The 143,538-nt window shown below is 40.3% G+C and overlaps 8 protein-coding genes across 15 annotated transcripts; 4 read left to right on the top strand and 4 right to left on the bottom strand.

Annotated features, from left to right (window-relative positions):
* Window positions 1-35,312: 35,312 nt before the first annotated feature.
* LOC133987212 (IQ motif and SEC7 domain-containing protein 1-like) lies at window positions 35,313-58,288 on the top strand. 3 transcript variants are annotated; one of them, XM_062426506.1, is made up of 14 exons: window positions 35,313-35,408; window positions 42,521-42,800; window positions 43,129-44,408; window positions 45,124-45,285; window positions 45,778-45,900; window positions 46,112-46,278; window positions 46,981-47,120; window positions 48,259-48,288; window positions 49,922-50,047; window positions 50,136-50,235; window positions 50,475-50,636; window positions 51,309-51,485; window positions 53,171-53,220; window positions 54,532-58,288. In XM_062426506.1, the coding sequence occupies exons 1-14, from the start codon at window positions 35,344-35,346 to the stop codon at window positions 55,066-55,068; spliced, it is 3,399 nt and encodes a 1,132-aa protein (XP_062282490.1). In that variant the 5' UTR covers window positions 35,313-35,343; the 3' UTR covers window positions 55,069-58,288. The 3 variants fall into 3 exon arrangements, with proteins under 3 accessions (XP_062282490.1, XP_062282491.1, XP_062282489.1); XM_062426505.1 differs by lacking the exon at window positions 35,313-35,408 and adding an exon at window positions 41,567-41,972; XM_062426507.1 differs by lacking the exons at window positions 35,313-35,408; window positions 53,171-53,220 and adding an exon at window positions 41,566-41,972 and having other exon boundaries at window positions 54,532-54,677.
* An 841-nt stretch (window positions 58,289-59,129) lies between these two features.
* On the top strand, window positions 59,130-60,544 carry gp9 (glycoprotein IX platelet). Its single transcript, XM_062426521.1, has 2 exons — window positions 59,130-59,258; window positions 59,608-60,544. The coding sequence occupies exon 2, from the start codon at window positions 59,609-59,611 to the stop codon at window positions 60,317-60,319; it is 711 nt and encodes a 236-aa protein (XP_062282505.1). The 5' UTR covers window positions 59,130-59,258; window position 59,608; the 3' UTR covers window positions 60,320-60,544.
* A 60-nt stretch (window positions 60,545-60,604) lies between these two features.
* LOC133987496 (haloacid dehalogenase-like hydrolase domain-containing 5) lies at window positions 60,605-64,690 on the bottom strand. The gene is made up of 8 exons (XM_062426886.1): window positions 64,449-64,690; window positions 63,383-63,586; window positions 63,174-63,286; window positions 62,976-63,069; window positions 62,833-62,866; window positions 62,565-62,739; window positions 62,273-62,461; window positions 60,605-61,786 (listed from the first exon to the last, which is right to left on the bottom strand). The coding sequence occupies exons 1-8, from the start codon at window positions 64,566-64,568 to the stop codon at window positions 61,390-61,392; spliced, it is 1,326 nt and encodes a 441-aa protein (XP_062282870.1). The 5' UTR covers window positions 64,569-64,690; the 3' UTR covers window positions 60,605-61,389.
* Window positions 64,691-65,586: 896 nt separating this feature from the next.
* cnbpa (CCHC-type zinc finger, nucleic acid binding protein a) lies at window positions 65,587-69,785 on the bottom strand. Of its 2 annotated transcripts, none has more exons than XM_062426888.1 (5): window positions 69,708-69,785; window positions 67,492-67,606; window positions 67,128-67,193; window positions 66,736-66,934; window positions 65,587-66,611 (listed from the first exon to the last, which is right to left on the bottom strand). In XM_062426888.1, exons 2-5 carry the CDS (start codon window positions 67,601-67,603, stop codon window positions 66,494-66,496), a joined length of 495 nt encoding a protein of 164 aa, XP_062282872.1. In that variant the 5' UTR covers window positions 67,604-67,606; window positions 69,708-69,785; the 3' UTR covers window positions 65,587-66,493. The 2 variants fall into 2 exon arrangements, with proteins under 2 accessions (XP_062282872.1, XP_062282871.1); XM_062426887.1 differs by having other exon boundaries at window positions 67,486-67,606.
* Window positions 69,786-72,799: 3,014 nt separating this feature from the next.
* raf1a (Raf-1 proto-oncogene, serine/threonine kinase a) lies at window positions 72,800-84,011 on the top strand. 2 transcript variants are annotated; one of them, XM_062428041.1, is made up of 17 exons: window positions 72,800-73,276; window positions 75,018-75,244; window positions 75,421-75,533; window positions 75,656-75,758; window positions 75,848-76,005; window positions 76,462-76,551; window positions 78,351-78,504; window positions 79,245-79,269; window positions 79,886-79,995; window positions 80,161-80,278; window positions 80,440-80,524; window positions 80,710-80,886; window positions 80,971-81,017; window positions 81,133-81,251; window positions 81,346-81,477; window positions 82,556-82,690; window positions 82,785-84,011. In XM_062428041.1, exons 2-17 carry the CDS (start codon window positions 75,044-75,046, stop codon window positions 82,923-82,925), a joined length of 1,908 nt encoding a protein of 635 aa, XP_062284025.1. In that variant the 5' UTR covers window positions 72,800-73,276; window positions 75,018-75,043; the 3' UTR covers window positions 82,926-84,011. The 2 variants fall into 2 exon arrangements, with proteins under 2 accessions (XP_062284025.1, XP_062284027.1); XM_062428043.1 differs by lacking the exon at window positions 72,800-73,276 and adding an exon at window positions 78,962-79,081 and having other exon boundaries at window positions 75,029-75,244.
* A 7,240-nt stretch (window positions 84,012-91,251) lies between these two features.
* On the bottom strand, window positions 91,252-100,334 carry syn2a (synapsin IIa). Of its 3 annotated transcripts, none has more exons than XM_062428046.1 (11): window positions 99,994-100,334; window positions 94,272-94,329; window positions 94,068-94,159; window positions 93,728-93,884; window positions 93,541-93,630; window positions 93,032-93,094; window positions 92,663-92,805; window positions 92,496-92,570; window positions 92,140-92,242; window positions 91,725-91,871; window positions 91,252-91,486 (listed from the first exon to the last, which is right to left on the bottom strand). In XM_062428046.1, exons 1-11 carry the CDS (start codon window positions 100,332-100,334, stop codon window positions 91,373-91,375), a joined length of 1,383 nt encoding a protein of 460 aa, XP_062284030.1. In that variant the 3' UTR covers window positions 91,252-91,372. The 3 variants fall into 3 exon arrangements, with proteins under 3 accessions (XP_062284030.1, XP_062284029.1, XP_062284028.1); XM_062428045.1 differs by having other exon boundaries at window positions 91,252-91,495; XM_062428044.1 differs by having other exon boundaries at window positions 91,252-91,507.
* Window positions 100,335-105,713: 5,379 nt separating this feature from the next.
* vgll4a (vestigial-like family member 4a) lies at window positions 105,714-114,288 on the top strand. Its single transcript, XM_062427697.1, has 6 exons — window positions 105,714-105,859; window positions 106,343-106,512; window positions 109,877-110,039; window positions 110,898-111,123; window positions 111,439-111,553; window positions 111,838-114,288. Exons 2-6 carry the CDS (start codon window positions 106,431-106,433, stop codon window positions 112,035-112,037), a joined length of 786 nt encoding a protein of 261 aa, XP_062283681.1. The 5' UTR covers window positions 105,714-105,859; window positions 106,343-106,430; the 3' UTR covers window positions 112,038-114,288.
* A 14,704-nt stretch (window positions 114,289-128,992) lies between these two features.
* Window positions 128,993-135,157, bottom strand: slc6a1a (solute carrier family 6 member 1a). 2 transcript variants are annotated; one of them, XM_062428025.1, is made up of 15 exons: window positions 134,920-135,157; window positions 134,543-134,674; window positions 134,242-134,342; window positions 133,967-134,076; window positions 133,668-133,800; window positions 132,822-132,956; window positions 132,619-132,722; window positions 131,870-131,994; window positions 131,561-131,673; window positions 130,761-130,892; window positions 130,401-130,503; window positions 129,976-130,076; window positions 129,647-129,814; window positions 129,409-129,505; window positions 128,993-129,339 (listed from the first exon to the last, which is right to left on the bottom strand). In XM_062428025.1, the coding sequence occupies exons 1-15, from the start codon at window positions 135,155-135,157 to the stop codon at window positions 128,993-128,995; spliced, it is 2,139 nt and encodes a 712-aa protein (XP_062284009.1). The 2 variants fall into 2 exon arrangements, with proteins under 2 accessions (XP_062284009.1, XP_062284008.1); XM_062428024.1 differs by having other exon boundaries at window positions 128,993-129,505.
* Window positions 135,158-143,538: the final 8,381 nt, after the last annotated feature.

Below are 143,538 nucleotides of genomic sequence, written 5' to 3' on the forward strand. Positions count from 1 at the left end.
AATTGGATTGGTTAGAATGTTTTTGTGGAACAAAAAGTTTATAGTTGTGTTATTAATCAGAGTTACTGAAAACTGAAGATAACAAAGCTGAAATAACTAACTGGAGATAACATGGTCTGTGATTTATTTTCACAAACTATAAAATTGCTGTGATAAAACATATAATACAAATGTGGTTTAGTTCCTGGAATTTGGTGCACTTTCATGTTTAAAAAACAGTTTTTGCAATGTGATCAGTGTTACTAAATTAAATGTAAAACATGTCCTTTTTTCTCATTAGCTCTGTCACTGTGCCTAACTGTAACACCAGTCATGTTATTGATCATATCAGGGTAGTGATGCTGCTGCAGAAGAGGTGATGCACTGCCACCTTGTGGTCAGCATCTCTTAGTTCTGTGATTTTGTCTGTTTTCTCCCACTTGTCTCTGTTACTCTCTCTCTCATTCTGATGTGTTTGAAATGGGCTGAAGCCTCATGAGAGGGAGACGGGACCCCTGCAGAGCAGCTCAGCTGAGGACAAAACAATGTTTCCCTCCTTCTGTTTGGCACAGACAGCAACATCAGTGCTGTCGTTCCTACGTATTGTGCAGACGCATACAAAACATGCACTTTGTTTTGTTAAAGCTTGATAAGATCCATGGAAGCTAGCTGACCGAAGTAGAGGAAAAACAGAATGCACTTTGATGGGAATAAAGTGCTGCATCAGTTTTGAGATGTTCCAAGTGTACAGAACTTGCCGTTTTGTGACCTCTAGCAGTGGTATATCTCCGGTATCTGACTTTATATCAGCTAAGACAACTCAGCAGAGACTGACAGCTAATTCAGCTAGAAACGAGCAATGTCAGGAAATTCTGAAGTCTGTTATTTTCATTTCCAGCTGAGCAGTCCTTGAATGTCTTTCAATTTGTTCGAGATGTTTTTGCCTTTTCTGTTTGTTACAAAGCAAATTCATACAGCAACATCTATTTTTCAACTAGAAAAAAATAATGTGTAGTGTAAAATAGGCCTGCGACTACTAAGTCTATACCATGTCAAAAATACTAAAAAATTGTCCGTCACAATTTTCCAAGTCTATGGTACCAATTGATTTGTTTTGTTTTGTCCAACTGATAATCCAAAAGTCTATGGTACCAATTGATATCTTTTGTTTTGTCCAACTGATAATCCAAAACCCCCAATTTACTCTCATAGAGGACTAAGAAAATCAATGAATAATTCCCATTTAGGAAACTGGAACTGGTGTATTTTTGGCCCTTTTGCTTAAAAAATTACTTATCTAGACTGTTTTAGTCAGCTTTTAGAGTAAAAATATAAATAAATCTCAACCAGCAACAGCTCTTCCCTTTAAAAAAAATAAAATAAATGTTTTTCTCAGCTGTGTAAGACCCAAATAAAGATGATGCCCACTCCTCCTCCTCCTACTCCTCCTCCTCCACCAGTGAGTGTTGGCACTTTGCTCCTTCTCTGCTTTGCCATCAAACTAGTTTCCTTGCATTTAGAGAATGTACGCTCACTATATGAGCTTTATAGTTAGCTGCATCTTTGAGAGGACAGACGTGAGGCAATTAGGTTGGAAATCATCAGTATGCGTTTCCTGTGACAGTTTAAAGCCTGCAGTCCTTCTGTGCTCATGTGTGTTCTCGGTGTGTGCACACAGTATGCTGTATGTGTATTCACGCTTTGTGTGTGTTTCTGTGTGCTGCACACACTCCTGAACAGAATCCTACTGCTACAGTCCAACAGCCCGCCACTCTAACCACACATGGCCAGCTGGATTAAAAGGGGCCATATGGTGACAGAGGAGAGCAGGGAGGCTGGCACAAGAATGCCAATGTATGCAATATTTGCACATATAAAAGGCCACATAGCAACATAGCACACTAGAGCAGAAAATAATGGCATCTTAAATATTAAGTTAAGCCGTTGTAGTTTTATTTTGTATGTGTGTGCATGAGAGTGTGGAAGCATCATCATGGTCGCAGCTCTTCTCTTCCGTCTGTTTTTGTGCCATTTCGGCATATGATTGTTGGATTATCAAAATAGTTGCAGATTCATTTTCTGTTGATCAATTAATCAAGTAATTGTTGCTAGAAGGGGTTAAAAACCTCAAGTTTGTAGAATAAATTGGGGTCTCATTAGTGTGTCTTCTTGTGAATCTGCCAGCAATCTGTCAGAGATATTTTGTGTTTAAAATGGATATCATGGCCTGATGGTGGCACAAAAGGAAAGCTCATGGAGTGTCCAAAATGGAAGGGATTTGTCCTCTGGGTGCACCACAAACATTAGTATTGATCTGTTTTTTTGATGGGCAACACTTACATTTCATGACAGTCAGCCTGACTAGTTATCTGGCTCAGGATTGTGGAAATGCTAGACAGTGTTCGAATCAATTATACCCAGTATATATTCACAGGTGTACAAAAACACACAACCAACACAGCCAGACGTGCAGACTCACACACACACACACACACACACACACACACACACACACACACACACACACACACACACACACACACACACACACACACACACACACACACACACACACACACACACACACACAGCTCCATACAGATGACACAATGAAGATGTGCACATGTCAGAGCTGGGGGATCAGCACTTGTGCCTGATAATGAGAGGGTACATAAGCAGTGTAATTGCAATGAGATGACGCACAAATGCAATTAGCCACTACACAAGTTCATTAACAAAAAGACAAAGGTCTGACAGTACTAGTCACCTTGGCATTAACACTCAATACATCGACGGTGCTGTGTGCCATCGAGTCTGTGCAGGGTGAAATGCATCCTCCCCTTGGGACCGTGAGCCAGAGTGTTTCTGTCCTAGCCAACTCTGTGTGTGTATGTGTGTGTGGCTTTGTAAAGTCCTGATGAGAGTCTGTCTCTATAGACACTTCTCTGCCTGCCTACCTTCCTGCTTTGGATGCTGTTACCTGGTGAAGGTCTCAACAGCAGCACCATTTCCTAATGGAGGCACCTGTATGGGCTGGAAGGAGCCACAATATGCAACAATGCACCTATTTCGCTTTAAATTAAGATGGAATCTTCAATAATGTTGCGTTATTTCTGCTTAGTATTTCACGCTTATTCCCTGGATTTGGCTTCACTTGTACATGATGCAATATCTGTGCAAGCCACATACAGTAGTTTCACTAACTTTGGCATTATAAAAATCAGAATTGTAGAAGCACAGTTTGTAACTCTTTATCAATTACCTGTTTACCAGCTGATTGTTTGTGGAATTTTGTATGCTTCCATTATCTGATTGCTGTTTAATTCTGTATTTTTGTTTTTCTAGAGACATAATTAACCAGAGCTGTGCAGAATCTCTTTACCTGTTTGCACCATTCCTCATTAGGCTGGAAAGCCTCATCTGTTTTGGAAGACACTACAGAGAAGTGCATTGATTCCAGAAGAGAGAAAGATGGAGAAGGGTGGGGGGAGCTGGGGTGATAGGGGGGTGAATATGTAAGAAAAAGAGAGATGGGAAAGGAGAAGGATAGGCGGAATGGATAGGAGAGAAGGAGTGAAAACAAAATGGGAGGGAGGGGAGAGAAAAGGCATGATAATGAGCCCTACCTCTGACACATCCTCCTGTTTCTATGGAAACCAAGGAGCCAATCGTGTGGCCTTGCTGAGGACTGTACTACTGAGAGCTGATAAGAGGGTGGAGAGAGGCGCACTTAGATGCATCTCTGTGTTTATAAGAGGCAGTAAAATAACCAAGCAGATCTCCTGCAGGTTATCCTCTTACCTTCACTTTGGAGTGGCATCCTCACTTGGCACTGGTACCAGTAAAAATAAATACTCACCATTCACCATGTTGTAAAACAAAGGCTTCTCATCAGTGATTAACAGACAGCTCCTTAAGCTTCTGGGCTCTACAACACACCCCTCCTCCTCCTCCTCCTCCACCACCACCATCACCATCACCAGCCCCCCCCCACACACCGCCAGCCTCTTGGATGCTCCTTGTTACATCACACACACTGCTCTCTGGCAGCCCGTGTTTGTGACTGGGAGGGAGAGGGAGAGTGAATGTGAGTGAGCCTGTGTGCGCACGCCGTCCCACCGTCGAGTCCCATTGACCAGCAAACAGGATGGACAAACCAAGCGTGTGGCGCGCTGTGGTGAGCAGCACGGACCCCAGGCGAACGCGAGACCCCGGGTCCCACTCAAGCAGACCAGGCTCTGCCATGGGTTATCGACTCTACGACATGTGAGTAGCATGTTTAGTGTGAATGCTGTTGAATGGGCGGACGGGCTCGCCTGCCTGGGCGGCACTGGTGTAGGACTCATTCATAGAGACAGCAGTCTCTGGGTGGCGGTGGAAAGCTCGGTGTCTACCTTTCCAGTGTCTATGCTGAGTCACTTACGGCATCCAGACCTTGCTCTGTCCTCTCATGTTCCCTTCCTGTGTGCTCTTAGTAAACAACATCTCCCTCCTGGGGAGGGGCGGTGAGGTGGAACATGTTTGTGTGAATGAGATGTAAAGATTTCATCAAGATTAATCAAAACCTCTTTATTTAAAGAGATGAAATTGCAGTGTTGTTTTGCATTTTTGTAAGCCTACCATTATGACTGAAATCACAACAGAGTCATGTGAGAGACGGTTTTAGAGCCTCGGGAGGACTGGGAAAAATTAGTCATTTATGGAAGATGCTGTGACAGCTCTTAGTGGGCACATGAGTTCCTCGCATCTCTATGCTGTATATTTGTGGGTGTGAATGTGTTCTTGTGTGTGATTGGTATTGTGTGTGTGTGTGTGTGTGTGTGTGTGTGTGTGTGTGTGTGTGTGTGTGTGTGTGTGTGTGTGTGTGTGTGTGTGTGTGTGTGTGTGTGTGTGTGTGTGTGTGTGTGTGTGTGTGTGTGTGTGTGTGTGTGTGTGTGTTATGCGGCTTGGTCCGTGCTGTTATTTTTGGGATGGTGCTGTGTCCTACTGGCTGATTGTGGAAAGCTTGTGTTCAGTGAATCATGTGTCAGTTCTGCTAGGATGAAAGGTGGACAATATTAAATTGTGTTGTTTTTTGCAGTTATGTTAGGGTTTGTATTTTTTGTATGATCTGTACACACAATCTAGTCTTGCACAGTGCAAAACACCACCAGAATTGAGCTGAATAAGCATTCTGCTACCTTATTTCTCCACAGAGGCACATTTAAGTTTGTTTCCCTTCTTGTGGTATGTAGTCTGCATCAGTATGGACCATCTGATTCCTTTGAAACCCTATAAGGGTAACTATGTACGTGAACACATGCATTTTTCACACATGTACTTACCTGCTGGTGCATAGTGTGGAACTGAATTACCCTGTCATATCATGATCTAATACCATACATGGGGATCAGTCATCTTAATGAATATGAGACCTTCACGGGTCTCCACTGGGTCATTCACAGGCAATTTACCCCTGCCATTCACTAGATTAAATTTCTGCCTCGCCTCCATGTACACAGCACACATTCATACATGAGTACGTTCCTCACATTCTCAAGTTCCTTTAGTGTCCCAGTAATTATAGTCTTTTTACATGCTTGATCAAATATACCATTCCTAGTTTTGCTGTTGCATAATAAGCAATTGCACATAGTGTGTGTCTGTCTGTGGTTTTGAAAGTCTGGCTGATCTGATCTCCTTACAGCTTAAGTCCAAGGAAAGCTTTAACCACAGACAGTCACATGACCAGGCCGAAGGGCAAAACTCAGAAAGGTGAAATTGTGGTGCAAATCAATGACTTTGTGAAAAATCCCCTGTTGTAGTTGTTGTTAGGGGAGATGTGTCGCAGACTGACATTTATGTGTTGGCTTGACTCTCTGTCAAACAAACTGAGGCTCACAGTGTCTGGCCAATACTCCTTTAATGAGGAGTTGCAACAGGATGAGTTTGTTCTGTTGTAAATGTCATTTCATCATCGCTGGCAGGGTCTGGTTCCTCTGGAATTCTAATATTGTGCCTGCAACACTGGAAGGCTAAAAGCAGGATATCCTGGGCTTAGTTGAAGGTTTTCTTGGCCTTTAAACACACTACACTTCACTCCTCAGGGATGCAGAAGTTGCCGTAGGTTGAATATTGTAAAATACGACAAGATGCAAGGTGTGTTTTGTTTAGTTTACTAGCACTCTGCATGTGAGGCACGTTGAAGAAAGAGCAGCTGAGGCATTCACAAAATGCAATCACACCAGGTTTGTCAAAGTGCCTTCATGTGTTAAGGACAAAGACAAGGGATTTAGTTAATCGATTGTTATACAGTTAACTGGTGCAGAGGAATGTACAACTGGAGCACAAAACAAAATAATGACGCCAAATCAAGATTTTATTGTGTTCTGTGAAATTGTACAAAAAGTCACTGTAATTATGAGAGAGCTGGTTTTGTCTGAGAGGTTATGACTGTGTGTTTAGTTTGTGTCACAGGTCTGTAAATACTTTGCATCTTTATTGCTGCTCAGCTCCATTGTTCAGTAGCTGTTTTACCTGATTTATGCATGAAAAAGATGTCATTTCTAATAATTCCAAATCATGAAAGATATGTACAGAGTTGAGAGGTGTATGTCTTTTTCAAAACCAAACGCTTATCAACCCTTTTGTCTGTGACATCACTGGTCAGGTAGGTTTGATCTTTGTGCATGGATTATTTTGTGGGTGTAATATTTGCTTTCCTGTACCAAACACATCGAATATATAACATTGAATGGACATTGTGACCAATAAACATCAATGGGCATTACCCTTCAATGAGATAATGTCACGCATTCTCAGAGGGCATATTGATGGCGTAAAACCGTTAAAGCAGGAATGCCCACTTCCCATTATTGGCTGAGGGAATCTTAATGCGATGCCCCTGCTCAAGTGACGCCAGCGCTGATGAAAAAGAGAGTGCGTCACCAGAGCTGACAGTACATTCCTCTACTTTAAGCCCGAGCCTTTGACATCACAGTGTGCCAGGTCTGCAGACTGAGAGTGTGCACAAAGACAACTGCCACCATAGCTCTGAATATGCCTCCAACCATAGGATATGTTTTTAGAGAACAACTGCATACAATGCATTGCTTTTCCAGCACATGGGCTGACACAGAACACGCTGTCAGTTTACATAGCGTCAGTGGATGAGGGCATAATGCTACAGAGCTAAATATGAGTCATTTGTTAAAGCATGCTGTATGTATGCGCAGGCCTGTCATCATAATAACTATTTGATTTTTCTCTTGTCTGATGTCTGCCATAATTAACTACAGACTCCCTGTGAAGTGGTCATGATTGTAGCCATTAAAGTTCCATGATTATGACTTTAGTTATTATATCAATGACTGTATAGCTTATTTATTGATCAACTCTTTGATCCCTTCTTTAAGACTTTGACAGAGAGCAGGATATTAACACCTCAGTATTTCCTCCCATGCACCAATAAATATGTGCTGACAGAAGAAGCTAGAATAGAGTAGATTAAATAGTAATTGATCATGAACTGAGTAGGTTGGATCAGAGAAGAGGAATCACTCTACTGAGATGTTTTGACAGCACTGGTTTAAGAGAGCTCCAACCATATATCATTCCAGCAGTCTACTGTAGCTTTTTTCCCCCCACCAGTGTTACAGTAGGATTTTGGCTTTTGTCAAAATAGCACAAACTTGGCCTACGTTGAGCTCAGTCAGCCCAAAGCCTGTCATTTGCACACTAAAACATCAGCAGCTGGACATTTGCAGGCTGGCACTGAGTTTGCAGTGGCTGAGTTTGCAGCTGGAGCCGTGGCAGCCCATGTGTAATGATTATCAAACCAATGGGAGCTGTTGGGCTCTCAGGGGCACATCTCAGCGAGTTAAAGTTTCCTCGGGGGAGTAACTAGTGCTGATGCATCCGCGGTTTGAAACAGCCCATAATAAGCCCCTGCCTTTGCCAATAGCAGCGTCAGAAGCGACAGCACAGAGGAGAGATGGGTGCATCAGGAAAAGATGCATTTCCAGAACATTTTGTTCCTCTGGCAAAATTAAAAACAGATATGAGGGGATATGTTTATCAGCACTGATGTTATATAATAACAAGCATACCAAGATATCACTGAGTATGTTATCTGGTTTGTTGCTTTGTATTTCCAGGGTTTTCTGTTTCATAATTGGGAAAACGGTGCAACTTTCTCGCTTTAAGCCATTTCTCCGCAGTGCATACTGACAGGCTTATATATTCTGTCTGTACATGCGTTTTGCTTTCATGACTCTGGAATTTCTGTGTGCGCTGTACTGTGTTGCTTACTTCATACAGGACCTGCTAATCCTATCAGGGATTTTAAACGGTGAATCATTGTGATGGCTCAGTTATAAGCTTGCTTGCATCATCTAACAAACAAAATAATTTACATGATTATTAAAGGGCAAAAAATCATCTCTTCTCTTTTATAACAGTTTCTAGTGGTGATGTTTTAGCAAATACAGCCTGCTGTGTTGGACATGTACGCTGTGCTGGTGTGTGCTGGTGGTCCTGCATCTGAGTGTACCCTCTTTGACAGGGAAGACAGCACTCTCCATCCGTTCTGTTGCTGGGCCTCAGGATATAAAAGGCCTTCAAGATAGCTGGCAGAGACTGAAGACTATGGGATCTACCTTCAGCCAGCCACAGAAGATTTTCTCCCCCTCTTTTGTTCTCTTTTTCTTCGCCTTGGTGTTTGTCTGTGCCTGTGCTTTCTGCTTTAATGCAAAGCTGGAGCTGGAGGAGTGAGGCTGTTGTGATTATGGATCTCTCCTTTCCTCATTCTTCATGTCTCTTTCTTTCTCTCTTTCTGGTTTTGACCCCCTCCACTAACCACCCTCCTTTCCCTTATGTGCTTTTCTGTCCTTTTTTCCCACCATCTACATATCTTCTGCATGGCTGCTTTCAGGCTGGAGGCTAAACAGCTGTACTGTACAATCTGTGTGATGCTTGTGCTTATGCAAAACTGCACTGTAACTTTCATGTAAGATTATCTCCATGGTGCTCCTCTGTAAAATGATATTAAATGATATTATCTGCCCTGTAGTTTAAACTAGCATGCTGCTGAGATATTCGTGAGCTTCTGCACCTCCCTCTTTGCCTGTAATGGTATCATCCTGCTGACTGCAGGACTTTAGTTTTTATCCCAAACAGCATTAAAAAAAGAAGAGGAAGTGGAACTATGTGAGACACCAGTGAGACACATATGCAAAGAGTTGAGGTTTGACAGTATAAATCAACATCATAAATCATCCTGATGATTAGTTTTAAACAGCATTTTCCATTTATCAGTCATAAACTGTGTCTTAAAATACATGTTTTTTTCTGGAGAGGCTGAAATTGTTCACTGGAGATCCAAGGTCTCTAGCTTATTGGGTTTTTCTCTGATGCAGTAGAATTTAGAAATAAATATGATGCATTGTGTTGATTTGCTCTGAATGAATCAGCATGCCTGTCAGGCTCCTCATTCCCCCGATCGCTTCAGCTCATTGGCTCCCAAGCTTTGAAAGCATTGAAAATACTCCAATCTGCCACCAGGGGGTGAACTTTTCTAAGACATCTCCTCAGACTGGCTGTCCTTCACCCAGATGTCAGCTTGTGTTCACCTGTATACAGTACTTGATGTAATCCTAGTTATAATAATAGCTTTATTTAGAATTTTCTACACTATATCCACATTTCCTCTTTGGCACCCTTTTAAAAGAATGTGTTTGGGCTAAGGTTATTGGCCAATCAGGTTTCTTGTAGATATGTCAATATTGAGATCGCTGTATCGTTTCTGTGTTGTATGAATCCGAACAGGACTGCCTGTCCACTCCATATCGCCCCCTTTTTTCACACACCAGATGGCTAGGTGATTTTCTGCAGCTGTCTGTTTTTCTTAAAGCAGGTATTGACTGCGCATCACCAGCTCAGAGCAGGTCATGGTGAAATCCTTTAGGAAAGTTTATCTGTAATTGACAGAGTGAGTCCCAGGGAGAAGTGGGCTTCCTGCACTGTAATGCTCAATATCAGCCCATGTCAGTGTGCTGAAGTATTATGCAACAGCAGCAACATTGAGACAAAAAAATCTTTTTCATAAGGCCTTTCACATGAGGTCATTTACTCAGATAGATAGCTGAGGAGATACACTTTTTGAATCTCTGAAACATTGTAGATTCATATTGATTCCATTGCAGTGCAGTTGGAATTTTAGACAGTGGAAGGATTTGTTATCTCATTTTTATGTACTTTTCACACACATATTGACTTTCAAACACATGTTTTGTTGGCTTCCTGTGACCCATTTGACCTAGTTTCTGACCTCTGAAGAAATGCACTGATCTTGCTTTTTGTGGTTTATACTCTATGCTGGGGAAGAGTCCCAGCCGTCTGAGGCACCTACGGTAAACCATCTAACCACAACATTCCATGTTTGAATCTATCAAGGAACTTGACAAAGTTATCCCCTCTTTCCCATACTTTCTTTTAATTCCCATGCATGGATTAAATAAAGGTAAAAATGTCTTTGAAATAAAATAATTGGTGGTGAATAATTTGTCACATCTCTTTGCCACACCTATTTCAGAAACACTTAAAAATGCTGATGCCTCGACATGTTAAGTCACAGCAAAATTGAAGTCGTAGGTGGAAGTGTGCAGGCATTGTGATAAGTGGAAATAATGAAAAAATTTAGTAGGCAGCTTTAAGCACTCACATACCAGCTCACCATTCAAACGGACATGCCAGTGCATGCCATGCTGAACTCTCCACCAACTCACTAAATCATATCCTGTTGTGCATGTGTATAGACACACTAGATAGCTCTTTATCCTACAAAAAAACAAATAATAGCCTGTCATGTGTGCTTGAATCAAAGCCTTTCATGCCAGTTAATGCTGCAATAATTGCTCTTCCTTGCCTTTGACAGACTCCAGCATGTTCTGCTCACAGAAACGGTGGGGTTTCCACCCACACTTGCCACTGAAAGCAACTTAACACGAATTACAAAGAGGAAACTAAAAGGGTTCTCCATCTGGCATGACCCACGTGAGTAAATCATTGCGATGAGCAACAGGCATAATGGGCATTTGGAAACAGTGGAAACAATATTTTTAAGTGCAGTCGCTTATACCTTTTAACTGTGGCATTAATTGTGCTTTGTGGATTTTATCTCCTGTGTTAGCCTCTATCTCTAAATATTATCTGCTAATCTGCTCTAAATGTGTCTTTACTTTCCAACAAATGATGTGAAACTTCACTGAAATTCGAAAAGCTAAAAGATAATCACACTAGGTATGTGGGGAGAATGTGAAATGTTAACTCACTCAATGCCATTTTACATCAAGGCAAATTGAGATGAGCACAGATAAAAGACGCTGCCAGTGTGTGGTCATTTTCTGTGAGATTGGAGGCCTAAATTGTGACAAAAGGCTGATGAATGGTGTGTAGATTAATTAATTCCTTAGTTTCCCTGCTGTTCACACATGATCTCAGTATAGCCTTTGTGTTGTTCTGGCCTTTCTATATCTTGGCTGGAAAAACAGATTAAGCCCATATTGTGCCAGGAGGTGTGTGAAAAAGAGTCATGTGGAGATCACTTGTCAACAGATCTAACCATCCCAATTAGTGTGTTAATGCGTAAATATACACACATATTTGTGCGTGTATGCATATTTGTGTGTTGTGTTGTTATATAAGCAAGACTACTTGTTTGTGTAAATATGCAGTACTTTCAGTGTTTGTGTGTTTGGACACTGTCAGTGGCTGAATATTTATGAGAGGCCCTTCCACACCCCTTTCCCATGACTGCTGGGACCGGGTGGCACTGCAGCGTGGCACTGCATCTCAGGCAGAGAAAGAACAGCACTGTGCTTGTGTTCAAATGCAACCCCCCCCCCCCCCCCCCCCCCCCATAGTAAGAAAAGAGAGCAATGTTTTATGTGTTTAAGTCTTATGGCTCTACTAAGCAACACACATGCTTCCTGACCCAAATTTAACATATTGGCCTTCATATACACAGACATTTCTGCATACCTCTGCCTGTGCACCATTCATAGTTTATCTCACCTTTGCTGTTTAATTCACTTCATGAATCAATAACTGAGCATTTGCTCAATAAATCTAGTTGCTGTTTTGTTTCCTGTAATGCTTTCATGCCCTTAATGAGTCAAATAATATAGCATTCCCTTTAATAGACACTGACAAAACATGAGAGTGCTTGAAGCTCATATTTATTTAAACAAAGCATGTGTATAAACTCATGTGGTCATACAACATTGCAGCAGCCCCTCCCAGCTTGAAAAACCAACCAATCGCAGGCTTCTCTGCTGGGCTTCCATTTGAAGCTTCAGTAGTACGGTAGTGTTGCCCAGCAACCAGAATCGGCACATTTCTGGGAGGTCCTGTGTGGATGGCAGCGGCTGTAAGAGGGAGAGGGAGACAGAGAGAGTAAGAGGGAGAAAGGGGCAGAGATAGGAGGAGAGAAGATTCAGAATTCCACTGGAGGTAGGAGGAAAGACAGGAAAAAGGATGATGTTAGGCTGAAGAAGAAGCCACACTCATTAGAAAGTTTGTTCTTGCAGCAGAAGCGAAGACAGAAGCAGAGGGAGGCCATTGATGATCCCTGTTGAGTCTGTGTTTGCTCAAACAAGGGATGAGTGAGTTTTAAAGGATTCCTCCTCGTATTTGTTCTCCTACACATTCCAGTACCTGTGCCTGCTGGAGCGGTGCAGAGCTTCGGCTGTAGATGTCTCAGAGGATTCTGGGCTGACGCACTGTGTGGTGGGACCGGCACAGAGGACAGACTGACTGACCTGGATAAGAGCTAAACAGAACTGAAGCAGCCAGTCTCGAGCTTCTTTTGGAACGTGGATCCCAAGCTTTAATACTTGGACCAAATCAGTCCTAGAGGGTTCCTGAAATGTCCGGCTTTCTGGTTTGGTGATGACCGAGACAGGTCCAGTAATGATGTGGTTGTTCTGGGCGGGTTAAAAACCACTCAGGCTGTCATTCAGTGGCAGTGACGAGGCTGGAGCTACAGAGAAGGATAGACGTAGCCCGGCGTCCATGTCAGGGATTCACTGGCTGAAGAAATGAGCAGGGTCCTGAGCGTCTGGTGCCATGACGCCTTTTGATGTTCTTCCTCCTGTTCTGCCCTGTTGATTGTTCAAGCTGAGGATGTGGAAGTTCAAAGCTTTTTGCCTGGACTACTGGCATGTGCTGTGTTTGCACCCACACAACAACTTCTATAAGAGGTATGTTTAAAGATGGCTGCAGTCATGTTTAGCGTAGAACATTTTTGTACTCCTACTGTGCTACCGTATGTGTTTTGAGCAACTCATAATTATCACAGAGCGCTTTCAGCTTGTTGATGTTGCAGCCCCTGTTGAAGTGCTCCCAACATTAAGCAAATCAGTATGTCTTAAAACAGACTCTAGAATTACTTCAAGTGATTGATAGAGAAACTGTTGTGGTGCTCGGCTGTACGAGCTGACACACCGGCTGAATTGAGAGAGACATTTCTCAGGGGCATGCTTGCTGGCTGAACCATTATCAGTTTCCCAGCGCATACCGGGTTACGTCTGTTATTCTAAAGAAGCACTTGGTTAAGCAACTTGGCACTTAGAATGATCTTGTTTGTGTCGGTTGTCTGTTTAGCGTTGGCACTGCTGAAAAGCTGGAGATGAGCGGGCTCTGACTAAATTCATTCATCTCTGTACCACTGGGACCTCTCCCTGTTCACCTTTCACCTACTGCATAATCTATGCCTGATTACTGGTTCAAGCTTTGCAGCTCACATTAAGGTTGGCAAAGAAGTCTATATTTTATTGCATGAATCTGTAATGCATTTTGGGACTTGTTCTGCTTTCGCCACAACATGCCAATCATGCCATCATATTAGAACAAACAGTAAATCACAGCAGTGAATCAGAGGATGCAATATTTAAAACATCTTGAAGGTTGTGGTTTCCTTTTTTTTTTTAAATGCAGCACATTAGAGGAAGGCATATAGACGTGTGTGCTTTACAGTTTCCAGGTATTTTAAAAAGGTGCACACTCCTCTCTCACACTGCGTAAATTACATGCCCCATCCCCCTGCTGCTGTGCTGAGTCCATAAAAAACCTCTCATGTCTTGTACTGCCTATCACGACAGATATCTGATGCTCCACATTCCATGCAGGCACTCCAGCTGCTCAAACTGAGACACGTTGAGTCAGTTTATGCAAAACAAACATTGTCTGCTTCAAATGTAAAGAAAAGCGGGAATGGTTTTTCCATAATGATGAAGGGCTCAAATGTTTGTGTGGTCTTCACTTTTTGCTCACTCTACCAAATGTCTGATACTCTGTAATCTCTCATGTATTTCAGCCTGCAATCTCAGTTTTAAAGGACTAGAATTGTTACCTTCTTCTTATACAACAACATTTCAGACCCCGGGTTTTGCAGTTGTCAGTCAAAAAATCTGAAGTAATGTTCAACTACAATATTTTGGTCCAGTTCCTTTCTGCTACACCAGATAGATGTTTGCAGAGGTTTCCTTCTTGCACCTCCTACTGTGCAGATGTTCGATGTCTGAATCACGAGCCGCTGTGTGAAGACGCTGATCCGTGATCTGTGAAATTCAGGGGAACCTGCCTTCTGTCACATCTCTATACACAAATGCATTCACACACATCACATATATAGATACACATTTTGTCATAAGCATTAGTATTAGTATTCTGACCAGTACGTCCATGATTCATTAATAATGCATCACTCAGTTAACTGGCAACGTCTCTGAACGTAGGCTTCAGGGAATCCCCCCAGCTGTAGGTGCAGCATCAGTAGCACGTGACTTTAGTATCATAATCGCCTTTTTAGTCCGTTGTTATCATTTTTTAGTGTTTCAAATCACAGACTTCAAGGGGTGTGTCCTGCTCAGCTCTAAATAATTCAATCCTCTGCTAACTCAGATCTCAGTCTATGTGGTCTTTGGTATTATTTAGGATGATTGTTGATTTTTTTTCCCCCCACACGCTCTGAACAACTTCTTATGTGTCTAATTCCACAGAGTTACTGGAATATCATGGTCATTGGGCGTAACTCATTACATTGCTCAAGCTTTGGGGTAACATAGTCAGATTGTATCCCAGCACTGAGAGCGTGTTGTTAAAGCAAGGTTAGTGTAGTAACTCAAAACAGCCTCTCCCAGCTGCTGAACTGGGCTTCACCCTCCCTCCTGCATGGCCTTCCCATTGAGAGCAGTGTGATTGTTGGACACTGGCCCAAGTATTACCATACACACAAGGACCGAAAGCTCTTTCGTGCTCCCTCTGTCTCTCCCATCTATCTCTATCACTCTATTTCCCTCTCTCTCTCCTTTAAAGTCACATCCACATAAACACAAGCACACATCAAGCACACAACACAGGCCCTGCCCATCACCATTGGGGAGGATGCTTCATGGGAACAGCAGATGAGTGAAAGATTGCACTGGACAGAACAAAAAGGAACAAAAAGGGAAGGGGTGTCTGTAGGAGAAAGAGGGCTGGAGTGTGTTTCATTGTGGGTGGAGAGCTTTTGTTAAGAAGAGGGATGATTTTCTTCTGCTATATGTACTGGGCCTTTACCTTACTTGGTCATCAGGCAGTTTGCTTGGGCAGCAACTCTGAGCCCAACATAAACTAGGGCAGGGAGAGCTTCTGAAAGGCACAGACAAAGTAACTTTAGCAGAGAAAGAATGAATTTCTCTGTGGGTTTTCTATGGAAAGTGAAGGATGTGGGGTGTAATTTGTGGTCGAGAAGGGAGTGAGCACAGACTGTACTTCTTCTGGCTGCTTTAGGGGGAGTTGCTGCAGTTTTGTGTTTTTGAAACTTTTTTTTATTTTTTTAAAACTTCCTCTCTGTGCCATGCACATTTTTTTCGGGCATGTCCGATGCCTCTGGTGATGTCACTGCCGTGTGGAATGCGATGTGGAAGTACTGCATTTCTAGCCGAACCATAAGGTAGGAGACCATCTGGCATAAACCAGTGCGGATGAGAGTGGCCTGCAGAATAAGTGGTGGTTGTTTTTTCGACTGACCGCAGCAGTCTGAGCAGATATTTCTGACGTCTGACTGATCAAATAACATTCCTGTCTATATGCTCGAGCTTGGTGGTTTCCTTTCCAGAACCATGGAAATATATTATCACTGGTTAAAAAGGCAGACAGGGAATAGCAAAGACATTTTCAAGGTCTTTCAGGGCAGCCTGCTTTATAAAGGACAAGTCTGTGATAATAAAGACTTAAGAATAATCTGGTCATTCTTCTCTTCATCTCTCTTAAACCTTTTTTATCACTTATCTTTGTTTTACCGTGTACAGTACAGCATGGATGTCCTCTGACATACTGGTATTCAAATCTTTCTCTGAATGAACACAGAAACCAGCACAAAGATATATAATTCTAGATTATGTAGAAAAAGATGTTCTTTCCTCCTTACATTATTCAAAATCCACAGTAATGAGATTATGTGATGAATTGACTCGTTCCTTTTGCCTCCCATTGTGCCTTTCTGTGACATTCAACCTGTCACCTTATAAATATGGAGTCTGCAGGATTTCTGTAGACTCCATATTTGTACACCAAACATGTAGTCCTTTTTATATGATCTTTTTCTCGCAACTGCTTTTTGATATAAACGTAACATGAACTTGATTATTTAAGAATTGTGATTAGATGTGTTCTTAGTGGGAAATTTGAAAAAGTTGAAAAATAGACTTTTTTCTGTTCAGCAGTTTCTTGCTACTTTTTGGCCAACATTTGAGGGAGGAGTGGGGGGGGGATTGTCAAAAGAAACTGTCTTTATAAAGCCTTCAGTAGTACCTTTCTAGTCCTCTTCAAAGTACTCTCCTTGAGATGCGATATACTTGTCCCACTGTCACACTTCCATTCCCAGATACATTTCCTGTCGTCATCTTCTGTCACCATGTCCAGAGGCTTCTGTGTTTCTTCCTGGATTTCTTCCACAATGACAAATCTTTTTTCCTTTTCAGCCCCAATTTAGTTTCAGCAAGCTGTAGGCATACGCTTCCTAGCTGCAAATCTGACAACTACACCCTACTCCTGTGGTACTGATGGCTTTTGGGAATTTTTGGGTATTTCTTTGTATATTACTGAAATATTGGGCAGACGATTTATTAGTTTGGCATTTTTGTTCCATTATGTGGTCATTTACATTACTTTAGTCAGTAAACTCCCAAATGGAGCTGCTCTTTGCTCCTCCAGTCCTTAAATTCCTGCCTCCCTTTGCTGTCTGTCCTTTTGTATTCCTCTCCCTCCCCATTTTCCTGCATGGTACATGGTGCAAGAAACAAACAAAACTATAATGAATGGGTTCATGCTGACTTACTAAATGAGAGAGAGAGATTAAAGTAACCAGGCTATACAGTGTGTTTCTAAGACAGAACCTGTAGCAGTGACACAGTAGAAACCAGGGTACATCTGATCTCTCTCTTGTTCTGTGTCAGAGACCGCAACGACTGCATTACTTATTTAATGCGTGTAGATCTGGAGCTTTTCACTGGTGTGTCCTTGTCCCATAGTGGATTTCCAAGGGCCAGAGTACAGGAAGAAGCTCTGTGGAGTCTCATCTGAATGAACTGGGATGTTAAACACCTCATGACAGAACTGCTCTTCTTCATGGTAGGTAAACGGCTCCAACAGGACATTAGCACAAACTGGTGTTGGCCTGAACTGGACCTCCTCCTGGAGAGTGGGTGATTCAACATAATGCACTTAGATCAAATGAGAGCATGCACTGACCCCTTTGTTGGTCCCCTGCTTTGGTACGCTGGCAAGTGAGGTCTTTTTTGGGGGGGGGTTGAGAGGAACTGCTTGTAATGGAAAAGTAGGAACCTGCCAAAGCGAGCTTGCAGTTCCACTGTGCTGTGGTGAGTGAAAAAATACTCTCCAGGGTGGAAAAGCTTAGACGTGTCTAGGATGGAAGCCGTATTCTGGTCAGAAATGTCAGGATGATGGAGATGCAAAGAGGCTGTTATGGTGGTTCTCGAGTTGCAGTTAGCTCTGCAGAACAGAAAAATTAACTTTTTTTCTTGCTCGTGAAATTGGTTCTGAATAGTTCCAAATTCATAATATTGTTCCCTTTTGAAATTATAGTATTTATCTGTTGAGTTGGACAACAATCACACAAACTCATGACCTAATGTGTATCATTGTATCCGTGTATTAGCATATTTCCGCTCACCTGTTTGTACATTTTATTTTTCATGCTTGTCCAAATGCTTATCCAGTGGAAAATAGATTTACACTGCATCCTCCTCACTGTATCCTCTGGCTATTTCCATGGGCAGGCTTCCACAGTGGGGATGAACCATTAAGCATGTTTTATTTGTTTATTTAGTACCCATGACCAGAAAAATAGCTTGATGTGTCTTTGTGCTTTGGCTATCTGAGGTTTGCCTGACATTTAGCACTTTATATGCACACCAGTTTTTTCTGATCTATCTTAAGTTGCAGCCAGTGTCCAAACCTCTGAATAATTTACACTTGTGTCTCTCCCAGAGGGACATCAGCATTGTGTGGGAAGATAGTTTTTTCTCTTCTTTATGTTACCTTTTTATAACCTTTAAGAATAATAGTCCTCTCTGTAATTGTTTGCCTCCCCTGTTCTGCTGAAAGGACATGTGATCATGACAGTAATAAATAGGCTAATTTCAATGAGGAAAATACTTGAGAATGAACTACAGTCTCACTGTGTGATCACGTCCTATTGCCGCAGGGTTGCAACATTATGGGAGAATATATTTGGGAACATTGCCTGTGCTGCAGCATCTACACTGTTCATGTTAAGCTGTACAGCGTTTGAAATGCTAATCATCTGAAGAAGCCGGTTTGTTTACCCTAATGCACAAGAATACCACCCTCTAGAGCGAGCACTTTTCATGATCAGGGTCTTTACTGAGGTGTCTGATGAGGAAAATGTGCAGCATAAATAAAAATGCATACGGAGAAATTGTCCTGTTTCCGTTATGTCTCCCAATCTTCATTTTTGTACGTGTTATATGTATGATTAAAGCAGGGACAAAATATGTGTTGCCTCTGCTCTGTTCTCCTCTGCTCTTTGTAATCAGTGGGGGGCTGTGAATGCTCAGAGGGAAACACAGGCACTGTCTCTTGCTGTGGCTTTTTTTTTTTTGCTTTTATTCTACTTTTGATGACATATTCCTTTGCATCTTTTCACAGTGCCTGCCTGGAGAATAATGAGGGTGTGTGCTGCATTAACTTATGTAATGGCGAGCGAGAGGAGGGGTGGGATGGGGGGTTACTGGAGGAGGAGGGGAAGAAGAGAAGAGTGATGAGCTCATGCTGCTGCACTGCAGGTCTTATATACACACTCTGCACCTTGTGCTCTTTATTCCATGTGCACCCTAATGCACATGCACTTTCAGTTTGCAATTTATTGATTGAGTCACATGCAAATATGTATGCACATGCAGACACTGACTAAAAGAGAACTATTGCATAATTAGCACCCAATTCAGCGTTCTGCTGCAGAATCCGGAGGCAAGCGTGTATGGTCTCCAGATCTGTATCACTAATCTCTCTCAGTGCTTCTCTATGAATGGGAATTAGTTTGCGTACCCTGTCTTTTATACCTGCATCACCGGTGATAACAGAGAGCTGATGCTCAGCTGTGCAAGCTGAGCCCACAGAGCTCATGTTGGTAATTGCTGTAAATCCATCAACTCCTGTTCTGTGACAAAGCAGGCCCTCATTATCCATAGTGTGTTTTGATTTATATCCGAAATGAGCTACGTGGAGTAGGGTCAGGTGATAGGGGGAGTTGATAATGGCATGACAGCGCATTTATTCTATAAAACAGAGTAGTCCCTTTGGGGCTTTCAGCTCTATTTCAGCCAGCAATGAATAGGAGAATGAATGGATAAAATACTGCTCTTGGCAGAAGACTAGAACATTAGACCATCATTGTTGACCAGATCCTCAATGCTAGTATCATCAGCATGTGGATCATTTGTAACGGAACTGGGAGAAGGGGTAAACTATATCTGTATACTCTTTGGCTTTATTTTTTTATGGCTGATTATAAGAAGAATTAAAAAAACAATCAATAAATATTACATTTTGAACTAGATTTTAATTCCAGGCATTGTTTGGGCCCATGGCATTGTAAAATCAGCACATGTCCTTGCATGAGAGTAAAATAACCATGCTGTCAGGGAGTCTGAGACTGTGGCTGGTAAACAGTCATTAAAGCTAAATGTTTATCCTGATTGGACTAATTGCTTCGCGCTGTGTGTAAGTGCAGGCCTGTGTTTTTCCATGTACACAAACATCTATATCTTCTAACGGTATGGGCAATATTATTTTTTTCTGTTCAGTCTTAGCTGTTGCCTTGACAACTGGCCTCAGGGATCTGTGCACGTGCATGCAATTGTGATAAGTCCTGCTTTCAATCTATGGTGCACCGTACACTGAGAGGCATCTCTTGCCTGTATCACTCAGGTTACCTTAGTCACATGACTCCCCCCAGTGATATCATTGACTGAGATTCATTCATGCCACATAGATATTGTTCACATGTATTGATCTTTTTATTGTTTAGACTGCAATTACTCTGACATCAGAAAAAGAACCAGTATTCAGGAGTTGAATGACTTATATTAATACATAGATGGTTGCATTTGCAGCTTGTAGGTGTCAGGGCTTTTTATCTAGACTGGAGGCAGTTGCTATCAAAGTAAGTCCAGTCAAAACTGGATTTGAGGATTAATTACTGACAAATGAGACTAAGAGATCAAACCTGTCTCCTCATACACACCCAAATATGTCCGCCTGCAGCCTAAATGAGCTCCCTGGGGAACAACAGAATAAAGTTGCTCTCCCTCATCTGTAGCCCTCCAACTCCTTTATCCCTGCACATTTTAAAACAATAACTCTCCCACTAGTGCTTTATTTTACATCAACTTATTTCCTGCCCCCCTGGAGTAGGAGTCTTTTGATCAGTCATGTATCCCCAAACCCTACATCAACCTCAGTGCAGTGTGTTGACTGTACACTAGCACCATCTGTTGGTAGAGAGACTTCAGGACAGAGAATAGCCTCAAGGTCTGAGAAAATCTCCAGTGAGTACTTTGAGGTCTTATGTTAATCTCCCTCCCACAGTGTGGATAGTCTGTGGCTTTAGCTGCATTTTTCACAAAGAAACCGGGTAAGTTACCAGTCAAAGTCTCCCGGTTAATGGCCACTCAGTCAACTGATTCGGGCATTCCACTGTGAGCCAGTCAAGGGCAGAGAGCTAAGAAATTAAACAATGTGAGATTTCTCAAGTCATATAAAGGAGCAGTCCTGAATTCCACTGTGAGTCATCAGCGAATGGAGAGAAGACAAATTAAGGCAGATGGGGGCTCGCTTGCCTTGTCTAGAGTCCCACAGAGGCTGCTGCATCCTTGTAGCCTGTTTCTTTGGCTTTTCTCCCAGATAGCTGCTATAGAGATTTACTGCCAAGGTTTACTTAACTGTTCTGACATAATAATAATTCACCTGGGGGAAAAAATCGTACTTTTTTTTTTTTTGTAAAATGACTGACAAATCTGTGATTTTGATTGCTGGCATGATTATCATGCTTGCTAAATAGAGAAACAGAAAAGTTTCTGGCTTGCAGTTTTTCTCTTTTTCTGACTAGTGACATATTTTTGTTCAGGAATGCTCAACTGGATAGAACTAGCCTGAGCAGGATGAAAAAAGCAGAGGAAACACAAAGAGGTGGATGTTTGCAGGATGAGATCTTACACAGTGTGACGTACTTACAGTTACGGTGTCAGCTCCCTCAGTATGCAATGCTACAGTTACATCCTATACTATAACACTGGTTTCCTTTTGTGAGTGAGAAGTATAGAGTCACTGATAATGATTTTTTCAGCTGATTGCCCTCTGACAAATTTATTTCCAACAAAGTAACTAAATGTGAATTATATTCTTGTCTTTTTTCAGATATAGAGGTTGTTAGATAACCTGTTATCCTGCTACATTTTTGGATAGTGCTCTGGCTGTCTGAGGATGTGTTCTGGTTGAGAGCTCATGTTTCCCCTTTGGCAATGCCATGTGTCCTGAAGAGGGAGGGGAAAAAAACAATTGGTGACCTTGCAGAGCTGCAACACGCAGGCTCCGGAGTTCGGACGTGTCCCCACTGAACCACAGAAATCAACACAGCAGCTGAATAAATGACCACAGACTTATAGGGTAGAGGCATGTTGGGGGTGAGAACGAGAGGACAGCAGATGGAAGAAAGAGAGATGGACAAATGAAAGAAAAAACTTCAAAGGAGGAGTGAGGCTGTGAGGGACACAGCTGAGTGAGGCAGGGGGAGGGCGCTCCGTATGAGGGGAGCCTCCTCTTTTCATTGACGTTTCAGAGAATGTGCTGATTAGTGGAGAGTAAATCAGTCAGATGGTGGTTCCCAGTCCTCTGTGCCTGATGGAGCCGGTGTAGCTTTCCAGTAACTACGGTCACCATACCTCTCCGTAAAGAGCTGTAGCAATTTGTCATCAGTGAAAAGATTAGGTTGCATACTATGGGCCAACCTGGAGACATATGTGTGGAGGTAGGTGGGCTCTGTCTTGAACGTGTGTGTGTGTGTGTGTGTGATCTCTCTAGCTGTGAAAGTGCAGGTTCATGTAGGTGCTATAGCAGAGACAGCAGATGTTTACAGTGTCGGACACTGCAGGTGTGCTGGCGTGTATGCATGAAAGTGGTGTTCAAATTATTAGACAGAAAATTAACCAACAGCAATCATCAATTAATCATTTATGAATTAGTCAAGCAAAAAATGCCAATCCATTCTCTAAAAACAGCTTCTTTAATGTGAGAATTTTCAGCTTTTCTCTCTCTTATATTGTGAAATTAATGTTTTGGGGTTATGGACAGTTGGTCAATCAAAAGAAGCTATGTGATAGGGCTGCAGCTAGCAATTATTACATTATCAATTAATCAGCCAATTATTTTCTTGGTTTAACAATTCAAAAGTTGGGTCTCTAAAATGTCATTTGTCTAACAAACATCAAACCAGTAGATATTCAGTTTACTATTGCGTATGACAAACAACGCTTTAAAGTAAAAAACTGCTAATATTTGGCTTTTTTGCTTAAAAAAATACTAAAAACATATTTATTTATTATCAAACTTATTGCTGATTATTTCCTGTTAATTAACTAATCGTTACATCTCTCGTTACTTTTCTCACATTTTATATAATAAAACTGATTGTAGATTCATCAGATTAATTGATAATGAAAATAACTGTTACGAATAAAATCAAAAGTGGATAAGTGTATTTGTATGGAAAGTGTGTAACAGAGTTGTTGGTTGATGCTTGTACACTGGGGTGCCAACGCTGCTGCTCTGTAGTCTGATGTCACACTCACGATGATGCATAGTGCCAGGAGGTCTGGGAGAGCAGAGAGGAAGAGTTGTTTGTGTTTATTTTGTCTCTTATTTAGAGTCAAAATACATCTTTAGCAAGTCAAGTGGCAAATGGGATTAGATGGCAAAACACACACAACGGGATGTTTTGCCCTTTATCCCTCTGTGATTTATGTTGTCACTGAACTGGCCAACTCTCTATTTCCAATCCCAGCTACTCTCACATTCCTGCTGATTGTCCTGCTCATTTGAAGCATCCTGTTGACATCTTTTCAATGAAACCTATAGGAGGAACTTTGATGACTGCATTTCTCTTTGCGCCAATTGTCTCTGATGAGCTTGTGTGCTCATCACGGACCTGTTCTCATTAGACCTGTTAACAGAATGGATGGCTTTGCCAGGCCATCATTAGAGCCTATTAGATGCATAGAGCGTGAGACAGCTTCTCCCTCATCAGTCATCAGTATGTACGTGAGAGAATACAGAGCAGCACTGTACTGAATGTGTGCACGCTGCTTCTCTTTACCTCCGCTTTGCACTCTGTCTTTACATCACGTGCAACTCGCCCCTTCTTCTCAGTTAATTTCTGCCCCCCCCCAAATCTCCTCTTTCTCTGTCCTGTGTTTACACTCCATCAGGTCACATGTTGTGTTATCTTGTTGTCCTGGGTGCAGGATGTTGCTGAGTTACGTTTTGTGTAACAGCAAATAAAAGGCAGAATTTCCCTCAGGAATCATTAGGCGCAGTAACAGCTATGAATTTCAATTGTTTTTTATTACACAGAATTCCTTGGTGTTTCATCATTAAATGCAGTTTTATGGCAGAAATTGGGAACTTGCTTTTCAGGAAATGCTTCCCATTATTCTGTTTGTATCCACATGGGAAATAGCTAAAATAAGGTCTCAAAGATGCTTGAACGTGATGCTGAGAAGCAAGTATCTCCCAAAAGTATCTTCAACCTTATGCTGAACAGATGTTTATGCGCTTGAACAGCAGGTCCAGCAGATTATATAGTGAACCTGTCCCACTCGCACTGGTCCTCCTGTGTAAGTCAAATCAGCAAAGACTGAGCTTTTAGCACTCAAGTCCAAACACATAAACAGCGTATACAAGGAAAAGGATGTCATCGTGTTTGCTGACCTGCCGTGTCCCTCCCTCTGAAACTGCTCCTCCCAGCTGTCACTGCAACAAATCTGTAGTATTCTCGACAATTTTCTGGTTAAAGGTTTAAGTGAGGCAATTGACCTTATTTACGGAGTAGAGTTTCTGAACAGATGGGAAGGGCAAGTCTCTGAAAAGGTGACATAGTGTCTTGACTATATCCCTTTCATATATCACAAGCCTTAACAATGTCTGCTTCTTACAGTGAGGTTTCTGGTAATTTGCGAATAGCCAACAATAACATTTTTTAGTTATAATGAAACTAGCAATTCCAATAGCATCTGAATCCAATATTGAATATGCTTTTTCAATTTGAATGCATTATCCAAGGCTATCCAATGCAGGCTAAATATATTAAAAGCACCTATATACTTAATTGATATCTAAGAGTTTATCTGTGACTTTGTATAATGTGGACTTTTTTACCTTACTGGGAGACTTGACGGATAACTATGACTTTCAAGGAGAGGATCGTATGTGACTGCACTTGCTCGCAGCTCATATGCTATTGACTGAACACTGTGTGAGTTAGTAACCATAGTTATTACAGATTTTCAGAAATGATTGGTTTTTAATTTAAAAAAATGTTACAACTGACGACATTTTAGTAGGAATTTATTGTTAAAAATCACATATGTTGTGTTTCATTTTTATTGAGCTGTGTCTTTTTTAGTAACTCATATTTCTCTGAACAGACATTGTTGATCAGAGCAGGTGGAAGTCTTTTGCTGGGCAATTAAGCTAAATTCTGTTAATGCTGTTTTTAAAATCTGATAGATTGGATGTCATGTTTGCATGAATATTCAGAATGAATGAGGGTTAGCTGCTTCAAGTATTTATTTAGTTGTGTGTCATTTTAACGTTTATGAAAGTTTTGCATTGTACCAGCAACTAAACAGAGGTGAAAGAATGAAGAAACACAATAGGTTGATCACCAAACTTTACCATGTTTTAATTATTTCCCAATTGTTTTGTTCTTCTTCATTGTTTGACTTACAACTAGACAAGCTGGCACGGCTATAGCGCCTGCGACTGTCTCCATCGATCACATGATCCTCCCCTTGCAGGTTGTAGTTGTTCATCGAGAGTCTCCCCTATACCATTCTTACCTGAGCTCATATAAATTCAAGACTGCAGATGTAGGAATAAGGTCAGCAGCTCAAAATCTGAGGTAGACCAGAAGTAAAATGTCAGACAGCTCTTTCCCATAAATGGAATACTCCCTTTTCCACCAAGTTACCAAAGCTCTGCCAAGCCAATATATCAAAAGTGCAAAATCAAAGGAGAAGGCCAAGTGATCTCCCAAAATTAAAACTGTAACCATGCTGTTGAAGCAGCTTGAGGAAATAGACTCCACCAAAAGAGAAAACATTCTCATATGACTCCTGTTGATCTTTGTGTCAGTCATAGATTACCATGCGGTTGTGAGATTTACTCTGTACTGATACAACCTCCCGCTTTTGACTGACACCTGAGACTGTTAGGAAGTTCAGTTGATTAAAATGACAGAATTAGGCCGGGTTTCATTCAATCAAAAGAGCCCCAAACCAACACATCAGTCTCCTGCTGTAGCTGCTCCCTCGACTTCTCAGGCAATTTGTAGGATCCTAGAAAAATGGGAGGTAGAGAAACATCATCCCTGCCCTCTGCTGTTTCCACATCCTTGTCCAGGCGCATTTTTTTTTGGAAGTGTTTATCATGGAAATCCTAGAATACGTCATGCTTAATAAAAGTTTAGTAAAAAAAAATAAAACAAAAGGTATCAGTCTTACATACTTCCATTGTGTGCTCAGTTTTCCTTTGTTTGTTAGTCACACTGACAACATGTCAATGATTTTGTTAAAGCTGACATATCTTGACAGTGCCTACATTTTTTTACACAATGACCCAACTCCCTGACAGACTAGTTTGTTATCCTGCAGGCTGAGAGACCTGGGAGCTTGGGGGTCTCTAATAAGTAATTGAGGGGCCACAGATCGATGGGCCCTGCAGCCAGCAGAGACCCGGCTGCACTTTTAGTCAATAAAGCTGTAAGCTTTATGGAGCGTATATAAAACCTCCGAGGATACAGTCAAGGTAGCACAGAGACTTCATCTACATTTAAAATCCATTCCTCTGTAATGGCATGAATTTGTCTTGTTTTTATTATTGTGAGACTCCTCTGATCACACCTGGTGTGTTGCAAGCTTTGTGTTAATGTTGATGTATGATACGGGTGGCTGGCTCTTCTCCAGCTCACCCCTGAAGAACCTGTGTTGTTATTGAGTTCCAATGCAAGCAAGAAAACGTCCAATAAGCTTTGCTAGTGTGTGAATTAAATGGAAGGCAAACAATATTAGTCACTGGCGGGTAGTTGGTCATAGAAATGGTGAATTAATCCATATGCCCCTGTGTAACCCTATTTTCTTGTCTCAAGTGTAGGTTATGGAAGGCTGAGAGAAATGAAACAATAAACATGGTGCTGCGTAACCCCCCCCCCCCCCCCCCCCCCCCCCCCCCCCCCCCCACACACACACACACACACACACACACACACCCTTAAGGGGTTGTTATCAAGAATTTGAGTCTGCTTGTTATTCTCAGAATGTCTCCCTCACTCTGTAAAGCCAGGCCTCATGTCCTACCTCGCCTGCCTGAATGGGGCGTATGTTGAAATATAAGATCTGCTGACTTGCACCCACCAGGTCTTGTGGAAATGTGTTATGAATGGAACTTGCACACTCAGGATTATCTTGTTCTTCTGGAGTATGTCAACTTGAATCCATTTCTCAGCACTCTCGTGACCTGCACAAAAGGTTTCCTCGGCTTCCTCTCACGTTCTCGAGCAAAAAGAATGTAGATCGAGGATGACTGCTTTATCTCTGTGCTTTTGTTCAGTGACTGTTTGCTTACTGGTTGTCTAGCAAAATGATTCACTGACAAATTTTCAAATTTACAAACAGTGTTTTTGGCTCATTGTCCACCTCCAAAAAGTGGCATCCATGTCTAGTTAAGACATAATCAAGTGGATCATAAATATATTCTCTTTTTTAATTCCACTTTCATTGTGAAGATGCATTCAACCGTGGCTTTCAATTAATATTTAAATACACCCGATCAAGATCTTATCGCAGCTGGGGCGAGTTCTCATCGCATGTAAACTGATCCTGAGTTTTCTCATCTTGGTTCTTTGATGATGGTCTGGAACAGAGGTTATTTTTTGCTTAGATGTGCAGAGTTTTTGAAAAAAAAAAGAAAAAAACAACAGTCAGGATTTCCTTTGACAAATGGGATCCTGACACAGCAGTTTCCCCCAGTTACTGACTTTCATTGCTGGCTAAACATATTTAAACAGACAAAAAAAATTATTAAAACAGTTCTTACTTTATGAATATATTATTGCAAATCCATTGAGATTTGCTTTTCAGCACCATAATAAATATTTCTAATTTTTCAGCCTATTTAGTTTGTTTTTCTTATATATAACGGTTATGTTTTAGTCAATTAAATGACTTGAATCCCAACAGGATTAAGGGTGTAAGGGATGTTCAGTGGCATGATTTGTATGTGCATATTTAAATTCCTGGTGATTTTGTCACTCAACACTTTTTGCGCAGCAAATCATGATAATGTAGAACTTATATCTGCCTTCACTTACTCACATCTGTATCCAGTCATTCAGTCAGTTTTGGGCACTCTCTCCTAAAATAACATTATGTTTCCTGAATGATTCTATCACTGTCAGCCTAATGAGGGCCATTAAAATGAAATACATTTTGTGCTTTCACTTCCAAGTGAAGCAGAAACTGGTAGAAAACTTTACTATGCTGAAATCACACAGTGACAGGCAAAGTATTATGACTGCAGTTTGTGGGTCCCAACAAGAAAACAACAAATAAAAATTGCCAGATTTTGACACATTGACACATCTCATGTCCATCACTGCAGGGTTGCCCCTATTGTTCAGTGGTTGTGTTTTCCCTGATCAAACACTGGAAAGGCGTGATGGAGCAGACATGAGAAAGGCTGCCTTTATAGGCAGTGCCAACACAAACAATGACTTGTGCCAGTGTAGACGGCCGAGCCGGGAGGTGCTCCTCCGGGCTCAATAGCCTTAGTGTTTCTGCCGTGGGCTTCGGATGCCACGGAGGCACTGTTGGCTTTTCCAGAGAAAGGCGTCAGAGCAAAGCACAGTAACAGTAACTAGAGTCCTGACAGTGGAGTCTAGGGCTGAAGGAAAGTAAATTGGGGCAACCTCTGCTAAAGCGACTAAGCAGCTGTGTGTGGAGAGGTGAGTAGTGGTGGAATGTAAGCCATTGCAGTCTGAGTATTATAGGAATGCAGAGGTTTTGATCTGTGTTTCCTCCCTTTATCTGTTTCTAGTCAACCTTAATACCTTATCTGTGTCAGCATATTACATAGTACAGTATGGCAATTTACAACTAATTAATATGTCTGTCAACAAGAAACTTATTTATACCATTAAACCATAACACCATTTCATGCTTGACTAAATCTTGTGTTATTTGAATGATTGAGCAACACAACATCTTGTAGATCATCAGCTATTTATCTGATCACTGATGCAGTCGGCAATGAATGGAACTTGATTGAAACAGCAATTATTATCATTGTAAGCCTTCCAGTCAATTTACCCAGCTCAGTGATGTCATTTAGCTCACGGCTCTAAATTGATTGCATTGCCAGTCGTACAAACACATGCACATGCAACCACACACAGATAATTACTTTAGGAAGATGTCTGGTTTATACCAAAGGATAGATATGTTTATGTTTTTTTTAATTCTCCTGCATTATGCTGATGGATGGATCCTGGAAATCAGTTCTGGAGTCAGGGGAGTAAAGACAGATGTGACTTTAAAAGTGTTCGGCTCATGTTATTTAAATCAGAAGTTGTCTGATGATTGGTTGCCATCATGGTGCTGTTAGGCTGGGGGGCAGATGATGTCTTTTTGCTATAGGAAGGTTATGGCGCTTCAAAATGGAGACATCTGAATCTTTTTTAGTACCTTTGTATTCTAAAATGTGCATATTTACTTTATGTTCAGTGAGTGTGAACAAATTAATATCCAATTAAATACTCTGCATAATTATATTGAATATGTTTTGCATTAAAATAAAGCAAAAGGAATATGTGTTGAAAAAAATGTACAGTATGTATGACATGCTAAACCTTTTTTCTGTGATATTTTCAAGGTAATCTATACAATGAGAGTAAAGTAAAGTGATGTAAGACATGTTAAAGATCATTTCGGTGCCACATAGCACATGTGAACCACAGGACCCTCTCGGTGTGACTTGAGACAGGTGTGAAACTGTCACTGCCTCAAATAGATTATTGTACCAACCCCCACATACCTCCCCACCAACATCTCTCAACCAGAAAAGGCTGGTCTTTTTACATCCCGGCTCCTCTGAATAACCCAGCCACCCTCCCTGCCTGCGACCATGAAAAACACATCTGACCTCAGTCGTCCTGAATGACATCACTGCCACATGTCTGCCCCCAGGGTCTGGTCTTGAAGAGTGTGTGTGTGTGTGTGTTATCATTTCTATCCAGTGGGTGGCACTGTCACTCTGAGAGCCCACTGCAGACTGGTCCCATAATGGAATGGCTCTGTTGAATCTGTTATGTCGGTCTGGCTGCGGTGTCACGCTCCTGTGACCATCATGACCACCGTGGGTATTTATACCCACCGTGGCCTTTGTCACATTTACAGTCAGGGCTTGCTTTAAGCACTAACGGCTGGAGACACTGTCTAAGACTTGCATGTTTTCCAGCTGACCTCAAAATTTCACGGAATCATGGAAAAGCGCTGCGTTATAGATCTGACACAAAAGGAACAGATAATGAGATGAAATCAGCAGGGCATTCAGACTGTTTTCTTGTGATAATGTGTATTCTTCCTCTTGTTATTCACAGCATTGTTCGTCTCTCTGTGTTTACCAGAGCGTGTCACCTCACATGGGTCTATTTTTAGCAAGAGAGAATTGTGTTCTGTAGCGTTTTTTATGAGCTGGGGCGGGGCATTGTGAAGAGCTTCAGAGAAATATGGTATCTGGTAATGGAGTGAACTGAAAGGAAAATATTGTAAATGGACAAACAGGGCCCACTTCTAATAATGGTAACAGTACACAATAGATGACCTCCATATGCCTTTTACACAGAGATAGAGAGAGAGATAGAGAGAGAGAGAGATTGCATATGCATGCAGTCAGGAGACGTACAGCTTTGAAGTCCTGTAATTGCAATGGTGCCATGAAATGTCATATTTTTACAGAGCTGAATGCACAAACGTGGTTGAGTTGTAAAGCAAAGGTTTGCTTGGTCCCCATCATAAGGGTGTTCATGTATTTTCTCTGCCCAATCAGACATTTTGAGGACGGCTCCTTCTTACACTGATCCCTGCTACACCAATGCTGCCAAAGTCACTGCAGCTGCTGGCAAAGCTTGCCTCCACCAGCCCAGCCTCCACCTTTGTGGTTCGGAGGCCTAATGTTACTCAAAGGTTAAACTGGAATTCAGTGTATTGCTTGAGGCCCACTCGTGTAAACCTGTAGGAGTTTTTTGCATTGCCTTGTTTTTGCTTAGCATGTTGCTTGGCTAATTCAGGGAGCATCTTAGAGTGGAGCTGTCAGCCCTAAACAAAATTGCATTCCTATTTGTTGCAATAAATGGTTTAATGATGAGTGTTTGTGACCAAACTTTTCATTAAGAAACATACAGTCCCAAACTGGCAATTTCTGTTTTTTCTTTCGAGTTCTTTGCTTTAAAGACATCATTCGGTGATCTGAATGAATGATATGCGACCACAAGCAGGAAATGACAAACATGGCTGTGTCCCCAATCCACACAATAAGGCAAAGACATTTGGACTGCTCTAACAGTGGTACAGTGAATAGTGAATCATATCAAACACAGTCCCTTGCTCAGGAGACTGTTTGTCTTCCTTTTTTAAACCCGTGAAATGTTTGTGACATGTTTAAAACTAATGTAAGTATAGCACAAGTAGAGTCAGTCATTCAGTCCGTGGGCTGAGTCAGTCATTGTAAACAATATCTTTCTATGCTTTGCAAACATTAGCCGCCATAAGCTAACAGACCATGTAAGGCTGCAGCTATTGAATGAGGCAAAGGTGCGTCTTATTTCTTATGGATTCAACTTTTTCAAATGAAACTTTAACATTTTCATTTGAAAGAGGATCATTTTGAAAATCTCTCCTTTAAAAAGTTAGTTTTGTTTTAAAACAGTAAATGTCTCATTAAAGAAAATTAATCAGTTTGCCATTCAGACAAAGCATTCACTGCCAACTTTCAGTACTTGACATCTTTTGATACCAAAACAGTATTCACGTTTCCAGCCCTATAGTTGTGGGAACAGATTATATCTGGGCTGCTTGCACTTTGTGTTAAAAGCATTTAGTCATTTTGAATAATGTTTTCATGCAACAAGACTAATCTCAGATGTAATCTCCTTCAGTTCAGCCTTAAGTTTCCATGTGTCTGGACAGACAGATTGTTTCTATCTGGATTGGAATTCCTTCGTAATGTATGAACAGGAGAAAAGAGAAAAGCCTCTCAGACATCACTTGCCACTGATGATCTTTGATCAATCCCACTGGGTCCCACAGACAACACATCTGCTCCAGTTTTGCTGCCAGGATGTGATGAGCAGAGGCAGCATATCCTTTAATTACTCTCATTTCAGCTCTATTTATACATCTGCTGCCAGATCCTTCTTATATGCCGAAATTCTTTGTTCCTGAGAATTTAAAGGAAAAATGTTTCTTTTTCCCCCCCTATACAAAGTCCTCTGTGTTCACAAAACTATCCCAGGCCACTACATCTCATTTAGTATGCTGTTGTATCAAACTATGACATCAGCCCATTCTAATTGTTTCCAGACCAGGCCCGGGCTGAGTTTTCATTTTATTTTCCATTTCTTAGTGCAGGTTTCAGTCGCTCAGCATCCAGCAAAAGCAGATAATGAGAAACGGTGCATGATGTCATGTAGACACAGCACACAGCGCCAAAATCTTGTGACCAACTTTCCAGGAAGCTATCACTTTCCTCTGTCGCTTCCTTTGCTTTCTTTTCCCCTATTCTGTCTTTCTTCACTCTCTATTCAATGGGAAAGTCCAAAGGCTTTTTGTTCTTCCGATGATATTCAGGTTCTACATCTTTGGGAATCCACCTGATAAAGGCATTTGTGTGTAGCTGACCCCCAGATGCCTCTTTGGCCTTTTCCCCAGCGTGATGCATCTTAACTTTTCTTACTCTAAAACAAGAGGGAAGAGGAAGGGGGGGGGGGGGGCTGAAACGCAGCGAGACCATATGTATTGAGTTGAAGAAATGGCGTTTTATGAGCAGAGAGTGGGCCTCTGGTTGGAATTCTCAATGACATCATTCTGGAGCAGGCAGGACTTGGGAGATGAAGTGGGCCTTCACCAGACTGGAGGACTAGACTGGATCGTAATGTTAGAAGAAAAAGAGAGAGATGCAGAGGGAGGCAGACAGAAAAAGAAAATTACACACCCTTACAAGTGTCTTGAAGTTTCTTTATAACTCAGCTTTACCTTGAATTCATCTAATTCGATCATTTCAGCAGAAATGATCTCCGTCATACTTAAGCTAACACTGCCCTTGAGCGGGCATCATGATAAAAAATCATGACAGGCTCAGGGATTATAAGCATCACATGCTTGCCTTCAAAATGAGACTATGATATTACTTCATATCTCATTCCCAAACAAATAACCTCTAGTTAGACACTCCCTGTGGTCCAGGAGGAAACAAAGGGGCCACAAAGGGGCTACTATCTAATATCATGCACACATTTCAAAGCGTACAAGCCTGTGTCTTTCTGTACCCCTGTGAGAAAGAAAAAAAAAATTGAAATTATTATTCAAGGGACATTTTAAAGACGTCTTGTTCCCAGTTCTGTTTGTTTTGTTAACTGGCACTCAGAATTAAACAGATTTCAGTAAGAGCGGAGAGATTGCCTGTTAGGTGAGATCTGTAAATTGAGTCTTAGGCATTAGCAGCTGTAGTCACCAGTTTGCAAGGCCAAGGTCTCAAACTGAAATAGATCAGTCGGCCAGTTACTGTCTGTCTGCCTTTCTGCACATCGTTCTGCCTGAGTCACACATTGCAAGTATGTCTATGCTGCGATGACTCACACATGTTGAGATTTGCTTACTTTTTCCTTCTAGTAACTGTTTTGTTTGCTCTGTCTCATGTTCTACGTCTGATGTTTGAAGTTTTAGATGAAAACCATCGTGAGAAGGTGATAATTTTAAGCCTGTAATTAGAGGACATCCACATCTCCCTCCAGAGACGTGTGTGTGTGTGTGTGTGTGTGTGTGTGTGTGTGTGTGTGTGTGTGTGTGTGTGTGTGTGTGTGTGTGTGTGTGTGTGTGTGTGTGTGTGTGTGTGTGTGTGTGTGTGTGTGTGTGTGTGTGTGTGTGTGTGTGTGTGTGTGTGTGTGTGTGTAGATGATTGGTGTCCCTGTAAACTTGCTCCATGTGGGAGCTATTCTCCTCTGTTTCCTGTGCCTGTTGTCATTAGATAGAAAATACCTTTGACTTGGGGGCAGTTTAACCCAACCCCCTTCTCTCAGAGGGGTGATTAGTCTCTGGGCTGTCTCAACAACACTGAAGTCCAGAGACAAGGAACAGTCAATTAGGGGGTCTGCCTGAAGTGTGACGCTGGATAGAAAATTCTGGTGAGCTTTGCTTTGATGCATGGTGCAATATGGGTGGCTTAAATTAAAAAAACGCTAATTTGAATGAGGTGGAAAACAGTTGGACTAGAGGTGGACAACTGCTACTCCACTGTGTTTTTTTTTTTACGTTTTATTTTTTGCAGCTGAAAGACTCTGAATCTTCTCTGGTTCTTTTATTAGTTCACATCTTAACAGTCACTTCTCAGCCCTGAAAGGCTATTATCTATTAATAGAGGTGCTCTCTTGTATTTGCCATCTCTACTCACTAACTTATTTTCCTTCTGTGCAAAAATAGCTAACAAAAGGTGTGTCTGACATTCAAACACACCCAAACCTTCAAAATAATGTCTTCCTTTAAGCCAGTGTCTCCTACCGCTTTGTCCCTTTACCAATTTCTCTATTCAGTTCTTGTTTATCTATAATGCCTATATACAACTAACTGTCACTCTTTCCCTCCCTCCTCTCTGCGCTTTTAGTGCCTTGCTTTATCTCTCATTTCCAGTCTTTGCCGTCTGTAGCTCTACTTTTCATGTTTTCCCATTCTCTGATAACATGCATGGAAAAAACGTCTGCTCCAGGGTCATTCGTGCGTCCATTCCTTGCAAGATTAATGTTGTGCAAGTGGCATTTCATCCCCTTCTCTCTCTTTCTACCCAGCTACAGAGCCACCACGCTCTCACACCCCCTTCCCTGCACCCCGCCCCCTTCCATACTGCTCAGGGCCTGGCAAAAAACCCACACTCCCCTGTCTCCAAGCCTCCGCCCCCCTTACACTCCTACCAGCCCGGCGCACCGAGGACAGGGAGGAAGAAAGAGAAAAAGAAAGAGCTCCATTTGTCTGTCATAGATTACAGACTGCCACTTAGCACTGACCATGTCCGCCTACCATCCATAGGGAGCCGCTCTCACAAGCCAAAGAAATGGGATATTCTGCATGGAGTAGGGAGCTATAGCAGATAGCAATTCTGAGATATGTCTGTGTGTTAGAGAAACCTTTTAGACAGTAATGGGGGACTGCTGAGGGGGACTGCTAATGTTTGGAGTACATCATCTTGTGAGTGCTGGCCAGCATGTGGTGTTTGCAGTGTAATTCAGAGAAGACCCAGTCGCTGCTGGAGCTGGAACTGAATGGCTGGTAAGGAGTAATAGGAGAGTGTAAAGTGTGAGTGTTTGTTTTAGTGCTTGTGTGTTTTTGTCTGTGTGTGTGTGTGTGTGTGTGTGTGTGTGTGTGTGTGTGTGTGTGCGTGTGTGCGTGTGTGCGCGTGTGTGCGCATGCATGTGTGTTTTTTGTCATTGGCTGAGGTTACACCAGACTGCTAGAGCTCATAAGGCTTTGTTTGATAAACAGCAGAGAGAAAGTCTGTGTGTGTGTTTGTAAAAAGAGCTCGGATCCCACGCCGAATTAAGCTGCTCATTTTTTAAATTTATTTATTGTTTTCAAATAATGCCCATTGCAAGATGACAGGAGTACTGTGGTGTTTCATGCTATGTGCCAAAAATCATCAATTTTAAAGTAGGGTCTGCCATTTCACTTTCGAATCCCTCATGATGGAAAAACAGATCATCTCTCCTCTCTGAGTCACTTTATATATGTGCTATCATGGTGTGTTTAGTCTCACTGTACAGACTCCATCTGTGAGTTGGATTGTCCCCCCCTGCTTGGTTGAAGGGCATTCCTGTGGTGTGTCGCGGCCCTCCTGTTTACCGGCCGCTTTTGAATAAATGGATCTTCAAGGGCAGGTGCTGTGTGGAGGATAGCTTAATTATTCATTACTGAAAGAGAATGACAGTCGCTCTGTTGTTGTTGTTGTTGTTGTTGTTGTTGTTGTATGAGTCTCGACAGGAGGGGCTCTGTGATTCAGACAGTATGAGGCCATGCAGTTAACGAGGGAATAGTATTTATTTCTAATTACTTCAAGTAATAAGTATGTGGATGTCATCAACAAAACATCAAACTACTTGTCACCCTTGCAATGAATTGTACTTGCTGCATCTGAGATGTCTTAATAAAGCTTTCTTTCAAGTTGTCTTGAATAATCTGAAGCTCTGAATCAACTGAATTAACACTAAAAAAGCATAGCAAAATAATCAGAAGGCTTTATTTAGTCAACATTTGGTATCTTTCATTTATTCATCAAAATCTCACAGCTGCTAATTATACTTCTCAAGGCAAACTTATATCCATACATTTTTTTGCTCACACATTTTTTTGCTGTTTGAACGGCAAAGGCCTGAATTTTTATATACATATGGAAGCTATTCAGCAGACAACTGCACATGCGGATGCATTCAAGTACATTCAGGACTGTTGATTTCTGCTTAGATTAGAGCCACATGACAGTTTGTGATTTGTAGAGATACCCTAGTCCACCAGCTCTCAAACTGAATGTATACAAGTTACAGTGGTTATCAGCCATGAGTCTTATGAGGCTCCAGTTGAGTATAAACTGTCTGCTGCAAACTCTCACAGGCATACTGTCAGTCTGCTGGCCAGTACAGCTTTCCAGTTGGCAGCTGTGTCAAACAGTAAATCCCCAACCTACTCCTCGCTGTCTTTTTATAGCTGTTACAAAACCATCCATTAGTATGGTTGTTGGTGCTCAAATGACTGATATACCTGAGTGTTTAATGGCAGGTTTACCTTCGAGTGCTGGACTATTAACATGTTATTGTGTGGTCTCCGACCCTTTCACCGGAGAAATCTATTCCCTCACATCTGTGTTGTGAAGGCTACTGCATGCGTTTGTATTTACGAGCTCTCTGAGCAACTATGAGGAGGAAGAAAACATCTGCTTTTGTTGTGTTTGGAACACATGTTGTCAGTGCGTGTGGGGTGATACTGAAGGGTTGTTTGATTTCATAGAAAGGGTCAGTTCACTGGCAATGTTAATATAAAAAAAATACTGCGAGTAGTCACGTAAAGGCAGGAAATGTAAAGTATGTATTGCATTAACATGTGTTGCATTCATGTTATTGCTCATATATTATGTTAAACACCCTCATACAGGCCAGGATTCAGATTTTCCCTTGTCCCCCCTCCGTAAAAGGATATGATGTCACCAGCAGCCTTGGTACAAACATAAACTTCTTCTGGTAGACCAGAATATATCAACCATGTTGATATTTCAGTTGAATATTGCCAATATGAGATGTGTCATGTGTTCATCTGGCAACCTTAAACTACTCTGGGTCTTTCTTGTATACATGGCCAAAAAATTATTTTAAATTTTTTTTAACATTTTTTTTTTTACATTTTTTATTTTCTTGCAAATGTTTATGTATCAACTATGTTATTCCTGAAAGAAAAAATAAACTGCATATTTCCAGGTCTATACTTTTATTGTGGGGTTCTACTGGAGTATCGTTGCATGATTTACAGCTCAAAAACTCTGTAATTGTCTACTTCATATACTGGCTCATTATGTAGCCCTTCAGTTCAGTTCTGAAACAGGTCATTTTAGCATTCCACTAGCTCCGGAGGCTACGTAAATAAACAGGATGGTTGTAGTAGTAGTTATTTGTCCTGTTCTTTACGTAAAATATGAACTTCTCAGACACATTTGTAAATTTTAATCTGATCCAAAATATGCAAGTAGACAATGCGAACAGCCTGTGGAACAACTTAAGCAACAATCTTAGCAGCAAAACCTACAGAACAGACAGCTGTTTGTGGGTATGCACAAAGGATCTGATGTCATTATGAGGAGGAAGTAAAGGTAACATTGCATGTGAAGTATTCACAGCATCCTGAAACCTGAGATTTTGATTTTCAGAGAGAATTTTTACATACGTTCACCTCATGTGTTAGAAGGTTGACTATGTTTAACATAGATATCCAACATTGTAATCATATATGAATGACAGATAATCATACACAGTGTATTGTGTCCCTTTTAACTTGAAACAGACAACTGGATTTCCTGTTTACATGCGTGTTTAACAAATCCAATTATTGCAGCCAGTGAATAGTAATCACCCTTGTCTGTTGCATTTAAACACACTGTATTTTGAAAGATGCTTGTGTAAATATTTAGCATATTTCTCATTGCAGTGGCTTTGAGAGTTCACAATCAAATAGGGAATTCCAGTATGCTTGCTCATACTGAAAAGTACAAAAAGACTAGACTCATGACAATTAGAAGTTGATTGAATAAAGATGCAAGCACAGTTTGTAGACTTCTCTGTCATGTCTGTGACTTCGTTCGGGAGGTATGTTAGTTCCACGCTAAGGCTCTCTTCCTCTGTAGCTCTGGCCTGCACTTCATTAGCCTTCTTCTATTCCCAGAACTCCTGTAGATGTGACTCCTCTTTTCCGGGATGGAGGAATGTTTCTCCCTTAGGTCTGACTGATGGAACGGGTTGAGGCCTGGGCAGGGGTCTGGGCCTGTTTGTTCAGGATGTGCTGAGAGGGAAGGAGGGAGGAAAAAGAGATGGTCGAACCCCCCCAACCCACTCCCCAAATCCCTCGGTCCCACGGCTGAAAATCACTGCCAGCTGAGCTGACATGCTTATCCATGCCTACATCAGAACTAACGGAGGCTCCTGGTGAATAAAGAGCCAGACGGAGGGACACACGCCATTGTGTAGTCGTTGCTAAATATACTGAGGTCATATTTCAAGAGAAGTACAGACACTATCAGGAAGTGGTCACAGGATAATCATCATTGCTTCATCCTTCACCTCTCCTTAATCCTCATATTATGGACACAACATTCTTATATAAATGATACCATGACTTTCAGAGTTATGCCTGAACCATGTGTCACTTCTGCATCTTCTCTGGAATAACGTCATGTGACTTCCTGCCCTGCTGCCAGTTCACTCCCTCTTTTTTTCCATCTATCACAGTTTAAAACATCTTGAAGTGCTGCTCTCTCCTCCATTTCTGTCTCCCCTTTTCCCACCATCATGAGCGACTGACCTCATGGAGAGTTGGATGACCTCAGAGCAAAAAGTACTGCAGCACTTTATTCCTGCTCTCTTTCGTCTGAGCACACACAGTCATACACAGTCTGGGTGCTTGGTGGAGAGGAAATGCAGCTGAACAACAAAATGGATGGAAAGATGCTGGCAGCAGTTTCCTTTGGGGAAAGGCAAAATTGAAAATGAGCTTTTTCCAAATAATTACGCAAACAATAGGCAATTAATCCAACAGCAAAATAGAGCAGTAGAAAAAAACAATACATCATAAAAATGTTTATACACACATAATCTATTTGCTTTTAATATCTCTACTCTAGAGTACAAAAGCCAAAATGTCTTATTGATCATAAACAATTCTTTAGACTCAATTGTGAAAAACTATTTTCAGTTACACTTGCAATAAGGTGATTGTTTTAAATGCTACTCCCCTCAGGTTCTTTCATTTTAATTTCTATGTACTTCTGTACCTGACACTTCCTTTCATTGTCACTCTATCTAGGTCAGTAATCAATCTTCTAATGAAGAAATCATGAAAGCAGAAATGACCACCAGCTGTATTCTGATGCTGTGACAGCTCGCAAGGTGTGACTCTTAACGTCAGGGATGGTGGTGTCACGGTTTGTGATGACAGATGGTTTGGGAAATTTATCCCAGTAGCGATTATGCAATGAAGTACAGTTTTCACTGTGTTGTACTTGGTTTTGTGTCGGTCCAGCACTATAAAAGCCTTCTCTCTTGGCTGTGTTGTTATGTGCTGGCCCACACTTCAAAATTGTATGTACCTGCTGTCTCGAGGGAGCTTTTTAGCATTCGCTTACCGTAAAGTTCTCCTGTGTCATATCACTGTGGCCTTGGCTGACCTGAATAGGTTGTCTCCACTCTGACAGAAGGAAGCCAGTTAATGTGATGCACAACAATTCATTCCACTGCAGCATTTGGTAGAATAAAACACCTGTGCTACTTGAAAACATGATCATATTTCCATTTGCATCCAAACACATTCAATCATCATCTGCAGGAATAAGGCTAAACATTTCCTGAATGCTATAATTTGTCATAGTTTGGCAGACACTTTCAGCTAACATGCTTTAATATTTCCACAGTCAAATGTTCGGTTGACAAACAAGTGTCTTTTTATACCTCCGTGCCTGTGACAGCCATGGCTGGAGGCATTACATTTTCCTTGTGTTTGTATGTCTGTCCCATATTCGTGAATGAGGTATCTCAGGAATGTCTAGAGGGTATTTCTCTAATTTTGGCACTTAGACTCAAAGATGAAGTGATTCGAATTTGAATTTCTGGCCATAACTCAAGAATTCATAAGCTAATTATGACAAAGTTTCACACAAATGTCTCCTACAATAAAATGATGAAGTGATGACATTTTATATCAAAAGGATATAAAACTTCACTGTGAAATCATAATGTTCTGCAAAAACACTTTTCTGGCTATTATTCAACACCATAACGTAGGAACAGAAGGGGAGATTGTGACCATGTTTCACATTTGGCCAGATACTGATTTGGTGACACTAATCTTGGGTGCCCACCTTGAAACTATGGTGATTGTACAGATCTTCTGTGCTGCAGCGTTAAAATGTGTGTGAAACATCTGCGTTTTAGAATTTGTATCTTCTTTGCAGAAACATCCATATCTGAAGCATTGTTTACTGTCATGGTTACATGAATCTGCTTTAATGGCCAAGTATGTTAAAACATATCAGGAAAATATACTGAATACTTTTTATTGAATTCCTTCAAAGTCTTCACTACAAATATTATGAATCTGGACAGACATAGATATAAACTGCAGCTTGTCTGGTTGGCGGAGGCATGCAACCATGAGGCAGTATTTCTAGTTTGGAAAATAAATTATGCTCAAAGGCATTTCTATTAGTCTAGAAAACTAATGTGTCTAAATCCATTACACAGATTTAAAGTGGCTCAATTGTATGAGTCACTTTTAATCATTTAAGCATTTTGATTTATTTTTACTTCATATTACAACATAGAATACATTTTTATGCAACATTTCACTTTTTCTATTAGACAAGAATAAGCACAAATGAGACGGAGGTTATCAACAAATTACAAATTGGCAGTTTTTTAATGAGACTTAAATTTTAAAAATGACATGTAAGTCCTTTAGGTAAATTAGAGAAGAGTAAAACATGATTAATGTAGTCACAAAGGGGGTTTACAAATACCTCTGCAGTTTGAACTTTTGACCATTTTCAGTTCCACTTTTTCACTTCAGAATTGAGTACTGCTGGCAGGCTGTTGTTGCTAAATGTTGATTTCAGGCTGTCTAATGAAGGAAGTGGATTGTGTACACTGCATGGGTGTGTCAAGTCAGTTCAAACGCATTAGGCTGCCAGCGAACAGTGAACATACTGTACCGTGGAGGAGAAGAAACGTTAGTGTAATGTTAGTTATTGAGGAGGTGGGCACCGCAAACACCCACATCTCAGCTATTTCTACAGGACTGCTGAAGCTGTATTTGCTCTGTCATTTGTCTACTCTAAACTGGACTTTGTAACATTTATTGGAACAGTGTGTTGTCGTTCCGGCAAACATGATGCAACTCCCATTGGTCACTGATTGGCCCTTAAGGTGGCATAAACTTTAGTTTCCTGGAGGAACCTGTGTACTCTGGACCTCACTTGACTGAAAAAATGGTGGACAAGATATGGAGGAAGAGTTGGCAATTTATAGAAAATAGACGGTCTTTTCGCAATAAGAAGGCCTCTTGTAATTCGGCAGAATGTAAGAGTGAGTGAGTAACCTCTTGTTTTTTTCACATTATTTGTGTAAGAAGTAATCTTGTGAGGACAATGGTTGACTGGATGTGTTTAGTTTTTGGAGCCTGTTTACGTGGCATATTTGTTTTCTGAATGTAGCAAAGCAAAATGTATAGGAGCTTTCATATTTCTAATTATTATTACAGAGCTATGCACCAGTATTTTAGGCAGCTAACAGTTGACTGAAATGTGGGTTAGTGTATAGCATGACAGTTGTAGAATCAGCACGTCCCAGAAATGAGTATACTCTATGCACACACTGAGGTTAACTTCTGAAACATGTTTATATATTTCATAACAGAGACTAGACTACTGATATTAAGACTTTATTGGATAAGAGCTTAGGCCATAAATCCCTGAAGTTAATCTACTTTCACTGTGACTTTTCATAAGGAGGATCAGGAAGACACCTGCAATTTACCGTATAATATTTCAATTGCATTATGACTCATGAATTGAGTCATTGTTTAACTTGTACAACAGGAAGACACTCTCTAACCATCCTTTTGCTCTGTCGTTGCAGTGTGGAAGGGGATGGACGGCCCAATGAGAGTGGCCCTTCCCTGGATGGTGGAGCCAGCTATGGCCAGGGCCCGGTGACTCACGGCTCAGCCATCAGCCCTGACCGATTTGACAGCCCACTTTACAGCCACGGGGTTCAGCCTGGGCCTCAGAGGCCCCGTCGGCCTAAGCTCCAGCACTCGCAGTCCATCCTCCGTAAGCAGGCGGAGGAGGAGGCCATCAAGCGCTCTCGCTCGCTCTCGGAGAGCTATGAGCTCTCTGCTGACCTCCAGGACAAACAGGTATCCCAAAGTAGCCCTACTGAATAGTTTGTTTTGGAGTTGGCCACAGTTTATCATGTTGTCACGTCACTAGAGAGATAAAGTGTCATATGAATTTCTTAAAAAGAAACTATGAATATGTGAGTTGCTCATTAGACGGCCAGCTGTGCGTGATTATTCTCAAGGCATATATAGCAGGAAAAGCTATTGATAGATTCTCTCAGAGCCACCGACCACTGGGGTAAACAAATTATCAGTGGCTTCACAGACTATCTACAGCTAAGAAAAGCAATTAAATATCCAACTGGTGGCACAATTTCATAGTTAATTTGCTCTGTCTTTTCTCTAGGTGGAGATGCTGGAGCGTAAATATGGTGGACGATTCATAACTCGGCATGCGGCCCGCACCATCCAGACAGCCTTCCGCCAGTATCAGATGAACAAGAACTTTGAACGTCTCAGAAGCTCTATGTCTGAGAACCGTATGTCCAGACGCATTGTTCTTTCCAACATGAGGATGCAGCTCTCGTTTGAGGGCCCTGAGAAAGTTCACAGCTCCTACTTTGAAGGACGGCAAGTGTCCATGACAGAGGATGGCACCCCGCTGTCCATGATGCAGTCTGAACGTGGGGATATAGAAGTTCATCAGCAGGCTAATATGGCATCTCACCCAGCCCCACAGGGTGATCTGACAGATGCCATCACAGAACTGGAGGATGCCTTTTCCAGGCAGGTCAAATCTCTGGCTGAGTCAATAGATGATGCACTGAACTGTCGCAGTCTTCAGGGGGATGAGGGTCCTGACCCTGAGGCCATGGGCTGCCCTGAGGTGGAGAGGGAAGTGCCCTATCAGGTGAAATCCCACCGCAGGGCAGCTGGACGCATCCACGATGAAACGATGGCATCCTATAGTGATGTAACTCTGTTCATAGATGAGGAGGACATGTCCCCCTCTATCGCTCTGTCGAGGTCAGGAGACCAGCCCTCCAGCACAGAATCAGACTTGCGGTTGCGTTCAGTCAACTCCTCTCAGGAGTACTGGCCTATTGACCCTAAAGATGAGGGTCGTGACACAGACACAAGCTGCCGCAGCACTCCTTCTCTAGAGTGCCAAGAGCAGCGTCTTAGAATGGACCATCTCCCTTTGTTGACCATAGAACCTCCTAGTGACAGCTCTGCAGAGCTCAGTGATCGGTCTGAACGCAGCTCTGTCAAACGGCCACCTGTGTATGAGCCACACGGCCACATCGTAACGTCATCCCAGGCGAGCCCAAAACACATATCCCATGGACCCCCACCGCGAGCGAGCTCCCGCGACGATGACGCACCTCTGCGCCACCGCCACCGACAGCTGGAAAGCCACCTGGCCATCAACGGCTCAGCCAACCGGCAGAGTAAGTCTGAATCTGACTTCTCTGATGGGGACAACGACAGTATCAACAGCACATCCAACTCAAACGACACCATAAACTGCAGCTCCGAGTCCTCATCAAGAGACAGCCTACGAGAGCAGACCCTCAGCAAGCAGACTTACCACAAAGAGACTCGTAACAGCTGGGACTCACCCATCTTCAGTAATGATGTTATCCGCAAGAGACACTATCGCATCGGCCTGAATCTTTTCAACAAGTAGGTACTCAGCTCTGATGGAGCAGGTGCTTGACCAGTTTGCAGTGATTAATGTCCCATTGAGTGGGCGAGATGTTAGAAAAACCTCTTGGAAAATCATTCAGTCACTAAGTGCATAACTATAAACTGTTATCAGTTGTAATTGTATGAAATTCAACTGTATTTTGAAAGATATTTGCATGCCTGGAGTATATCACTTGAGTGTAGCAACATTTGTGTGTGATTTCTTGTAATATAAAGATTGATATAGTTGGAATTGTGCCCCATTTGTTCAATTTCTTAAAGAGGCATTTCAAGTGGGTCAGACCATCGAACACGCTTTAGCAATACTTCAATACAAATTGTAAAAGACAGCATGGTGCAATATGGTGTGTTTGTGTCTGTGTTTGGGCTATGGTATCAAGGAGATATCAACTGTCACCAATAATAATAATTTATTTTGCTTTTACACTCGGTTTGCTCTTGGTTCTTATGATGCACAGTTTTGATCATACCCAGATGCTAATCTTGAATTTTATGAATGAGGACTCAACCAACATTTATATTTAAACATTTATATGAAAATTTTCACTGCTCTACCCATCTCAAGAAGTTGCCTGTATGTATTATTTTTTTTAGAATTCAGAAACATTAAAAGATTCTTCTTTACAGTTGTAAGGTTTATGTGCATTTCTCCAGAAACTAAATCATCCCTGTCCATGCTGGACTTTTTCAGGAAGCCAGAGAAGGGCATCCAGTACTTGACCGAGAGGGGGTTCATCCCTGACACCCCAGTTGGTGTAGCTCACTTTCTGCTGCAGAGGAAGGGGCTGAGCAGGCAGATGATTGGAGAGTTCCTAGGAAACCGACAGAAACAGTTCAACAGAGATGTCTTGGAGTAAGTATGACACAGCTCCAAGTCCTTGTCAGAGTTAATAATAATTAGATAAAAGTTAGCAGAGAAAAGATCGAAATGTATTACATGGTATACTAATGCCCAGTATCACTACAAAGTTATTTGTAATAAAAACACTCAGGCCATTTCTGTAGAGGATTTGACAAGGAAAACAAGCAGACTTAAAAGATCCTGAAGGTAAAATGGATGACTGGTGAATCTCAGAAACCTGTAAGATATCAAAAATATGTTGGTGAGCAGGAAAACACTGGTATTATAATTGTATGGAGTTGTTTCATTGTCTGTCTCTTTTTCTACCTCTTCCTTCTTCTGTGTGTGTGTGTTTGTGTGTGTGTGTGTGTGTGTGTGTGTGTGTGTGTGTGTGTGTGTGTGTGTGTGTGTGTGTGTGTGTGTGTGTGTGTGTGTGTGTGTGTGTGTGTGTGTGTGTGTGTGTGTGTGTGTGTGTGTGTGTGTGTGTGTGTGTGTGTGTACCAGCTGTGTGGTAGATGAAATGGACTTTCAGAGCATGGAGCTGGACGAGGCCCTCAGGAAATTTCAGAACCACATCCGTGTTCAGGGGGAGGCCCAGAAGGTGGAGCGACTCATCGAAGCTTTTAGGTAAGATCACACACGTATGTGAAACGTTACAGGAAATCGAGGACAGAATGATGATTACAAAGAGGAAAGACAGTAGAGAAAACACTGATGCTATTGGCACATAAAGGAACTTCTACTTCTGCTTGCTTCAAACAATGTCATACATTTCCTGATTGTGTAAATTGAGTTTGGTTGCAAGTTGAGATGGTTAACAATGCTGTCCTGTTTCTAGCCAGCGCTACTGCATCTGTAACCCCACAGTGGTGCGGCAGTTCAGGAACCCTGACACCATCTTCATCCTGGCCTTTGCCATCATCCTCCTCAACACTGACATGTACAGCCCTAACGTCAAACCCGAGAGGAAGATGAAGTTGGAGGACTTCATTAAGAATTTAAGGGGTAACCAAACCTATAACTCATATGACTGTGTAAGGATACACTATTTGCAAACATAATATATTTGCTGATATTTTAAAATATGCTACAGTACTTTCAAAACACATCTAAAGACATGTTTTACAATATTTTGCATACACTCATCTCCTAATGTCAAATAAAAATAATTTCCCATTTTTTCTACTTCTTATGTGAAGTGTTGCAGAAATAGTAATAATGCACTTCATCAACTATATCTAATTGTACAATAAAAACAGTTATTAATCATTTAATTTATTTTATCTGTAAATTAAATTATTAATATGATTACATGAATAAATAAACAACATTGCATTATTATTTGATATTTAATGGGCAATAAAAAGAGGAATTATAAAAAATAATAAAATATTTAAATATTGAATATGAATCCATCAATAAATTGTTAAAATTAAAAAGGGATTTGGCAAAAACAACAACAAATTGTATGAATGAATATGAATAAATAATTGCAAATTATATTAAAATATAGGAGTTAATCAGGTATTTAAATGGCAGCTCTTGTTTCAATTTGCATTTCTATTTCCCAGCTGCTATTGCTTGTAGCTATTCAGTTTGCTTAGCCACTCCTTTTAACCTCTCCTTTTTCACAGCAATCAAGCTTCAATAAAACCATAAACTTTTACTGAATATTGCATAGTAACCCAGCTCTTCCCTGTGTGCCAGGCGTGGATGACGGCGAGGACATACCCAGGGAGACTCTGGTTGGCATCTATGAGAGGATCCGTAAGCGGGAGCTCAAGACTAATGAAGACCACGTCTCACAAGTGCAGAAGGTTGAGAAGCTCATTGTGGGAAAGAAACCGGTGAGAAATGTTTATCTATTCTAAATCTATTCAGTAGATGATTATGATCATTTTCATGCACAACATCGTGCCAATGTTTATTATTCTTTAATCACACAGCTAGATCTGTTCTGAATCACTTTCTATAAATATCAGTCACACATTTCTACTAATTTTCCAAAGACTTGCAGCATACAGTCATAGAGAGAACAACTCTTTTTTTTTTTAGGTATTTGGTATTTTTCTGTGAATAGGGACTCACGCCTGGGCTTAGACCTTCACGCTGGTGATTTTAACGCACCTGAAGCCCTTGAGAAATGTCGCCCTGTGCTGCAGTCTGATGAAAAATGGGCACATGATCCCACCTTAGCACATTATAATCCCCACCTAGTTTTAGAGGGAGAAGTTGTTGAAATGCTTGAATACTGCAGTGCTGCCAGTGTTTAACTGACTGGCATATGTTAGATTGCATTAATAAGTTGATCCACCAGTCATTAGTCAATTTAATTCTGTTTTTATACTGAAATAGAGCCATTATCAAATTTAGCTCTGACTGTGCTCCAGCCCCTCAGGAGCATGGCGGAGGAGCATTAGTACATTATTCTGCAGGCGAGGACGTCTCTTTCATGTGTGAAGGTTAACACTGTGATTAACTTAAGCAGCTTCAGGGAGAGGCTTGTCTTGCATGGAAGACTTTGTTTTACTTAGTTTCCAGTGGGATGGAATCTCCTCTGCTCTGCCAGTAACAATTGAATGTATTGAAAAATGATCCCTCGTCACCATTTAGCTGCAAAATGAAAAACCCGTGAGGACACTTGGTAAAACACTTTAGCATTAAAAACCACACTGGAATTCTTCTCCATAATAATCAGGCCTACCACTGCTGCTTGGAGTGGGCTTCTAGGGGAGGATCTGTTTTCATTCCAACATCATTACAGACTCCCTCGAGTCCAGCAGCTGAAAAAGGCCACTACCCCGCATAAAAAACCCATGAGGTGCATCTTCATGACTACTTTATAAGCTATAGGTGCACAGTCTGCAAGGGGAAATCCTTATGTGAGCTAATTAATAACTAAGAGAGATTAAATGTTCATGTTATCAGATTCACTGTAACAAATCCTAACAGCTGCATCGTCTTATTTGTTCTCTCTCTTTGTAGATCGGATCTCTCCATCATGGCCTGGGATGTGTAAGTAGGCTGAATATCCATAAATCATATTACACTGTATATCCTTCATTGTTTCACTGCATGTATACAGCTTCCTGAATCTGTCCCTGGACTTTGCAGTTAATGCACATAATACAGGTAGTTTTAGAGTCTGATGAGCAGTCCTCATTGTTCACCGAACACAGAATCAACAGACATAAATATTTGGGTGGCTTTAAGCTGCACTGTTTACAGATTCTGTGCTCAGCAGGGTGTACATCACAGCTGGGTGCATGTCAGGCAGATGCCTCTCAGTGACAGAATATACTGCAGATCTCCTATTAGTATGAAGATTATTAATATAAACATTTTGAAGGGAGATTGAGTAACCACTGAGTAAGCCTTAATAATACTATAGATGAATACTCCACCTCAACTTTCTTGTTAACAGATTAATAGTTTAACTTCAGTGCAATTGTGATCACAGCAACAATACTACCTTTAAGTTAACTTTCTCTGGTGAAACAAGCGTGTTAAAATGATGACAAACAAAACACTCAGATTCACATTGCAGTATTTATTGCCACCATCTCATCCGTTATTTTGGTACCAAGATACCTGGCTGTGTATTATTATACGCAGTAACATGTTATCCCAACAGTAGCATCATCTGTATGTTTAAGTCTTCATCTTATTTTGGAATATACATGTCCTTAAATCCAGTGTTCTTGTGTGGTGGTTATGAACAGTGTAAGAAAATGAATGGCATGTTTAAAGGACTAAGCTGGAGATGGAGATTGGAGATTCTACATTTTTGTTATTGTCAACAAATCCTGTGAAAAGAGCAACGGCATTAGTCCTTCAGCACTAAGCCTTATCATTTAGTTTCTGATTAGCTGTACACACAGAGCGAGACAAGCACGTTAATCCATCTGATTGACAAATAATTGCTGAAGAAAAGATGGAGAGAGAAGAAAAGAAAAAAAAAAGAGGAAAATAGATGCAGGACAACAAATGAAAATGAAATAAAAATTATGAACAAAGCATACAATTCATCTAACCCACAACCAATTCATCTCTTGCCACATTGCAATTAAAAGAATGACTTGACAGCAGCAATCTGACATAGAATTAAATCAGCAGTTGACTTAATGGCAGCACTTGCACTAAATAATCCCTTAAAACAACTGGTCACTGTAGTTTTTAGCCAGAATTACTCACTGAGTAAATAGTGCTTTTGTTTGGGGCTATTTTCAGTTGTGGATTTGGTGTGTTGGCAAGTATTGACAACAGCAGGAGGGTGTATGTGGGATCAGCTAAAATAAACTACAGTGGCTGCATTCATTGTAATGAGGGGACTTGTCACTCAGTGTAGCAGTGGGGCTCACTGTTGTGTTGTTATTCGTTTTTGGATAACAGTGGAGGTCTAAGGCACAGACTTAGGCTTTTGGCTACATGTTTCCAACATGTCAGCACATCTCCTCATACATACTACATACATACACACTACAAACGCTGTGCATAATGCAAAACACATAGGAGGAGTAAATCAGTCATCATTCGGCTACACCCTCTTTAAATTCTACCAAGGTTGACTTCTGTTCCTTATTACCCTTTAAACACCATAGTGACCTCTGAAGTGTCGGTGTCTGTTCTGTTCTCTTTTGCCTTGTAGGTGCTGTCACTGCCTCATCGCCGGTTGGTGTGTTACTGCCGTCTGTTTGAAGTGCCAGATCCCAACAAGCTCCAGAAGCTGGGCCTCCATCAGCGGGAGATCTTCCTGTTCAACGACCTCTTAGTGGTAAAAGTCCTCTCCTCTCAAAAGTCTTCTCTCAAATCGTTATTTTTTTCGAGCCAACCCTTATATCAAACACTCTGCATGATTTCAGGTAACCAAGATTTTCCAGAAAAAGAAGAACTCGGTGACATACAGCTTCAGACAGTCCTTCTCTCTTTATGGGATGCAAGTAATGCTTTTTGAAAATCAGTGTAAGTAGCACAGAGCTCTTCTTTATATCAGGTCTATATTGCTGTAGCGTGTTCGCTGACAGTGTTTACACCGTCCTTCACAGGATTTGATTTAACACATCTAGCAGAAATGGGAAGTCAAACCAATGGACTGTGACATTGTTTATACTTTCAAAACTTCAGACCGATGTGTTTTAACTTGGTTTTGATCAATGGCCCATGTGTAAATGTCTCTCCCTCTCTGTTTGCCATTGGCCCAGATTACCCAAATGGAATCAGACTTACATCAGCGATACCAGGTGCGGACATCAAAGTCCTCATCAACTTTAACGCACCCAACCCCCAGGACCGCAAGAAGTTCACAGACGACCTACGAGAATCCATTGCTGAGGTCCAGGAAATGGAGAAATACAGAATAGAGTGTGAGCTGACTTTTTTTTTTTTCTTCCCACCCCACCCCACCCCCACCCCCCCGCTCTCTTTGGGTCTACCTCAGGCTATGCAAAGTAGAAACAGGGCATGGTCCTCATTACACAACTGCAGTTTACGAGCGAGAATGTTTACAGAGTTCACAGGATGGCTACCAGAGGAGAGAGCAGATTTTTTTGGATGGGCTGTTTCTGCTGTGATATACGTACATGAACAGGATGTTAGGAATTATGTAGATCAAAGGATGGGTTCACATTTTTCAAGTCCGTCTTAAAACAATAGTCAAGTGCCCATAAGAACATTAAAACAGGTTTTGCTCTCTGTAATCATTCTTCCTGTTCATACTGACCATTAGATCAGTCTCTTAATGTACTTAAAATATAAGTGATGGGGGTCTTCGTTTTGAGGTTTATTTGAAGATAATATGAGGCTTCAGCTATCTGAGTTCAAATAGTTCAAAAAGTGGATCTCTTCCACAGTTTTAGGAAAGGCTTGAAAAATTGTTACCCTATCCTTTAATAGTGGGCGTTGATGAGTTTCAGGCAGGAAAAGGTGGAGGAATATATTACAGAGAAGTTTTAAGAGTCATATCTTAGCTAGAGTGAGATGTTAAGTACTTAAACCACTTCCACTTACCTCAGTCTTTCCTTGGATCCTCTCCACAGCTGAGCTGGAGAAGCAGAAGGGGGTGGTGAGGCCCAGCATGTCGCAGAGCTCCGGTTTGAAGAAGGAAGCTGGCAACGGGAACATGAACCGTGCCAGCCTGGACGACACCTACGCCATGGGAGAGGGCCTGAAGAGGAGCGCCCTCAGCAGCTCCTTGCGAGACCTCTCCGAAGCAGGTACAGCCAAAACGTCTTTTTCTTTACCAGCCGGTTCTTTCATGGAAACGCGTTCTCCTTCTGTCATCCACGTCTCTGTGATGACGTCAAAGGGATGAAAATAGCAAAATGTTGTTTCACGGCACCATACATTGATTTTAGAGCTCTCCCCTTTAAATCCACTATCTCTCTCACTCATGATTGGGTAGTTTGGTCTTAACAGTGTGTCCTTTTTTTACTCAGAGTAACAAAGACTGAATACAGACCTATTTGAGAAGCGGTTAATTGTTGAGAAATGCAGTTATGATTGATTATTCTAGATCTGTCCTCTCAGTGATGAATGAAATTGACGGGCAGTTCTCACCCCTGATCATTTGGATGCGTTTATTTATGAACATTTCCATTCATGTTTTTATCGTCACTTTTTTTTTTTTTTTTACTAAGCACTTTTGCATTCCTAAGTTTGTTTTATCTTAAAACATTTCATAATAATCTTAAGTTGTATTCAAAATATCATGTGCCATTTCCTCTCACGTATATTTTTGAACCAAACAAATCAGTGCTGATGCGCACCATTCTTACACAGCAACGAGATCAAGACTTAGTCCCAGTCCTGGTGTTAACAGTCATTTCACTTCCATGAATATCAGTGTTTAACACAGCTGCTGTGTCTTTTGAAGCAAGAATACATTCCATTCATTACAGATAAGAGCTACGTGAAGTTATCAGGTGATTAACTTGATAACAAAATGAAATCCAGTCAGGGGTCCGTCTCATTGTTGGTAATACGATACGCTTTGTTCTTATGATCACTACCTCAACGGGAAATGATAGTTCAGACAGTGAAGAAGTCCTTAGGAGTCTGTTCGCCCTCCTGTCTCCTGTGTTTTTCGATGCAGGATGTGGCATGTTAGTGGGGTCATTTTTGTTAAGTGTTTTCTTTTTCCTTTCCTGCCATACTCCATTTCATGTGTATTTACTGTGTTATTTCCATACACATCAGGTATTTTCCTGTTCATGTGTGATTATTGGTCATGTATCATTGGCTGAGTGTGCCTAACAACAGCGAAAAGTGCTCTGTTTGCCCTCAGACCTGTATATGCCTGTACATCCCATGTGCAACAGCCACTGTATTGCTTTTGATGTGTCTCCTCCTTTTGTGACTGTCACTGAGACTGGCTTTTTGCCAACTTTGACCCTTATGAAAATCTGCATCTTGTGACAACATTAAGAATTAGTTGTCATATTCTATCAAGACAAAAATTTTGGGGGAAAAATTGTTTGGGCATCATTCGTGTATGTGTTTAAAGTAGCCTGCAATCTTTTGGTAAAACTTTACTGTGGATATTAAATATAACGCTCATGGAGTCATTGAGATAATGAAATGTTTTCAAAATTATTAAAATGAATGAGCCGCCAGTTAGAAGTGCGTTTTATAAACTTTAATGGCTTACATATGAACGCAGCTTTAGTTTTCAACCTGAGTGAAGACGTGACTTCACAATAAAGATAGCCACAGTACCACCTGTCACCCACCACCCTTCCAGACCTGAACGCCGTATCCCCACCCCGTCAATATTTGGACCTTACTCACAGTCACAATCCACTGCAATGCCCCCTACGGGACTGGTGGGCGGCCTTAACGTCTGTAGTTAATCCAGGAGTGCTGTCGATCTCTAATCTGTGGTATTGCATGTCTCGGGCAGGCAAGCGGGGGCGTCGCAGCAGTGCAGGATCACTAGACAGCAATATGGAAGTAAGTTGGAAGCAGCTGGTATCCAAGCTACTCTCTATGTGATGATGTGCACTGTGAAAACACACCATTTATTTTTGGTCTTACACCTTCTTTGCTTCATAGACTCAGTCCATTTGTTTGGATCATTTATTTTTCCTTCCTGGGATGCCTTATGACCTGCTTGCCTCAGTTAGTGTGCATGCATGGGTTGCCTGCCTCTGATCCTGCCCCCTTTTTGGAAGCCAGAGATCTCCTGTTTTTGGTCATGTTATATGACCAATATACACTTTTATCTTCAAACAAGCATGATTTTACTAACCCATCCTCTGATCCCTCCCCTTGTCGCCTGTCTCTGTCTTTCATTCAATCACATCCAAGCGGTTTTTCATTTGGTTCTCCTTCTCTGTGGCAGGGTGGTAGCTCTGTAAGACTATAGGAGACTGTACATCTCTTGCAGCCCCTCTCCCTGTCCGGATCTTTCTTTTTCTCTTCTCCACAACTTCTCTTAACTGCTGTAAGGTTCAGGGAGGAACGTAGCCTTCATAGTCTGAGGTCTACTGACGGGCTTCACACAGACTTATAAAGATGTGGATTTCATTCATTCATCTTTCACTCATTCCATGTGTTCATGAGTTCATGTGTTGGTTTGAAGTCTGGGATCCTGAAAATTTCATTCTGCTTTCAATGATGTCATATGGTCTTTCTCCAGTCTTAGATGAAGCATGTGGAAAACGAACAGCTTTTTTTATTATTTTTTAAAGTGAATTCATACATGGATAGTGAGTAGCGTTTGACCCAGGGGGAAAAGTGTCCAGGCCTGTTGTGAAGTCTGCACACAAGAGCTCAGTTCCTCCTGCCCTCTGACCTTTAGTTGAATGCTAATCTGTGGATGATGAGTTTGCCTGTCACATCCTCTGCATGTGGAAACTATGCCTCAATTGATTTTAACAAGTTGCATGTGTGACTATTAGTGAGTTTTGGCACACTGACTGCAATGAAGATGAAATGTTGTCTTTTTTTACCCTTGTCATTATTTATGCTCCATATGGTATTTTATGTCATTAGTCTAGTTACAGATTTGCTTTTTCAAACCAGTTAGCTCAGAGCTTCTTTTAATCTAGGCTCCCTTCATCATGAAGTGTTTGCCCAAGCTGAAATATTCCTAGTGTTGCTGCTGCCTATCATGAAAACATTTTTAGTTTCTCATTTGCATGCCCTAAACATTTTGCTACTTTTTTATCTGAAATAAGTGAATTCATCCTGGTGGTGCCTTGCAGCTGTAGTTTAGTGGCTTGTCTGACAGACATGCTGTTACTTTTTTCCGTCCTACAGGGGTCCACCATTAGCAGTCCTCACACACGCCGGAGAGCCACCACACCACGCGAGGGCGCACCCCGCAGCCATCCCTCCATCCCTAACTCAGCATCGACTTCCATCCTTGGGTCCCTCTTTGGCAGCAAGCGAGGCAAACCGTCATCCCAGAGCCACCCCCCTTTTCCTGCACCCGGTCAACCCACTCTCATATCCCACAAGCCCCACCCGACCAACCTGCACCACACAGCACAGGTAGAACATACAGTGCAGCCCCAACACCACGGTCACCATTCCCAGTACTGCCAAGTCCCACAGAACCCACCGCCTTACCACCACCATCACCACTACCACCCCCCTCCCCACACGCAATACCACCAGCACGCGGCCTACCCCTCACACGCTCACCAACACGCCCACTCACAGCACAGCCATTACAGCCAGCATTCACATCACGCCTCACACTCCCAGCATGCCCCTCACCACCACAGTCAGCAAGCGGGTTCGGCACCTGGCGGACCCAAACCTAAACACAGTGGCATCAGCACCGTAGTGTGATGCTCCTACCACAGAGAGGAGGGCGAGAGGAGAGATGAAGAGGGAACTTAATGAAGGAGGGACAATTGCTTACACCAAAGGGACTGACAGCATAACTCTATGGCCTGTCCACTGTGTTTTACTGCTGCTGTGATGGAAACCAATCACATGCAGTGACCTTTTTCACCTCCAGGTCCAACTAATATGCAGGATGGAAATCGGACTCAAATCTTCCACTAGGGGCCTTTACTAGTTTGCCTGATTATGGGCTTGGCCCCATCAGGGTTTCATGGGAGGGGAAGGAGGGGTTCTGTACAGGAAGATGTTCTTTGTTTTCCACACATACACACCACCTGGCCGTTACGGCTGAAGAGGAAAAAGTCTTTTCTCACCAAGCCGCTCCCAACTGCTCCATTCCCTCAATAGCCTGTCTTAACCTTCACAGAATCAGGAGGAAAGACGACCTGAGACGAGAACGTGGCAGACTGTTTTCTCTGTCACAACGACGGCATCATTTCTTGTGCGCAGCCTTTCGGAGGTCAACTTTCAACACTTCTTTTTTTGGTTTGCAGATCCTGCCATCATATGAATGCTATTTGTTGTTGCCTCCCGTAGAGCTCATATGTAGTGACGAAACCTAGATATAATCATTTCACACTAACTTAAATCAACGGACAGGTAAACAACTGAGTCAACCGTCTCAGTCATAGTAGTTCTAGTGCTGTATTTACTGTAGATGACAGCTATATGTGTTGTCTCCTAGCTCTCATAAATAAATGTGCCAATTATTAATGCATAATCTATTTAGTCAAGACTTCATGTACAGTATATTGTGCGTAAACTAATTTGTAAGATTATACTTACAATTATTATTATCAGCAAAAATGAATTTTATCAGTATTATACTGACTCTGTGGTAACAGGATGTAGATCTGAAAGGAGTGAACTCCCATTCAGTCCGGCCTATAATCTATTGTGGAATTTTTGCCTTTCAAATGGATCAGAAGGAGCCGCTGGATTGCAGCTGTTGCATATGGGCCTGAAAACACTGTGCAGTCCCAGCTGAAGCCTCAGAGCAGACTTTTCCTGTCATCTCTAACTGTTGATCAGCTGGTTGGATGTTTTAATTTCAGTTTATTACTCATACTGTGGCTGCTTGAACTGTAAAAAGTAATGAAGATTAGCAGTGAAAAGACATTTAGATACACTCAGAGGCTCAGTTTACACATGGACCCACAGAACATGTTGTACAAGTGTGTTGCCTTTAACATATGCAACAGCTGCTCTCTTGACTCATAAAATCAAAAACACTTTATGAAATTTTCTTTTGCCTTGTTTAGTATATTTTTTTATTCACCAACAAAGTTTGGTGAATGAATAAAATCAGTTCTTACATAATGAAGTATTTTTTTCATCTTTTTTCTATCATGTGTGCAATACCTTTGTACTGATTTTGTACATTAGGAACAAGCAAGGTGTCCCTCCGATTTGTGCGTTTTCATGTTGCGTCATTTATTTATTTATTTTTTTGTTTTTGACCCCCTTGTCAAGAGTCTTTTTCTCTGTAAATTAATGTGTGGCTGTCCTCATGGTCTTTTATGAGAGGTACAGGCTCGGAGTTCAGTGGAATGTCTAGTAAGTGATTTTTTTTTGCATGTGATGTTATTGATGTGAGGCTATCCTCTGCACATTGTATAACAAATCAGTGTTACCATAGCAAGTTTAAGTGCAATCATGTTCAGAAATGCAGACTTGCACTGAGAGTGGAAGTCTGTCATCATGTTGTCCAGGAAGAGATTCAGGTGAAAAAAAAAAAAAAAAAAAACGTTTTTTTTTTTTTCATTTAAGAATATATAAATACCTACTTACACAGTTCACAGTGGAAAGAGGATTGTGTGTATATATTTTAATAAAGGAATACGCTTCTCTTTGGGCTGAACAGAAATATTTTGCTGGATAAGCACATATGAAAGTTCACTTTCATTTTTTCAGGAAATGCAGTTATAATATACAGCAGAAATGCAAACTGAACAAAGGAACTGGGTATATGTAAAGAATAACTTTCTACATTCTACAAATAAGAGTCTATTATAGTGTGTAAATTAGTGACAGTAAACTGTTTGTCCCAATATTCAGGTTGTAAATGTATTTTAACATTCACAAAGAAAACCATTGCCATAAGTCAGGCTTATTCTCACACATTTCTCCTCATGGGAATTAATGAAGAAAGTTCAGATGACAGACATATCACATATGGGACATTAATGATCAGTTGAATGTGTCTTTCCATTGATTTCATATTTTTGCTATATAATTCTGAAATCTTGGGATGATGTAAAACCGAGGAGTCTGTTTATTTTTGGTGTGTGTTGTAGTGCTTCAAATGTCTATAGTCATTCTTTGTGAGAAAGTACTACACTGCATGGATCTGATGCATCATGTGTCCTATTCACTGTGAGCTGATGGGGGAAAAAAATATCAGCCTATACATTTTGACTCTGGTTTTTTTGATTAATCTGGAATTTCCCGATGTTGACGTGTTCTTGCTGTTTCATGTTAGGCTGGTAGTTAATGAAGCTCGGCATGCATTTCATCATGTGTACATTACAAACAAACAAAAACATTGCACTTCCGTTGCTGAGGGCTTTTATCATGTAAATATGGGATTTTGATGTGTAAACACATGAACTGCTTGGAAGGACGGTTTATCTTTATGAAACTGTAAAGGGACCAAGATGGCGGGGTTAAGGAGCTGTACATAGTGTGTATATGATCAGTACTTTATTCTGATATCTGCAGTTAAGATCAGGATGTATAAACATCACCTCATAGATGGACGTGAGGGGGTGATATATGAACATATCGATTGTCTCTGCCTCCAGCTGTCGGGAACTGACATTTGCTGTAGAAAATTAAAAAAACAGACTGTTAGAAAGTTCGTTGTCATTTACATCCAGCTCTCTTTTCATACATGCAACCCTTCCAAACACACACACACACACACACACATGCTCATACTGCACACACACAGACACACATCCTGCTGCAAGCTGTTCAGTCTGGTGTGAGACACATTTAAAAAATTAAAATAAAAAAAACAAGGAAAAGACAAGAATGGCCTCATTTATATGTGCATTCTGTTTGTACAGTGAGTAGTGAGTCAGTAAGACCCCAGTTATTGTAAAACTTCAACTGTGACAATGTTGAGAACGCAAAATAAACAAATATATGACTTATGGTATGAATGTGTTGTTTTTGCTCTCCAGTGTATGAACTTTTTTTTTTACTATTCAGTTTACCACTTTATATTATGGAGTTTAAAGTCAGCTGCCAGTGTGACTCAAAGAAAAAGGAAATTGTTTTTATTTCTTATTCTGCATAATTCTTATTCTTTCCTTATCTCAGGACTCTCATATCTTCATGTCAAGGCTCCAGCAATACTTTCTACTACTGTTGCAGCATTTCCACTAGAGGGCATGCATTAAAGTGACATAAAATGAAAAGGAAAATCTGTGCCATTACACCACCTATGGGCGAAAAGTGTACTTGCTACACAGTTCCTCCAAGGATCAGTCTGTGAAAATAACACAGTTAGTTAATACACTCACCTCTCAGCTTTTGAACTGAAGCTGTGACAGTGTGAAATTCTTTCTCGGATCATAACATTTCTTGGATCGCACTGGTATTCAGCTAATGTGTGTCAATTCTGCTTTGTAGCTCCAAATTTCCATTAAGAAACATTTCCTTTTTGGCCTAAAGCTCATCCAGCTTTCAAAGTATTTCATAGGTACGCTCAAATCCACATAAAGCTTTACATGCCCCCAGCTGTATTTTGCTGTTAAGTGCCCTCTGTGCCCTCAGCATTGTTGATGTCAGTAATAAACACAGTGGGAGGGCTTCAGATGGTCTCCGCCACTGTTTTAAATAGATAAACTCTTATCTCCTTAAAGCAGACGTATTTCCCTCATGCGAAATGCGCCAGAACTGCGCCATGCAGTGTTATTGGTGCGATCCTCACACTGACTTTGGGGGTGTGAATATTCAGAGTTTAATAACACGCCAGTTACACAACAGACACCTTGAGGTCAGGAGAACTTTTTAAATCCTGTAGCTCAAATGTAACGCTGGATTAGATAAGTGAATATATAATAAGATTTTAAGGATGACTGACATCACAAGAAGTAACTTCCAAGTTGGTGTGACTCTAAAAGGTTTGTACTCTTCTTTTTTTCAATTAATGGGGATTTGACTTTCACTTCATCATTAAGCTATATCTGTATACTTCTTAAATACAGCTTAAAGCGTCAGAGGAATATTTCATTTTGTTCACCTCTTAGATGTATTGGCTTTTGGCATTACCAAAATATTCTGGAGGTGTTAATCTTGTCCTAATACACAGCTTTATTTGCAACATCTTATGAATTAAGAATACTCCAATTTCTGAGTGCTGCACTGTGAGCTCCTTAAGCATCCTCACTGTTTCGTAAAAGTGCTTTCTCAATATTGTGCAAACTGTAATTTACAGTGCAAATAGGAAATAATCTCTTCCTGATCCTGCAGGATGCTCTCCAGTTCAGGATTAACTGTCTTCCTACTCTTGGCTGCATCAAGTGTGCATGCCTTTGGTCTGCAAGCCAACTGCAGCTCTCTCAACCTCGTGGAGCTGCCTCAACTGCCCCCAAACACCACAGAGCTCCAAGTACAGGACAATCGGCTCACCTCAGTATCTTCAGGCCTGTTTGACAGACTGGTTGATCTTAAAAAGGTCTCCCTATCTGGCAACCCCTTCCATTGTGACTGCAGGATCCAATACCTGAGGAACTGGTTGCTGAAGAACAGGGCTATTGTTTCTCAGGAGCCAAGATGTGCCAGTCCAAGCTCTGTGGCTCAGAAAGCCATCACTGAACTTAGTGATGACTATTTCTCTTCCTGTGTCCCGACAAGCTGCACTGGTGGGATTTATAACATTGTGATGGGATTAATGTTATGCTGCCTCATTTTTCTGCTTCTGTGGACCCTGACACTGGCCAGAAAATCCACCTTCATTCTATTCATAAATAAGAAACATTCAAGATTCACGGTTGACTCTTTGCACTCCTTGAAGCCCAAACACAGGCGGAGGCTTCCAACTGACCTGTCAGAGGTCAGTGTAGACCCTGATGAACTGACTTGGACTGATGATCTAGAAAGACCACTTATGAGCATGGACTTACTGCCACAAGTACTGGATGTGTTGCACACGAAGCACAATATAAAGATAAAGGCCTTCTGAGGGAACTCACTACTCACTACTACAGATGTTGTTTTTAATGCTAAACTGCCAGAAATAGAACTAGGTAACTGCATTGTTTTCTTCCAGTGCAACCTAATTTAATATTGAGGCATAAAGTGGACAAGATAAAGTAATGTGAAATTTTTTGGCTTAATTCATTGTAAATGTCTTCATACTCATCAGTCTACACAGACTGTTTGCAGGAATCTAAATGAGGGCTTTCATGGGAGTGATGAAAATGTGATAAAATGTGGCCCATTTAAATAAAATACACAACGTTTTGCAATGATTCCTTATATTTTCTTGATTTAAGGTTATTACAATGAGTGAAGTACTACACATGGTCAAATATAGGGCGGTAAAAGCTTTTGATTGGCATCGTATCTAAATAAAAGTCAAGTTATCTTTAGCTTCTGGAATTCAAATTTTAAAGCACACATTTCTACATTATGATTAACATGCCATGGCAGGACAATATGGAAACATTTAACAAAGATGAAAGCCTTCACAAATACTGGTCAACGGTCTCACAACAAGACAAAATGCAGACAGACGGTACTATAAGAGGACAATATTGCACATCAAACAGCTGTTTATACAGTATTAGTATTACTCTCATATTCATGCATAGATTTTCCAGGATAAATGGGTAAACAAATGACTAAAAATGCAATAATAAAAAGTCACCTCGAGAATAAAGGTTAAAATGTTATTTGAATATGTTTCATAAAAACACTGGTAAATTCTTGTAATAAATATAGGATGATTTCAGGATTTTTAATAATCTAAAACATTACTATCATCTAAAAAAATACTTAGCAGGGTCAAATAAGGCCGTTATTACACTTTTCCTTAATGAAAAACAGGTTAACTATCACCAAAAACAATATAAAAGATCGGTTGACAGTAACAGTTACATGATTGTTGAATTTCTCTAAAATATGTCTCAATTTTTTAAAGTTTAGAAGAAGATTCATATTTTGTCAATACCCTGTTAGGTGCACTCCACAGTGTTAGGCTCCTACTCTATTGGGGCCTCCATGACCACACAAACCTATTCGCTCAAAACTCTACTGAGGCACAAACTTCTCCTGCTCAAAGATTAGGTCGACAGCTTCTGCCACATCCTGCACAATGTGGCCTGGCTCCACCAGCGCAGGGTCAAATCTGAAGTCCCGGTGCCCATGGAACACAGTCTCTTTGATGCAGTGGCTGGAATCAGACGGCACCTCTGCTGTGGGGTTGTAAACTCCCGTGCAGACTAGGACAGACTTGCAGGAGGTAGCAGAGGGCAGGGCTAGCTCACTCTCCCTCAGGTTGTCGATCTCCTCCTCCTGGGACACTGCAGCGGTGGACCCTGTGGTGGCCACCATCTTAGCAACGGCTTTGGGGTTCTTTCTAGCAACTCTCTCCTCCAGGTAGCGGTTGTATAGATTGGCGCCATAGATGTCAGTCATAAGGTTATCCCTAAGAACGCAGAAGGGAAGAAATTATTCAATACCTCAGGCAGTATGCACAAAGCTAGTCTAGATAGATAGCAAGAATGTATTTCCTGCTTCTCCTTTCTACTCCAACAATTAAAAGAGCAATTAAAACAATTACAGAGTGCTGCCACACCAACACAGCACAGCTGTATGAGTAAAACAGCAACAATTATGATAAAAAGGTAAAGTGAAATATGCACTTTCTTAAAAGAAGGTATAATATGTTCATATGTTTCTGCAGGCAGTTGTTAGTTATGCGTTCTCATGTTTGATTCATTCATGTTAAACAAGTTTAAAAATGAGAGAAAATACATCTTCAAAAGGTTTATGTGAATAAAGGAGTGACGAGGTTAACATGTTAGCCTGCAGTACTTGTTCCTGCTCTCCTGCTCATTCTGATCAGAATTAAGTCTTATTACTTCCCTAATATATTCTATAGTGTGCAATATTTTTGGAAGCTTTGTCTTACCCTATAGCATAAAGGGAAGTGATGGGAAGTTTCCACTGGTTCTGCATGGCCTGGCTTCTGATGAGGTACTCCGCAAAATGGTAGGTCAGCTCGCTGGGTTTTCCAATTAGAGCCTCATACTTTACGTCTTTACCAGTTATCTTCTTATAAATGTTCTCCAAGCACACAAGAAACGTCCCATGGCCAAACCTGAGACAAAATGACATAGCATTAGACAGAGAAATGCACTGGCAGCTTTGCAGACTCCGCTTTTCAAAAATGTTCAGTGACAGCAATGAATTTCAAAGGTTACCGTGGAGAATGCGCCTCGGCCATCCACATGAGGTCCATATTGCAAGCCAGCAGGGGGAGGTGAGGCATCTTTTGGGTTAGGTGAACACTACTGAGGTTACCATTGGTCAACAAAATGTCAATAATCAGCTGCAGGTTTGTCTCCCATCGAATTGGCTCCCCGAACAGAACCACAGCTGTGTGTGGAAGTATATGTACAAAACATGTATCTCTTAGAATTCAGACATCTGAAAAACTATTGAGATATAAAAAGAGGCACATGTACTTACCTTCAACTTTAGGAAGGTTGGCAATAGGATTGGACTGAAATGAAAAGTGGGAAATTTAACATGTGCTCTTGTATATGACTTAAGATGTTTGGTATTTCTTGAATCATTTTCTGGATTTTTTACACAAGACTTCAATATCTCACCGGCAGTTTTGGTCTCCTGTTGTGATCCACCATGTCCAGCAATGGAAACGATTCCCTCAGCATATCAATACTGACAACGCTCTTAAAGCCGACACTAAAGACAGAGTGATAAGGAGCAGTGAGGAGCATTACACAAGTCCAAAGTCAAATGGATCACAAACATGACAAAAATTGAACAAAAACAAGATTCCAGGATACTTTTTAGCAATTTCCAGGACTGGTCCCTGTCCCGAAACCAGCACACACTTGTCATGAAACTTCTTAAACATCCTCAGTGGACTATGGGACATGATGACTTGATCTTGTGTGATCTAGAAATAGACGAAATGTTAGGAGGGGTTAATAGTAGAGGTGTTAAGGGACGTCACGTTAATTGGTCTACAAGCTTCTGCAGTTTGACAACTCACAGGTACTCCCAGGATATGAGAGAGCTGGTCTGCTTTTGTTTGTCTGAGGCAGTTCCCTGCATTTGTGACAAAAACAACCGGCACCACAAATTGTCCCTGAGAGTCGACCAACTTCTCAAATGCCTTCTTTGCTGCAGGGATTGGCATCCTTCCCCGGACAAGCACGCCATCAATGTCGAACAACAGCCCAAAGCTTGGCTGTGGCTGTAGGAGAAAGGGCAAGAAAAAGCTTTATCGCCGAGCAAGAAAATCAAATAGTAGATGTGGAGAAAAAATATGCAACACAACATGGATGAAATGCATTGTCAAAATAATCAAAAAGTGGGGGTGAAAGGGTGAATTAATAATGTCAAATATCTACTGAGCTTTTATGTGGCTGATGATGTAAGATAAGCCAACACAAGAATGTGTGCACACGATCAAGCTTCGTTTTTAAAGGAAAATTACAATCAAAACTCAAAGGATCATTGTCATGTGAAATGGCTTTAATCTTGTGTTATGTGAAATGTTATTGTTTCCACACACAATAATGTATGTCTGACAGATTAGGGACAGGGCTGACTGTACGTTATGACATATGGAACCATTTTTATTTTGGCCACAGAAAGCAACAGATCAGAGTGTACACAGAGGATCTATAGTGGTGACACAGCAGTACGTAGGGGTATACATTGGTAGCATATTACAAATCACTTTACAGGCTATGAAAAAAAAAAGGTCTGTTTGTGGGATTTTCTCGGTGTTTTTCTGTAAGTGGGGCTTAAGGAAACAAACTGAGAACACAGTGCATCATCGATTGTTTTTCTCATGAGGGGAAGAAAAAAAAACACAGCAAGCTACATCTGTTGTCTCTGATGTCAGATCCCCTCTTGTTTCATCCCTGCCAGCCAGCGCATCCACATCTGAGAAAGTTGCATGCAACATTGTATGCAACGTCGATTTGGTACATAAAACCCCCCACCCAAAAAAAAAACTTTAAAAAAAACTAACACAACGACAAAGTCTCGCCATGTCAACAACGTATTGTTTGACTGAGCCAAGGCGCAGAGACCCGCTCCAACCGTACCTTGCTATTAGACTCAGTTCCGCAAAAGCCGCACCGAGAACCGACAATCCCAGCTTTGCGTCTGGCTTGACGGTTGCTCAGGGTGTGCAGGCCCCGGTAAAACGTCAGGAGTCCCCTCATCTCCTTTATTTATCACCGGGTTCAAAAAAGAGAAAAACGGACCCGCATTTAAAGCATGAGCCGGCTCGCTCTGGCCGCGCTGGCTGCTACTCGCTCGAGCTTGTCTTTTTTTCTTCTTCGGGGTTTTTTTTTCTCCACAATAATTTGACTGGGCGAGACCCGGTGACGACATAGGAGAAGTAGGAGGGTCTCTTGCTGCATCGCTGCTGCATCTGCACCGCAACCCCCGCTGCCATTTTAGACACCGAGGTGGAGCTTACAATGTCTTTGCACACACTAAACACCATCATAGATTACAGGACGGTGCTGCAGCAAACACACCGACCCCCATGTGCACCACAGAAACAGATCTACACCCTCTCTAAATCAGCGCAGCTTATGTGAATTTCATGGCGTGTAACTTAATTGCAGCGAAGCACATCACCGAGCAGTCAGGCTAAATTCTCCATTTTACTTTCCCTTTCGGATCACCAGTTTGCTTCAGTGATGACATGCTGTAGCCAGCCCGCATGCCCTAGATGTGCTCAAGGGTGGCTAAATCTGCTGCAGGGAACCCAGAAGGAATTTGACGAGAGAAATCTGACCCTTTTAGTTAAGAGACAGCAGTGTTCCCCTTTCCAGTTATAACCAACATGCTGCGCAAATAAAAGCCCCCCCTCCTTCTTTAGAAAACCTGCATAGGAAAAAAAAAAAGTGTGGTTGCACAAAGATAATGGATGTACAAATGTGGTTGAATGTAGGGGTTTAATGCTGCAGATGCTTTGCCAAGGCACTGTAACAAAAGGGCAGGAAGGACAAAAATGTTTGTGGGACAAGGAAAGTGAAGTCTACTTTGTAAACTACTCACCAGCTGAACAGATTCAATGTTTATCAGACACAGTATCTTGCATTTGGGCTTCTTTTAAGCTTCAAATTATGTGTTGAACTTATTTTAAAAGGATGGGCACATCAATTTAAATGTAACAAAAACCACCTGCAAAGGAAAAAGTCTAAAACAAAACATTCAAACTTCAGTATATCAATATGAAATCAGACAATATCCTCCCCGTGCTCCTCCAGCTTTATTGATAGTTTAAAATTACACTTCTATTTTCTAGGACTTCAGTTGCACTTTCCTTCCGACTTAAAAACTGAGTACAAGCAAATGGTATTTATACAGTAGTCTAAGTGATATTGTACAAAAATAACATTTTGATTTCTGTGAAAACATTTTTCATTCCCAAATAACTCCTAATTCTGCTGTTCTGACAACTGTTCTTGATGTTAAATTTTGCCAAGGTAATAATAAAAAAATGAACAAAAAAAAAATTCCAAAGCCATTTAAAAGAAATGTCTACCTTGGGCTACAGAGTGATATTTAAATTGTAAACAGATTTCTATAAAAGAACTTGTTTCTTTTAATACCTCCAAAAATTTTTATATCATAGCAATATAACATGTGGTTTGTTATCGCCCGCTTAGCTGCTTGTAGGGCTGAAATGCATCATGTTATGAACTGTTTCCATGTCATACTCTCTTGGCCAACTCATATCCCACTAAAACAAACCAAAATAACCATACATGGAAGTTCGGTTTCCATTTACTCCCTTCTTTTCTCATTTTACTGAGACTCACTTCCACAAGCTCAGAGGTCCTATAGATTCCCATATGTTTAGTCCCATTTATTCCATCTCTGATCACCAGTGGCTTGGAAAGGGGGGTTCTTTAACAAAGCATTATACATAACACCGCTACCAAACTAAAACATTTTTGTATTGAATGCAGAAAGATATTTTTTCAACCCCTTTCATTGTATTACATGTCGAGAGGCTCACTGGCCTGGGACTAGCCTCTGTTAGCCAACCTTTGGCCAGTGAAGAGGATTCAGAGAAAATAATACAACCAACCATCAATCTGAAAAAAGGAGGGGCAACAGAGGGCACTGATTATGCGGTGGCTTCAATGGTGCACTCTTTTGCCAGGTGGCCCGCCTTTCCGCAGTTGTAGCAGTTAGTCTCGCTGGCTTTACTGCAATGCACAGCAACGTGACCAATCTCACCACACCTGGAGAGGAAAAAACATAAAACAAACGTAGGTTAGTTTGTTCAGTGAGAGTTTTTAACAGTCGCCAAGAATTTTCTTTACACAGTATGTCTGACATTAAACAGGATGAGAAGTCAACACCCACCTGTAACATTTCACCTTATCGCAGAGTTTCTGGATGTGGCCAAACCCACCGCAGGAGTAGCACTTCTGCTCGTTGGCATGATCACAGTCGCGAGCCATGTGACCAGCTTTGCCACAGGTGTAGCACAGCTGCTCCCTCTCCTTTTTGGGCTCCTTGCAATCCCGGGAAATGTGGCCACTCCTGTGGCAGTTGTAGCACGCTGCACAGAAAAAAAGGAAAACATTTTTCATTTCAAAAGATTATCAATTATTAATAATCTTACATGATCATACTGTAATAAACTGAGTATCATGGACATAATGTCATAATTACTTCTGCAGTCAAATTGTAAGCAAACATTTCCCACCAACTAACTCATGCTCTAATTGAAGAAACAGAACTGCAATACATACCATCCTCAGTTTGGTCACAGTCCCTGGCCATATGTCCTTGGTCTCCGCACCGATAGCAGAACAGCTCTGTAATGACAAGGATAGATTAGTACGCAAAGATGAAAATAAGACAACAAGATTATAATGCAAATGTTTTTGATAAATGTAATCAATTGAATGTTTCATGAGGGGTGCTGTGCCCGCCTATGACCCAAAATACAGCTATGCAGAACAAATGTAAAGGACCGTAAATACATTTGTTTAAATAATTAAAATAAATAAGGGTAATATAAAATATATAAAAATAAGGATAAAATGTAACCCATGTCTTTTAAAATAATTGTTCTATGCTGGGTGCGGCCTGAATAGTAGATAGTACCCTTGCCTCGTCCCCGACCCCTTCCACGTCCACGTGCACCGCCAGCATTGGGGCAATGCTTGATCCAATGCCCCGAGCGGCCACATCCAAAACACTCACTGTTGCTGCTCATCTCCATGACCTAAAACGAAACAAAAACAAAAACCCACAACATATATTAGTACACATTAGTGTTTAAAATAAATCACCCTATGCTCTCATTAAAAAGCATTTTAACTGTCCATCTGACCGAGCTTTCACACCAAACACTCAGAGGATGGCGACTCTTTTCAGTGGAGAATATAGATATATTCTTGGCGTGCACCACCTTGATTTTCCTCTAGGTCTCGTGCTGACTAAACTCAGCTTTGACTCTCTCGCATGCTCTTTCTGGAAAACAAAGCAAAACGTTTATTTTTGCCAATTTTGTGTGACTCAGTTCTGTAACTGTTCATTATGATCACACGTTACTAAAAAGACCTTGATGTCAACTCATTGTTTTAATATTCTAAATTCTGGCTCAACTTAAGCTTAGTAAGCAGCCTCTGGTCAAATGATTAAGCTGCTCTGTATAATGTTAACACCTATAAGCATTAACGCACCATATTATTTGTGTCACTAATAGCTAAATCTCTTCAGACTACTACAAGCACACTAGCTGACATAGTGTGCTTTTAGCTGGTGACCTACAACATAAATATGCTATTTATCATGTTCGGTGTGAAAGCCCCTGATGCAGCTGTTTACATCAGTTTCATAATGTGCTGCAACCAGTGTACACATGGTGTTAAAAAAAGGCACCATATCAACACGAATGACGTGATTAAACACCTGTAATCAAATACCATTCCTGTGCAGAATTTTTAAAATCAGGGTGTCACTTTTCTTTTACGTACAATCAGAGAAAGATTACAATGATTTTTTCTTTACACAATTCTTAATTTGTGTGTCAAATATCAGTAGTGCACAAGTCAATCTAGTATAATACTACCGGGGGAGGGAATCTAATCTACGATCACACAAAAGAGCTAAAAAAAAATTGCAATGCGTAATCTATAATCATTGGCCAGTCTACTACTAACTACTAAGCTAACTTACACGATTTCCTCAGTGGAATCATGTTGTGATCGCCACTGGCCAAACTTCAGATTGCTGACGGTGCTAAAGACATCAAGTCAGGGAGAATGTGAGTTAATGAGTAATTTAAGCTCCTCACAGAAAGTACCCAGAGGACGACGCCTGGGGAGAAAACGAGGCAGCTCGATTGAAATGATTTCTTTGTGTTAAGACTGCAAAGGCCAACTTGTTGCTCACAGTTCTTGTGATGGTCACCTAAATACCCGTTGGGGCCTCAACTTGTAGCTTATATAATAGTGTTCCCCTGACTTGTTACTGAAATACTCCAGTCGCCACGTGTGTGTGCTCGTTTCCACCGGAGTAATGAAACACAAACGCTGCAAAGGTCCTGTACAACTTCCACGTGAATGCAACATAGGCGTAACACGCCGCTGACTGCCACAGAAATGGCAATGAAAGCATGTCGTGGTTTGTATGCTAAGTCGGAGCTAGCTCCAGAGGGCAGGCACATCGCAGCGTGTGTCGTTAACTCAACATCTGCTGAAATAGCAAAGACCCGACGTCTGAACAAGGCGATCCAGATACCTCGACTCGTTAAAAAATACACCAGCAAAGCATTTACCCTTAAAGCAATCCACCTATTCACTTTGATTCCGCTTTTGTTTTCGCGCTTTCAAAGAAAACAGCAGCAAAAAGCCTAAAGGTTGCAGCTACACTAGCGTCGGCCTAGTCACGTTGATTTTTCTTGCGTACTCGCGAGACACTGCTAGCACATCACCTCACGATCCCGACCAAGAAGCACAGTTCAGTCGACGATTGAGCTTCTTTCACCAGTAAGATCACGCATACCCGACACTAATAACGATAAACGTCAACTAGCAGTGGTTTCTAGCGGGTATTCAAGAGATTTTACCATAAAAACAAGATTTCCCGCGCGGGACGCACAAACCAAAGTCGTTGTGCAGGGCTAACATTAGCAGGCCAGACTCAGCTCCCGACGCTCCGTTACTGAGACCAAACCAAAAGCAGCGCGTCCTAACAAAAGAAACCCACCAAACGTGCAATTTTTTCCCACATTCTCAATTCTTACACATTACCGCGTCAAAGTTTACAGACATTCAACATCCACTGTTTAAATTGATTAGAAATATTGTTTTATTGCTTACCTCGCTGGCTGGCTATCTAGCTATGTCAGTGTTTACGCCTCCTTCTTTGCGCTACATGCGGTGTGAGCAGGAGTTTCCTGAATTGTCATTCACAGTATCCAGTACAAAACCTGCACTCTCATTGGCTGGATGCTCTGCCCTCAACCAATCAAACGCGAGGATGTCTGGACACCGCCTCTGGGAATCATCCAATCATGGACGCAGAATGAGTCTGTTTTTCCCTAAATCGACTGACCTTATTTAACCCACTTCGTTTTTAACATTAACAACGTATTTAAATTATAAACAATGTGGTTTATTATAGCCGTAATAATGTGTAGATTTATTATATTTTACTATAAGTAGGCCATCACCAGTCTGGAAAGCACCGCATGAAGAAAATGTGCATGGTTTCCAAAAATTAAGAAAAAACAGAAAAAGATGTAGCCTATAATCCGACTGTTATTCACATTTTAACAAGAAACTTTAAATGTTTTGATGTGATCATTATTTGTTGTTGGCCTCCCTCAAGGTACTAAAAGTCATTGGAAAATTGCTTGAGATAAATCTACATTAGATAAATATAAAGTAGGTTTCTGTGAGCAATATCAAGAGTCTTCTGATATGATGTGAGCAACATCAATGTGAGCAATAGCCTATCAAGAGCCTACTGATATGATGTTGTGTGCTAAAGTTAAACAGTGACTTCTTTTATCTCATCATCAACCCCTTCCAGCCAACTTCTCAGACACATCTGCATATTTCTTTTAATTGAATCAATGTCAGTACCTAAGACATGTCTCAGAGGCAGGCGTAGCAGGCGTTTATAGAATCAGATCAATAACCTGTATAGAAATGTTTGTATCTGGTCCTCCATAAATGCTATCACTATTACTGTTAAAGGCAGATGAACATTTATTTACATATGTTCAAGGTAAAAAAGTGAAGTTGTAGTGTGTTGAAAAACAGACTTTATCAAAAGCAACCCAGCAGCATCATAGTTATCAAGTATTGTTTTCAATTATTAGTTCAAAATCACTGATAACGCTGAAAAGATTTTTATGATGCAACTAACAATTATTTTCATGATCAGTTAGTCTGATGATTATTTTCTCGATTAGTCCATTAACCGCTAAGGCTATAAATGTTTAAAAAATGGCACAATGAGGCCATGATGGTGTCTTTTAATCGCTTGTTTCGTCAGTTTAGAGTCTACATTTATAAGATCGTCAATAACCTATCATATGTGACGAGGAAAAATTCTTCACATCACAATCTTCACATTTAAGAAGCTGAAACCATTCGATGTTTGTCGTTTTTGCTTGAAAAATGACTGAAATGATGAACTCATTATCAAAACAGTTGCAGTTGGAGTCATTTTCAGATGAATAAATCAATACAAGATGTAAACTTAACTCACTGTAAAGTAATTTCAAAGCCCTTTTCACCTGGTCAATAGCCACACAATGGTAATCGGCTACTCAGTTTGTCTCTGAATGCCCATGTTAAAATAATACTAAAAAATCTCTGACAACTTTAAACCAGATTCTGAAAATCACTGAAACTGGAGTTGGATTAAGAGTGCAAATAGGCCTAAAAACATGCAATAATCAAAACAGTCAGGCAATGATCTGTATGTGTTTCACAGCCTGAGACCCTGCTTGTTTAACAAGTCCTGATTGCATCATATTTTAAAGACAAGAGGACTGATAGACGCAGCAATCCAATGAACCACGGGGGCTGCAAGCATCTCAGCTAACTGGCCTGAGTGCTCAGTCAGATCAATAAGTGGGAAAGATGCATTCATCCCAGTCTTAAGGTGGATTTGACTGTAAAGCTCTGAGATAGCGATTGCTGTTTCCTGTGGTTTTCATTCTGCAGCTCACAACCTTTAACACATACTTAAATAAAAAATATAATAATCTGTGGTGCATAATGTTGTATAGATTAAGAGATATCCACTGTAATATTTCATGCTGACTGAAATACAGTGATGCTGTTGGATGTAGGGTGGAGTACCTTAAAACACTCCACAATGACAAAGCCCTGCCCTCTGCTTCACAGAAACAGTATTTGCTATTTCTTTTATTTGTGGAGGTGGAATATCTGCGATTAAATGCCATTTTTAGAGATGTAGAGGAAATTGTAAAGTTAGCTGGGTAGAATGAAAGTAAAATTAGCTGCACCATCAGGAATATAACATGGGTTTTGTAATTTAGAGATACTGTCTACTGCTGCTTTATTTGTGTGCCGAACCCATCAAGACTTATTGACCAGGATGTTCACGAGGCTGTTTTATTCTCAGATGGTTTCAACTCCAGCTTGCCAATAGGACCTATGAGCCATCTGTGATTAGGGGACCTACCTCAAGGGACCCGGTCTGGGATACTACAGAGATGGTGAACACATGGTGAGTGTGGAAGATATAATTTTACAACGGCCAGTTTGGCATAGAATATGTTCTAGTCTGAAGCTGTGTTCTTTTTAATCTTGTTTTAACATCTGAAAAAATTAGAATCCACTGTCAACTAAAAAAAATGGCACAAAAAACAATCTTGACCCTTAACTCCAGGTGGAACTTTTTCTCGCTATAGTCTACAAACCAAACAAGCTGACTCTTCATTGTCTTTTTGATCAGAGATATGTCAAATGTAACAGGACTGTCATGAATTGCAGGCAGGTTCCAAAATGAAAAAAAATCCAAAGTGTTGCATTGCCCTCAAACCACCAGACGATGGTGCAGTTGAGTTAATAAAGGAGGAAGCCTACTCCTTTACCCCAAACCGGTAGTGGGCCTATATTTTCCTTTTCAAAAGATACAATAGCAACAAATATTATATAATATAACGAATGTATATTTACTTATTATTAACTATATTGATGCTTCATATACATATCAGCCTTTATGTATGTATGTATGAGCTCTTTGGACTGCAATCCAAAAGGCATACGGGGCCTGTACATTTATATGAGGAAAATAATCATATATTGAGAAGCAAACTTTTACAAAATCTAGTGTAGCTTTTTTGTAAGAGTCAAAAAACAGTATTACCGGAGTGGGAGGGCTTAAATTAGTGCTTCTAGTTGCGCAGTGTGACTGATGCTTGCAACTCTTGTTATGACTGCAAGGTCCTGTTTCAATCACTGGCGTCAGACGGACGCACGGCACCAACTCAAACCTTTTCACCTTCTCCTGAACAACGTAAATATTGATTGAAGAGCGAAGCATTAACAAGCAACTTCTGGGGGTCGGCATTTGCTCCACTTGGACTTGGAGAGTATCTCTCGTCGTATCACTTTGAGGGTCCGACGGATTTTTTTCCCCCTTTTTTTCGCTTTTACCACGACTGGGATATGAAACTTTTCCTCTCTTATTTTAGGTGACTCGTCAAAAAGACCCGCCTGTGACCTTCACGTCTTACATTATTGCTACTTTCGCCGGATGCAAAGACAATTTGATACAATTTCAGAGTGTTAAGCAACTTCGACTTTTTCCTCCTTTTCTTTGAATGCGTTGCAAATATGATGATGTCACCGACGCCACTTTTTCCTGAAGTTATGGCGGAGCACAACTTTTCTAACTTCTCTTGGTAAGCATATACAGGCTATAGGCTCTTAGCATTGCTACTCTGGGAATTATGCTTTAAAATGTAAAGTTAAACATGTTTAACCGCTTCTCCGTGAAGCACATGACCAAGAAATGCATCGTTTGAACAAGTGAAATTTGAATGGGGGGTTGAATAGAGCTGTTGCAGGGAAGTTTAGTCAACGTTATAGGTCGCTTCGAAAGGGGCCTAACTTACAGGCAATTTCACAGTAGTCTAATAACTCGAACTGCCAGGCCTTGTTAAAACACACGTAGCAACTAGCCTCTGATATTTGTGCAAACAGTGCACGCATGTCAGTAGTCGCCTTATCTTATTTGTCTTTTTGTAAGAATTTAACTGGGGCTCTGTTGAACGCGTTTAAAAAAAGAAAAAAAGTCAGTTCAATCTAACTCCCAAATAATGCTAATACTTTGAGCCAAGTCTCAGAAACTCTTCATGTGGATGCAAAAAAAAAGAGAGAGGGAGAGAAAAAAAAGCTCGCCGCGGGTTTGTAAATGTGGCCGTGTTATGTAGACTGACCTGTTATGTAGGACAGATCTAAGCAGTATGGGAGTAAAGTCTAATTATTCTGGACTCCACATTCTTTGTGTTGATACCCTTCTTTGGATGGATCACAGCACTTGTTTTGAACACAATTCCTGCAGCATGGTGGGGAGGCTGTTAAGATCCACAGTCCTCCCATGTTCCTGCCTTTTTTCTTTCTTTTTGGTTGCTGTAGTGAAGTAGTACAGGTGGTAATGTCTTGCTGTAACATTAACTGAAAAGTAAATCACCACTTTTAGTTTTAATCAGGTCTTCTGTAGGAGACCCACCAGAGACAAGCAGGAGTTTTGCAGGCTGAAAGTAAAGACAGGGAATCAGTTAAACTTATATTTGTGTGTATATATAGCGCCCTGTCGTTTGTACTGAAAACAAAGCAGAAGAGGGAACATATTTGTTTGTGATTGGCAGGTCCAACTTGATTTGTAACAAAAGTTTGTTTTCCCTACAGGTGACTACCTACTTGACAAATGACTTTATTTTTCTAGAAGTACAGGTGTTTTTAATTTAAGTAAAATAAAAATGACACTTTATTGCTCCAAAACTCAGTAATTACTTTTACAGTTTGATTTATTCTAGGGTTGAGACGAGAGGTCAATAATCACATAAAACCACAAATCAGTTCAGAATGTACATGTTCATTTGAGGTTTCCTGTCTCCTGTAACACACAAAACCTCGCCACTTTGATCTAACCCTCGTCATCATATGAGGGGGTTGCACTCGGGCAGATTTAAATTTAGAGATTACATCAAACAGGTTCTCAATGCCGCAACCTAAATCTATCCTTGTTTTTCTACTTTTTTTCCCCCCCGGCAGTGAAAACGTGTCACCATTTGTAACTGACATGCATTTAAGACAACTGCAGGCTTTAAAGTCACTTTTCAAAATTACTGGGATGAGTCTTTGATATTCCATAGGTAGAGTTTAAATGGTTATATTTGTAAGCTCAAAAAGATTGATGCACCAATGGACTTAATTACTTTTCTCATAATGAGAAAAATCTTTAAATTTTCAGGTTAGCCTGATATACTTCGACGCTGAGTCAGCACAACACCACTATACTCGTTAAGAAGAAAGATAACTAATGTAATATGAAGTGAGAAGTCACTTGGCGATTTGAGCTTTCAAGCATTCAGAGTATTTATACTGTTTGTGTGTGTGCTTTGTTTTTGTTTTTTCCAGACCATTGAGAGCACTTGGCTTTACTAATGGAGCACCTCCAGGGAGCGTGGAAGACCCTGAGCAACGGCTTCGGAATGAAGGACTCTGCGTTCGAGGGCCCGTGCCTTTCACCAACCATGGTCCAGGGCTTTCACTGCCAGCGTCGCTCCTCAGATGACAGCAAGATGCCTGACTCCAAGACTAGCAGCACTATCCGCGTCTACCTCCCAAACCAGCAACGCACTGTGGTGAGTTGATGGCATACTGGTGCCTCTGAGAATTCCCAACCTTAGATTTCCGGACTTTAGCTAAGACTTCAGAAATACTGCTCTGGCATACGGTTAGCTAAACTCATATGAAACTGCTGACATCCTTGCAGGCAAGTGAGGAATTAATACTGCAATAAGTATTTTTTGTCCCTCAGGTAAATGTTCGACCAGGTATGACTCTGTACAGCTGCCTGATTAAAGCCTTGAAGGTGAGAGGTCTGCAGCCTCAGTGCTGCGCTGTCTTCAGGCTGCATCCAGGACAGAGGAGGTGAGTTCAGGACAGTTATAGCTTTAAAACTGGGGAAATAAGATCAGAGATTGTATACATCATTCTTACCTGCGTGCATTCATGTCTTTTTAATTAAAGACTTTCATTCATTTTTGTAACAGTAAAAAATTACGGATGGATTGGAATACTGACTCCACCTCACTGATTGGCGAAGAGCTGCTGGTGGAGGTTTTAGATCACGTTCCCTTGACAACGCATAATTTTGTGAGTACCTTAAGTATTTTCTGTATCTTCACACTCACATAAGTGTTACTGCTACAGAAATAAATGCATGTTTCTCTGTCATTTTGCAGGTTCGGAAGACATATCTGAAACTAGCATTCTGTGATATTTGCCAGAAGTTCCTTTTGAATGGTTTCCGTTGCCAAACTTGCGGCTACAAATTCCATGAGCATTGTAGCACCAAAGTGCCCACGATGTGTGTGGACTGGAGCAATATCAGACAACTCCTGTAAGTGTCTTCACCATAAAATGGCAGCCAAACCAAGAATTGCCTTTGATAACGGTCTGTACATGTCCTTTTAAATATGATTGGGAACGAGACAATAACTGAATGCATGCCATCCTACATCCATTAAATTAAAATTTCATCTAATCAAATCTTTGCAAGATTCTCAGTGCATCATGTTCTTTGTGTTAGGATGAAATAGGTAAAACAGGTTCTGCTGATACTACCCCTGATTAGGTCTCAGCTGGTATACGTAGCTTTGCATACTAGAACTGAGAATAGAGGGTTATTAGTTTTATTTTGCATGCAGGCTGTAGGACTGGCAGTAAGCATTCAAAGATCCGTATCATTGACATTGAAGAGATAAGCCGTTTTACCTGACAACCATTGCAGTCTTAAGCAGTCATCTGTGGTGTGATTAAGCACTCACACTCTCTCTTTCTTTCTCTCTGTCTTCAGGTTGTGTCCAACACCTGGTGAGAGTGGTGCCCCGTCACTGCCCCCGCTGACATCTCGGCGAATGAGAGAATCCCTAACACGGTTTCCAAGGTAAGGTTAGGTTTTATGCTTGATCTGTCTAAGACACACCCTTCTATTTTATATTAGGGAGTCGTCTTCACACTTTAACACATGAGTGTGCTTTTTAAAAACATAACACATACATACTACAAAGTACAAACTACATCCATACTGTAGTTTTGCTAGGGTGGAGAAATTGCTTCCTTTTTTTCAAATTTATAGAGGGCCTGCAGTCTTGGATGGCAGCATATTTTTGTCATTTTAAGATGAAGTATTTTTCCATAGTGAAGCTTTTTTAAGTATTTGATGGTGTCACCCATTATAGTGTCTCTCCATGCATCAATCATAGGACTACATTTATGTCTGGGTATTGTAAAGGGAGCTAATGATAAGAGTGCTACTTAGCCATAACTACTATCATTTTTCTGGTATTTGTAATGCTTGACTGCAACACAGTTGTATTTCTGTTCAAATTTGTAAAGAACCTGAATCTTAATTGAATTAAATCCTGTTTTTAATGACGTCCTCAGCTTTATGAGGGCTTACCAGTCCAAGAGCTGATGTAACGAGAGGCGTGAAAAGGGCCTGTTGTTTCAGGAGCACTTAAAATTGTTAAAAAGCATTCACTGAGCTGCCAAATTAGCACTCACAAAGTATCAAGTTGTTCAAATACTGTTTTGAAACATAGGTTAGTGTTGCCAAAAGGGGGGATTGTTCTCAACTCTATGGTCGTAAGTGTGATAATGTAATGTGGTCTATTTGTATACATTCAGCTTTTCCAATGTTCCCATTTTCACCAGACATTACAGCACTAATTATGTAGGTGGGGCTGTGCAATGTATCAATATTCTATCCATATTGTGATTTAAGTCTGTATATCATAATATTGTGATATTACATAAGTGTTGTCTTTCCTGGTTTTAAAGTCTGCATTACAGTAAAGTGATGTCATTTTCTGAACTTAACAGGCTGTTCTAGCTGTTTGTTTGCCATTACTCACTACGTCATAATATCCACATTACTGTTGATTATTTTGATCAAAAATCTCATTGTGTAAACAATTTGTGAAAGCACCAATAGTCATCTCTACAGTATTGTCGCAATATTGAGGTATTGGGGGTGGGGGGATTATGATATATGACCATATTTGTCCATATCGCTCAACCCTAACAAGAGCTGTACCAGGATCTTTGACCTAAATTCATAGCTGAAGTCCATTCGATGTATATCATTAGGCTCTGTGCTTGTTTTTATATGTTTTGACTTGTTTGAATTCAAGTTTGTGCTTCTAAAAGTGAACAACTCAAGTTAGACCAACATCTGAGTTGTTTGGAGATTAACGTATTTGGCTGGTGAGCTTTGTACTCTTTAACTGAGCCAACACTGATCTTGGCAAACATCACAAGCAAAATGCCTCCACAGTGTCAAGTTAGCCAAGAAAGGGATAAGGGGAAAGCCACAATAAAATGTACCAATTACTACTTCCTCACAACGTTATTTTTCAGTTTTACTTTGTTTTTTTTGTTATTGTTTTTTTTTTTTTTTTTAATCCGTAAAGTATGCTCCGTGTTGACTGTATTTGCGTGGAAGCAATGTGATGATGGCACAACATAAACAGATGATGCTTGGTGAAAGAACAATGACAGAAATGAAACCAGAAAGCCCCTGCTCCAACTACCACCACACCCACTGCACTCCATTTTTAAAGAAGTTACAGATTTCATTGTCATGTTAAATGTCAGTGGTGTTTTGTCATTTTGCAGCAGTGGCACAAGACACAAACAATAGCTCCCCAGTCTTAACTATCTGATCCTTGTTCGTCCTCCCAGCTCAGCCCACCGATATTCCACCCCTCATGCCTTCAACTACACCACGCCCTACCCACCCACAGTCGGCGGTCTCTCCCAGAGGCAACGCTCCACTTCCACACCCAACGTCCACATGGTTAGCACTACCCTGCCTGTAGACTGCAGCATGATTGAGGTAACTACACACCATATGGGCCTCCTGGGTTCTCCTGTATGTTCAGGCAGCTACTCTTAAAATATCTCCTGCCTGAGAGCGATCTTGCCCTCCTACGTGCATCTCAGGCATTCCAACTATCTTCGTCTTGCTCTTTTCTGCCTCTTATCTACCTCTCACCTGGACAGGGTTCAGCCTGTTTTGTGTAATTCCCCTGATGGCATCTTATGTTAGTGGTTTAAAATATGCGACACTTGACTTCCCCTTGTTCAGTTCTAATTTCTGCTTTTTCACCTCCACTGATCTTTCATAATCAGCTCATCAGTTTTGCATGCTCTGTAGAACATTTCCCTTCTATTTTCTCCAGGTAGAAACCTGGGCATCACTCTTGTCATCATTCCTTCCTCACTTTCCTTTACTTTGTCCCTTTCCCACCTCTCTTCACTGGCCTGTTGTATTGTACCCTGCTGGGGAGTAGCTAGACTGCCTGAATACCTCCCCCAGCTCCTGGTGCCATAGATTCTGGCTGAAGAGGAAAGTAGGTATTGTGCACTTCTCCCAGTCTTTTGTTGAGGCCTCATCTGAGAGTCCAGACAAGGTTAGAAAGCAGAGTTTATGTGTGTCAGTCTGAATGGCATGACTTGCAAACAGGCTATGTGCATTTAAATCTTAGTATTAAAGTCAAACCATGAGTGGCAGCATAGCATGATTTTCACCATTTGAAGAAGCTGACAGAATTTTGTCTTTTCTTGTCTTTCTAGGATGCGATGCGTGATCATGACTCGGGTAGGTACCTGCTGTGCATTTCTTTAGAACCTTGTTATGTACTTTTTTGTGCTGCATCACACTTATTTCCTTCACCCTCACCACTCATCAGAAACAGAGAGGTGTTCCATTTCAAACCTTTCTTTCTAAATTTGACTGCCTAGAGATCCACCTCTCCTTCCACAATGGAAAATTTGATCACAGTATTTGATATTGAGGTCTACACATAGGAATAATGCAAAGTAATAGAGGTTGGTAATGCATAACTCTACAGATCTTTGTTATCAATCTTTATACTATTTGTCCATTCTACTCACAACTTCTGTTAATGTGTACATGAAATGTGACTTTTATTTTACCATTGTTTATCATAGCTCCTTTTTTGGAGGGTGAGTCTCATATAAGGGGAAGCTTGAAGGGGGAAATTGGGACATAGTCAAAATCAGTGTCACTTTATTGTTCAATATTCACCATATAGTCCTCTTTATAGTGTGTTTACCATTTTGTAGTGTTGTCTGAATGTCTAGTGAGAATAAATGTACCCCATTTCGTGGCACCGTAAAATGTGTTTTACAATCAACGGACACTCTTCCATATTGATTCCCTCTCTTCTCTTGCCCACCTTCTGTGCCTAAAGGGGGGAGTTCCCCTAACCAGAGCCCCACAGGCTGGTCACAGTCCAAAGCCCCTGCACCTGCCCAGCGAGAGAGGGCCCCGTCCTTCAACACTCAGGAGAAAAATAAAATAGTAAGTTCCATGTTGTGTTGTGTCTTATATCTGTCTTATCTTATCATGTATATTGTAAAAACAAAGTACTTCGAGACACCTTGCAATCTACCTTACATAACACTAGCTTATGTTTAGTTTGTGTGTCTCACATCAGTTGCACCTCTTTGATTTGTTTTCATCCAGAGGCCTCGGGACAAGCGGGACTCTAGCTACTACTGGGAGATCGAGGCCAGTGAGGTTTATCTGAACTCCTGCATCGGTTCAGGCTCCTTTGGAACTGTATACAAAGGGAAATGGCATGGTAGGAATGCATTTCAGACAGGGCAGGGCACTTTCAGGTGTAACTACTTACACTTTCTATTTTCCACTTGTCAGTAAGCACCTTGCATAACTTTTCATAGAAGCTGACCGACCGTGACTTTCATGCATCAAGTGTAGCTGAGCTTGATATATTTGTTGTAGGTGATGTAGCAGTGAAGATTTTAAAGGTGACTGACCCCACACCAGAGCAGTTCCAGGCGTTCAGAAATGAAGTGGCTGTCCTGAGGTAAGAAATGCATGATCAACATGTATATGGTGTCATCTCACAACTTGTTTTTGCTGTCAAACAGCTGGGTTTTCATCTGTTTTGAAAGTTTCAAACTGTTGAATTCATGGTGAATCATCTTGATGCTAACTTTTATCTTATCTCTGTTGTGTTGATTTCCTCTTCCCCTCTTCCTCTGGTCACAGGAAGACACGACATGTCAACATCCTGTTGTTCATGGGCTACATGACGAAGGACAACCTGGCAATTGTGACCCAGTGGTGTGACGGCAGCAGCCTATACAAACATATTCATGTCCTGGAGACAAACCTAAAGATGATCCAGCTCATAGACATTGCTAGGCAGACCGCTCAGGGCATGGAGTAAGTCCTAAAGACAGGCATTTATCTGATAAACCAAACTAAAAAAAGAATCAAACATCATCAGATTTTTCTCCTCATTTTTAGCTATCTGCATGCAAAGAACATCATTCATCGTGACATGAAGTCCAACAGTATCCTTTTCTAACAGCCGTTACAGTGTGTGTACTTTGTGTGAAAGATAAAGGCACTCAATGCACTATAATCGCTTCCTCAGGTCTTAGTTGTAATTTCTTGACAGCAGTGTAGACATCTTCTTGCATGAAGGGCTAACAGTGAAAATTGGGGACTTTGGTCTTGCTACGGTCAAGGCCAGGTGGAGTGGCTCACATCAGGTGGAGCAGCCTTCTGGATCCATTCTCTGGATGGTCAGTAACACAGCTTTAATTTCAGTTTCAATACAGTTTTCAATACAGCAACAAGACAAATTCATTGTAAAAATGTGGTTTCTTTCGTCCAAAGGCACCTGAGGTTATTCGGATGCAGGATAACAATCCTTACAGCTTCCAGTCTGATGTCTATTCCTATGGAATTGTTCTCTTTGAGCTCATGACGGGAGAGCTCCCATACTCCCAGATAGCAAACAGAGATCAGGTAAAATCACATCATTAAGTCATGCCATATGTTAGCTGACAACAGTTTAGTGTTACAGCAAGAGCTGCAACTATTTAGACCATGAACTGATTGGTCGATCAACAGAAAATTAATCATTAACTATTTTGATTATCCATTAATCATTTTGAGTATTATTAAGCGAAATGATCTGGTTACAGCTTCTTAAATGTGAACAATTCTGGTTTCTTTGTTATTCTTTGTTTTGGGCACTGTTGATCTGGACATTTAGGCTGTATATTGGGCTTTGGGAAATTGTGATTTTTCACTATATTCTGATATATTCAAGACCAATCGACTAATGATTATTCAAGGAAATAATTGACAGATTAATCAACAATGAAAATAATCCTTAGTTACAAGCCCTGAGTGTTTATTTCTGGCAAAATCATTTTCAAATACCCTAGTTCTGACACGTGTCAGAGCTCTGGTCCTCATCTGGGTCCCTGTGTCAGGCTGCAAGCTCAGGCCAGAAGGTGGTGGAAAGACGCTGGCTGTCTGAAGGGGGTTGTGGTGCTGGCCTAAGGCCCACCATGGAACAGAGGCGGGCGTCCTGGAGCCATTGGCCTAATTTTAGAATCAGTAACACAACCCTGGATGAGTGTGAAAAAAGGGGTGCATGGGTGTGTGTCTGTGGTTTTATGTCCCCTCACAGTCCACAAGACCTGGCCTGGAATCGTGTCTGGCTTCTTGTTCAGTTTAGTTTACTGTGTCTGTATTCAAATTAGGGACGTGTACAAAGTGTGCCCATATGCACTGTTGTACCCCTATTCTCCTTGATACTGTAGAATGACTTTGTACTCAGCTGACCTGGCAAGTACATAGAGTACTCCTATCATCCTTTATCTCTGCAGCATCATGCCTTCACAATAGCTCCAGTGTTTTGGATGCCTGTCACCTTAGACTCACTGGCCATATTTATACAGTATCTCTGAGGTGGACTGCTGATTTAGAATTGATCAGGTGTCTCCTACTGTCACACTAACTTGGATCAGTACTTCAAGTCCTGAATATTTTCAGTGATACAATGTCTCATTTTGTCTTTGACCTCCCCTCTTAGATTATCTTTATGGTTGGAAGGTGCTATTTGTCCCCTGACCTCAGTAAACTCTACAAGAACTGCCCCAAAGCCATGAAAAGGTTGGTTGCAGACTGCATCAAGAAGACCAAGGACGAGAGACCGCTCTTCCCACAGGTCAGCTATTATCTATGTAATTGCAGACTTCAAGCTGAAGAGTGTTTTGTTAAACAAAATTAACTTTTCTTCTCTTTTACACATTTTTTTTTAGATCTTGTCCTCCATTGAGCTTCTCCAGCATGCCCTCCCTAAGATAAACCGCAGTGCCTCAGAACCGTCCCTGCACAGAGCCTCGCACACTGAGGATATCAATGCCTGTACTCTGACCTCCACCAGACTGCCTGTGTTTTAGAGGCTCAGACAGCACTACCCCCCCCTTCCTCTCCTTACACTACACCTCCTCTTCAAAATATATCCAAAATAGTCCAAACGCTCAATATGCTCAAATTCTCCACATACAAAAACACAATATAGACCTACAGGTGCAGATGCAAACATATTTAAACCCATGCCAACTGATATATTATGTAAGGAAAAGAGGAGAGAGAGAAGTGCATCTGAGATTAATTATGGAATGGATGGAGAGATGATGCATTGCAATAGGATGTATACATGAAGAGGGTGGCATAAGATACTCATTGAGGTGGTGCCTTGCCTGTCACTGCGCGTATTAAGAAGTATGCAGAGGCTCCATGGTGGCAATGCATTTGGTAAATTTGTAAATATATGCACGCACACCTACCTAAGACAACGATAAATGGACATTGAAGGAAGCTCAAGAGAAAGACATGTGTCTTTGTTAACTTGGGCTCTGTGATGTGAAGCACAAACCCTTCTATCTGGCCGCTCTGGTTTCTGATGAAGAGGACCTTTTTAAAGCTTACCTGCCTTAAGAGGAAACAAAGCCTGGACTATGATCCCGCACAATTTCACCTCCTCTTGATATCACAAACCAAGCAGTTGGATGTAGTCCATTTAGTTGCACAGTAGTAGTTGATTTTTGCATTGTCTTAAATGATAATGGAGTAGATATGGGAAATTGTCTTTTTGTTGTTGTTGTTGTCTTTATTTTTTGGGTCATGTTGGAGGAAGTATTGCCTGTCAGACAGTGAGCATGTGTGATGATGGAACTCCTTTGAATTTGCACATTCTAGCAAAAGCAATGGTTATGTTTCAACAGTCTACACAGCAGCTTCATAGCGCTGAGTAAACTGATATGAGTAAACTGATCTGACTCCCACACATTCTTATCAGTCCTTACATGGGTTGGTTATCATGAGCTGGACATTTGGCGGTTGTCTTAAATATTTAAAATGATTTGGAAACTAATTTGTATTTGTTATGTCTCTTACTGGAGGTTAAACGTTTTATTGTAAACTTGGTGAGAAAGTTGTCTATTCAATATTTTAATAAAATTAAGTTAAATTTCTTTGCCAAAGTAGAGTGTATTTGTCATTTTTCTTCATATTGAGTAAGTACATGTCGTGTTGATAACATAGATCACTTGTACTTCATTTTAAAAGCAGCAGTGAAAGCAGGTGAGATGCGCAGCTGACATCGGATTATTCTACCTGTCTTCTTGTTCGCTAACAGTAAAATCCCACACATGTGCAAGACTTTGTGGCAGGGTGTAATGTTTGCTGTAGCAGTGGCAACGTGGTGTAACCTCACAGAGGATCCAGTCCAGACACGCCACCAGGGGATTCCACCATTGGCTGATGCCACTGTGCGCTGTATAGTCACTGGCAAGCTCAGTGGAACAACAATCATTCAGCAAGGGAGGGACGTGGTGGAAAGAGAGGACAGTTATATTTTGTTTTAGTGTAAACATCCAACGTGTAGTTCCTGCTAGGCAGGACCACTTGATTTAGTTCAGTCGCAAGTACAAATTTATAGTAAATATGGGAATGTTTGCTATGATCTAAATATGGGAATACGTGTTTATTTTTTATGTTTTATAGCCCTTTGAATTGAGCCCAAGACAAGGAACTTTTCTGAGGTCTTTATCTCATTTGAATCACATGATTCTAAAAGCCTCATCATAAGCAGAGTAAAATAGGCCTGATGTCAGCAAAAGTGGTGCTGCACAATTAGACCAAAGCCAGCCACTGACCGCTAGTCGTTTTGCTATGTATGTGTTTATCTGTTCTATTTCTGCATTCTGACAAGCCACACAGACTGGACAAAATGAAGACAACAAAGTCCAAATGTCCTACATCCCTCCCTGGCTGACAACAGCGCCATCTAGTGGGTGTGTCACCCTGTTTCATATTCCTGCATAACAGCAAATTTTAACACTAAAAATAATGTTGTTATTGCTCTACCATAATTACTGAGGACTTGCAGAAAGAACTGGGAGAGGACTGGAGCATATAAATCCCTCCAGACAATCAAAGAGTCAAAGAGAAGGAAACATTTTTTCTTTAAAGATCCTCAGACAGGTTTTAAGATACAGAGTTTTCCATTAAAAAGTTGAATTATTTCATTAAAATCCTTAAAATTACATCATCTCTGTCTCCCTCATTAAAAATGCCAAAATCTATTAATATGCACATATCTTTCATTTTAAAAGTTTAACTGCGGAACACAGCTGTCTCCTACTGCACTGAAAAGTCAATTATCAGTGTTTGTGCACTGGAGGCTTCAAGTTTCCACTTGACACACGTGTAAGTCACATATTGGACCATGATCCGCTTCAAATTAGTGATGATGTCACGAATCATGCTTGCCTTCAACTCAGAAACCTTTTCTGCTTAAACATGAGATGAATGTAAAAACAGCTTTCTAGTATCAAACTCTGGACATACATTAATGATTCTGTGATTTAAAGCTCAAACATTCAAGTGAAGTAACAATAAGCGAAATTCATTTTTGAGTGGAGGGTGGTTTAATGTGAAATGTGATGTGGCCATCAAAACCTCCAAACTGGCTGAACACATCTGTTAAAGGAGCCTTTCGATCATTTGAATACTGTCTGCCAAGACAGACGCTTACCTCTCTCTATTATGGCCTCCAACTCTATCTGGTAATAACAAATAAAAAACAAACAACAATTAAGCTCATATTGTTTCTAATAAACCAGATCTTTATCCATGATGCAGTAAGGCAACCTACATTTTGTGCATGTCAAAAAATGTATTTCTTACAAAGCACATGTGTTGTGATTGTCATTTCAGTATCAAGTCAAGTCTTTTTTCCCCCTTTTTTTGTATACCCCAATATCACCAATTTTAGGGGGCTTTATAGTCTTTAAAGCAATAAAAGATCTATCTTTAGACCCTTTATTCAGATAAGGGAAAACTCACCCCAATGGCAAAAAGATGGAAGAAATCTTAGGAAGAGCAATTGAGGAGAGATCCCTCCCTTCAAAATGGACAGACATGGGATAGATGTTATAGACCAGATAACAAAATTACAGACATACAACATGGAAAAATGGGACGAGGACAGATTTATAACATATATCAAGAATATGTCCATGAGGGCATCAAACCAGTTCCAGGTGAACATGTATACACAGGGAAAACTCACATGACACCATTCACAGACATGGTGGTTGTATACATTTTGTGTCAAAGTGAAGACACACTCATGCAGCTCAAGTGGCTGATTATATAATAACACTGATGCTGTTTGTGAGCCACTTGTGCTTCGACTGTACCACCAGATGGCAATGAGGAATAGTAGTTATTAAAGCTTAAGTGTTGATGGTGTATATTTTGTTCAATTATAAGCCAGTTGAAGCAGTGAGTGTTAAAATGATTTTTAAAAAAGAAACCAGGATAAATGATGTTACTTTATGTTCTAAATAATAATCATGATAGTCAAATATCTCCATGTTTATCACAGGTCACCTTTAAGATCTCTCTCATTATGTTCTTCAGCAGATGGTCAGTGCAGTGTGAACCCACAGGGCACAAGTTGTGCAGCAGCTTGGCAGACAGCTGGGAGGAGTCTAGACAGAAGCTCCTCAGCTGGAGCTTCAGGGCCTACAATGTCTTTCCTCAACTCTTCAGTGGCTTTTACCATCACCAGGCCAGCTCAGTCTACTTGTTACGAGGGAATAAACATCACTGCCATCTGGAAGCCTGGAGAATCTGTATGTGTTTGCCAATATTTGTTGAAGCAAGCAATATGAATACACTATATTTTTAAGAGTTTGCTCATTTGATTTCTCAGCAAACTTGTGCTTCGTTATGACACAGCAGGGCTTCTGCAACCACCAATTACCCATGATTCATCTGTAGGCAGAAACTCTACCAAAGCTCACAGCTGTAGACAGTTTTCAAAGTTCCAACCAGCCTTTCATGTCATGAATAACAAGAAGATGAGCACACCAAGACATAATGTCAGTGGGAAAAAAGCAAACTAGACATATTTGGGTTATCAGAAGAGGACTTCATCTAGAAATGACAGGAACTGTGCAAATGTCTGCAGTGTGATTTATGTGAAAGGATTAGTTCTTCCATGTTTTGAGAAAGAAGTGTTTGGTTGCTACAGAAAGCCTCAGTGGAGAAGAAATTAAGATCTAATGGGACACCGCAAGGCTGCCACCAGTTCCCTGATACAGTATAACTGCCGAGGCAGGAGCTGTAAAGCAATAAAACGGAACAATGTCATAATAGGGTCTTTAAGTATCTCACCTAATTTTCTGAGATATTGTTCAATTTGGCAGAAACGTAAACAAGAGAATAATAAACATCAAACCTGAATTATGAAAAATCTTTGGTTCGTAATGTACAATGAGGTAGACTTGTCCTGATGACTATTCCGTGCCAGGAATTACAAAATGTAATATAAAATGTGTTAGTCATACAGTCAGCATTTAAATAAAAACGCAATCAAATTTAATTTCCTGAACTTTATGAGCCACCAAATAATTTGCTTCGTCTCACCTCATAACCTGGACTTTAAAACAGAAGAGAATCTGTTCACATTCACAACTCACCTGCATATAGCAAAAGAGAAGTCCAAAACACCCTTTAACCTAGATCCAGTAAGTCTTCACCACTAGTCTCATGTTAAAGTTGTCAGAAATGAACCACGACAACCGCAATTTAGCACATTTATTGATGATAATCACTATAACCACAATTTAGCAAACATAAAAATGCATGTTTACCTAGTTTAAGGTACTAATAATTACTGATTATCTTATGGATAGTTTTACATGGACATCAGATAGTAAACAACTATATAATATATTTCTAGTGAAGCCATACAATCAAAAGTTTACAATACTCATCTTTATACATGGACAGCCACCTTAAAGCCCTCAAAAACTTCAAAGCTTCAAAAGTTGAGTATATCTCGTAACACATAACATTTATGACTCCAGAAGCAACAAGTGGGGTTAGAGAGCATTTTAGGCATTAGTTGACACTTAAAGGGATTGACACTTAAACTCAGCTGCTTCATCAGAAAATCAAAGTGCTTACCTGTTTCAAACCGGTGTAAAGAGCACAAAGAAATAAAGAAGAAATACAGAAATACCTAATGGTAAATAACTAAAACTGTTGTAACTTTGTCAAAACAATATGTTCATCAGTCCATCACGTTAACTTTTCAGGGTCTTTAAAGCTTGCTTCATGTCGTTTCATTGGCAGTTACACCTAATATACAATACACTATGATAGTCACTGTATAGCTAAGTCAATATGCAATTGAAAATACATGTAAATCTTTATTCAGAGAAGAGATTTGCAAAGGACTTCCTCAAGTTGCGAATGGTCTCAGTACTTTCTGTATCTTCACTGGCAGTGCGGAAAATGGACGAGTCTTTCAGACCAAAGGCACTGAACAGGGTCTGGGATTTGCTGGAAGACAAGAGAATCATAACTTTGTATGTACAGAGCAAGTCAAGATGGATGAACAACTTAGTGACTTGAATATATACTCTGCTTGAAGAGTTATAGCTGTGGTCCTTAGTAGAGCACTGGTGAGCTATTAATTCTTACTTAAGCTGTGGATGTGCCTGGGGTTTTTCCTCAGTGGCTCGATCTTCCAGCAGAGACTGCTGTTGCTCATGATCCACAGATGTCTGTACACGGTGACGTGGGTTTTCTCTAAGAGGTTGGGCTGCTATCTCCTGCTGGGCCTTAGATTGACCCTGTTGGACTGAACTATTTGAATTACACTGTCTTAGAGGCAGAGGTTCTGGGGAGACCATATCTTGGTTCACAGACTGAGTCTGGGAATGCTTTGCTGCAGGGAAAGGCCTTGGGTTTTAATCCTTTGCAGGAGATTTAAGGGTCAACTTTGAAGCAGGCCTTTGTGAATGTAATCCTTGGGGTTCCACTGGGCCCCCCAATTTCAGCACAATAAGTGTTTATGATATTCAGCCATCTTCGGTAAGAAAACAGAATCATGAATAAAAGTTTCAAATGTGATGCTACTGTGTTCATATGTAGTCTCACAGATCGTGTGTTTATTCAGTAACTGATCAGAAACAAATACAGTAATCACACATCAGCATGTGAAGAAAACAGAAGCCAAACAATAAAGACAAACAAAGCAGAGGGAATACACAGTCACATTACAGATATCTGTTCATGCATTAGAAGCAGTACATTGTGTACGCCCAGCAGCCTAACTATAAAAATGTTCACTTCTTAGTGCAATTGATGAAACCTGTAATATTGTTGAGCATGAGTTTTTCCTTTGGAAACAGTATTACTGACAACATAACACATATGAGGACACAGACAAAATATATATTGCAAAGAAAGCTTTATTGCCAGTGACAGAAGGGGAAATATCCATATTGGAAATATTTCCACATTATATTGTATTCCGATTTTGATTGAACAGTCCAACACCAGTTTTAAACGTAGATATATGTAGCAAGTTACCATGGCCCTTGATGAACACGTTCAGTTATAATTGATCAAATATTCAATCATGATCACTGAGTCAAAGGCCTAACCATGCAGCTATTACAGACCGGGGTACCTCTGCATGTTCCTCCCTTAGAAATCAATGTCATGGCATATTTCCTAGTAAACAGTACAACACATCCATAAAACCCCAGGCATGGCTTCTACAAGGATACGCTCACAGATACAATGGCACTTTATACAACTTGGAAAAGAACTGCACACAGAGCTTGCTGAACATATTTTATACTATAGTAACAAACAGGTTGTTGGAAAACGGGACAGGTTTCTTTTTACAGTTGATTTGGTTGCTATTTAGCTGTTTCACCATTTAGCGTATCAGATAATATGAAATTGCCTCCACATAAAGCCAGTGGGTTTTTTTTTTAAGATAATTCAATGTGTGAATGAGTATAGCTTTTTGAATAAATAAGATGGAAGATCTGATTTTACAATGAGTAAATACATTTTTTAGTAAAAAAAACCAAAAGATTAATATTGCACTTTCCATTAACTCACAGGAGGAATGTGATAAGTTAAACATACTGAATCTTTAAATGGCAGTAACAGGGGCACCTAAGTCCACGCTAAACCACAAAGCACAGCATTGTTGTCATGGCAACACCACCATGATAGCCTATAACCAATGTGAGGGCCACAGGGGAGACTTTATATCTGACATTTCGTGGCAGGTTATACATCATAAACTTCTCATTATCAGCTATAATGTCTGCTGCCACCAAACTAAACGCAAAAAGACAACAGTAATTTAAATAGGGCATCAGTTCACTGGCTTGTGATTTTTTATAACATATGTATTGTCTTGGAGCGCTATTCTTTGATGGTATTACACACTCCATGCGGCATACTGCAGTCCCCCTCACTGATATTTACATTGTGGGTTACTGGAGTGCAAAAATTGTGATTGAAAGTAAATAATTTATTCTTTGGTTAAAAATTATAGAAATATATTGAAATTGTGCGCTCAGACAACTGCACAACATCCTGTATAATAAAATCTAGAATCTTAGACTCGTTTTAATATTTATTATGCATCTATTTATTATTATTAATCTCTTTAAATAATCTCTTTTATCGTGACATTGCAATATAATAATATATGAAAAAAAAAAAAATTTAAAAAAGGCAACATACTGTATGTCTATGTGTATGCAGGAGTGTACACACGTGCTCATTGTGTTAATGCATGTTTGGTAATGAATACATGTATCCTGCAGAACTTATATAATATGCATTTTGTCATTGACACATTCACAATGCATGAATCACAGGAAACAAAGCTTGGGTAAAACAGCGATGTTACATGAACATCCCACTTGATCAGACGTAAATAACTGACTTGCACCTGCCTTTGTATCAATCATGCAAAACAAAAATAAATATCTATTAGTATTAGTATGAAAAATAATCACCACTACAGCCATACACACCCACGTACTGTATACATATTGAGATATACACAAACTTCAAACTGCACGATAATCCACAGTTTGAACAATATCTAAAGATACACACCAAAATAGAAAACAGTAAGGGGGTAGGTGGCAAATAAAAAGATTCATAGCTGGGTGGAACAGGTAGCACAGAGCAGCACTGAACTCAGTGTAGGCACAATCTGCTTATTACATCATCAACAACAGCCCCAAAGAAAAACCACAGCTACTGGAACAAAGGTGACCTATACAAGCACACAAATCAACAGGTCAACAAGTAGACAGTACATTTTGACACTGCATAGAGTTAAAAACACAGTCCAGGCCAGCACTCAGCTGTGCCGAGCTAACGTCACCAAGATTGGATTCTTGCTATCGGCTTCCACACACACGTGTGCTCTTGTGTTCAGCTAAGGTAAGTCATTGTTATCAAGACTCTGAGACCGACTGTCCCTTTTCTCCTGGGTGACTCAGTTAGCCTGGACTGGTTTTGGACTCACTGCAACGCCATTACAGTCGAGAATGTACTGCAGACAACCTTGAGGTGGGCGTCCAGCACCATTCTTAATGGCATCACCGGCAATCTCTCCCTTCTGGCCAGAACCCTAAGAAAACGAAGAAACATCTCACTCAGCCAGCAACAATGGTGGTGGTTTAACTGTAATGAGATCTAAAAATAGATAGATTGGGCAAATCCTATAATATAGATAATTGATAATTCCCCATAACATATGAAAGATTATGAAAGATTACCATTATACCAAAATAAGACAAGATGCAGCCTCCTGTTTCTACTCTCTGTGACCGTGTGTGCTACTATACCTGGGATGGTTGTATGGTGGTGGGTCGCTGAGGAGTGTTGGCTTCATTCTCTGCTGACTGGTTCATTTTGGCTAGTACCATGTCAGCAATGAGCTGCCTGTCCTCGGCCTGGTGCTCCCCTACCAGGGGCATGGATGAGCCAACCACCTGTGCCACATGGAAGATAGTTTCGGGAAAAAGACAGGGTGTCAATACGCTGAGTAGTGTCTTATGTAGAGCTTGTCTTAATGTAACATTTGTCAATTTGCCACATTAACTTTGACAGATATACTGAAAGACTTCAACCAAAGGAAACAGGTAACATCCATATTTTGATATATTCATACAGTTCAGTGGTTTAATCATTTGAAGTTATGCACTTTCTATCCTCAGATGTGACATTCAAACCTGATAGTCAAATCCTGTTAACTCCTACCTCTGTGATGTAATCTTTACCATCTTTTCCATGGATGGCTTTGACTGCACAAATCTCCAGACCTCCGAAAATCTCTGAGCAGGTGTCAACCCACAGCTTGTACCTAAACAGAAGCAACACAAGACTCAAAACCAGTGGAAGCTTAAAGAGATATACCATGGCCTGATTGTCACTCACTTCCACCTCAACAGGACACGTTACTGTGCCATAGTTGTCAGGTTTATACATCTATAGTTTTTAGCTGATAATCAACATAAAACAGCATTAATAAACCATTTTCTTTCAAATCGTGATAATATGTTACGACAAAATAAAACACTTTGCATTGCAGTTTAAGATTCTTATGTAACACTCACCTGTCAGTCATGGCCACCTGTTCAAGCATAGCTGAGCCTGTGTTGGTCTTCCAATTACCAGATATAGATGTTCTCCTGAGGTGTGTAAAGCACAAACATTAAAACAAGTTTGGGTTTGTGTCTTTTTCCCTTCTAAAGTTGAGAAACAACAGTGCAATTATACATACATGTAGGCTTTGTAGTCAGTGCCAATCTTCTGGATTCTGATGTCGTACTTGGAGTCAATAAGAGGCTCTGTGGTGGTGTAAGTCTGGGTGAGAGCCACGACACTGGCTATGTCCTGGAACTTACTGTGATTGTCCACCTTCACCTGTACACAGAAACAGACACATGAGACAGACGCAAGCAAAATATCTAAAATTTATAAAGGTGTTCAGGAACTCACTGACTTTTGTAAGCAACAACACAACACATACAAATGCTTTGTTTTAATCAGACGATAGAACAAAGGCTTAAATTAAAAGCATATTCATGCTGAAAGTTCCCCAAAAAAGCTAGAAATGTAGAAAACATAACAACAAAAAATATTTCCATACCTTTCCAATACCGGAGTGGGCATGTCCAATCTTCACAACCACAGGGAATGATGGCATGCTTACCTAATGTAAGAAAGTATAATTTGAGGTGTTGCCTAACATTATAATCTGCTCTCTGCTTTTAATTCAAAATCACAAACCTGTAAGGAATGTTAATATTAAAAAACAAATCCATATTTTATGAATAAATCTCTGTACAGCTGAGTAGTGGCAGGTGCGTAGGAGGAAAGTGCATACCGTAAAATGAAAAAATGAAAAAAGCCCAAGTGCTCTGTCTTGTTCATTACTATATGTTTATGGAATGGCAACGTTTCGGTCTATCCAACCATCATCAGGGATATGCCTCCGGCCTGATGAATGTTGGACCAAAACGTTACGATTCAATAAACATATAGTGGTGGGTGAGACAGTGTGTGGGAGCTTTTTTCATAAAAAAAAACAAATCCTGAAATTGTCTTTGGGTGTTACTCTTGGATGTAGTGAAAAGTGGGTGATGACAGCGTTCTCACCATCTCCTTGTAGTTTGGATAAAACGTCTGCTCGATCAGAGGGAACTTCTCAGCACCCAGCTTCCTGTGGGTGTTGATAAGTTGGGCAAACTAGACACACAGAAAGGTAGATAATTCAGATATAATTCATTCAAATCAGAGCAAATTACGGTCATTATTAAGGTTGCCCAGGCTGCTGAGTACATACCGCCCACGGCTTATCACAAAGGTTGTAGATGGAGTCAAGGGAGTTGATGCTTGGGACACCTCCGTACTGCATACCAATGATCAGGTTGCGAAAATCTTCATTCTGGGTCATACTGAAGGCATGTTGACGAATGAGGACAAAGTCTGGCTTGAATGACCTAGAAAAGAAAATGATAGCAGACATGTGACAAAATTCTGACAACAGACATAACAAACTGTAAAAATGGTGGTAAGTAGATAGATATACAGCATCTCCATTCATTAAAACAACTAACTGGTACAGTGATACTTCTTTGTGTTTTTGGAGGTTAAATCTTTTTCTGTGTGTTTATATGCCTCACCTGACAACCTTGGTACCGTTCCTGTAAACCTGCATGTTAACGTTGCAGGTCCCGTTGGCATGAGCCATAACGTTGATCTCACAGAATTCAGCCTGAGGAGTTGAGGATAAGAGTGCAAATAAGGACAGAGTACTTAAACTTCTCTACTCTGTTTTACAGACGTACTTAAAATGGATTTCACTGGCTTGATGAAACATACTGTACCTGCTCCACTTTGATGTCATAATCCCCAAGTATTTTCTTTCCCCGGAATAACTTTGCCCTGGGTAGAACAGAAACAGAAGAGAAGTTATTAACTATTACTCTTATAGCATAAATAAAAGAATTACACTGGTTCATAAAATAAGGATTTCCAATTGGCTAGTGATCTAAGACTAAATCTAGCACTCAATATTAATCACATTACAACAACCTACAACATGAATTTGTGGAGGTACAAAAGCACAGAGACAACAAATGCTCGCTTCCATGCTCTTCCAACTGCTGATGCAGTCTTTTTTAACACTTTATCCAATTCAGTCTAGCAAAGAGGACAGCAGCAAACCATTACAAAAGTCTGTATAATTCTTCAAGACAAAGCCGTTGATTGTATACTTGCAGACGCAATTAGGCATTTCCTAGCACTGTCTGGTCAATAGCAGTGCAGCACAGTGGGTTATTAAAGGATGATGCAGTGAGGTAACACACCTGCTAAACACACAGAATTTGCAATTTAAGAAAATGGCTACAGCTTTCACGACTTATGATTCAGCACTTTTTAAAACAAAGAGTATATCTGGCTTTTCTGACTTGAATATAAATGACACCTGAATCACTGTTGAAGAGGGAGTTTTTTACCATTGGATTTAAGAGTAAGATGGATCAGTGTCTATATACTGACACCTCACAGAGATGAAAACTGCTGAAGCTACACAGTGACTGTTAATGTTAACAGTGTGTTTGACTGCTTTGTTTTTTTCCTATACTGGTGTGCAGGGACTGGGCCTGACTTTGACAACAGAAATTAGCAGGGTGATCCACAGTTAATGAACAGTAATCAGGCTCCAAAAAAGAACCCTTCCCTCCTATTTTGTCATGTTGCCAAGAGGGAGGTTTCCATTTCCTGAGTTTAAGTTCACACTTGAACTAACAGCCTGCAATGCAATTGTCATAAACTAGTGCAGTGGAAAACATTATGAAACGTCTATCCAAATAAGATTTGTAGAACGTACATGTTTTAACTAACATGATTTGTAGTTCTCACTTTCTCTTAGTTTGTAGCATCCCTGCTGTCACGCACCATGCACTGCCTGTCTATTTAATGTGGAGGTAGAGCTGAATAATTCATTCCCTATCTAATTACAGTGTGGGGATCCATTTGGCTGTTGGAGGAAAACAAGCATTAAAATATGAATCACTGCTCCAATATCAGAGAAAATGAAAAGTCTACTCTGCCCTGTGATGAATGCTCTTTTCCAGCACATAGATGAGACTGTTTCCAAAACACGACCCCTAGCAACAAACACAGAGACGAGGCATGAAAAAGACAAGCCACTGATTTAATTTAACTGTTCAAATGTAATCTTTGTTAGCACGGGAATGGCTGTGCAGACCAAAGCGTTATGTATTTGATCTATCAGTTTGCAGCTCAGCATACTGAGCACAGAAACCACTTATGCTAAAAGGACATCATCTTATAGTATGCTTAACATGATCCTCCAACACACTGCATTAATATTCAAAAGTATTTGGCAGTCATCTCAGAGCAACCAGGTGCTCACTAGAAATCTTGGCCCTTTTAAACCTGCTCTCCTCATAGAAGCTTCCAACCAAAAATGAAGGACATTATACATTATATAAACCATAATTCTGCTATTTTGCTTTACTGAGGCACTGGGCTTGAACTAGTGTGCCAAAGGCGGTGCTCAATGTATTCACTACATAACAGAAGATGTTTACTTGGATAATTCCTTTATAAGAATCAATATGGGTTCATTTGACTTGAATTAAAGATGAGGAGAGAAACCAAATGAGACACAAACAGCGGTTCCTCTTTTGTGATTTAAAGTGTAAGACAGTATTGACAATGTAATTTAAGCAAACTGATTAATGGTCGCAGGCTAATATCTCAAAGTGTTGCCAAATTACTTACTGCTGCTAAATAATCTTTTATTCTGATGATTCACACATGAGCTTAGTAAGCGGGAGCCCTTCCTGAATTTTAATGTCTCATCAGTTAGCCTATTTAACATTCACTCTCACGTGGTGGTAATGTTTGTATAAGGTGACGCTCCTTGTACAAACCATTGTACAAACCATTCCTCCCCTAATTTCACTTAAAACAGTCTGCTATGCCATTTTGTAATTTTGAACCTTGGGTGACTAAGTTCTTTTTACTTTAAATTGAGCTACAATATAGAGAATTTAAGGAAGTACATCTCTGCCATTAGTCTGATAAGAGAGGCAGTGCCATCTGCTCCTCCTTTTATAAGAGCAATTTATAGCACAGCAATCCTGGATCAAAACCTCCATGGATGACTAGCAGCATCATTTAGCAATAACAAACACTGACTGAATGACAGAATGTTTTGGTCTCTTTGGCAATCATCATGATTTTTATCTTTTAAAAAATATATATCTTACACAGTTAACTGTTCTGCCTGATACAACCTGTTAGACAACAACATCCTTCAAAAAATCATCCATCTAATCATCCATCTTTTATTTTCTCTTTACAGCTAATTTTACATTGTAGGACAAATTGCCAAGCTCTAAATAAATATGTGTTTGTTACTGTATGAACAAGATGTGTAATTAAACATTTAAAACATTTCAGATACAAAGATTATTTAGATTAATTAATTTCTGGCTACATAGATGTCAGCTTTATAACAGTCATCATTTTACAGAACAGAAGTAATGAACTACAGTTTTTTCTACAACACCTAGAAGTTATTGTGATTTATTTGATAACATACGTGGAGTAAAATGCTTCATTTGAACAAATTTGTTAAAGATTTCTCAGGATTTGCGCTTGTGTAAATAATATCATAATAAAGTGTATAGATAGTATGGTAATGTGCCCTTTGGTTATGACATAATAAAAAAAATGCAGTACTTATACAAAATCTGTAAAACTTTAAAGGTGGAAAATACAAAAATATAACATGCATAGTCATCTATGATTGACTCATTTCATTTGATAAATAGATGCTGGTGGCTGAGCCTTCTGCCATATGCAATTAGTCTGGCTGACTCTCTCCTGATTCCATTTGTCTTGAGGCCACCCGGTCACATCATTTTGGCTTTCATTTGCAGCAGTGGGCAGAAAAAGTCTTGTAACAGCCCATCACTAGATGAGATACAGCGCATAAAGCTCTCAGACCCAAGGTGTGCCAACATACAGAGAACAACATTAGGTGCTCAGCAAAGCCTACGTTAAAATAAAAGGACATTTCATCTTATTATAGTTTGCCAACAGCTAAATCTTTTATGTTTTTCATCTTGACACTGTGAGGGCTGAATATAAAGTATGTGCTTCTCTGAATATGCACCCTTCTAAATCATTCTTGATGTGATGTTTAGTTGCTCATGTTATATTTATTGGTGCAAATATTTCAAACTTCAGCACTACATAAATATCTGCAAGCTACAGAACACTGGATGTGAATGAAGGGAGACCTACAGAGTTACGCAAGACTGATTTGGACTGTCATAGTAAGTAACAACCACTGAAGGTCTGAACGGTCTCATAAAAGAAACCAACAGAAACCAAAACTAGTGAATAAACAAGTATAACTCCCCACTCAGTGATATTGAGCTGCCATGAAAAATAAATGCAGTATTCAGAGAGAGGAAGCCTTTTGAGTAAAGTACAGAAGCTGATCTCCCAAGTGTAAAGATATGCTGTATGATTTAAGAAACCACTGAGAACAACCATGGTCTGTGGAGCAATAAACCATGACCTTATATTATATTTAAATACATTGAAATAGGGAACAGAAATAATGTCAGAAATCACTTGATGTTTTTATCAAATACATACGAACTGCTTCCTATCAGATCTAGTGAAATGTCGACTGACAATGACGGAGTGTGAAATATTATCTCATTCCCATCCTAACCTACTCATCATTCTCAATAAGGATGACCTTTTATGAATGACATGGTTTTAGTTTAATGAATTATATTGTGTGTCTTTGCCAGAACTGCAGAGCACTGTCACTGCATTGGCACATCAGATGGTAATGCCTATTCCTCAACAAGTGACTTGCCTTCCACTTTTAGCAAATGTGGAACAAGTGACTGCATAAGGCTGGCTGGCATCCTTCCTGCTGACGAAGGTCTGATCTCATTAATATTGATCTGGGTTCCAATTACATAAGTGACCAGTCCTGCACATATAAACAGGATAAGAGGATACTGCCAGGCCGAATTATGCAGGCAAATGTCCTAATATTTGTGTAGTTTAGTTTGATCTGAGGTTCATTTTTTCACAAGTAACAATTATGTTGTGACGGTCTTCAACATGGCAACCTGCATAGATGCATCCAAAATGTAAAGGCTTTTTGCCATCTTCAGAAAACAATTTGTTAATTGCATTTATAAGTCAGACAGTTATTTTAATCAGATCCAACTAACAAATATTGTGATGCTGTCCAATATTTCTTTGTTGGATCAGATTACTTTGAGCAGAGTTCGTTCAGAGCTAAAAAAAAGTCCACAGTCAACTTCCCATCCAGTATGAAAGTACTCCCCTTGTTCTGTACATTAGTAAGGCATCACAGAGTTTTAGTTCTCTGGTTCCTATCTGTAATGTTCATAAACACTGACTGCACAATTGGAGGCAATAGAAATATATATGTTCTTCAAATGTGTGAGGTGTCAACTTTACTGTGCAGCTGCAGAGTTCTAGCAAACACAGCTGTGGAAAAAATATCAGCTGTGCAAACAGCTTTGTGTTGATCACTAGAAGATAGAAATATCACATCCTTTACTATTCAACAAGATATCAGTCTCCTCTAAGTTCACAACAAATTCATGTGCAGTCGGTTTTTGAGCCCTTAAATTCCCTCCCACGCTAGACAGACAAAGATGCTTGTTTTAAGCTACCTCTGAGTAAGATCCCCCAGGACACTGACTGTCAGTGTAATGGCTTAGATGTCTTAACATAAGCCCACTCTTGACATTAATGACACAATGGTCGTTCCCCAGACAGGCTGAGAAATACAGCCTGCGGGTAATTTCACTAAAATTTTCTGTACCTGTCTATATACTGTACACCAATATGGTATGATCTACTAATGGAACCCTATGCACCATGCTGCAGTGAGTTCCTGATAGCGATGCTTACCAGGTCATGTGATCTAACATCAGTGAGCAGAGGGAAACCCCATTGATGGGGGAAAGCACTGCAGTATCTAGACTACTTCCAGAGAAAATGTGTGCATTCCCTTATTATGCACAACATGTTGAACATCCATTTTTAAGAATGGCAATATGCCACATTACAGGGTAACAATGATGATTTGAATTTATTCACCTAATTTATACAGGCAGCTGTGATAAACCTTATTATCTATTGCTTTAATATGTATAAGAAAAGAAAATATGACAGAAAAATGTGAATTACAACACAGGCAGAATAGAGGACACAAAAAAATCCTCCATCTTGGTGTAATGTCATTACTGCTGGGAATCAATGGTGCATATTTATCACTATGTTATGTTGTAACAATGGCATGCTACCCACAGCAGCAGTGCCCATTCACATCTGCAGGGTGCTTGATACAGATGTTGTTTCAGTGGTTCTTTAACCCTTACTTAACTACTACATTCAAAGGAATCATGAGGAGAAATTCAGCAGTAAAGATGGTGCGAACAAGCAACACATAGACTATAAATGATGCATAATGAATAGTACGAGTACAGCAATATATTGCCTTACCACTCTTGCTGTGGTTCATCGATGACCAAGAGAATCTTGAACTTCTTAGGTGTCGTGACTTGGGTCTGCTCCACTAGCCCGGCTGAGGCAGCTGTCTGCTTAACAACGTTGGTGATGGAGCTAAAGAAACCAGCTCCGGAGGACTGAGATGACTGAGGTTTCCTCTCTGGAGCCGGCGAAGTGGCTGGAGGTGTAGGCCCTGCTGTAGGAGACTTGGCAGGGGTATTGGAGGCAGGTGGAGAAGGCTGAGCAGGGTCAGGCCTCTGGAGGTCTGTCATGTAGCCATTTGGCAGGTTGGAGATGAACGTGCTGTCCGAGAGACGCCGACGCAAATAATTCATGGCTGCAGATTAGAGGGCAGAAGAATCAACAAGCACTGGGTGTGGAAAACAATTCTGCAGAGGAGTCCCTGTTCTGATAATGGCTGATCTCTAAATGCAAACTCCCAGTGAATGTATTCCCTCCCAGCTCAGCAGAGCATCCTCAGAGCTCCCCCTTAGTGGCGGTGACGACACACCCTCCCTCAGCCAATCCCCTCACCCTGCGCTTCTCTCGACCATTGCAAATGATGCTCTAGCTATGCCTCCTTCCTCCTCTCGTCCTCTCCTCTCTCTACTCACACTCACTGGTGTGCCTGCCTTCTCTACCCCTCCCCCATTTTCTACTGCCTCACAGGCGTCATGCTTTTTTGAACCACAGCTTTAGAAAATAGAGGGGTTTCCAGTGTGAGTGCGAGAGGGTATACTGAGTATTACATCATAATTGCCTTGCTCCTTCTCCCCTCATGCTTTCTTTGCCCTCTGTGCTTGCAGAGCATTTTCTATGTGTGTAATATGCAGCCGTGAAATCTAAAATGGCTGTTAGGACTAGTGGGCAATGTTGAACGAGAGGAAGCATCAGCCGCAGTCCCTTGAGACACAAATGCAGTAAACCCGCTCACTTAATTGATTTATCAATCTTAATATACCTACTGAATTTACGCTTTAAAATTTCTCACAAGGCATGCTTTACCTCATTATTTTATGAGACTTTACTGGACAGCACTCGCCTTGTATATCATTATGTACAATTACATTTTATTTTACATGTTCTCTTAAAGTCTAAATGATTATGATAGCACACAAACAATACTGTATTATACTGACATTGTTGCTAATTAACATAAAATATGCTAATAACCTAATATCTTTGTAAAGCACAAATCAATAGCTTAATTACTAATTTTATGAAATAAAACATTTGTATGATGAAGAAAATAATATAAAACAATATCACTGCTTCTCCTCATAATGAATGAAAATGAATGAATAGGCTGCTTTAATTGGTCTATACACAAGGAATATAGTAGGAATTGGCTCTGCCTGATATCTGTCACAGACTATGATGTTGCCAACACAGAAAACAGATGAATATTTTAAAAAAGGGCCAGGAAACAGATCAATAAATCAATAACTTGCAGTTCTCAGAGGTCAGTGTAAATCTAGCGTAAATCTAGTGATGGGGCTACACAGTTCAAATTGGTTATTCACAAACATGGGACCTTGAAAGAGAAAAATGTTAGGATTTATAGATATTATTATAGAGGCATTCAAATCCGTATTTCTCTTTAGAATATTTTTTTTCCAAACAATCATACACTAAATATATCTCAACAAGCTGACAGGTTTGTTCTTGCTCTTGAAATCTGCTCAAGCGGTTCATGACTGATCTTTGTGTACACTCGCTCAGCCAACGGGTGATTTAAACTGAACTGACAGACACAGACAGGCCACAGCCTGCACTTGAATAATATGTTTTTAAAAGTAAATTTAGTTATCAGGTAGATTTTTAAATTTTCTTTTCATGTATAATCCTGTAACATCACAAATTTGGAGCAATCTCCTCTGTTTGTAGCAAATGGGATGGAAAAGGGAATTTGCTAATACAAGATTAAATAATACTGAAAAATTATAATAGCAATATTTTGTCAAAGCTGAGCGTCAGATGAATAGTGAAGTAATGTGAATCAATGGGACTGGCAAACTCCAGCCGTAATCATAGCTTGCATGTTTGAAGTTAATAGTATGACTGTGTGTCTTTGCATTGTAATTTTACTGTCAGTATTTCTGTCTACTGTGAATATACAGCATCTTTTATGAAGTCAAAGGGTTTTTTTGCTGTGTTTTTTTCTTCTCAGTTAAGGGATCTGTTAACAACAGATAGCTGAACAGTGAGGGCAAACGAAAAAAAGCAGAGGGAACACAGAAGGTATGGATGATGAATGATAAAGATGGTAAAAGAGGAAAAGACAAAAACATTATATTATAATATAAATATAAATTAATACAAATAAAAAGAATAAAATCAATTAAAACTGCAAGCAGTGTCGAAGGGCCCTCGCACCCCCGCGGTTTCCCCCCAACTGTAACGCTGTACGTGCACGTCGGTGCGTGCGGCAGTCGCAGGGCTGTCAAAACTGGCATGTAGATGTCTTTGCTCCTGTGCCTTTAAGTGAACATTGTGTGATGGGGTTAATGTCTCCACTAGATGGCAAACTAAGACCACAAATGAGTCTGGGTGACTTCTCAGCACAAAGGAATGTGGGTGAAGGGCCAAAAAATCATCAAGATTGAGCATTTTTGCCTGGATGGCCGACTTCCTGTTGGACTTAGGCTATGGGTCCAAGAAGCTTTTTGGTGCGTCTTTACACGATACATGTGTTTCCCGAATTTTGTTTGTCTACGTCAATCTGAGTCGAGGGGCTTGATTTTTAAAATTTTCTAGGGGGCGCTATTAATCCATTTTGCGTCGTGCATTTCCGCGATCCTTAAAATATCAAATTTTTCGCCGGAGCGAACACAATTGCAAGTTTTGGTGAGTTTTGGGGCATGTTTAGGCTGTCAAAAAGGCGTAAAACTATAATAATAATAAAAATCATCCAGATTGAACATTTTAGCCTGGATGGCCGACTTCCTGTTGGACTTAGGGTATGGGTCCAAGAGGCTTTTTTGTGCGTCTGGACATAATACATAGGCCGTGTCGATTTCATTTCTCTATGTTAATGTGGTAGGTGGGGCTTAAACTTTGAAATCTTCCAGGGGGCGCTGTGGAGTCATCTTCTCACTTAAAAATCCCAAACTTTGTCAGTAGTCAATATGTGTGACTGTTGACGTATGTGTACAATTTGGTGAGTGTAGGAGTTTGTGGAAATGTACAAAATGGATAAAGGCATTAGGGGGCGCTAGTGAGCTGTTGTGCCACGCCCAGGGGCAGTTATGGTCTCAAATTAAAGTGCTCCTGAGTGTGAACCTATGTGGGCCATTTGGTGATTCTGTGAAGACGGGAAAGTCCTCTAAACACAGTGGAAAATTAGGAAAATTGACGCAGGAAATGCACAATAACTGACTTCCTGTTAGAGCGAAAATTTTGAAAAAAATAATTTGGGGGTTTACCCATGAGTGCTATGAGTCCTGTAAATTTCACGAAGATCAGACACATTTTTTGGTCACATGACCTGCTGTTAGGGGCCGCTATGGAGACCCCTTGCCACACCCACCCCCAATGATGTTGAAATTGAAACGGCTTCAACAGGTGTGACATTTCACGCGATGCATGTATAAACATCCGACAATGTATGGAGGAGTTATAAGGAGTTGTTTGTTTATACAAACAAACGACTGCCACGCCCACCTGGTATAACGTAGGTAAAATCTGTCGTAAAGTTTACATCATCAAGGTCTGAGGATGATACAGTTTGAATCTGAAGTCTCTGGAGTCAAAACTGTAGGAAGAGTTTTTTAAAGTATGAGGCCTGGAAATGGGGATAATGGCGGAAAAAGTGCACCTGTGATCCAACGTGGCCGACTTCCTGTTGGAGTTACGGTATGGGTCCAAGAGGCTTTTTTGTGCGTCTGGTCATGATATATATGAATCCTAAATTTCACTCATGTACGTGTATGTAGAAGGCGGGGCTTCAACTTTTAATGTTCTAGGGGGCGCTGTAGAGTCATCTTGGCACTGAAAAGGTTGCGCTTATACCAAAAAATAATATTCGTGAGTCTTGACAAGTGTGTCCAATTTGGTGAGTTTTAGAGTTTGTCAGTACATACTAAGTGGGAAAAGGCATTAGGGGGCGCTACTGAGCTGTTGGGGCAAAATGTTGGGCAAATGTGGTATCAGATGAAAGAATTCATGATTTTAAACCTACGTGGCAGGTTTCATGATTCTGTGAACATCGTAAAGTCCTCAAAACGGTGTTCGAAAAATGAAAATCGGTGCACGCCACGCAGCGTGGTCAACTTCCTGTTGAACCTGCTGAACATTATTCATGAGAGAAACATAATAAGGGTAGTTTGTGAAATTATTACTTGGGTATGGGCTTTAGAAAGGCTGCAGCATGCACTAATGTTATGTATGACTGCTGGGGTGCCACCAGCTGGTAGAACTGGTGTAGTGAACAAAACTAACTAGCCTCTCCTGTCAGATGTCTGTCGATGAGATGACTCAACAGTGCAGCTGCAGTGATGGAGGTCTCTATGCTGCAGGTAGGATGCTGATTAGCTGCTTGCATTGTGATATTTCCCTGCACATACAAAAATATACTTAATTGTGCATAAAGGGGAGAATGGCATATTATTCTCCCAATCTATGAGTGCCATCGATGGATGATTAATGCACTTAAAATTACAACAGAGGCGGTCAAAAATGCAAAAACATAATGAACATCATCACAGATGCTTAATTGACAAAGCAAACTTATTTGTATCATTTAAAGATAGGTCACAATTTTTCAAGCCTGTCTTAAAGCAACAGTTAGGTGTCCATATGAACAGTGAAAGAGGTTTTCACTGATGTTAAATCCTTTTTATGGTATCATCATCCTTGGTCAATAGAGATGATTCTGGTTTAGATTCACCTGTCTGAATCAGTCATATCAAGTAAATATCTGCCACATTTACATTATTTTTTAGCATCAAATTCCCTCTTTGTGTTTCCTCTGAAAGTGTTTCCTTGTTGAGCTGTGTTGGAATAGAGTAACACAAAGAGGGACTATGGCACTAAAAAGACTGTCACTTTGAAAGATATCTACTTCATTTGACTCATCTGGACAACTGAAGCTTCATATTAACTTCAGACAAACTTTCAAATATATTTTTGCATAGAGTGAGGCTTGTGGATATTGCCTCCCATCACTTACATTGTAAGTGCAGTATGAAGGGATCTTCTAATGGCCAGTATGAATCGGAGGAATGGTTATGGCAAGAAAAAACTATTTCAGTGTTAATTTGGGCACCTGTTTTAAGACAGACTTGAAAAATTGTGAACCCATCCTTTAATCTACTGCAATCTACTTGTCGAATAATATGTGTGATTTAAGAGGGAACTCTTTAAAATGATACTTACTAAAGTGTTTCTCTGCAAAGAGAAAAAATATTCTGCAATGTAAAAGCATGGGAAAAGCCTCCAGAAGACGAACGGCTCTTTCAGCAAACTCTTAATTTGTGGAATGACTGCTATTTTAGCCCTTACATACTGTTCATATTCTGACTCGTAATAAGTCTTATTCACATTCATAAATTCTGTTTCACGGGGGTTTACAGCATTTATACCATACTTAAAAAGAAAGCCGCTTTCTTTGGTCAAAATGTGGAGAGTTTAGAACAGGGATCCACACACACGGAAACTTCTCCCCAATTCTCCTCGTCTCCACTAGGGCCACACACCACTCTTTTGTCTGCGGACTGCTACGCTGGGACAGTGTGTGAAGGCAAGCTGGACTAGCCATGTTGTTGTTGTGTCTGTAAAGCTAGAAAATTACTGTCGATGAAGTGACTGACTGTGATCCTGACTTTGGTTTTTTTTGTTTTTGGACATAAACCAACTGAATGTAAGTTGCCACTGAGGTTTGTTTCAAGGTTTATTCGGTTTTTTTCTTTTCTTTTTGAACTTGTAAGATACAAAGTTGGCGACTAGCTGTTAATGGCTAACGTGAGTTTGTGTCAAAGACAAAGTAGCTACAGTTAGCTAGCTAGTGTAGTACCTCTGCAAACATGATAATGACTAACTAACTACTTCCACAATGCGTGTAAAGTGGTTTATTACAGTAATAACCCATGATAAATTGACGCTATCACAGTCTTGACTCTCCTGAAGCGTATGTAGCTACTTAATTTGGATAAGCTAAGCTAGTCAAACGGTGAAGCTAGTTGTTAGTTATCGGCACTGCTATCCTCCGTATCGTTAACGTCAGCTTTCAGGATACATTTCGGTACTACTTCAAAAGAGCACTATCCATTTCCATTACATTTTACCTCATGTGTTCGCCGTATTTACATGTGTGATTACTATCTGGTCTCACCCCCACCCCCAGATCTCGCCTTACAGAACAGAAGCTCGGTTGTTCTCTTCGTCGGTATCACCTGCTAACATCCATGTTAGCATCTAGCCTGTCCGTGTAAATGCTGTTCACTAGAATGGACCTGTTGAACTCTCAGTTCCTGGACAAGATGAACAATAACATCGGGAGACTGCACTATGAAGGTTAGTTTGGCATTGTTTGCTTGTTGAAATGGGTCCGTAGGCTGTGTTTTTTTTAAACACAGCCTAGGTGTAACCTAAAAATTGACAAGTTGCGGTTGTTTCCTGAACTACCAACAAACTCCTTTTTGATGTGCGAATGACATTAACTTTTACCATTTACTGAACTCTACGTCTTACATACTATTCACATACTTAGAATTAGTCTCTGCTCTAATTCACGTTCATTTATTCCTCATTAGTTATTAATGAATGTCTGATTAATCCTCAATGAAGCTGTAAGAGAGCAAACATACAGTAGTGCATTATATTTATTTATAGGGGAAAAAAGACATTCACAATCACTGTATATCGTCCAGAAGTACATTTTATAGATTTTTTCTTTAATGTCCATTTTTGGCGGTTTTAATAAACGCAAATCAAATTTGGACATTTTGCATTTAAAAATAAAGTCAATCAGCTACACAAAATGATGCATTGTATTACCTTTTTGTCTATACTCAGGGTCACATTGGGAAAAGTCCACCTAAAGTATATGTATATAGGGTATTTTTTTTTACAGCTTTCAATGTAAAAATGGGACATATTTGACCCTCAACAGTATGTAAGGGTTAGGTTAGCACAGCTGAAACTGGTAAGTGTTTAACATAATGGAGAATAGACATAACTTTTTGTTAAATGTATGGTCAGTAATTAAAAATTATATAAACTATATCACAAGAGGCCTCAAGTGGGTTTCACCTTTTATTTGGGGGTGGAGCAGTCCTTTCAGTTACATGTGACACAGTGCCAGCGATTGGTAAGATAACTTTTAATCTCAGTTTTTCACATATATCATATCACTCCTGTTCTTCAACAACTTCACTGGCTTCCTGTCAAATTTCGCATAGACTTCAAAATCCTGCTTCACACTTTCAAGGCCATCCACAACCTCACCCCCCCATACCTCTCTGACCTCCTCCACATCAACACTCCCTCCCGGGCACTCAGATCAGCCTCCTCCATCAGCCTCGCTGTTCCCTCTGCCCGTCTGTCCACCATGGGGTCCAGAGCCTTCAGCCGCTCTGCCCCCCGCTTCTGGAAGTCCCTCCCCCCCGACATCAGGAACATTAACTCTCTATCCATTTTCAAATCCCGTCTAAAAACCCACCTTTTCAAACTTTCATACTCACTTTAATTTATCATCCACCCTGCAGTTTTCTGATTGTATTTGTTTTTATTGCACTTACATGTGTCCCTTTTGGCTCTTTTAATTGTTTTTTATCTGTATTGTAAGGCGACCTTGAGTGCCCTGAAAGGCGCCTTAAAAATAAAATGTATTATTATTATTATTATTATTATATAAAATATTAAATCCAAATGATTTACATTTCTAGTGGATGTTTGTTAAAATGCTTGTTTTCTCCTCATTCCACTTGTCAAATGTACTATAGAAAACCTTGGCGTTTCAGTACCCTTACAGCACATTGTTGACCTGAGGCAAAAAAAACAATATCTTGTTGGGGGAGATTTTATTGTGGATACATTTATTAAGGGACCCCCAACCTCCAGAAAAAAACATTTATTTATTCATTAATTCAAAATGGGGCAAAATGTGTTTTCCTCTTAAGTAATAATTCATAATATAGAAGGTTAATGATTCTCGTTAACTCTTAAGCTAATACTTATTTTAAAGTAACGCTAACCGATAACTGGTTGGGTTTGTGGTCAGGTTGGACTCAGGTTAAGGTAAAGAGAAACTCACGTCGACAGGGAAAAGTATTAAACACAACACCAGATAAGCGACCATTTCGCCATGACATGGTTCTAAATATGTACCCGCTTAAAAGATTTGTATATGGTCCAGAGTAATAACCGCAAACACTAACAGTCTTGCCATATTTAATGAAGTAGGGTCAAACTCAAGACTTAATGGAGGGGTTTACAGTCATAAGCTTCAGATAAACTTTTAAATGTATTTTTAAAACAAAATGCCTATGTTGACACACCCTGGATTTTGGCCCCCATCCCTTACATTTAAAAGCACATTTGAAGAGGATTTAATTGTCAGTATGAACAGGAAGATTGATTACATTGAGGAAAACCTATTTGAGTGTTTGTATGGGCACCTGACTATAGTTTTAAGACAAACTTAAAAAAATAGAGAACCTATACTTCAACAGTATTTGTGCACATGGGGGAGGCAAATGTATCCAAATCAGTCTTAAGCATAAAGTCAAAAGTTGTGCATGGGAACTTGACAATGACACAGTGTGTTGTCCCGTCACAGCAGGGATGTCAAACTCGTTTGAGTTCAGGGGCCACATACAAACCAATTTGACCTCAAGTTGGCCAGACCAGTAAAACCATTGCATAATGACCTACACATAATCAATAATACATATATTATAACTTTACTAGAATTGACAACATGTTTGACACCCCTGCATTACAGTGAACTTGATATCTCAGGAACTGGAGGGAATATCATTACACCTGGCACAAATGTCTACTTGGACTCAGGGATGAACTGATGATAATTTTGTGGTCAAAGGTCAAGGTCCCTGTACACATTTTTGGCCATAACTCAAATAACTTAAATTATTATTAAATTCCTTTCAGAGTTCCTCACTACAAATATTATATCTGTATAGACATAGATGTAAACTGCTCCACTCCATTACTCCACTGGTTGGTGGAGGCATACCACTGCAGAGTGGTATTTCTAGTTAAGAGTTGATTTTGTTTCAGAGGTGAATGAGTCGCTTGTCTGTTGGCCAATTGATACCAATAAATCAATGTCATCTCTGGAGACTTTCCATATTAAGAAAGTCAGAAGGGTAATCTGGATCAGGATTTAGTAGCCTTTTCTTTTTTAATGCTTTGGATGACATGTAGCGTAATAAAATGCATGATATCTCATAACCTGGCAGAGTGTGAAAGTCATAATTTGCGATTGTGGAATAACCACCGTCTACATTTTTGGATATTTATCCAGCACAGTCCCAAATGCTCTCCTTTGGGACCACAGACACGCAAGCTATTTATAAGCTTCTTTTTTTTTTAGGACTGAGTAAAATGTACTTAATTATTGAACATTTTTCTGCTTTGCCCTGCATAAGCGAACACATTTGTTGACTAAAACTGTAGTAATGATGGTTCTCTCTAACAGTGTAGAGAGACTTTCTACTAAGCACGGGATCATAGTTATGGTTTTAAGGACAACACAAACTAGCCTCAAAAGTCCTGTTGCTAAGTTTTCCAAGGCCATGACGATGCTAAATGTAGACGCATCAAACAATAGTAGTTTATTTATAGAGTCGTGTACCTACTCTGAGGCTTTAACCTAAATTAAAGTAGATTATTTGTGCTGATTTCTTTCCCACAGATGAGTCCAGGATGCCCTCCCTGCCCACTGCCATGTCCAACATGAGTGGGCCTCCTGCACACTGCCCAAGCAAGCGGAAGTATGGCGAAGAACAAATGGAAGACCGAATCAACTGTGATGATGACCACATGACCAAAATGAGCAGATTGTTTGCCACTCAGCTGTAAGGTTTATTATCCTGCACCAGTCTTGATGCTTTTGGTCAAACTCATTTAATTTCTTGTGTTGTAGATTTATTCATCTTTGAAGATAAATTATTATGAAGCTTTAACTGCCAGATCTTTTCTTTATTTGTACATCAACTGAATGCTTCATTTTGTGACACAGCCCTTTTACCACAGTGGTTAAAACAAATTATATAGTTGATATTACTGTAGTGAAGGGCACACTAAAACTCACATTTGTGCCTTTTTGCATACAAGAGCTTGAAAATGATATCTCTAAGTTGGTTTGTTTATTATGTCCAGCTATTAGAAATGCTTATGATAGGTAATCTTACAAATATTATATTTCCTTATTAGAGATAACTTCTATGGAATCATATTTCTCATTTCTCCAAACCCAAACATACGTATTCACTGCAATATTCAAAAGCAAATTCCAATAAATTGCTGTTATTTTCAGACCCTGACCATGTCCATTTCACCTCATGGAGCATCTTTGCTTCACATCTCTCTCACTACACTCCCCCTTCAACATCTCATCATTCAAAAACCTCTGCCCTAAACAGATTAGAGTATATATTATACATGTTGAATAGCAGTTTAGTTTTTTTTTTATTTAGCAGTCCTCTCCTGAATGGAGGGTGTCAAAATGTGGGTGTCTTGGCAGTCATAAGAGATGAGAGAAGACATGACAATCAATATATCTTTCCACGTCAGGAATGCAAATGAACAGCTGTGTGCTGTGTCATTTATCCACCCTGTTCATAAGCTTCTGACGGCAAATTAGATTTAAATTGTCCACGAAGAAAGATGAAAGTGTTTGTGGCATATGTTACATTTGTGCTCTCTTTATCAAGGGCCCGTCCCTCTGCTGGAGACAACCGTAATGAGCACTGGAGCCTGAGTCACAGTCCTGTGGAGCACATTACGTCCTCATCTAATGGTCTCCACGGAAACCACCTGTATGCTTCAATCTCTGGCTATGCTGTAGATCAGCCTCTGGCTCTGACCAAAAGCGGCCTGGACATTGGAGTTGGGGGTAGAGAGAGGTCTGTCATTGGTGGGCCTGTTGAGCGGCAGCAGGTATGTCACACTTAGATCAGATGTTCACAGTGACAAAAAAAAATATTAAAAGACACTTAAGTGTAACAGATTACATTGAGTGAAAACATAATCTGTTCTCTTTCTCTAGAGGATTTGTTTTTTTAAATTGCAGCTTTACAGAGTATCATGGTGATCAGGTTAAGACCACAATAAATTTAAGAATTTGTCTTGCATGATAGCCAGCTCAAATGTAATGGCGCAGATCTGTGAGGGTTCTTTTTTTTTTTTTTTTACTAACCCTTACATATTATTGTGAGTGTTTGCTGACGGTATGTTTTTTTTTTCCACCTATAGAATCGCCCCTCAGTTATTACTTGTGCCCCTGCGAGCAACCGCAATTGTAACCTATCCCACTGCCACATGAATGGCTGCTCTCCCAGCCTACCTACTGATGAAAGGAAGACCAATGGTAAGCTTGTTACACACATTGTGTAATCTAATACTTTATATATATTTGTTTCCCCCTCTGCAGTATTGTTTTGTTAATGAAACATTTCAGATGAAAGGGAATGCAATACATGTTATGAGAATGAACATATTTCTAAGACCAGAAGAATATATGTGTCATTTATATTTTCATCTAACTCTGCAACAAAGGGAATCAGTAATTGTAGCTGTGATGTTTTATGTATTACATGTTTGTATATTTAACTCGTGTTTTTCTCTCCTGTTCCCCACACAATGTTATTTTAGCTAATACAGTCTGTGATCCTGTGATTGAGGAGCACTTCCGTCGCAGCCTTGGGAAAAACTACAAAGAAGCGGAGTCTGTGTCCGACTCTGTGTCCATCACTGGTTCAGTGGATGACCATTTTGCCAAGGCACTGGGAGATGCTTGGCTCCAAATCAAGGCCAAAGGTGGGGGTCATCAAACCCCAGAGGCAGATCCATAAAGCTGAGGGGAGTAAACATTACAATCACTTCCTTGGTGTTCATATATGAGAGTGGAGATTGTCCACTGTCTTTTTCTTGCCAAGCATCAACTTCCCTTAGCCAAGAACAATATAAGACATATGATGCTCACTTAGCCTGTTCACTTGTGGACCTCGAGGTAAACCATTTATCAGAAAACTCAACTCAGATTTGGACTCTAAAATTGGCAAAGTGTCTCTCCTGAAGAGAAAAGAAATATTGCATAGTTTGGTTGACAATGTTGGCTGTGGAAACTGTACAATCATAGATTTTATGTTGCATTGATAATGAGATTCACACAGTGGTCAGTTGTTTAGGAGCTCATGTTCTGCTTTACCTGCCTTTCACCTACCTTGATAGCCAAAGAAATTCCCTGCCTTTTCCATCAGCATACAAGCCATAGAAGTGGTTTTCTCACTAAGTGCTAACCTTCTCATTGTTTTTGTTTTAAAATCACACTGCTTTTAAATCTTATATTACTTGAAAAGGAATGCCAGGTCTCATTTGCACTATTACATTTCTGACCATTTAGGTAGCAGGTTACCTGTGTTTAAAAAAAAAAAAAAAGCGACTTTTGAAATTGTGATAATGCAATTAAGGCTCTGGTTCCCCCTCTGCTTTCTGAAACACTAAAATTAATCTAATCCTGAACTGGACGTATCCACTGTTAACTAAATAATTTTAGTTTCCCTTCTGTATGCTCACTGTGGCTGATTACTTAGTAAACTAATATCAATCATAGTAGATATCTCTGTAACTAGGAAGCATGTTTCAAATAGCTGGATTCTATTACAAACCTTTATTCTATACTATATATTTACTCAGAATTTATTTTTTATCTGTAACATTTTAGAAATACTCACTGCTGGTACAGTCGTACTCAATATATTTTTTGTATCTGGTTTTCATTACTATATGTAGGTGTATAACTTAGCATCCATCTACAAATCACAGCCTCTGGCAAGGTTGTCTGAATGCAGTTTAATAGGCTACATTGCTTTGTTATTCTATGGAGCTGGATGCTATTGCCTATACATGACTGAATACAGCTAAATCTCACCCTCTGTAGCACAGTCTATTAGCAATGCCTTTATTTATTCTGAACACGTTAGTTTCATGTGGACTTTTAGTAAAACGTAGGGACAACAGAATTCTAACTTTGATTTGTTTCTTACGAGAACGGCAATGAGACATTTCCATTGATTCAATGACAAAGCAGTTGATTTTGTTTAAAACTAAAAATTTAATGCAATATGGGTGTCCTTAATTCACGAGTAGGTATCAACATCCACCATGACTGTCACTTCAGTTGTATTTAGCAAGTACTGTTACAATTTTTTGTGAGTTTAAATCCAGGTCACGTCATTGTGTGAGCTGCAAAAATCTTCCTCATCATGGAGAAAAGGTGTAAGTGAGTCACAAAGTATTTTACGCAGTTGAGTTTTGTTTAAATTAATTTCTCACCCTTTTGAAATTCTCTACTTATAGTAGCGTAACCTATTTGTCAACACTGATTAAGATATGGTATTGTAAATTCAGATTTTTTTTTAAAATTTCAATTGTCTGTGAAAACAAACATTTGTATTAATATTTTACAGTTTTAAAATTGTTACATACGCTATCCTGTCATTATATTTTATTTTACTCATATAAGACTATCATTGCGCCGCGCGGAATGATCATAGATGTTTTGTTTCTATTAAGAGTAGTGTTCTCATATGTAGCATGGAGGTTCATTATCTTCTAACCATGCATTTCATCTTTCTAAAAGTTGATTATTTTCCCACATTTGTCAGATAATGTATAAGTGCAGGAACACAACAGTCTTTTGATCAAAGACTTTCTTGGTGCAGTTTCAGAAAGACCTCTGTGCTAACAGTTTAAAGAGTTTGTTTAGCTTTCTGTGTGTACCATAGTGGGATTTAGGGCTTATCATGGGATCTACTTGTTTGACACAAGTAGGTTTTTCAGTAATATGTTTGGGGTATTAGTCCATTGTTATTTAATTGCTATATTTAGACTATCTGTATCTCAAAGACTGTTTGCAGAAAGTACCTGCTCCATGTGTCAACCACATAGAGGGAAAAAAAGCAACATTTGTATACTTATGTCCTTATTTCTCTGGAAGAAAGCACCACTGTTTTGTACTTAATTTCTTCCAAATAAAGATACAAATGCCTACCTTTGCAGAGGCTGTTTTTTGTCATCCCCTTTAAAAAATAAACTGACTTACTGCTGTCATAAGAGCAAATAATATATGTATGCAGTTTTTGTTGCATTTTTTAAACTTGCTGTCACAAACTGTCTCATTTCTGTTCCAATTTCCTTTCAAGTCAACAAAAATTTGTTTTTTCTCTCCATGTAAATAATGAAATAGGCATCTTACTTTAGTTCAAGGATAGCTGGATGTGAGTCTATAATTATTGGGGTATGATGACAATATAGTGGGATACCAGCCTATGTCGGATTTCTTTGCTGACTGATCTAAAGTAGGACCAATCAGGTGCAGCGTATGGGGTACTTACAGGAATCATAGTTTTTTTGTTGATGATAGTATTTTTGTCATGCATTTAGTGACAAACAGTGAGTTCAACTTCAAGTAAAACTGGTTATTTATGAAATGTGTAGAGCAGGTTTATGCTTCTCTCTCAAACAGGAATGTATTGATAGAAACGCTATGTAGACTTCTCAGTGTTGTAGACACTCAAGTCAATAAGGAGGTGGTTACACTGATTAGAGAACCTTTCTGAACCAAGCAATCAGGCTCACTCTGTTTTCATTGGACAAACGCTGCCACTGAAAAAAAAAAGATTTCTCAGTGTTAACCAGACTGTTTTAGAGGGACAAGCTGATGACGAATGTTTTATTACAGTAAACCTTATAAGCTAAGTCTGATTATATGTATAAGTACATTCATTGATCGTTGTTTATAAAATGTGATTTATGCTCATTTCTAAACATTATGTGGATCTTTATAGTGTTTGTTCCATCACCCACAGTCTAGTCTTAGAGCATCAAATACTCTCCCCTGTAGGCTTGAAAAAAGGCTGTAACAAAGACATGGTGTATAGTATGAGGATGGATCTTGTTTTGCCTCACTTTGTTGACCTTCCTTTCTTTATCTATCATCCTGGGGATCTGTAGAGCTTACAGCATTGACAATCAAGACAGCAGCTGTAACTCACTTGTCCCAGTTGTCAGTAGAAAACAAACAAGTGTATGCTGGAAAACATTTTTTTAGAAAACTTAACGAGTCGCTCTCTTTCCCAGTGTCTTTCTCCTTCCAGTTTCAAACACGTATTCATCAGTTTTCCAGTGAAAAACTCAAAGCATGTTGAGAAAGGTATATTTAATGCCTTTCCTTTTCTACTTAGCAACTGTGTGTGTGCGTGTGTGTGAGAGAGAGAGACACAGCTTGCATGGCCAAGTTATCGTGTTCTCAACAAGCAGCTGGCTTGTTCCCCCAGACAGCACAGTTGAAGCCTCTTTGGACTCAGTTGGCCATAGATGCTGTTTGGTTGATTTGGTGTCATGGTAACTAAAGACTGGATAATTGCTGCTGGGAAAATCCATTACTTTTAAAGTCAGAAAAGGAGATATTATGATTGATGATTCAGTGTTGCTCGATTCCGATTTAAGCATTGACCTCATAGGGAAAGCATTTTAACATCCACATTATTATGTTATAATGGAAATGGGGTAATATGACAGATAATTCAGACATGGCAGGAGCTGGATTGTAGATTAGCTGACTTCTCTTTCCCGACCAGCAGATGGCGGTGTTAAACCACTAAACAGCCTCCCCCAAAATTCTCCAGTCCCTGGAGATCAAACAAAGACATGAGCTTCATCATTCAGGGAAGATTGATATGGATGCAGCATTTCTTCAATGTGTCTCTTGGTAATGTGAAAATGTACTTTGCATTTAAAATCATCTATAGGTAACAAGATATTGCTTTCATGCTGAGAGCAGAAGGCATTGTAGATATTACTCCACACGACTCTGGATCCCCCTGTCTCCTGGTTTGAATGATCTTTTTAACATTTCTTTGTAGATGCATGTATTGGAAACATGGGGTAGGATTAGCATATCCACTGTTCAATTTTAAGCTATAAATAGAATCCTTATAGGCTGAATGAAAATGTAAATGAGTATACCTCCACTTTGGCTAATTTGAATTTGCTGAGCACCATTCATAAGGCAAATCTTTAAACTAGAAGGGAAAGATCTTTCTTTTCTTTCTTTTTGGTTGTTGTTACTCTCACCCCTCAGGCTCAAATCTGCTCAAAAGCCCCTCCAACAGACCACTGCCTTCACGAGATTAGACCCAGTCATTCACCAACCACAATGCCCCTGCTTCTGCTGCACCATGCCTTCCAAGGAAGCCTGCTCTTGTGGGATTATGGTGAAGGGATCCACGTTTTCCTGCTTGCGCAAAACCAATCGTGGATATACACACACACACAAACGGCCACATACATGCACGCAGATCTCAGGCCACGACTCGACACGAAAATAGTGTCTAAATCAAGATGACACATCAGGGTCACGCCAAACTCAGCTTGGCCCCTTCAGTGTGTGAAGGCCACAAGGAGCATGACATCTGTGGTTGCGATGGAGGACTGGTCTCTGAGTCGCTTCCTCAGGTTATTGCTCTAACAGGATGGGCTGCTGATTTTAGACACGGTCAAGAAACACATATGTTGAACACTGTCTTCTCCATTTTCCTCTGTTGGTTATGTAAAATGGATGAACCAATGAAAACGGTTTAACACAGTGCACTCTGGACACGGTATGGAGTTTTAATTAATCCAATTGGATAAATGCATGATTTTACTACGGGCTAAATGGGAAAAGTGTCCCATGCAGTGTCGCACACGATGGCTGCTAGACTTCACAATTGGCTGATAGAGATCTCATTCTTTCGTTTGCATAATTCCAAATTTGTTGTGCCTGAATAGAATGCAAGGCTGCACCCCTATCCACAGCATCCCCGAGTGCACAACGTCTGGGGAATTTGCATGATTGCCTGTAGATTATTTGAACATTATCTATTCCCCCTCCTCTTCTTCCTCATTCTTTGGCTCTCTGCTGTGAGGATGCACACACATCCTTGGGCAAAATAATCTAAAATAGATCATACAGGCAACTGGAGTAGATGCACAGGCACAGGAAGCAGCTCACGGGCAGACTTGAGTCATGCTGGCAAGATCATGCACCCTGAGCTGACAGCCCAACACACCCGATTACCAAGCACGTCATTTTTTAAAATGCAGTCGCAGCCTCACTATAGGTCGCAAACAAGCCGGGAAATGTTGAGATCCAACACTGATGTACCCATAAATGACTCTCAAACGTAGTGATTGGGTGCAGGGCGTTGGGTACTTTAAGACTGACCTGATGAGCTTCTGTGGCTCAGGCAATTGTGGCTCATTCATTGTGTCATGTGGACTGCTGGCAATGGCATAACCTTTGTGGAGGAAAGGGAAGACAACACGGTCACTCTGGATAACAGTCTTCCAATGAACAGAAACAGACCCTGTCAGGCCATCTCAACATCAGTTTTCAGCTGCACACCACCACCGACACACTCTACCAATCGCTCTCTGCCTTTTCCTCACTTCCTCCTTCCGTCAGTTAAGACAACTCCTTCTGGATAAGGCCTGCATTTGTGACGTGAATGTTACATTGATTTGGCAGGATCCTATTAATACATTTCTCCTTTAAATCACACTATGCTGCATGCTGTCTCAGCTATATCATTGACCTGTTTTTGTTTTTGGCCTGCTGTATGGCCGTATGGTGCTTGACACAGCCAGTGATTTCCCACTGATACAGTTGGCTTAAATTTCATACTGTTATAAATAATTGATTGATTTGGAAATGATTGATTTAAAAGGCCATCTGCTGCACAATAGCATGACTATACTACCATTTTGTTGTTCCTTCAAGATAATGGCTTGCTTCCAGTTAGGACGTACAAATGATAGGCTAATATTTCCTGTTAGCTAGAGACGTATTTTTCGTACATTATCAGGACCTCATATAATTTCAATTTACTCTGTGTAACAACAGGCGGAAAAGGACTCGCATTGAGATAGTAGGTTTTGGGCACTGAACAGCAGATAAATGTTTGAACCATCACTAACGGGCATTCTCATGTCTCATTATGAGGCTTGTTAGGGCCCACATTACAGCTGCTTGACTGAGCAGCCTTAATAAGGAAAGTGACCCAATACCAATATGAGGAGCAATAGGGTTTTTTTCTCTTACGTCCATCTACTACTATCTTCCATGGCCCTATCTCTTTCCTCTTGTCTGTCTGCCCCCCCTCCATCCCTCCTTTGCCACAGCACCCCACCACCACTTCCTCTCCCCCCTGTGTGTTTGGCAGTCACACAGTCGGCCATGTGTGCCGAAGACGTTACATAATGCCCTCCTTTCACTGCACTCCAGATCAAAGAGAACAATCTAGCACAGAAAAATTGCTCCTTGCCGATTTTCTTCTCTTCTACCATCACATTGTTTTATCAGTCTTCAGTACCCAAAGAACTATACAGTAGAGTGCATTATTATCTGCTTTGGCATTCCCCTTCATGTTGAAAACCAAACAGAGCAAATGGGAAATGATCAGAGGTTCACCGTAAAGAAGAAAAGGTTAGACCAGATAGACAAGACTTGATAGAGATGCTTCAGGCGTGAAGATCTTACACCTCACTTTTTGACATGCTCTCATTCATTTACTAGTCATTACACACATTTGCAAGGAAGTCAACTTTAACCCAGTCAGGAAAAAATCAAGCAGGTGTCAGAAAGAGATTGATTTTAATAAAAGAATATCAAATCCTCTCACAGAAAAGCTTCATCACCATTTAATTCATTGCAACTTTGACATATTATCTTTGAGGACCTGCCTCTCTTACAATTAGAAAAAATGTCCTTGAAAAACTGATGCAATTATGATGAAAACATTTTTTCTGGAAGCATTTCCGCTCAACATCTTGCAGAATTCTTTCCTGTGTGTGAACGAGCAGACTAGCCTAATTGTCACCACTACAAAATAACCTAATGTGTTCAACACACATGCTCACACAAAGCCAGGTAGCGTTGATAAAATTAAATTAAGAGAAAACAACGAAAAAAACAAAAAACAAAGTCATCTTATTCACACAAAAACAAAGGTTTCCATCAAGTGGAAGAAACAGTGACAAAGAGAGAGGAAGAGCAAGAGAGCATCAAACGCTGTCAGAGAGGCTGGGCCTGTCCACAGCCTTGTGAGGATTGAAATAATGAGTGTGTGCTGGGGGAACATTTGGCAGCACATTTTGGGACCAAAGGGCACATATGACAAAATAAAGAACAGGGGGAAAAAAATATGAGCCTTTAGTGTGCAATTTTCAGAGAATAGATCCTCCGAAGGGGGAAAAACTTGTTCAACTGTTATACAGTGGTGTACAAGTTACATTTGGGTGCATGTAGCACAAACTATTGTCTCTAATTATTTAAGTATTCCCATAGTGAACCTCAGCAGATGTAGAAGTATCTGATTCCCTCCAAAGAGCTGGGATCACCAGCAGTCCTAATCTCTATTAAACCCCCGAGTGATGGAGAGTGGTTTGCTGGTCTGAGGGAGCAGTGCGGCAGGGTTATCTCTGGCCCTCAGCCTGGGGGAAATGTACAGGTGAACCAGGAATAAAAGCATCTTTAGGACACAGCACATGCTTGCACTAGTGCATAGCAGAACTGTGAGTCTTTGTGGCCGCTGCATCAAGTGAATTGTGGTGGAATGGGAGAGGGCAAGGTTTCAGAGTGGGTTTGGTGCTCAAACTGTTATCACACCTGACAGTGTCTGGTTTGGGATCCAGTGGTGCACGCGGCATACGTAAGCGGCTGGTCATCTGTAAGGCAGAGTGATAGGGTGTGACGTGTCACACGCCACATTAGGCCCTGCCAGAGGATGTGTTTGACAGGCCACAGGAACTCCACTCCCGCACAACGTATCGCCTCCACTCATATTCTCAGACCCACTTGATGGCTCCAAGCTCACATCTGGGGTTGTATTTATAGAATACCAACTTAAATTCAGCCAGTATTTATAGGAATGTGATGTTTAATAAAATAAAAATGTCAGCCATTAAGTAATTTGGAAGTAGTCTCAAAGCGTTTTAATGTATCATTGGATACTGGCAAGGGTTTTTCCTTTATTTATATAATTAAAATGCATTTTTACTGTAACATGCTTTTTTAGCATTAAATATGAACTATTACTCCTAATGGGTAATAATTCCAATACCTTTTATTTCAACATATTTCAAGTATTAAAAATAATACTTTTTCAGACAATTATGAATTATTGTAAATAATGTTGGCTCTCTCAATACCAAGTGCATGTTTTTATCTTACTGTCATGTGTGCCTGTGACATTCAGTCCTATCTACATATCACACAACAAATGATACGTGTGAAGGAGAGCAGAGATCTCAAAAGCATCTGCTGAATTAAAGGTAAGGAAGTCTGCAGGACACATATAAATAAAGCTTAAATAAGGTGAAGCAACTAATGTTTAGACATACAGGATGACTTCATTATAGAAAATTAGTTTTCACCTAAAGTTTTTACAATGACATTGTAAGTTGCTGCACCTAAAATCTTTGTATTCCAACTCTGATATGCGTGCATTGGTGCTTGGTTAGATACATTGGATAGATGGGACTGACATAAATGTGAATCATGACCTCAATTTGTTTGTTTTTTAACCAATTGTCATGATTTTTTTATGAAACTGGAACATTTACATTTGAAATATCTCTTAAAAAACAAAGTTTGTAGGTCAATATGTGATTGAGCTACCATTATACAAGTCAATGTTATCAAGTTGTAGCCAAAGAGTTAAATGATGGAATGGAATAACCATTATTTAGCCCTCTCAAAGATGCTTCCCTACAGTTTGGTGATCAGGTTTGTAGAAACCTTTTACAAGATCACACTGTATAGAGTATGTTGACCCATCATGCCCTGTGGAAGGTTTTTGGTTTTTAGCCAAAAAGCACCTTTAACCTTGACCTGAAAGTAGCTGTCGAGGGATTTGCTTTTGCTTAAATGTACATAGAGGAATTGAGTGTCTATGAAGTAAAAATGCATCCTTTCACACTTGCTGAAGATGAAATTAGGTTTTTGGTGAATCCAAATGAGAGTCATATTGGATTGGCTGAAATTGACCATACTGTGTTTGTTGGATAATCTTCACCCAGGACTTAACTGTTTCATGCTTGTTGACACATGTTTAAAAAATTACAAGCATTGTGTGGCCTTGGACTTGGCACTGATGCTTAATAAACTGTAGTAAATATGCACAAATCCCTTGGTACGAGGTATGAAAGTATAAAAGTTAATGATAGACCATAATCAATACATCTCAATGTTGTTTTCGTCCACATATATTTAACGTTGAACGCCAAAACGTGAGTTGACTTTTGGATTGAGGATAGAGGGAATATAATTATGACCAGTATATTTCAAACTGAAGTACATAAAACAAGCACTGAATAAGAAAATATGGTGTAAGGTAAACCTGGAATTAGTCTTGTGGCAGAACATAAGTTTTGTGGTTCCTGTCTCATGTCTCAGTGAGGTGAATGCAATCTGTTGTGCTCCACTGTTTGGCTCTGTCGTGACCTCGTTGGCCGCTTCCGTCTCTCTATCCTGCAATGTGCTGGCTGCTCTCGGTGTGTCTTACCTGTCACTGTTTAGCTCAGGGAGGGGATGGAGAGAGCGGATCTAAGGTGCCTAAGGGGGAGGAAGGACAGACTGGACAGGCCGCTGTGGCCATGCCCGGTCCAGCTCACTCATCAGTGAACACAGTTCCCAAACCTCTGACAAATCAGAATAGAAAGCATGCACCACATCATAGCTATGATTCACTGCAGCCAAGCATGCCCTCAAGGCCCTCAGACCTCTTAATCATCATCTGTGCCTGTGTGTGTTGTTTAAGAAAGACAGTTAGGCAGACAGGGAATGAATGAGCTTGTTTGCATATGACAGCGCTTCTATAAAAGTTGCCTGAGTATTTTCTGTGTGTCAGAAAGAGTAAACTGAATATTAACAGGCCTTCAAAATGTCTCCCAGAGCAGAGCACTGTATGTGTCTCGTGTGTTTGTCTCAGTTTTCGATTCTTATTTGAGGGAGGGGGCTATTTATGCATGTGGGTCGGCTTAAATGTGTCTGCATCTGTGTCTTATTCTGCTCAGTCATATTGTGCAGTCAAGGGCATAACTATGAGTGAAAATGTCATGCAACAGTAGGAGTAATACATGCAAAACACGTGTGGAGGACACTTGGTCACATTTGCATATAACAGTGTGCCAAAAATAATCAAAGAAATGTTTGTTTGTGTACAAAAAGTAAAACTATGAAACTATAGTGCTAAACTATACAGATAATTACTTTAAATTTGAAATAAAATCATAATAGTTTAAGGTCAGGAACTTCGTCACCTGTTCCTCACCTTCCACCTCACTCTCAGTTCCCATTTATTTTAAACTGAAGAGACTCAGCTTACATCCTGAGGAGGGAAGTGTTAAGTGTGTGCTGGCATGATCTGACAGAACTTATTTAATATTCCAGTCTTTACCAAAGCTGTGCCTGAAGCAGCTGCCTGGTTCTGTCTTTACACTAAATGGAGTATTTGTATGCACTCACATACAGTAAATCTATGTGCACATGCTCATACAAAAACAAACATGCTTGTACAAATGCTCATAATTTACACATGGTTACAGATAGGTATTTGAAGGTAGCAGCAGTATTTATAGTTGGGGTGGATTCAGTTCCAGGAGATAGCTGCAGAATAATTATATTCAGTGGAACACGCAGTAGGTTTCCGTTCCTGTTGTCATTTCTATGTGAGAGCAGTGAAACAAATAACTCCATTTGATGTTGGCAGAGTTTTTCATTTGTCAGCTATTATCAAAGTCCCACAGCCGAAACTCCAGCATAAAGAGTCCCAGGGTAGAATACAGGCCCCTGAAACCCTTTGGGCAGGGAATCCAGGAGGAAGCCATTAGAGGAGCTTCACTGGAGAGCTAGTCCTTCTTCCCACTGGCTTCACATCAGGGCACAAGATCATCCAGAGCACCCACTGTGCGTGACATCCAGGCAGAGTAACATGTCTTGCTCACCATGTGGAATTTCTCCCTTTGGCAGATGTTTGGCATGAGCTATTCAGTCCTGTAAATTGGATGACATTGGAAATAGTCATTCGATATTTGAATACAGTGATTCATATTTTTGTTTGGATTTTGACAGATTCATACAATAAGAAAAGATTGCTCTCTCTTTCCGGCACCCTGATTCTTTTTTTCTTTTTTTTTCAGTGTTTCACTTCGCCTATTCCTCAGCCTGATTTGCATTCAGCGTTTGACCCAGGCTGTAATCTACAATGACTCCCCCATAAGCCTCTGGCACATTGGGGAGATGTTATAAGCTGTGACAAAAGACAAGAAGCACTAGAGCAAACTGAAGGTAGCAGGGGACAGTCTCCTGATTAGCTAAAATGTTCCTCTTGACTGTGACTTTAAATTCATGCTCACTTACAGAAATTCACTTTAATTACAGTTGCCTCTAAATAATATGCCTTGATTTAAAATGCTATCTCCTCTTTGGATCACACTCAAATAACATTTTACTTTATGAATACACAGTTGTAAAAAAATACAGAAGACAAATGCAAACAGTAGTAATATTTACATTAGACTCTAGACGAGACAGATGGGTACAGGTTTCATCATATGGTATTGTTGGTTTATGAGCTGCCAAAGGAGGCAGGCTGGGGGAAGGGCAATGTAATGTAAATTGAAACCCTTTTTTGAAGGGTCTGTATAATTTCCTGAAGAGAGGGATTTGTTAATTCAAACCCATAGATATTCTCACAGCAAGAGTGATAAACCCCTCTGATTTGTGACAGGGTAAAGTCTTTGGTGTAGGCTACAGGATCAGATATTTGCATCTGCACAGAAATCTTATGCTGCACTCACCTGCGAGCTTCGCTGCCTGAAATAACCGCAATATTTGCTGTGTCACAAGAACACAGTATCGAATAGCAAAATCATGGGGAATCCACGATCTCACATCTTAGTGTGCACCAATTAATCTCAACTCTCTCTCTCTCTCTCTCTCACACACGCACACGCACACGCACACGCACACGCACACGCACGCACACACACACACACACACACACACACACACACACACACACACACACACACACACACACACACACACACACACACACACACTGCATAAATATATGCTTGATGTGTAAGCAACAGTGCAGTTTGCGTACATGTGCAAAAAAAGACACTTTGGTCCCTTAAAATTGAGCGGGTAAACAAGTTCATTTCAGCAAGGTTCATATCCAGATTGGAAAATGGAGCCCGATTAGCATATATGCAGAGAGGCTTTGCATGCTTGACATCCTCTCAGCCCCTCTGTTGGAAATAGCCATGCACACAACATCCTCTGATTACATTGATATGTAGATTCATGCATCTGCAAAGATTAGTTATTCATTAATGTATTTGCTTTGAATTCTCGGGTGAGTGTACCTAAGACAGAAGTCTGGGGCAAACTATAGTAAATGCATCACAGGAAAAATGTCACAAATGATAACACAAAATCCACATCAAAAATACGCAGGTTCGGTGACCCACAACAACTTAAACCCAATAGGGCATTATGATTTAAAAAATCCTTTGGCATTGGGGTTAAAAACAGAGAAAGTATAAACATAATTATCAGTCTTTTCATCTTCACAGCAGAATTAGTTTCTCTTGCTCTAAGTGGGCTATGAGGATTAATCATTGCAGCCTGTGTGAGTTTATAAGCTGTAGCGTTCTGTCATCCTTTCATAAAAGCATCATGGATCACCAGTTTGCTTCTACAGTGTCCTCTCTTGCGGCCACACTGCGAGCACTTTTTAACTTTAAAAATAGGCTCGCAGCAGAGAGTGCCAAGAAATGCTAAACACCAAACAATGTCCCTTTTCTCAGATCTGGCCACAAAATGGAGCCGAGCAGCCCAGAAACTGCACGAAAAAAATAGTATCACAATAATTAATGCTATCTATATCAATTAATGAGTCAGTTTGCACAGCACTTATGCATACACACACCTCACCTACAGTGTCAGTTTATTTATACACCCCTTAATCACAGCGCATTATGAGACAGTAAAAATGAAAATAACACCTAAACTTTTAAACCATTCCCACCTTTCCTCATTAAGCCAATAAAAAGCAAAAAAGAGAGAGAGATGTACAGTAGCTGACAAAATGATAACATTCAGGCTGTTTGGACATCAGCACCGACTTGGGCACCATCATGACTGCTTAAAGTCATCATATTGTAGGAATGGGTGTCACATCAAAATCTCTGACCTGGTGCCCACTGGCCATCATGCAGTTTCTGCTTCCACAGAACAAGTATCCAACCTGAATTTTATGAGGTCACATTTTTTGTTTAACAGTTATCAAAATGTTAACTCTATCTGAATACTGTGGGGGCACCATTCTAGTGACAAAACACACTATGTGAGCATAATAATAAAAAAAAAAAAGCATTTGCAGTGGCAATACAGCTGAAATTCCTAATCAGGTCACACGGGTCACAGATTTCAGCGTAACACTGGGATGTCAGCAAGTATTGGTCGTTGGAGAGTTGGCGAGAGTGAGCAGGGGAACAAAAAGACGGAAGTTCAGAAATAGGACGCACATCCTCTCTGGAAGAATTACAAAACAAATATTTTTCACCCTACCAAAGCCCATGAAAACATATTTTTGTTTCTGTTACAAATATTGTAATTATATTGGCAATAAAATAAATATATATTGGTCACAAAATAAAATAAGTTAAATCCGTCTCTCCAGATGATGCTGAAAATTGCTGGCACTAACCTAAGACTAATTGTGTTCTGCTAGATTGCTTGCAACTAATCAAGAACTTCCTCCTCCTGTCCTCCCCTTTGCCGAAAATGAAGATCTATGGCTCTTGCGGACACATCAGTTTGGGTTGTCTTGGTTGTGACTGGTTTTCATAGGTAATGATGCTAAATTGCACAACTGGGAATAAAGGAGACTAGTAAGTCATCCATCAGGGCCTAGTTTATATGAGCCCCTATTAGGGGCATTATTCAAACCCCAGTCTGCCCAAACACATAGCTTTTTCTGTCTAACCTAACCTCTTCTCCTCTTCCTCCTCCTCCTCCTCCTCTTCCCATCTCTCTCTCTCGCTCACTCTTTCACACACACACACAGACACACATACAATTTGCCACGAGCTACTAGAGGGGACATCTCATTCTTTTATCCATGGCAAGTCATTGTGGTGGTGTCAGCTGGTGCCGTCTCTTTTATCACACTGGAAGCTAATGGAAGCAGCAACTGCAGGAGGTGGGGGAGAAGAAGACGAAGGCACACACACTCACACACTCACACACACACACACACAAACACACATGCACAAACACATAAATACACACAGAGTCATAAGAGGCTGGGGAGATGGGGCGGGTGGGTACGCCAGGCCCCGGGGCAGGAGCTGTTTTGTGGTGATGTTTTTCTTGCTTGCCGAGGCCTCTCTATCAGCTTGTGTTTCTGACACTCAATAAACCACCAAGAAAGGCTTCAGATTTTAATGTTTAGTTCCTTTTTTTTAACCCCATGGTACAGTTAAGCTGCATGTCATCTTCACTGAAAAAACACTTTTAAAGGTCCCTCCTGGCCTCATTCAAATGAAACAAAAAAATGAACCCAGATATGGGTCTTTTTTTAAAAACTTAATCCCTGCTTGTAATCTTATTGGTCTCACATTTTCTCAAATGTGATAGTAGAAATACTCTATGGATAACAACAGGGTTTATTTACAAGAAAAGGAACAATAGTCAATTACTGCAGGAGGATTCAGCGCAGCGTACATCTTTTGATAGGATAGTTGGGTTGACCTAATTTCCCGATAACAACGTTGAAAAGCATGGGACCGCTACTTTAAACACACATGCTATAAGGGACATATGCCAGGCATGTATTGTATTTATATTTTCTATAATTCTTTATTTTTTCAGTCTTTTTCTGTTTGTATAACATAACAATCGTGCTTTATCATGTGACACCATTTAGATACATATCATGTTTATATTATGTTTTACATTAGGCAGTGAGACAGTTAAAAATATACAAAACAATATTGTTTTACTAGACATAGTTTCTATTTTTAATATAATCGTCAGTATCTTCATTGTCATCATCATCTCATATATTTCTGTAAGATATGTGCTTTAGCTTCTGTGATCAAAATATTATTGCAGAAAACAGCAACTCCATTTTTTCAACATTTAGACAATAACTTCCAATGTATTACAGACATTCACAGTTACATGTTTTACACGGTACAGTTTTACAACAAAGTTCCAGAGAAAACTGTGGTAGAGTAACTTTATACAAAATTCACAGGACATGAACTGTAGCCATTTCACATTTTCGCTCAGTTGTTTTGCTTTTCTAAGTAAACATGTTCTGTTCAACCAGATGCCTTTCACAGTAGCTGCCATAGAAGCAAACTAACATTGTCCTAACACGCCATGGCAAAAGTCTGGGGAAATTAAAGCTTTGTGCTTTTCACCAGTAAAAAGACAACATAAACAAAAAGAGAAACAGACCACTTGCTTACTGGCCTGCACTTATACATCTACATATGTATTGCTGAATACATATTGATCAAACTATGATTGATCATTACACATAAAGAAAAAAGAAAGACTGTACTTCAACACAGAGTTGGTCCAGGTTTTTGTGCTAGCATACAAAGTGGTATTTTGTATTTCTGCCCAGTCATGTAAACAGACTATGGCTTAGATGAAATTGGTGTATTGGCTTAAGGCCTTCTCTGTTCTTCTTCTTCTTCTTCTTCTTCTTCTTCTTTTTTTTTTCATTTGTCAGGAGACATTTCAGAAATTTTCCACTGATGTTCCTGAGGAAAGCATGCAAAACGTAAACAGGATTGACTGTCAGCATTAAGGGATAGTCGTAGTAGATGTTTGGAAATCACTTTTCTAACCCTGTGTGCTTTTTCTTTTTTTTTTTGTACTACTTTGTACCCGGTGCTTTGCCAAACACTAAAATGGCATAGTTTTTGCTTTTGTCTGCCTATTGATTTTGGTCCTCCATCACAACACATATAGTATAAAACATCCTAAAAATAATTCTAAAAATGTTTCGATCACATAAAAGTTTTCTCTTATTTTTTTTTTACTGAAAAAAAAGGAAGGAAAAAAATAACAGTCTCTCTCACACACAAAATCTTTTGCAACAAATACTGGATTGCTCCAGATTACTCCTAAACATGAACTTCTTATTGGCATTGTGCTTACTCAGAGCTCCCCCCCATTCGCCTTGTGGCTTGTAGTTTACCTCACAGAGTGCAATGTTTGGAAAAGAGACAACTGCGTGAGGTTTAGTAAACATCCACAATAAAATTGACGCCATCCTTTGCACTCTTCAATGATGTCAATTTTGTTCACTACTTCATCTACTATATTCACACGGTATTTACTTGATTCATGAAGATATTCAACAAATCTCTAATCTATATCTCTATGTTTTTTTCTTTTCTCACAGTATTACACAGTATGTTTACATTTTTTTAATTCAGATTTATGGTTGTATTTGTGAACACTAACAGTCTTTGATATTGTTTTTGGAATGCAAACCAACAATAAGACATCATTGGCTTGGTTTTACAAATGCAGAAAAATTAAACAATGGTTTCGAAAATCTATTTTGATCACATATTGCCCCTGGAGGTAGGTGTATCAATTAAAATCTTGGAAGTCCTTTGTAATGTTCTCTTTTGTCTACATGCTCCATGAGGGTTCCTTTGTTGTCTACACGTTGGCCTCGGCATTGGTCAGGTTAGAGGTTGGACTTGTTGGGTTTGGGGGGTTAACAGGCTCCGTTGGGCTAGCCGGGTTGGGCGGTGGGCTGGTTGGGCTCATTGTTGTGGTGGTGGTATTAGCCAGACTTGCTGTGGTGGTGGTGGCAGCGGTGGGGCTTAAGGAGGTTGTCATGGTGGTGCTGCTGATGGTGGTGGTGATGGTGGGACTAGTGGCTGGGTTCACCGGGCTAGTAGCGGTGGCTGGATTGGCCGATGGAGGAGCCGGGTTAGCGGGGGTCACAGGACTGGTTGAGTTGACAGGAGCCGGACTGGTTGGGCTGGTGGGGTTTGCAGGAGCTGGGTCGGCAGGGCTGGCAGGATTGGCTGGGTTGGCAGGGCTGGCAGGATTGGCTGGATTGGCAGGGCTGGAGAGATTAGCAGCGTTGGTCTCCGCCTGCTGCTCAGGTCCATTCTCCTGAGTTCGCCTGACAACTGCAGGAGGCTGAAGCATTATCCGAAGTCGCTGGTAGAGAAGAAGAGTGCAAATTACTTACATAAGAAAAACCATTTGGTTATGGGTAGAATAGCAAACAACCAGATCTCAAAACACAAAGTCGACAAACCTGTTCCCATCACCCAACAAATCCAACAGACAATTTCTTACCTCTTTGTAAGTGCCCTTGAGCCCGAGATACATATAGATCATGTATCCTGGTATGAGAACCATGGAGGACAGCGCCATGAGCCAGCCCACTCCCTGACCCCAGTTTGGGAACACATAGTCTCCCATTGTGAGAGGAACCATTTGTATGGCGCTCCACAAGAACACCCCCTGTGGGAGACATGAGACGCTTTATGCATCCTGACACCACTGACTACAGGCAGCACTGTCTCAGCCTGACGTGGCTGCAGGCAGATAATATTGACTTTATTTATTGTTTCATTTCATGTCATGACTTTACATGTACTGTTGTATTAGTTCAGACTACTCACACCAACAATGAGAGGGGTGAAGAAGACCCAGCACAGCTTCCACCAGAGACAAGGCTTGTATCCAATCATCTCCTGGATGTTGTCATAGAACTTGTCCGCACCTGCGAGACAAATGAATCTATTATCAAAATATTCATATCCAATTTATTTTAATTTGCTGCTGGTCTGCCAAGCATGATGATGAGGATGGCGAGGTGGAACACGCGAGTGCTCATGACCTTGAGGCTGAACGGTGTTTGAAGCTGCGCAAACATCTTTGGATAGGTATGACATTTTTTAACCTTCATCTTTTCCCCCAAATTTGCATATGTGCAATATTTCAACAACTTAATTTAAATGGAAAGAGAAACAGTACATTTAAGGATTATTTGTTTCTTTCTCTCTTTTTTTCTCTATATATTTTATGAAATATTGATGATACACACCATAGCACCAGGATATGGAGATGCATTCAAAGAAGACCAAGAACAGCAGACACATCCCACTGGCAGAGTAGTAGTCAAACAGTTTGAACACATAGATTCCACCCTAGTTACAGAAAAATGGATCGTTGTTACAGAAAGACTTTGTGTGCAGATACAGCATAACATAACATGGTAATGTATTATATGTCCTTAGAAAATCTACAATTCTTAATTGGCTCTTGTTCACTACTTAGATTAATAGATTTAATCACAAATCTTACATCTTTCAATTCTTGTACTGATTTTCATGCTGAAATTTTGTTTTATCTGGTGCCACTGATAGTCAGTAGTCGGCAACATGTGAGAGCTGCCCTGCTGTACCTGTGTGATGTTTGAAAGTCCGATCACATAGGACACCAGACAGACACCTGCGATGAAGAGCTCTCGTCTATTCCTAAGAGCTCTGGGAAATTCATCGACCAAAGCAGTGATGAAGCCTTCAACAGTGCAGAACTAAAGGACAGAATCAAAGAAACAGTATTAAACATAAAGTGTGACTATGTGCAATATCTGCATCTCGCTGCATATTCGTACATAAATATGTTTTAATATATATTTCTTATTCTGACATAGAGGTGAATATTTTCCAAAATATATTGTTTTCTTATTCTTCATTTTTGGGGTTAGGCTGACTCATGATGACAAATGACAAAGAATTTCAGTGTGCAACCAACCATGAGACAAAAACACTAATGTCATCTTTTGAATGACCAAGTATCCACTTCTTGAGGGCCATTTTGGTAATAGCCTTGATATCCAAAAGCTCTGTCACTATGACATTTGGAATATGGTTATAATGTATGTCTTTTACATTAAAGTGCTGGTGGTCATAGCCAGTGTATAGCTGACTGTATATGTTTTTCTAGTTTCTGCAGCCTTGTTCGAACCCAAATATCATACACAAAATAAAGATACACACAGACAGCGAAACCTGGGGGCACATGGAGGTGATAAAGTTGCATTAAAAAGACTTGACAGCTGATGTCAAAGCTCAGTTATATCTGTCCACAAGGAGCAAATTGCATGCTTATCATGCAGAGAGCAGGGGTGAGCTGCATGATATGTACCTGCATTTAAATATTTAGGTCAGCCCATGAGCAGATCATCTCCAAGCCCCTTACCTGGCTGTCTATCCCCAGCATGAGCAGCATGGAGAAGAACAGAATGGCCCAGAGAGGAGACACAGGCAACTGGGTTACAGCCTCTGGGTAGGCCAGAAAAGCTAAGCCAGGACCTGGATAGTAAACAGGAAAAATCATATTTCGTCAGGGTCAGTTACAGCACTATATAACTGTAGACACATAATATCATGTAAATGTAATGACAAAAGCTGTGTTTAGCAGTCAGCATCAATGACAGTGCAGATTTTTTGTTTTGTTTGCAGTGACAGAACATTTACAGAAGAAGGCATATATGCAATCCGTAGTTACCTGAAGCTGCTACGTCGGCAATGTCTTTCTTTGTCACATGTGCCATGAAGCCAACAATAGAGAAGATTACAAAGCCAGCAAACATGCTGGTACATGAGTTGATGCAGCACACAATAATAGAGTCTCTGGGGAGAGGAAATATAGAATAGGCCTTGTGTCAAGAATTTAAATTTACTTGTATTATTATTTTTCTGAATTAAGTAATAGCTGAGATCATACATTGCTGCAATTTCCCTTCTTGATCATACACACATTTGACAAAAAGCTATTTTTATTGTTTAAGACAGACTTAAAAAGATTTAATTTCATATTGAATAATAGGAATCCTTGTAGATATAGGGGTACTAACATAGATCCAATCAAAACAAGCACATGAAATGAATGCAACTATTTTATGTAACTGATTGTTTATGTGACCCAGAACCATGGGGCTGCTGGAGAAAAAACACTCAGCCTTTGCAATCAGTTATTTTTTCCTCCAGCACGCAGACTGAGAGCAAGAAACAGTGTCTCTCTTATATTTTTATTATATTCATGCCAGCAACTCACATTAATAGGACCCATTAAGGGCTCTTAAGCAGTACCCTTGAATATGGGCCTTTAAATAGGGGCGTATAATATAATAAGATAGCAGCAATTTAATTAATATCGTCTTCAGCTTTTATTACGATTTGTACTTATATATTAAATTCAGCAGAATTCCCTGTCTCATAGATGATCTCCTATTCGTGAAACATCACCAGTCTTACCTGTAAACATTGTTATTGAAAGGGTTATAGCTGCCTAGAGCTATAAGTGACCCCAATCCCAATCCGTAGGAAAAAAAGATCTGGGTTGCTGCATCTAGCCATACCTGACAAAGAAACACACACATTTAGTTGCGTGCGGGCCGAGCTTTGCTCACTCATGCATGAATTGCATAGGTATGAATCACGTAATAATATGTCATTACCCCAGATTCTTTGAGTTTTTCAAAGTCAGGGGTGATATAGAACATAATTCCCTCTTTAGCTCCAGGTAGAGTCACCCCACGGATGAAGAGAATAAACAGCATGAAGTAGGGATATGTAGCTGAGAAGTAAACCACCTATAAAATGTGAGACAAATGTGAAGACAGTTATCACCAATGCATCTCTCATAACATTTCTGAAATTTCAGATTTTTCAGAAAGACATTTTCATGAGTACTAAAAAAGACAGTTTTTTAAATTATTTTTTTTATTTTTACTTCAGTCTCTTTTAGACAAAAAAACAAAACAGATGAAGAGACCAAATATCCAGCAAAGAAAGCACTGCCGCTTCACTTTGAATCATCTCCCTCTGTCTCTGTTCTGTGCATTTATGACACTGTGTAAGCAATTTGTGAGCAAAATGTGCAGGGGGATGGGGTATTTTGTGACCAAAACCAATTTTATTTGCCATGGTCACATGATGCAATAGTCTTTCGAAATGTGGCACCACGAGGGAGGGAAACTGCTTCGAGTGAAGCGAGAGGACAAAACCAGATTGTAGCGTATGGCTGTTGCTCCTCCTATCATGAATCCACACTCAGTATAGACACTGTGTCAGGAGAATTGGAATTAGAGGAGCCACCATGAGGCAGAGCAGGATTAGTGAACATGAGTGTTTGATGCCTTCTTCTCTTATTTTAAAAATCAATCTGGACAATGCTGACTGCATTCTAAATGATTTATGAGGTGATATTAGACTGATTAATATTGCATTACTGTCACATACCTTATGAGGAATCAGTATAGCATAAGAGGTCTTGGATACCCAAATTCTGGCAAACGTCTTACCTTCCCTGTCCAGCCAACCCCTTTCCAGATACAGAAGTACACAAGGACCCAAGCGATGGCCAGCGTTATTGCCAGTGGCACTCGAATCTGGCCTGGTTTTTCCAAGCCATCGGTCATTTCATGCATGTTGCGCCTATAAGTTGAGAGCGAGCAACAATAAGACTATTACACACACATACACACACACAGAAATAACCATGCAGCAGAGGTGGCTGTCTTTTAAGTATCTCAGTGATGCAAGTAGGATAATTTAAAGCTCTGCTGTTGTGAAAGCAAGAGAAAGCAAGTCAATATCTTACTCCCAAAACTCCACCACTGCACTGGTGAGATTGGCGGTATCTGGGATGGAGTAGTTTGTGTAACATTTGTCTGTGTTCCATGCATTGTTACATGAGCTCCATGGAAGATCCTGAAAAACAGAAATTACAGTGTTTTTTTTTCTCTCCTCTTTGACATATTTAGGGATATGTATTTTTCTTACAGGTATAACAGTCCACAATTCCTGATGATATAACAACAATGCTGGTTTCAGCTTTTTATGAATCACGTGAGTACACTGTATGATTATACTTACAGCGGTGAAGGAGTTATACAGGTAGTAAATAGCCCAGGAAATGATTACAATGTAGTAAATGTTAAGCCAGAAGGACAGGACAGCTGCTGCAAGGCCCACACCTATCATACAGAAATGAATTAGGTAGTATAGTAAAACTATCACTGTGTGGCCTTCATAAATCCTGATAATCATTTCTATAAAAACACCAAATACAATCAAGATATTTTTCTGCATGGATTATCACAAAATAAAGATTGTTATTACTTATATGGTATTAAGAAACAATTCTCCAGAAATATTTGGTTTGAGTGAGATGTACCTTTAAACATAGGAGCCAGTTTCCACACACCAAGCCCTCCAATTGAGGTGTATTGACCAAGGGAGGTTTCCAGTAGAAACAAGGGCATCCCAGCAAATATGAGAGTCAAAAAATAGGGAATCAAGAAGGCTCCTGGATGGACGAAAGTAGATCAAGTTATGCATGAAAAATGACTCATCTCAGGCTAAAACTGCACTGATGCATTACTTTAAAAACACCACAGCACAACGTCAATTAATTAGGCAGCAAATGTAGGTGATATTCTTTTCATGTCATCGACACGGTCAATTAGTTAAGCTCGACTATGTGCGTCTTGGAGCTGAATGGGCCGTGCAGTTTGCTTAAATTAGCAGTGAGAAGAAAAAAAAAATGTTTACCTCCACCGTTTTTTCCACAGAGATAGGGAAATCTCCATACATTTCCCAGTCCAATTGCATAACCCACACACGACAGGAGGAAATCAAATTTTCCCGCCCATGTTTCTCTAGCAGGCAACTCATTTTCCTTTTTCTGCTTATCGGGTTTCACGTCCAGTGACTTGGGTTTGTCATTACTAGTGGCCACCTCGTTCAGTTCTGTGACTTGTCCGTCCGTTTTGGTGCCGTTCGTCGCCATGTCTCTGGATTTGGCAGAGGTCCTGGCAGTCGGACGGGAGGCTTCAGCACCAGTCCACGTAGAAAGCAGCTTCGCGGTTTTTCAGACCTCACCTTTGGACCAAATGTCTGGAGATGCAGCCTGTGCGCACACGGCTCTTCAGTCGCCGTTAACCTGGAATCGTGAATAGAGCAATTGGTCGTTTTTTCCCCCCAGGAGTCGCTTAAAATGTGGTTACTTAGGAAGCAAATATTGCACTACATCAATTTACTCCCTGTCAAGTGCAATAAAACAATATCAATTAAATTCAAATATATACTGGTTCAATTTGCATTTAAAAACGCAGAGTAAAGCATCTCATGAACATTTGGATCCCTGACAAAATTTTCATTTATATCAGAATCAACGAACACCAAAAACCATCTATGGCAAAGTCATGCTGGACTTGATCCCATAAGTAAAACACAGACGACAGATTGCGCGTAAATTAACAGCAATCAAAGCCAGATCATTACACACGATAGGCTAAATAAAGTATGCAATTAAATAAGCCAAACAAAATAAAATGACATTACTAACATCAACGACAAAAACAAGAAAACTTTACGACAAACGACAGGATCCAAAACGTACACTTCAAGCGCAAGACGCACCGTAGCAATACCAAATAGCCTATGACAATTAAGTATAATGAAGTAGAGTCCACCAATTACCACCTGCAGATTCTCCTAACAGTTATCCACATGCAGAATTGAATTGAACAGCAGGGAAATTGAACAGCATGGATACAGAGAGGTCTCAAACAAACTGGAACACAAAACGCACAGTGGAGACAAAGGGATGTCCAAATGCGTAAAAGCTTTACGCATCCGGCTGCACAAACAACCAACCCAGTCTAACCGATTAATTGAGAGCCAAACGCTTTATTAAGCACACGAGAATGCCACATTTGCACAATCCAATAGACTAGACATCAGTAATCAATTCTGCATTTAATTGGCTATAGCGTGTAGGTGCAGAGCTCATCATGCAGTCATTACATTGACCCCAGCAACATATTGACAGTCTCATTCACAATTTAATCACACTCACTATCGCTGCAAAGACTAAATGAAAGAATGAATCATGCATTAAGGAGGGTCGTTTGTACGAGGGTTCAAACACGCACACACGCACAGACAGACGCAAGAATTCAAGCAGCCAGTTTACTCACAATGAATCTGTGATCTGCGCCGCCGAGGATACTCTGCCTGCCACAAATCTCGAAACGAGGTATCCGTAGATTCCTCCTGTGGGCGAAGTTGTAAACTCCCAATATTTCTTGAAACATAAATAGATGTTACTTCCATTAAAAGACTTAAAGGGACCATGCAGCGTTAGAGGTGTCCAAGCAGGAGCTGTCCAGCGGGGAGCAGTGCTGAAGACCAGGAGGAGGAAGAGGAGGAGGAAGAGGAGGAGGAGGAGGCTGAATCAACACGGGCAGCAGGCGCTTCGCCTTGTGCGACTGTCTAACATCAACAACCAGAGACTCAACTCCCATCTACACAGCCTCAATGTCATCTCAAAGTCGCCCCCCCCTCCTCCTCCTCTTCATCTTCATCCTCATCTATAGGCTGCACTGACATCGCACTTATAGCATGTTTGTTTTACTTAATATTTCAATTTGTTTTACTCTTTTACCTCTTTTTAATAAATACCAATAACGAGGTATTCACGTTTTTTTGTGCCTTCACCTCCCATTGGTAGGCAAGCAAGTTTTGCAATCCATGGAAACTGAATGGAAATGTTAAATTATCCCATTGAAAGTGATAAATATTGGCCAATTTTTTTTTTTTTGGGGGGGGGCTTTCTAACTCTTTATTTCAGACACTTTAAAGAGTCAACTGCTTAAGAATTGTCTTTGTCTCTACGCCCAGCACCACAAGACGTGACCCCCCCCCACCCCTTCCTCCCACCCCCCTCACAAAAAAGATCACCCCCATCCTCCCCTCCAAAATGTATTGTCGAAGTGCAAAATGAAACCTTATGGAGGGCAATGTAAGCATCATTATCAGTTCCGAACGCGTGTATATGGAAGGTGAGGCCAGTCAGCGGCTGTCTGCAAATCTGGCAAATTGTGATAAAGGGAGCCCGTCAATAAAGGGAGGGAACATTGGCTGCTTGTCTAACTCTGCCTGTAATCGTCCAAAGCCCGACGTCTTCCACAAATGAGGGGATGATATGAGAAGAATAAACTCCTGGAATAAGCTTTTTCCCAATTTAAATACAAGAAGAAAAATGAAAGAAAGAAAAGGAAAATGTTTACAGATTTGAAGAAAGAAAGAAAAAAAAAAAAACAAGCGGGGGAAAAAATCTGTTCACATGTAAAGCAAATCAGCGAAGAGTGGCTCCAGTCGCGGATTTTTAATTTCCTTCTCTTTTTTTTCTAAAGAAAAAACATCCGGAAAGTGAAAGACAAGAGTGAAACACTTCATTAAGGAACAGTTCGTCAACTGTATGTACAGCGGTAAGTGATTCGAAGCCGGTATTTAGGCCCACTTGTTTGATTTACTTGAATATTTTAGCGCACGTTTTTTACTTTACAGATCAGCTGTTTTTCTTGCGTGAACAGTGATGTCATGTTGGCGTCTGCTTATCTGCACTTTAACACCTTACTTCACGACATTTCAAGGCTTTCTAGTTTGTCTCCATACTTGTAGTCTTTTTTTGTTTGCAAACTCCACACGTGTTGCCTGGTGGTGCCATTTAGTTTCCTGCTGAAACTCAGAACATGTACACTTTTTTGTTTTGTTTTTAATGTCACTAAGTTGAAGTGGAGTGAGTGCATCTTGACTGTAAACTGCTGGAAATGCTCTGGCAGTGAGATCAGGAGCATTTAGACTCCAGTGTGTTCCCATCACAGGCTGAGAGGGCACCAGATGGCAAACCCAATGAGGGGTGAACTAACCTACTAAATGATACCACATGAAATGCAGCATTTAAAATCCCATCTGGGTTGCCGTCCCTGCGGATATTGGGTGTGAAACATGACACATATTTATACACCTGCTGATGGAGCACACAGGCATGTCCAATAAGCTGGTGACATGTACGCTCAGCCGGTTGACCTCCTAACCCTGCAGCTTTGCTTTGATTCAGCTCACTGCCTTTTTCTCCAGCAGACCTTAGTCTCTTAATTTCAATCGGAAGCTTGTATTTGGCTCCTTGTGGAATGCTGTACGTGCTCCATTAGGCTGGGATTACTTGTCCTTTCTTGTAATGGCTTTTAGAAAATGTGACTGAGATTGAGACTTGGGTTTGCCCCTCTTTACTGGCCCATTAGCCGTAAAATCATCTTAATGTGGTGGAAGGATGCAACTAAGGTGCCATTCACTTAACATAGACATTTTCCATGCTGGTTTCTTACCAATTTTTAGCCTTTTATGGACACTCATGATTATTGTATTATATATACGATTGGTATATATACTATTATATATTATATATACACTTGAGAACCAGCACCAAAGCAAAAATGTCATCCTATATTATATGAATACCAGAACATGATTAAAATGTAAAGATGAAATTGCACACGGACACCTCATGCTTTGGTTTAATGAACTAAAATCAGAATAATCAGAATAAAAAGACAAAATGTTAAATCAAAGATGAAATATTAAATAAACACAATACCTACATTTGTTTGATTTTAGTTTTTAAATATGGGTTTAAGTAAAAAAAAAAAAAAATTACTTAAATTTAATGTAAAAAAATCCCTTTGTATGGCTCAAGTATTGTTTAAATACCTTCCTTAGGATCAATCTGCCCTCCATTTCTCCCTTGATGTCTACTTGTTAATGAACTATCCTCGAAATGATTGTTTTAACTGCTTCATAATCTCTGTGCAATTCTCTGAGTATTCCTCATATTTTCAGATGCATTTTCGTGGCCTCATATTTCTCAACACCAGTCTCACAATTTGAGGCCACAAATGAACTGATTAGCATGATGATTAGTCATTAGTATGCTAATCATAAGCAATTCACATATTTTATTCATATTGTCGCAGACTTGTTTTTCTCCTGCTAAAATTGTGTACACATCCCATTTTATTTTTTTTTGTTTAACTGTAAAAATGCAGGTCACAGCCTACAGTGAGAATGAGGATTCCACATTTGGTTGCTGTCCGCTCTTTGTTTTCATCAGCCTCTAACCATGATTGTTGCTGTACATTTTCCTTGACTTGTGAGCATGGAGAGAATGTAGAGTACAATACCGCTGCGGTGTACCACTTGTGTCTTGGTGATAGAGGGATTGGACTACACATATTTTGCTGGGGAAGTAATGCATAACCGAATAACCGCTCACTCAATATTTCTCTATAAGGCGTAGATCTAATTTGGTCTGCCCTCCCAGGAATGATTGATCAAATTTACCTCACACCTGCACGTGCTGTACAGAGACACCCGAGACATCACTGCGTGTACACAGCTTCTTTCATTTCAAGTCACTGCATTGTGATCTCCACTGTGTATAACCTCCACAGACACTGAAATCACTTCAAGGCTACATGCTCTTATTTGTCTGTGCTTCTTTAGTATAGCATTTGTTTAGCATGACCTAAATTGCTGTGAAGTGAGTGCCTCAGCAGCTCTGTCTTGCCTCTCTCTCTTTCTTCCTGCCTACGCTTCTTTCTTTTTTCTTTCTGTCTTCCTTTCTTTGTATGCCTCCTTTCTGTTTCTCTCTCACTCTCTCTCTCGCTCTCTCTCTCTCTCTCTCTCTCTTTCTCTCTCTCTCTCTCTCTCTCTCTCTCTCTCTCTCTCACACACACACGCACACACAATTTCTAAGCAAGAAAAACAAGCTGAGAGGACAGTTTTTTTTATAACAAACAGCTTTTGCCAGATATTATTTACATGCGTAGTGAAGTATTGTGGGATGCAGGAATCAGAGAGGTGGGCTGGCCAATGATATTTCAGGAATATTGAGTGAATCTTCTGCCAAATTTGTGGAGCATGCTCTGTTTCACTCCTTGGGGGTTTTTTTTTCAAACTCTCATTTTACCTTCCTGAAGGGATCAACTATGCGAAGAAGTTAAATCCCACAGCTGAAAGAGACCGTCTTTTTTCTCTATTGGGATTTCTCATGTAGCATTTGCCACTCATTCAAAAGAAATGCCGTTTCTGCAAATCCAAGGAATTAGACAGTTATGATTTAAGAGACATTCAGCCTGGTTGCAGGTTTTACATGTTTGGCATCAGTACGTCAACATGCAGCGAGCAGGATGGGGACAGGTACTTGTGTTGATATGCTGACAGCCCAGTGTGACAGCCAGCACACGGTGTGGATTTAGTAAACATATGACCTCCATGATAACCAGTATGGGGGCACTAAATCGCTTCAAATTTTGTACATGTGTTGCTAGGCAACAGCATAATCGGTCTCCGTTTCTCTCTCCTTATATGGCTCTCTACTGGGATTGCTGTGCTGCTATCATTGAAAATGGTTAATTAACTTCTACAAAAAGTCCATTAATGGTGCAGATTAGACTTCTGAGGGTTAAAAAGCACATCTAGGCTACGCAGAAATATACGCCAACCTACAAACGCATGTCAGAGATTAAAGGGGGCTTTGAAATGAATTATCCCAGAGCCATGTATCTGCAGGTCTTTTGCATTCTAGCAACAACAGCTTAAACAACTGTTATAAACAATATTATCACTATAAAAAGGTCATTTGGCAAATTGGATATACTGGTTCTACTGCTGACAAACTCAAATTTACGGATATAATCTGTTAAGACTGATTCTTATAATGAGCTGAACAATTTAATACAATTACAGGGGCGGTTGCAATAAATGTTACCCTGTTAGAAAAAATGTATTTAAACATTCTCGAGCACTAATAGTCTATTTAGATACAGACGGGTAGCAGATTAAAGGAAAAAACGGTACAGGTCTGAATGCTTCACCCCTACAGTGAGAGACACTGGTGGCTCTGTTATGCTGTGGGGGGTATTTTGCTGGCATGGTTTGAGTCCATTTATCCCTTTAGAGAGAAGGGTCACTACAAATCAATACAGAGTTGTTCTGAGTGATCGCCTTCATTCTTTGATGAAACATTTCTATCTGATGGGGGTGGTCTCCTCCAGGATGACAATGCCCCCATCCATAGGGCAGGAGGGGTTGCTGAATATTTTGATGCGCATGAAAATGATGTGAATCATATGGTATGACCTTCACAGTCACCAGATCTCAACCCAGTTAAACACCTATGGGAGATTTTGGGACTGACGTGTTAGATAGCGCTCTCCACCACCATCACTATCAAATCACTAAATGAGGGAATATCTTTTGGAAGAATCTCTCCAGTAGAGTTCAGAGACTGTAGCATTGAAGCTGTTCTGGTGACACATGGTGGACCAACACCTTACTAAGACACTTTATGTTGTTTTTTCCTTTCATTTGTCATCTGTCTGTATGTTGTGTGTAGTTAAACAACACACAATTGTTGCCCCAACAAAAGCTCTTGAATCTTGACTCTTGCACACGTCTATTTATGCGCATACAGAAATATAGAAACGTTACACTTTACAACGTTACAGGGCTGATACTGACTTTACGGTGAGATTTGTTCACATGCTCTGTATGTTTTCAATTTATCCTTCAGTTTTCATTTACAGGCCCGTTTTTCATTTTATTTCCTTTTCTGGATATTTTTCATATGTACGGCAATACTGTGTACATCCATCTCATGAGCCCCCTCCCCAAATCAATTGGGGTGAAAGAAGGAACAATAGGCATTGTGGTATCAGTAGGCCTATATATTTAGTTTTGTTTTAAAATAAGCAATTAACTGTGAGTCGACTATTTTTGGTGTAGAAGTGTAAATGGAAACTTCATATTATTTGATAAATTGCACATTTTCCTTCATTTTATTATGCTGGAAACCTTCAAATGTCTTCAAACGAAGCCTGTCTTCACTCAGGGTCAGCTACAGCATTGGCATTGAACCTGAGCTCTAGTACTGCAAACCCTTTTTGTCTGCTCTTCAATTAATTAGAAATCATGTTTTAAAAATTGCTGAAGTGCTTTCAGTGATGGCAGCAGATGGTTACTGTATGTCTGAAGGCATAATAAGTTGCTTCCTTCAGATCGGAAAAATTGTCCAAAAAAAAAAGTGTATTAGAGAACATGTTTTTGACTCTAGTCTCTACTGCAATATACGTCAATAAAAGGATTCAGCAATGTGACTAATAAGTAAATCTCAGTGTATTAAAGGAACATTCTCATGTAAAAAAGAAGCAGAATTATATCCCATAATTTAATTGTTTTAGGCTTATTGTTGCAGTGCTCTTTTTACAACTTGCAGTACAGCTCTCATTCTTGTTTTTTTTGGTAAGGCCTAATTACATGCCCATGTCCTAATTACAGCCAGGGCTGCAAAATAATAGATAAAAAATACAAACAATGGGATTAAAGCAATTTGATTACAAATGAATGACAAATCTACAATAATCAGATTCCTGATAATTTGGGGGAGAAAGTTGATTATCGTAATTATTTCTCATGAAGTGTTAATTGTGGGGGGATAGGCACTGTGACTGAGATTGAACACAAAACTAAGTTAACATGTAGTGAGCTATGGTGATAAGGATTACACTCTTAATGTGAACTCTTGGTCCTAAAAAAAAAAGTTAAAGCACAGGTTCACAATTTTCCAAGTCTGTCATTGAAACAGGTTTTTCTTGCTGTACTCATTCCTCAGTCCTCCCTGTAAAAATGTAGTCAAATGTGTCCATAAATCTATAAAAGGAGTCCTCAGGTCAGCTGTACAAATTAGTCATATAAATTGGATCTTCCAAAGTTCCTCGATTAATCCATTAGTACATTGACAGAAAAGTAAAGCCAATTATTTTGATAATTAATTAATCATTATTATTATTTTGTTAAAAATGTTTGGTTCCATCTTGTGAATATTTTCTGGTTTCTTTGGTCTTGTATGGTAGTGAACTGAATATCTTTGGGTTGTGGACTATTGATCAGGGCAAAACAATTTGTCTGGAGCTGACACGATTAATTGATTAGTCAATTGGCAGAAAATTAATTGGTAACTCTTCTGATAATCATTTAAGTCATTTTTTTCTGGTTTCAGCTTCTCATTTGTGAGGTTTTTCCTCTTTTCTTTCTGAATATTTTTAGGTTTTGGACAGGGCCTATAGAAAGATTTGGCTTTTAGAAACTGACAAGCATTTTCATGATTTTTTGTGTACAACTAATCGATTAATAGATGGATTAATTGATAATGAAAATAATCATTGTTTTCCATCATTTGTCTTTTTAGTACAAACGTTCCTCTTTTCTTTTCTTTCCTTCCGCTGCAGCTCAACAGGGAAACACAATCAGGGAATGTTGTAGTAA

This window comes from Scomber scombrus, chromosome 10 (assembly GCF_963691925.1).
Source record: "Scomber scombrus chromosome 10, fScoSco1.1, whole genome shotgun sequence".
NCBI classification, from domain to species: Eukaryota; Metazoa; Chordata; class Actinopteri; order Scombriformes; family Scombridae; genus Scomber; species Scomber scombrus.

Excerpts from the sequence above, each read along its gene's own strand:
- LOC133987212 (XM_062426505.1), top strand. The coding sequence starts at position 41,872 with ATGGTGGACAAGATATGGAGGAAGAGTTGGCAATTTATAGAAAATAGA. Across the intron at positions 50,637-51,308 it reads GGAGAAATACAGAATAGAGT|CTGAGCTGGAGAAGCAGAAG; the intron begins GTGAGCTGACTT and ends TCCTCTCCACAG. Across the intron at positions 51,486-53,170 it reads GCGAGACCTCTCCGAAGCAG|GCAAGCGGGGGCGTCGCAGC; the intron begins GTACAGCCAAAA and ends TGTCTCGGGCAG.
- gp9 (XM_062426521.1), top strand. The coding sequence starts at position 59,609 with ATGCTCTCCAGTTCAGGATTAACTGTCTTCCTACTCTTGGCTGCATCA.
- LOC133987496 (XM_062426886.1), bottom strand. The coding sequence starts at position 64,568 with ATGAGGGGACTCCTGACGTTTTACCGGGGCCTGCACACCCTGAGCAAC. Across the intron at positions 62,867-62,975 it reads ACAGGAGACCAAAACTGCCG|TCCAATCCTATTGCCAACCT; the intron begins GTGAGATATTGA and ends TTTTCATTTCAG. Across the intron at positions 61,787-62,272 it reads ACTTCCCTTTATGCTATAGG|GGATAACCTTATGACTGACA; the intron begins GTAAGACAAAGC and ends CTGCGTTCTTAG.
- cnbpa (XM_062426887.1), bottom strand. The coding sequence starts at position 67,603 with ATGGAGATGAGCAGCAACAGTGAGTGTTTTGGATGTGGCCGCTCGGGG. Across the intron at positions 67,194-67,485 it reads GGGTCGGGGACGAGGCAAGG|AGCTGTTCTGCTATCGGTGC; the intron begins GTACTATCTACT and ends TTGTCATTACAG. Across the intron at positions 66,935-67,127 it reads CTGTGACCAAACTGAGGATG|CGTGCTACAACTGCCACAGG; the intron begins GTATGTATTGCA and ends TTTTCTGTGCAG.
- raf1a (XM_062428043.1), top strand. The coding sequence starts at position 75,044 with ATGGAGCACCTCCAGGGAGCGTGGAAGACCCTGAGCAACGGCTTCGGA. Across the intron at positions 78,505-78,961 it reads TAGACTGCAGCATGATTGAG|CTAGACTGCCTGAATACCTC; the intron begins GTAACTACACAC and ends GCTGGGGAGTAG. Across the intron at positions 80,887-80,970 it reads CAGACCGCTCAGGGCATGGA|CTATCTGCATGCAAAGAACA; the intron begins GTAAGTCCTAAA and ends CCTCATTTTTAG.
- syn2a (XM_062428044.1), bottom strand. The coding sequence starts at position 100,334 with ATGAATTATTTGCGTCGGCGTCTCTCGGACAGCACGTTCATCTCCAAC. Across the intron at positions 94,330-99,993 it reads GATGAACCACAGCAAGAGTG|GGCAAAGTTATTCCGGGGAA; the intron begins GTAAGGCAATAT and ends TGTTCTACCCAG. Across the intron at positions 91,508-91,724 it reads CCACCATACAACCATCCCAG|GGTTCTGGCCAGAAGGGAGA; the intron begins GTATAGTAGCAC and ends TCGTTTTCTTAG.
- vgll4a (XM_062427697.1), top strand. The coding sequence starts at position 106,431 with ATGCTGTTCACTAGAATGGACCTGTTGAACTCTCAGTTCCTGGACAAG. Across the intron at positions 106,513-109,876 it reads CGGGAGACTGCACTATGAAG|ATGAGTCCAGGATGCCCTCC; the intron begins GTTAGTTTGGCA and ends TCTTTCCCACAG. Across the intron at positions 110,040-110,897 it reads AGATTGTTTGCCACTCAGCT|GGCCCGTCCCTCTGCTGGAG; the intron begins GTAAGGTTTATT and ends CTCTTTATCAAG.
- slc6a1a (XM_062428024.1), bottom strand. The coding sequence starts at position 135,157 with ATGGCGACGAACGGCACCAAAACGGACGGACAAGTCACAGAACTGAAC. Across the intron at positions 133,801-133,966 it reads GCAGTGGTGGAGTTTTGGGA|GCGCAACATGCATGAAATGA; the intron begins GTAAGATATTGA and ends CTCAACTTATAG. Across the intron at positions 131,995-132,618 it reads TTCAATAACAATGTTTACAG|AGACTCTATTATTGTGTGCT; the intron begins GTAAGACTGGTG and ends TCCTCTCCCCAG.